The sequence below is a fragment of the Eleutherodactylus coqui genome, chromosome 11 (assembly GCF_035609145.1).
Source record: "Eleutherodactylus coqui strain aEleCoq1 chromosome 11, aEleCoq1.hap1, whole genome shotgun sequence".
Classification (NCBI taxonomy): Eukaryota; Metazoa; Chordata; class Amphibia; order Anura; family Eleutherodactylidae; genus Eleutherodactylus; species Eleutherodactylus coqui.
In genome coordinates, this window is record NC_089847.1 from 128286556 (window position 1) to 128400381 (window position 113826).

Sequence of the window (113826 nt, forward strand, 5' to 3'; positions counted from 1 at the left end):
GAGCGCTTACTCAAAGTACTTTCCATAACGTCTATTCAAGTAAACGATGCTCATGGGCAAGAGTTGGCTTTCTTGAAAACCTGCAATCGGGACCTACCGCTTCTTACATTTATAGGGTCCCAATTGATGGACTCCAATTGACTTCTGAAAGTAACTTATTAGAAAACATTTTGGACTTGTAAACCTATTGACCACAAAAAACCAGCCTGTCCACAGATTGTGAATGATATTGTAGCTCAGCCACATTGACTTCAACATAGCTGATTTGCAATATCAGATACAACACATAGTGAGTAGCACTGTTTTTGGAAAAAAAAGCAGCTAGGTTTTTATAAGACTAGACAACATCTTTAAATAAAGATTCCATTAAAGAGGTTGTCTTCTACTGGTTTTGCTGCCAGAATCAGACAGCTCCATACACTGTGCAGTGGCCTGGGTTGGTACTGCAGGATGAGTCCTATTGAAGTGAATGGGACTCAGACTGCAGTACCAACCTGGGCCACTGTGCAATGTACCGAGCTGTCTGCTTCCTGCAGAAAAAAAATCTGTTAGAATTGGGACAACCCCTTTAAGGAGCAAGCAGGCTATCTATACATTTACTTTTGCAATCCATAGCATAAAATCCGCCTTCATAAAATATTGCAAAGCTTCAAATCAATTCTTGACTCCCTGCAGTGTCTATTCCAGTGGTCTGTAACCTGCTGCAACTCCCAGCATGGCCTCACAGTATGGATAGGGTGGGATTGTAGATCTGAAGCAGCCAAGGGTGGCAGACCTTATCTAATAGGCAACTATAATGAATTGTAAGACAGTTATCATTTCCTAAAGTGAATGCACGCCACCTCTTATCATCTACACCAGAAGAGCCTTAAATATACTTCAGTCTAAACAAAGTAACATGTAAAAATATCACTTTATTATCAATGCTTTCACCTGAAATTGCAGAAACTAAGCTACCCAGTGACATGACAGAAAACCAGCCATGGAAGGCCAATTTACATATGGCACACACATATACCCGTCATTTTCCCGGCCCTATAGAGATGTGCAAATCTGAGGGAGTTTTGCTGATAATACCATAATGGTTTTTGTTCTAAGGGTTAAATCACAAAATTTAAATTAACATTCAAAATTAAAGGAGTTGTCCAAATAGTTTTTTTTTCTAAAACCCCGTTCCCCATGCTGTAAAAAAACTAACCAGCATATACTCACCTCACCCCGTTCCCACAGCACTGCTCGGTCCTCCACTCTAGTGGCTTGTTTACAGGCTGCAGTCTCACCTCTTTACAGGCTGATGCAGCCAATGACAGAGCTCAGCATGTGATCACCGAGCCCTGTCATTGGCTGCATCAGCCTGTGACTACCCATAAACAGACTGGGGCACTCTGTAAACACAAGGGGAGACCCAGGATACCGCAGGATGCAGGGGGAGGTAAGTATATGCCAGTTACTTATTTTACTGCATGGGGTTTTAACAAAAAAAATGCTCGGACAACCCCTTTAAACGCATGCAGCAGAAAATGCAGCTCCTATACTCAATAGAAGGAAACACAGGTTGAGCATGCAGTTATAGTGAAACTCCAACTCCCAGCAACCCTATGGTCAGAACTCAGTGCCATTATGTGTAGTCTTATCAAGAGCTGTAGATCCAATGATTTCTGTATGTTACCTTCTATTGTTGTAAGTATTGTCTATAGAAATACGTCATGTGTTAGTGTTTAGTGTATTTGTATTATGTACATGTTAATAAATAACATTTAACCCCTTGAGTGGCACGCCCGAAAATTTTCCGGGGACGAGCTCCACTGCTCATAGCGATACTGCCCGGAAGATTTCCGGGCTATGTATCACTATGGGAGCTGCAGAGCACAATGCCACAAGCTGTGACAGTGTGCTCTGCCTGCACAGACCCACAGAGAACAAAGCAAGGGCTTTGAAAATCCAGCAGAAGATATTGCCGATATGCCGGCAATCTCCTGCTTTGTTTACAGGTTGCCATAGAGACCATCGGCTTGTCAGAAGCAAGCCGATGGTCTCTGTGGCAGGGAGAGCTGGTTGTTAGCTGTCAGAGGACAGCTAGGTTCTAGCTCTTACAGCAGAGATCAGAGAAAACCTCCGATCTCTGCTGTGTTAACCCTTTACATGCTGCAGTCTATGTGACTGCAGCATGTAAAGGGCTGTCACTGCAGCATGTAAAGGGCTGTCACTGTAGCATGTAAAGGGCTGTCACCATCGGACCCCCGGAATGTGATCAGTGGTCCTGATGGGTCCCTGTGGAAGTCCCCTAAAGGGACAAAAAAAAAATAAAAATAAAAAAAAAGTAAAAAAATTATAAAAAAATTATAAAAACACTTGTCTCCCTTTACTTTGTGAAAAATCAAAAATACAATCACACATGTGGTATCCATGCGTCGTAATGACCCAGAGAAGGAAGTTAATACATTATTTAACCCCTTAATGACATGGCCCCTTTTTTTCTTTTTTCCCCATTTCTTTTTTTCCTCCCCCCTGTTTAAAAAATCACAATTTGTCCCGCAAAAAACAAGCCCTTATATGGCCATGTCAATGGAAAAATGAAAAAGTTATGGCCCTTGAGACGCAACTGCAAAATTAGTTGAAATTCAATGATTAGACCATTTTAAAAAACCTGCCCTGGTGGGCACGACAGGGTGGTAGGAAACCCGCCACTCAAGGGGTTAAAGGGATTGTCCACTTTTGTAAAAGTGAATGTTATTCTGTTCCCATCATGTAGGCGGAGTGTCAAAATTGGTAACACCCTGTTTTTATGATACCAAAATTCGAACCACAGTACTTTGGGACCATGAACAGAGACCATTACCTAGTACATAAAGGATAGTATGCTGTAGGTGGGTGACAACCTCCACTAGAATGTAGAAAATGCCTCAAGGTGCTTAATTACATACTGGCAAAGTTCTTAAATCAAGTCATGCTCATAGGGTAAGATTCAAATTGATCATCGACTGTGCTGTGAAGTAGGACCTAGGATGAAGGACATGATGATTTACTTGATTGATTTACTTCCATTTCTGACCATCGTTCAAAGCGTTCTCTTGGGCCCCAAGTTATTTTGGCAAGATCAAGTCTAACCATCAAAATGACAAACCTCCGTAAACAATCCACCATGTAAGTGAGGAACATCCCTAATTCACAGTCCTCTAGGCCAGACTTGTTTCCCTAAACCTATTATCTCCTTCTTCATACACACAGTTTGGTATTTGCAGTCAAGAACAAAGAATTAAAGGTTGATTAATGACATTCAACAAGTTTTTTGTTTAGAATTGTATTTTTGGAAGCTCTTCATAGGCCAATGTCAGAATTGTTTTTTCCATAAAATTTAGAGCATATATATACACAATATAAACCATCATTGGAAACCCAAGACAACGCTATCTTTGATGTAGGACAGGATCATTCGTGTGACCCTCAGACCACTCCAGAGGATGAACCATGGCATGATTCTTAGATCATTCCAGAGGGAGGACTATGGCATGTCCCTCTGACCTCTCCAGAGAATAGACCATGGTAGGACCCTCAGACCACTCCAGAAGATTGGCCATAGCGTGATCCTTAGATCGTTTCAAAGGGAGGACTATGGCGTGTCCTTCAGACCACTACAGAGGATCGACCATTTGTGTAACACTCAGATTACTTCAGAGGATGGACCAAGGAGTGATCCTAATATCATTCCAGAAGAAGGACCATAGCGTGACCCTCAGACCACTCAGGACGATGGACCCATTGGTGTGATCCTCAGATAACTCCAGACAATAGACCTTTTGTGTGACCCTCAGACCACTAAAGGATAGATCATGAAAGTGATCCTTAGATTACAGCAGAAGAAGGACCATCGAATGATTCTCAGACTACTCTAGAAGATGAACCATTGGTGTGGTCCTCAGATCACTCCACTGGATGGTCCATTTGTGTGAACCTTAGTCCTTTACATTCAAACTAACATTTTACTGGGGGAAGATCTAATGCATATACAAATCTTTCTTCTATAAATATGGGATACTCTGTCCTATTTACATTGTACCTTAGATCTAAATATGCTGTGGAGCTAATCATGAATCTTGGAAGCTTATAGACTATCTAATCTAAATCCAGTGAGCAATATGAATCCATTTCACTGTGTTTGCTATCTATGAACCAAAGCAATTGCATATTTTTGTGTCTCAAATTCTTGCACATCTCAGGCCTTAATTTACCCGCCCTTCACTCCTACATCATCACTGCATTTTGAGAATCCCATCAATACGAGCCACGAGCAGTGAAAGGGGTCTATCTTCATATAAACACTGGGGAGCCAACTATTTTTGGCTTGATTTGCAAATTGGCAAAGTAGCAACACAGGGTCAGTGGCTCTTTATATTTTATAAGTTCAGTCCCAGTTCTTCATTTCCCTCCACACAATTTATTCTGAGGGCTTAAAAGTTGACTAGACTCCAATTTTCATGTCCACGTCCCTTGTGTTCCTTATGTCGTCTTGCGTCAAAGCATCACCATCTCCAAGGTCGTTGGTCTGGTCTCGAGACACCAGCTGCACCATCTCCTGAGACTTGACTGTGTCTCCATTCTGTTCCATGATAACACCATCTTCTGGAGAACCTTTGTTACCGTTAATCACCAACTTCTTCTTTTGTCCACAACTGTGAAGAAGATAGACACAGTCAGTTGTTATAAACGTGACGGGTGATGGGACTAGGTAATATTCCTGAGCTATAGTATCAGGCCTATCTCTTCATAATTAATGAACTAGGACATTACGATGTCATGAAGCATGAAATCCCTTGGGTCCTTAAGGATGCTCCTGGTGCTCTGGCCATTGAGGCAGTTGCCAGAAGCAAGTTGTGAATATGAGTCTCTACATTCATAGTTATGTTAACTCTTAGTGGAAATGAGTTTTAGATTGTGATACCTTCAAAATCTGCATTAGGGCAGTGATGCTAGCCTTGGTTTAGTGGGGTGAATCCCAAAATCTTGAGATGCCTAGTAAAGGAGGGCAGTAGTATGGGGTACAGGTATATTATAAGCTTAATTTATCCAACATGGCCTACAAGGTGGCCATAAAAAATGAAATAACTATTTGGCTATTTCTTTCAACTCCACCATGACGATTTACTTGGCCATATGTTTATGCTTACTTTGATGGAAGGAAGGAAATAAGCTGCTGTCAGACACCTCTTGTCTCCAGCAGGAACAAGGGATGGGGCATGGCATAATTCAACATACCCAACCCCTTTTATTCCTTGATAACAACCCAGATTGGCTTTGTTTAGTCTAATGTGTATGGTCACCTAATCGCTACTTCTGGTGGACATAGTACTTTGACCTGATGCTTAGCCAAGCTCAACTAGCTATCTAAATCACCATGGTGGGATTTGCCTAGGGCTCATACACTTGGCAATGGACCCTACCTAACAAGACATAAAGTGCCTTTTGGTCCAGATTATAGACCTGTAGGCAGCGTCAGAGTAGGATTTCTTGAGTTAACTAGAAAAAAATGATTCTGAGAGCCCAACTATGGAGAACACCTGCAGATCCCATTAGTCTTTGCACACATAGAACATACAGTATCATCCATAAGGTGTAATAGGTTACTCATAAATAATCCCATTAGAAATAGAGCCTAGGGGTAAGTGATTGCTCCAATGTCCACCACCAAATGCAGTTGTCTTCTGGTGGACCTTGAAACCCGTTATTGTGTAAGAACCTGGACTAAGCGGGGAACGAGATGTTCCTCTAAAACCATGACGGGTCAGTCCAATCCTGCCAGTTGGGTCTCCATGAGAAAAGCTATTCGCTCAGAGAAGAAAGGCTTCCATGAGATTCCGTATGCCACAATTATTTTTGCATTGGACTCATTAGATAAAGAAATGGAGCTATATGACAGATTAAGTACGAGTTGTCAAAGGAAACCATATTCAATATCCATGTGATATGGCTCATAAATACGACTCATGCTGACATAAGTGTTGCTCTTAAAGTGACCCTTGGGTCCTGGACAAACAAAGAAGGCTAGTTTCGATCTGCGAGTGCTATGCACATAAACAGTACTGGTAAGTCAGAGCAGCATGAAGTGTCTTAAGGTACATTTACACGGGATGACTGTTTAGCGCATAAGTGATCGGCAACCTCCAACGGGCGATCACCTGACTATCACTCCTGTGCTTTACATAGTAGTTATAGTCCTACAATGAATGGAGACAGAGCGGGCCAAAGATCATTCCGACCTACCTGCTTCCACTCACAGTAAACAGGCAGTCATACTGAACGACTGCCTGTTCACGCGGCCCGACAGTTGTTTGGTTTTTAGTTTTGCTAAAAACCAAGCAACTTTGAAAAGTGAGCGATTTCTTGCTCAATGCCCCATCGGCAGCCGCGTGTACACGGGACCATTATCACCTGAATTTGCTGTTTCCAGCAATAATTAGGGCGATACTCGCTCAGTATAACGGTACCTTTAGGCTACCAATACATACAATGTGCATCAGGTAGTCAGGGAAGCGCTGCAGCCATATTTCTTTGTCCAGGACCGGAGGGCTGCATTAATATTTGCCCTAACCATGGTCTGTATATTTGTTGCTTCCTCAAAAATCAATTCTGAGGACTATTCTAGGACACTCTATGGATAGGACATTTGAGGACTAAGTACATTGCAAATTCCCTGCAGGCCACTGTTCTCACCACATGAGTAGAATAATATTGAATCCCAAATCCTGGGAGTGGGACTGCACAGCCATAATATGAAGTGTCGCTTCTTCGAAATGAGGAAGAATACCAATTAAAACATTCCTCGGACTGTAATGTGGCAGCGGGAGAAGCAGTGCGGTTTGCAATGTAATTTCTGCAAAGGTTTTCTCAGGGATTCGTCTCATGTAAAGTGAAATGAAAGACATGTGTACGGCCTAATAGAAAACACTGGCCCAGCATACCGGAGATACCAGCAGTTCTTGCTTTTTACAATATAGACTTGCTTGCCTAATCTTAGGAGAAAGCCAAGGAGCGAGCGCTCTGCACTTGGAAGGTCGTTGCCTACATGTAGATCTCGATGCATTAAAAGGAGTTTCCAGTTTTTATAAATAAAGTTAATCGCTGTATAATGAAAAGTTCTGCAACTTTCTAATAGATTTGGTAGTTCGATTCCTTACCATTTGCATGATCTCTGCTTGCTGTTAGTGAATAGGAACAGTTTTCAATTACATCCAGAGGAGAAAACGTAAGATTTACTACAATGTTCTCCAGTTTGAGCAATCCTCTGTGAACTAAATAGCCTGGACTCCGGACTGATACATTTACCTACTTGATACATTTTAGCAAAGGGAAGAGCGGTTGGTGGGGTTAAGAGAAGTTGGGGGGCCCCAAGATAAACTTTTGCACCCAGGCCCATGAGCGTTTAGCTATGCCCCTGGTTGGTGGCTATGTTCAGCTCACAGAGCATTGTTTAGATTGGCTACCATTGGACACAATGCTCAGCTGTGAAAAACTAGTATAGCATACCCGCACCTTCAGGTGACTTTCAGAATTGGCTGTACATGAAATATAACACTGTATCCGGCTATTATATGAATTGTATCCTGCCTTTATCACCAGATTTCCTCTTTGAATCTCTAATTTTCAGTCCTCTCTGAGCTGGTCGGAGGAGCCTGCTGTTATGATGTCCCTGGAGAAAACAGTAGATGCTGCTACTTCTGGCACTCCACTGTATTTGGGGCCATGTTAATGCTGTTTATGCATGGATAGCACATGGCCCCATTATAGCCAAGGATGTTATTCACATGGACGTTTTTCGCTTGGACTGATGGTCCAGATGAAAAAGCTCATGGCAAGTTAAATTCCTGTCTGTTTCATGGATGAGAAATAGGACATGCCAATGCATGCCAATGGGCTGTGTCCTTGTATATGGAACAGCTCATAGACTGGTGTCCCTATGCTGTTTGATGCGAGTTGTGCCCAAGCCTCTCAGGGTACAACTGGCCCTCATGACTCGTGTGCACCAAGCCTAGCTCTATAGCTTACAGAGGAATAACATAATCATAGAGGACAGTGTACAGCAGTCCTGAAAAGTGTAGATGTGATTTCAGTAGCTATAAACCACCTATCAGTTAGCTACAGCAACAAATCTGTATGAGTCTCTTCCTCCTCCTCACCTCCCTCTCCATAGACATCTATGGGCAGCTTGAGTCATCACCCTTCTCCATTTCCTGTCTTGCATCTTGTTATCTCTGCTAGGGCCCATTGACATCTGCATCGGAGGTTGCATTCAGAGCCTGATTTGTAGAGTTCGTTAAATTAGCAGAGCCAATACCGTAGCACGTAACACAATATTTTTTGGTAAAATAACGGACCCCCATCTAGTCTAGAAGTCGATTTGGTGCTACTAGAATAGTCTGGATCCAGCACCACATCATTTCCCTTGTTACAGAAAGTAAAAACAAAAGTAAGCCCTTACTAGAGATGGACATCACATAACAACAAGCAGTGGACAGCAAATTAGTAGGAAGCCTGGTGGGCACTTTAGGGGGACGTTTCAGCACAAAAATGTCATTTTAGGTAAATAAAGTGATTTGTAATTTTACTATTTATCACATTAGCAAACTTAATTACACAAGTTGTCTCGAAATGCAATGACCATTTAAGTCCATATGGGTTTTGAACCATTGGATGTAAATAAGAATGTTCTCATTCACCAACAGCAAGCAGAGATCCTGAAAGTAGTGTTTATGCAAAACACAAAATCTATCAGAAAACTGAAACTGCTGAGCTTTTCATTATCCATATAACGAGTCACTGGAAAATTGGAAAAGCCCTTTACATTCCTAAGAACGTTCAGAACTCCAGCCTTCCGCCAAGAAGCCGTCCGCAGTGGCTGCTATGCAGGCGCCCCATAGGGTGTGTATATTGTTGTATATACTAGTGATATAATGTAATGGCTTCCCCAGGCGTTTCCGAATCTCCGACAATACAGGAGCTGAACTGGCAGCCGCCGCATACAAACCCTTATAGGAAAAAGCTTCCTCATTCTCACCAGACTCTGAAACTTCCTGCAATTCTACTTGGAGGGAATGTTTCTCATCAGCAGCGTGAAACGCGTGTTGTACCCGGTCCAGATACCGATGGATCGGGGATGTATCGTCAATTGACTTGTGTTCACAGAAGCCGTAAATACAAGAATCCTTGGAAAAGCTGATGTATGCATCAAGTGGAAAGTGAAGTTTTCCATGGAGCAAAGCAAATCGTGGACTCATGGCAGAGGCGTAATTTGAGGACTGCTGCCTCTGCACCCCTATAGCTACACCACTGAGTCATCGTACAGGCCATGAAGTGTTAATTACAATCCCAGATGGCGTTGTTGTTCATAGGTCTCATTAAAAAAAAGTTCTGTTTGCATAGTCCAGTCCCCCTGCCCTTGAGCGGCGTGGATGACGTCAACTACATCATCCACAGTCTATTGTAGGCGCCAAGACGTCAGAGCCAGATCGGCGCATGCGTAGAGGAGCCTTGTGAGTTGGCCCATGACAGGTCAGACTCTTCTGCGCATGTGCCGAGGGTCCTGCTCTGACTTTCGTGACGTCAGTGTCTACATTGGCTTGTGGATGACGTCATCCATGTGACTCAGAGGCATTAGAGCTTGCTTAAATCAAAGGCAACTGGAACAGTCCGGGTACGCCACTAGACCATTCGGACTTCATTTGAATATGGCGCACGATTTCCAAAGGTATGATTAGCTAAGGCGGCATATTCAAATTCTGCTCAGCTCTGTTACAGTGAATGGAGCAAAGTTGTAATACCATACACAACCTGTGAACAAGAGTGGCGCTGTTGCTGTAAGAATACAGCCATGGTATTCTAATCTCAGCCTTTAAACCATAAAGTTAATTCACTAAAACAGAGTTTAAGGCATTCAGTTATGGGAAAATATTACTTACATTCTGCGGGCGTTGAGGGCGATGCAGACCGAGAAGATCAGACCCAGACACACCAGGGAGACGCAGACGATCAACCACTCTGTGGATGGTAAAAATATTAAGTTTAGAGTTTTTGATCTGATCTAGATGGGATACATTTTTACATCCGTTATATTGTATGAATATCCGCAGAGCCATCACCACAGTCAAGTAGAGGACAAGCACTCATGGTATTATACCCCTATGGTTGTGTAAGGGGGGATGGTTGTTGCTGACTGTTTTATTGTTCATTTGATGTCCTGCTGTGTCAGTGATTTTAAGGAGGGTATAGAAGGAGTAGCAGCTCGCTGAGCAAGAAGGAAAGACAGGATGTAATTAGCATGTGCAGCTATGCTGCAGTGTGAGGAGTTGGGAATACTCCCCTGAGTCTGTGCAGCCATGCTGCAGTGTGTAAACTGGGGATACTCCCCTGAGACTGTGCAGCCATGCTGCAGTGTGTATACTGGGAATACTCCCCTGAGTCTGTGCAGCCATGCTGCAGTGTGTATACTGGGGATACTCCCCTGAGTCTGTGCAGCTATGCTGCAGTATATATACTGCGGATACTCCCCTGAGTCTGTGCAGCTATGCTGCAGTGTGTATACTGGGGATACTCCTCTGAGTCTGTGCAGCCATGCTGTGGAGTGGAGGACAAGGGGTACTCTTTGATATTAGAGAAACTGTGGTGCACAGGATTAGCGCTACGAGCCTGAGCTCCTCAATGGGGCAGACCTTTCTGTTGGATAAAGGCTGAGCTGAATACAAGCACAGGAGAGACTTCTGCCTCCTCGTTCCCCTCTTCCTGACTGCAATTGTTGGTTTGAGAAAACAAGGACTGGTAACTAGGTACGGATTTTGAGAAGCCCTATATACACATACTGGACTTTTAACGCAGCACCGCTAATGTGAATCCTCAGCAATAGCTGACTGGTATACGATTGTGAGCGACCCCGGAACAGAACTTAAATTGTTTATATGTTTTCTTTTTACATTTCACTAAAGTTGTTACTCAAAGCATATATTGGGTTCTGAAGCCTATGTGAGCTATCCCCAAAATCTCTGTGCTACCGACACCATCCCAGATCACCAGAGAAACCCCAAGCCAGATGCCATGGCCCCTCCATGGCAGCAGCTGGTGACGGCCATGTAGACCGTCTACCATCTGTATTCAGCTACTGTAACCCCACACTTTCGAAAATAAGCCAAAAGAGTCAATAGCAATCTAAGGGACCACAGGCCTTATCTGAGACATAGATAGACCATTTAAATGCATGGGGTTCTTAAATTTCTAAAGTGGGCCCTACACATTGGACCTCTTTAAAGGGGTTTTCCAAAATAGACTATCTCCATCAGTCCCATTGTAGATGAATGGAGTGGAGCCGCGCATTCACGACAGCCACCGCAATCTCCTCCTCACTGTGGGGGTGCACTGAGCCTGTAGTGAGGAGGAGAGTGGACACAGAACCCCCATTCTCAGGATTGGTAGGGGTCTTAGTGGTAAAACCCCTACCGATCAGACTTTAATAGGTGATAAAAGTCTTTTTTGGTACCACCTCCTTTAGACGACCACCCCTCTAGAAGAGCATTTTTCACTTTAATTTTGGTTGTCCTAAGTCACTTTTGCTTTATTATAAGTAAAATGACAACTTCTGCTTTGCTGCATCTATAAAATTGACATCTCCATATCAACAAACACCTCAGTTCCCTCCATCAATATTCCCACTAGTTAAGCTGCTGAATAGATGAGGAACATCTCAGGTGGTGGGTCAATTATAACATCTCTGAGCCAACGGTGCAAGAACCTGGTGAGAGCCCTCAGAGGAGTAATGGAGCTCCTGGGCCCCAATGCAGAATCAGTACCAGGGCCCCCACCTATAAGTGCCAATTCTAAAACCGATGCCTTTGAGCCCCTCAGGCACCAGGGCCCAGCCGTGACTGCTACCTCTGCATCCCCTTCCAACTTTCCCCATATAGTGTCAGAGAACTTTTTGTCTCTAGGGTTTACTTCTCTACAGTCTCTAATCTCTGTTTGACTCTCACCCTGGAAAATATTTCCCTTTAGCGGCAGACATTTCCTGTTGGTCATAATATCTATGCAAATCTACCCTTTAACTCGGGGAACTACAAGAAGGGAATATATTAGTATGTATGAGACTTTACACTGTATATCCTAATTGACCCACGGGCCATTCTAAATGTCATGGAAATAACTTAGCGAAACCGCACGGCCCTATGTTGATTCGGAAATTTCTGTGCAAGGTATTTACCGCTCATTAGGATCTGACTATATGCAGTGATAGTATACTATATGCCAACCTTCTCTTTATTCCTCCCCCTACTTTTTGTATGACCCGCTGAGCTACAGGGCCATAAAGCCACCCTCCGGTCTTAGGACAATTCTGTCCCAGGATCGGAGGAAGAGAGGAGCATATTACCTGCAGTTGTTCTTCTCTTCCCTCCCTCCAATCCGCCAGTCCTACTACTATACTTGCTCTCTGATTGGCTAAAACTGCTCATATGATCAGCACTAGCCAATCAGAGAGCACTGCACAGTGAGCATTAGGTAGTTAGAAAACTTTCAAAGCCATTTTGGATGTCCGAAATTGGGGCCCAGTACTGGCGAATCAGAAGGACGGCAGAGAAGAACTGCAAGTAATATACCCTGCTCCCCCTCCTGCCCCTGGACAGAATTTTGTAACTAGAGGGTCACTTTAATATCCATCTAAGGTTATAGGCTCGCTGGTATAAGCTGGGCAATGGAGTCACGTAAAGTTCCTTGTCCCTATTGCAAAATCTGCAGTGGTGTCCTCCACTTATATTTGTCATCTATAATACTGGTGTATTCTCATGTGGCAGAACGGCGTTGGGTCCTCTTTTGGCTTAGGTACAACTGTGATCTCTGCAGCACTTATAGCTACACCCATTGTCTTTTGGGACTCAGTCTCCCATTCATTAGAATGGACACCATGTAATACCAGATTTTGGAGAAATGTGTGCCTGCCCACTGATACCCTTGGCTTTAATAGCTGTTTGCCAATGGGTCCTGATTAGGGGAAGCTGTTGTCCAGATAGCAGGCATTTTAGCTTCCATATGAAGTAATTACTAAGCTTTTCCATCTGCCTTATTATGACCATAGATTTTGTCCTTGTAGGGACTTCTAATGGTGGCCATATTGGATGTCACACAGATATAACTATGGCTGCTCTTCTCTTACCTGGAACTGCTGGCTTCCTTCGAGGCCTATTCTTAATGGAACCTGAGAATTCGTCAGTTGACTCTGCAGGTTCTTCGGTTGATTCTGAAGGAGACCCAATGACATCATCAGTAGGGTCAGGATTCCTTTCTATGAACTCTTCATCACGGTCCTGATCAGGAGGCACTTCTGCAGAATAAACACACCGAACATGATTACGGATAAGCAGAGACTGTGATCAATACCCATCGTTGTGCCCGCTATGATAAAAAATAACACGTGCCAGTCTGCAAAGCATCAATGTCAGTAAGTCAGTTATAAAGGGCGTGTATGAGGGTTGCTCTAATTTCATCACCTTTGTTCTTGAGCTGAGGTCTGTATGAGAATATGTGTGAGATGTGACGATATTACATAGACAGGAGACCAACAAATAAGAATAGAGGTGGGAAATTGTGGGAGGTGCCACTGCACAGTGTCCAATATGGCTGCCAGATGGGAATACAATGTATTCACTATGGCCTTCAATCAAGAACTAGGTGGAGGGATTTAGTAGATATAGTCAGCGCCTTTTAACTTCATACTAAAGGAGCATCTGAACAGTGATAGTTATCACTTTAATACAGTTAGGACTATTGATTTGTCCTCTATTCTACTTTAAAGGATTGTCCAGTCATAAACTAAGAGCTGATCTGGGGGATTCGAGGCGGCAGAACCTCTGCAGATGAACTATTGATGGTCTATTCTATGGATAGACCATCAGTAGTTTGCAACTGGACAACCTCTTTAAACTAAGTCTGTAAAGTATCATAGGTGTAAATAGGTCATACTCGTGGCCCCGAGTACCGGGGGACCCTTCCGTGAGTCCAAATGCATAACATGAAATTCCAATTTAAAAAGCCTTAGGGTCCCTCAGGTACCGGGCCCCAGGTGTAATTACTACCTCTAGTTTCCCTATAGCTAAGCCTCTAAGTTGGTCAAGACTCCAATAAATGGGCCTTAAAGCTCCAGCAGAAGACAACTCAATTGGGAGTTGACTTTGCAGCAATCACTATGAGTCATAAATAACCTATTGGATCTTATTGATAAAATATTTTGGAACGGGAAACTTTCTTGCCACATAATCGTATGATACATCTCTAAATTTGTTTTTTGAATTCATGAAGGAAGCAACATTTGTACATTCTGGGGTCTACATGACCAATGTCCATCAAGTCTTTAGATTGTCACTTACTTTACAAACAGGAGAAAATTATAATAGCACATACACAGTGCAAGAAAACAAGCTAAATCCAGTGCTAGTACACAAAGCAGAGCCCAATCTGATGGCTAGGGTACAAAGCTGAGGCCAATTAGAAAGTCACACGTTGTGTGTCGGTATGGAAAGCTAGCCACAAGTGATGAACAAGCTCATTTAGCAAATTTCTATGGTGGCAAGTGTGCAAGGCAGATTGGATACAGGTGCAAGTACTTACTCCATGGATGAGTTATCCATCAGATGATACTACACTAAGACTCTATGAATGAGTTATCCATCAAATGATACTCAACTAAGACTCTATGGATGAGTTACCCAACAGATGGCCAAATGAAGACTCCAAGGAGGAGTTACCTATCAGATGATGCTCAACTAAGACTCTATGGAGACATTATCTATCAGATGATTCCAAACTAAGACTCTAAGGATGGGTTATCCATCAAATGATATTCAACTAAGACTCAACAAATGAATTACCCAACAGATGATGCCAAATGAAGACTAAATGGAGGAGCTATCTATCAGATGACTCTCAACTAAGACTCTATAGAGGAGTTACCTATCAGATGATGCTCAACTAAGACTCTGTGAATGAGTTATCGATCAGATGATACTCAACTTAAGACTCTATGAATGTGTGATCCATCAGATGATACTCATCTAAGACTTTATGGATGAGTTACCCAACAGATGATGCCAAATGAAGACTCCAAGGAGGAGTTACCTATCAGATGATGCTCAACTAAGACTCTATAGAGGAGTTGCCTATCAGATGATGCTCACTAAGACCCTATGGAGGCATTATCTATCAGATGATTCCAAACTAAGACTCTATGGATGAATTATCCATCAAATGATATTCAACCAAGACTCAATGAATGAGTTACCCAACAGATGATGCCAAATGAAGACTCAATGGAGGAGCTATTTATCAGATGACTCTCAACTAAGACTCTATAGAGGAGTTACCTATCAAATGATGCTCAATTAAGACTCTATGGAGGCATTATCTATCAGATGATTCCAAACTAAGACTCTATGGATGAGTTATCCATCGGGTAATGCTAAGCTAACACAGAATCCAATTCTGCACTAGTAGGACTAGCATTCTGAACTAATATTTTAATGAAGTGTACCCTAAGGAATCCATCGCTGTTGATGTACCTTTGGTCCACTTTTTGACTGATGATCAGGCTCCACAATGTAGATCAGACATTATACACTCTAATGTATGGGGTTTTTGCAAAAAATGGCCAATATCAAATGAATGAATACTCACCTTAAATAATGTTAACTCATCCTGTGTAAAGAACAAAGAGAGACACTGAGATTTGCCCACCACCAATGTGACAGAGGGTCACCACCACATGATCACCACCACCAGATCTACAAACTACTGGGACTACAAATCACGTTAATAATGCAAAGTGTTGGACCTTTGCATTGTCTTTGATTCACACACTATGTTAAACTATGGCCCATGGAAGGGCATCCTCCTACCATTGATAGATCCAGTCGCCTGCTGAATAGGTGTAGCTGGTTCAGAGTCTTCAGAAGTGTCAAAAACGTCATAGGTGGGCTGTACTCTGAGGAAACCTTCTCCATCACTAGTGTTATGGAACTCGTTGTCTCCGGGTACTAAATAAGGACGCTTAATGTCTCCCGTCTCTTCTTGCATTTCAACGTGATCGCCTGAATGCTCAGGTTGCTCAGTAGACGTCAGTGGGTCGGAAGTATTGTCCTCAAAAAGACCTCCTTGCTCAGATATTGATGAACTTATGTCATGCCCAGGGTCAGTAGGACTCATGTTACTAAACGAAGAATCAATGATGTCTCCTAACGTGCAGGAAGAGAGCAAGGAGATACTTATAAAGGAACAGTATTCCCTATAGGCAATTAGGGTTTACTTTTCCTTAATGGGCAATTTCATCTACTCACAATGCCATTGTATAGGCAGAATCACTTATTCCAGCTCACCAGTAACTAACCATTACCAATACTTAACACATAGCAGAGAAATTATGTGTAGGCTAACTACAATCCACCAATTCACTTTAAGTCAAAGTTGGTGACCAATGGCTACTTGCTCTGAGTACAAGCCGTAGACACTCTTTGTTAGCCACACATAAATAATGCATGGATATAGCATATCCCCATATAAGAATGAGTTATATTCTGTTCTTCATTACAATATTTTGACTTCCTCAGGCAATCAAAAAATTGCAAATATGGTAGTTTGGCTATACCAGCCATGTGACTATGCAATATGTTTAATATTCTATAATTATATACTACTTGCTTTTAGGTTATCATGTAATTACAAAAAAAAATAGTTCTTGCCATACATCGTTATAGCAACTGTAGCTCCATTTTTTTTTCTGATACGGAGCTTCAAATCACCTGCATTGGCATAAAAGATACAATTATAGCTACCTGAGGTCACCACTAGAGGGAGCTTAGTTGGATGTGTAACATGTATGCATTAAGCTCCTAAGCATCCCCTAGTGGTGACTGCAGGCAGCCAAAATTTTATTAGTTAACTCTTCTTTGCCGGCAGGTTATTTGAAGCTCCGTATCAGAAAAAGGAGAGCTCTAGATATAAATATACAAAAGACATTCAACAGCACTGAATTTTGGGAATCAACTTATGGCTTTATAGTCTCTCCCATCAGATATATTAATTAGATAAAGACTGACCTTCTTCAGTTGGGTCGTAGGAGGGCACACTCTTATTCTGATAGTCATACTGTTCACAATTCTTCTCACTTGAGTCTACAGAAAGGTGAAAAAATACATGATCTTTGTCAGAACATTGCAAAACAGCTTCTTCCTGCATCCTAAAAGTCCAAAATAAGCTAAATTAGCTGGATTGCATCAACCCTGCTTGTGTAACCTAGGGAAATTACATTTAAAGGACATCTGGTTTCTATAAAACACAGAAACCCCAAAGAAACCCCTTTTAAGCACATATACACTGAAAGATCACGGCATTAGGAAATCCAACTCCATAACAGGTTGGTCCACCTTTTGGGGCAATATGGATTTCAGATCTTGAGGAACAGATTGCATAAAGTGGCAAACATCCTCCATACTCAACTCAACCCATGTTGGCTACAGCCGCTCCCTCAGTTGGTGCACATTTTGCGAGTAAGTGGGAGCAGGCCTCACAGCCCTTTCCACTTCTCCACCCTACCTACTACGGATCCAGAGTTGGATTCCCAGCACCAACAAGCAACACCTAAGACTAAACTCTTCTCTTCAGTTAAACTGATGGAGGAGTCCTTTACCTCGAAACACGTTTCCATAACCACTGTCACCACCAGTCTGTTGAACCCTAGTGGTGCACCCATGGGATACAGCCTCATTCTATTTACACCAGATGAAGATCCGGCCATCTATATGGTTCAGCAGGATACAGGACTGCAGATGACCTTCTGCCATGTGTCCAAGGGCCATTGACGTCTTCCTGGGTCAATGTGAGGCATTGTTGGCAACGGCATAGGGTCATCAAGGGCAACCTTGTCGATCTACAGCTATTGAGTACCAGTCAACGCAAGGTAGGTCGTATGGTCATTGTGGAAATCTGTCTAACTTTCTTGATGTTGTCAGTTGGTCCAAAGTGGCACATCGTTGCTGAGATACCAAACGTGCCACCTGATGCTCACTACTAGGATCAACCACATCTGGCCTGCCATTGTGTGATCTTCTGTCAGATGTCCATGGGTCAACCAGTCTTGGTTCATTCTTGATACCGTGGTTCGGGAACAACCAACAAGTGCAACTGCTTTAGAAGTATTGGCACCACTCCTCCGAGTACCAGCATTGTCAAACTCACCCAAGTCACCACATTCACCCGTGACTGCCAAGTGTTGCCTTCTGCTGCACAGAGGAGAGGTCAGCACATTGTCTGAGAGCAGATTGTGATATGGCCATCACCATGTTACTGATCACAAGATGTCCCGCGCCAGCTGTTCCTAATGCAGTGATCATTCAGTGTAAATATATTCCGATTCATAGAACCCTCTTCCACTATAAATGCAAAGAAATGCATCTACTCTGCCCACCCACGTAGGATGCAACTGGGAACTTCCGATAATAATTGGTTGCACGTTGCTACTCAATGTAGATTACAGGACTTGTCCGAACTGGGATATTGATGCCTTCTCCTTAGAATAGTTCAGCTATTTAAAGGGACCATGGCACTTTTTTGAACCAAGAGTTGTTCCCTCCACCCATCTGATATTGACGACCTACTGCAATGATCCCCACATTCAGCACTAGGAGTCAGTTGCGAGCCACATTCAAAAAGGGTCCTGGCTTGGCTTAACAGAGACTTTGACTTGCCTTTGTTCAAATCAAGGCTGCTGTGCCTCAGTCTTCTTGCAGATTCCATTAACTCCTGTCTATAGGAGTTAATGGAATCTGAAGGAACTTGGAAGGCTGACTGCCTATAACTAGGGAGGCTGCGAGCCCGAGTCGTGGTCCACGTGGAGTGCAGTCACAGCTGTCTAATTACTCCAGCAGCCGGCAGGGAAAATTGCTTCTAGGCCTTGGGCCTGCACTGCAAATGCTACAGACATCTACTGTATGGCGCGACCATGGAGATGTTGATGCCTGCTAAGTCGAAAGTAGGATTTTAGAGCAGGGTAATCCTAAATACCCAAGTACCAACCCTTTTAAACAGTATGCCTGGAACTCTTAAGCTCCTCCTACCGGCAGCCATAACTTTATCATAAAGTCTATTGCTATGCAGAGGATTTGGAGCTCTGTATCAGAAAAATACAGCTCTGACCGCCATAAAATGTATTAGGAAAGTAATTCGCACAACATTTTTTACCTAAATGGTAATAAGAGTGAGATTCACTTTAAGGTCAATGTTCTGCACAGAACTTCATGAAATTTAGCACAAAGTGACCTCTTCTTAGTTACTAAAGGGGTGGCATACATGTTGGTATGTGCATATATTTCATGGATGTACATACAAGGGGTGGACAAAAATATGGAAACACCTTAGAAATGCATGAGATAAGATTTTAATCATTAACACTGACCCCTGCTTGACTGAGAGCTTTCCCACCAAATTTGTTTTTACTTCACCTCTTGCCCTGCTCTGGGTGGTTTTGGGAGCCAGGTGGTAACAGCAGCTGAGTAGCTCAAACCCCTGACCAATGAAACCTTGTTGCCCGGGCAGATATTCACTTCTGCCCGGCAGCATCTGTGTTATATTACTGCCACTTAAAATCGGTCTCTGTATGTCTTATTGAAATGTGATTATAATTCAATGTAATTTAAGGCATGCATTTCATATGGTGTTTCCATATTTTTGTCGATCCCCTGCATATGACACATTTGATGCTTTCACCTACCATGTTCCCCCGAAAAAGGTCTAACCCCGATAATGAGCCCTACCCCTATTTTCAGAAGGGGGGGGGGGGAAGGAAGGGCTTGAAATATAAGCCCTATCAAATTGAAAAAAGAAAAAAAAAATATCAATACTCACCTAGCTGGCAGCATCTGAGTCTCTTGCGCTGGTCCCTGGGGCTGCGGCTGGCTGCCTTGTCCCCTGCACTGACAGAGAACTCTCCTCCTGGTGACGGGGCTTTGAATACCCCGCCTCCAGCATGTGAGTGCTGTGATTAGATCAAGCGCCAGCCAATCAGAGCCAGCGCTTGATCAATCTAAGCTACTCAGTTAATGACATCACTGAATGGCTGTGACTAGCTCATCGAGCTGAGTCACGGTGCTCGTGGGCCAATCACAGCACTCGCTTGCTGGAGGCGGGGTATTCAACGCCCCGTCACCAGAAGGAGAGTTCTGTGTGAATGCCGTGGACACTGCAGCCTGCCGCATCGCCACCGGAGATCAGCAGCGCCATGGACTCAGACGCAGCGGACCAGTTGAGTATAATCTCCTCCACCACCCCCTGAAAATAAGACACTTTGCCTCTTTTGGGGCAAAAATTAATATAAGACAGTGTTTTATTTTTGAGGAAACTCTGGTATTATCTGGTATAAGGCTCGCAAACTCAGTGCAATCGTCGAAGTCTTGAAAGTGCCATCATCATGAATCAGAGGAGTAAAGACCGATCCTGTCTAGAAATGTGATATAATGGACATCAGGACTGACCTGAGGCGTTGTAGCAGTAGACATCAAACGGTGTTGTCAGATTAGTGTTCGGTACAAAGACACCAACGTAGCCAGCAGCACATATGTGATTACTAGTGAGACGAGGGATAACAACTGTACCGTTTTCTACCCAGCCATACCTGCATATAAAGAAAAGAGCAAAACACTTGGATTTAATAATCATAACAATTAGAAGAAAGCATTTAATTGTCACTATGCATGTCCACCATGAGCACCATTTCACCGTTTACCATAAGTATAGAATTAATCTACATACAAAGTGGAGTCACTTATCCTGTACTGATCCTGAGTTACATGCTGTATTATACTCCAGAGCTGTACTCACTATTCTGCTGGTGGAGTCACTGTGTACATACATTACTTATCCTGTACTGCTCCTGAGTTACATCCTGTATTATACTCCAGAGCTGCACTCACTATTCTGCTGGTGGAGTCACTGTGTACATACATTACTTATCCTGTACTGATCCTGAGTTACATCCTGTATTATACTCCAGAGCTGCACTCACTATTCTGCTGGTGGAGTCACTGTGTACATACATTACTTATCCTGTACTGATCCTGAGTTACATCCTGTTTTATACTCCAGAGCTGCACTCACTATTCTGCTGGTGGAGTCACTGTGTATATACATTACTTATCATGTGCTGATCCTGAGTTACATCCTGTATTATACCCCAGAGCTGCACTCACTATTCTGCTGGTGGAGTCACTGTGTACATACATTACTTATCCTGTACTGATCCTGAGTTACATCCTGTATTATCCTCCAGAGCTGCACTCACTATTCTGCTGGTGGAGTCACTATGTACATACATTACTTATCCTGTACTGCTCCTGAGTTACATCTTGTATTATACTCCAGAGCTGCACTCACTATTCTGCTGGTGGAGTCACTGTGTACCTGTGTATATACATTACTTATCCTGTACTGATCCTGAGTTACATCCTGTGCTATACTCCAGAGCTGCACTCACTATTCTGCTGGTGGAGTCACTGTGTACATACATTACTTATCCTGTACTGATCCTAAGTTACATCCTGTATTATACTCCAGAGCTGCACTCACTATTCTGCTGGTGGAGTCACTGTGTACATACATTACTTATCCTGTACTGATCCTGAGTTACATCCTGTATTATACTCCAAAGCTGCACTCACTATTCTGCTGGTGGAGTCACCGTATACATACATTACTTATCCTGTACTGACCCTGAGTTACATGTTGTATTATACTCCAGAGCTGTACTCACTATTCTGCTGGTGGAGTCACTGTGTACATACATTACTTATCCTGTACTGCTCCTCAGTTACAGCCTGTATTATACTCCAGAGCTGCACTCACTATTCTGCTGGTGGAGTCACTGTGTACATACATTACTTATCCTGTACACAGTCAGTTTAAAGAGGCCCTCATGTACTAACAATAGACAAAATATAAATGTTCTTCTGCTTTCTGCCCTTCGAGAGCCCCTGCGGTAATGCCCATGAGTCTGACCGTACCTGCAGGTCTCAAAGCCAACTTGGTGCGCTCTCTCCACTTGCTCCTTTGTTGCAATGATGGCATCAACTTCAGAGCACGATTTCTTGGCATCCTCATAGACTTGCTTGTACCTGGAACCCACCTCCATATGGAAAACCCCCATAAACCGACAGCTGATAGTGATAACTAAAGTCAGAGACAAAGGACAAGGATTAGGAAAATGAGTCACCCGAGCGTAGCAGTACAATGCAAGCAGAAGCCATTCGGTAAGTAACAAGTTATCCTTCGTGTTGGGGCTATATGGTGACCAACGTGAACCGCAGTAAAATCACAGTCACTGGAGACCTGCAACAATGTTGCAAATATTTAAAATTTTAGGAGCCCGCCTTCATCCTCCACGTTGCACCCGCTGCCCCTCTGCCAGCTGAACCTTGTAGTGTTGCATCAGCTGAAGATCCACAGGTTGAACCACCTGACTACCCTCCTACAGAAGATGTTTCTACTTTTCAGCCTGTGCAGTGTACAGAATTACAACCAAGGCTAAAAGGGTTTTTTTGACACTTTTTTATACTGTTAACCCTTCCACTGCCCCAATTATTAATTTTCTAGCATACCCACAATGGTGCCCGAGTGCCGTTGCCATGGCTTTTGACCTGTGGCATTCTGACCCAGGTCATAGAGGCTTCTAATGTAGAGGCCCTGACCTGTTTACAGGATGTCACTGATGATATCCAACTTTGGGACTTCGTATTGGCTGCAGTGGTCACATGGGTAAACAACCACATGGCTACAGCTAAAGATGTCAACTGACCGGTGGACGACGGGAACAGTAGTGGGGGAGCAGTGGGTCAGCGGACAGGTGAGTATTAAGGCCCAATGTCCACGGACGGATCTGACTTGCAGAATCTGCACGGGAAATCCCAAGTCAAGCCGCCCATAGGCAAGGACAATCTGCAATAAGAGGATCTCAGCTCCTCCTCCCTCCTCCCTCTCTCTGCACAGTAACTACTATATGTCACAGAGCATGCCCACTACACTTTCCGATAGGAGTCAAACAGAATCATGCCATAGACAATTTGCAATAAGGGGATATCAGCTCCTCCTTCTCCCTGGACAGAACATGCCAACTACACTCTCTGATAGAAGTCAGACTGTTATCTTAGAATCATGCCATGGACAGTATGCAATGAAGACATCTTAGCTCCTCCCTGCAGAATAGCCACTACATGTTACAGAGCATGCTCACTACACTCTCCGATAGAAGTCAAACAGATATAACAGAATCATGCCATGGTCAATCTGCAATGAGGACATCTCAGCATCTCTCCCTGCACAGAATCATGCCATGGTCAACCTGCAATGAATCATGCCATGGTCAACCTGCAATGAGGACATCTCAGCATCTCTCCCTGCACAGTAACTACTACATGTCACAGAGCATGCTCACTACATTCTCCCATAGAAGTCAAACAGATAGCACTGAATCATGCCATGGGCAGTTTGTTATAAGGGCAGCTCATCTCCTGCACACTTGTCCCTTCCCTGGTATGGTAACTACTACATGTCACAGAGCATGCCCACTATGCTTTCCTATAGAAGTCAAACAGATATACCATAATTAACCCATGGACAATATGCAATAAGGACAGTTCAGCTCTCCCTGTGCAGTTACTACTACGTGTCACAGAGCATGCTCACTTCACTCTCCCATAGAAGTCAGACAGATGTCACAGAATCAAGCCATGGACAATATGCAATAAGGATAGCTCATCCACCCCTCCCTCTCCCTGCACAGTTACTATTACATGTCACAGAGCATGCCCACTACACTCTCCGATGGAAGTCAGACAGATATAACATAATCAACCCATGGACAATATGCAATAAGGACAGTTCAGCTCTCCCTGCACAGTTACTACTATGTGTCACAGAGCATGCTCACTTCACTCTCCCATAAAAGTCAACAGGTTGTTTTCTGACTGTGGCAAATTTCTGGAACTGCTATTGCAATAGTTTTGGAAAGATGGCCGGCCCCTTACTAACAAACAGGAAATACACTTCTAGATTTACTTAGCAAAAAACATGTAAAGAGCAATTGTTTAATATTTTGGGAAAAGTGAATAGAAGGAACAACCTGTGAGTGGATGAGATAGATCTATATGAATGAACATATATATTGGATTCACTGTTCATGATTCTCTTTTGTATGCAGACGGCAGCATAAAGCCCGACTGTACAAGTCATAGGAACAGCTGCTTACTGCTAAGATTGTGTCCCAGATGAGTCACTGCCCAGGGAGGTAAGGAGGGGTAAACTACTGCAAACAATGCCTTCGGTTCCAATGACTTATTAGATCAGTCTACAGGGCCTGCAATTATCACTATACTGACTACTTCCTCGTGGCTGCAAGAACTAGTATGAAATCTGAACTACTCATGCACACCGAGTGCAACTTTCGGAAATCATATCCTTCATTTAGAGTTTGGTGGTCCAAGGTCTGTGGTTCTATATCTGACTTCACTGGAGTATTCGGGGAGGGGCATTACATGGTCAACTCAATCTGTTGAGGACATTTTGCACCACTGATTCAGACACTATGTTAGATGGATATGATTAATGCTATATTACTGTCCTTAAACCCCTATCAGTGGCTCTGCCCCCCACCGAACCCAACAATGTCAACGACGAAGGCTATAGACCATGGGGTTGGGTTACTGTAGTTCCGAAAAAGTGGTAACTTCTTTCTAACTTAACCATAGTGCGCATTAAACTAAGTAAAGATGGACATGTTGCCACTGTGAAAGAAGGGAAGGGGTACAATGATTTTCTGTTAATAGAGTGATTATAGAAGAGAGTGGAATGGTAATGGCCACCAGCTATGACAATCGGTACCTCCTCTCACCACCCTTTGCCACTTGCTGCTTTCACCAGCACCCTCTGACTTGAGATTGGCTGTGTGCCTGGCACCAAATCACTCCTTTTGGCACTGTACAGACTCATAGGGCACGCATGCATTCTTGAGCTGCCTCTTAAAGGACCAGCATGTGCACCCATCTTTCCTGTCCCCACCCTATCCCAGCTCTTCCCGGGTTACTTAAAGCATCTCCCTTCGCTGGAAGGCGCCAAAGCAATAAAGTTTCTAGTGTTCCCAGGAAAGGTGTTCTGCATCTGTCTGTCAACTTTCCCGTGCTCTGCCTCTCCTGACCTCGGTTTACTAAATACTGCCTGTGCTGACCTACTGCCTGTTCACCATATTGCATGAACTCTGGTTGAGCATCGAAGCTAATGCAGAAACCTTTGCTGATGACCAGGAGTAACTGTGAGAGCCCTAAGCTAAGAGGAACTTCTTCACTGACCAAATTTGACTTCTTGTAGATAGATAGCCAAGTCTGATGTCTGCCCATAGCTGGCCCTGGTGGGGTCTATTCGAAGATGCCAATCAATGGTGGCAACGGTCATTGTATACAGAGGGCATAAAACCCAGAAAACAATTTGCTATCACTATCTTTAGTCAGATGTCATTAATGTTTTATAGGTGTCTTATGAAAACTCTGAATTGTGCGTTCAGATTGTATCAGCCGGGGTTCGGATTACGCATTAAATCTTAATGACGCAGCTCAGAAATAACACGAGATGCTAATCGCAATTCATAAAATTACTGATGCCAAATAGAGCAATGGGAATGGACTGAAAACCTGTTCCACAGGACGGCTGATCGGTCCGTAAATCCAGTCATATGTTGACTGAGTTGACTACTAATATGCACTTGCTATATACCTATGATAGCACATCCTGCAAGCATGCGGTATGGCAGGAAGTATGGTATCTCCTAAAGCAAATAGCTCCAGTCAGAACTGATATAGATATCAATGGTTGCACTTTTTTACTTTGCAGGGAATTTCATAGGAATGATAGCCTATCAGTAAAACCAAAGGGCTGCGGTTTTCCATGGAGCCTGGTGCTTCCTTCTGAAGTTCTCCATGCACAGCCCTCTTATTATGACCGTTAACATCTACAATGGCCTATATAAGGTCCTCAATATGTGGCTCATCACTACAAGCTGTCGGGGCATGCTGGGAATTGTAGGTTTGCAACAACTGGATAGTCACCGGCATAGAATTATAGAATGGTAGAGTTGGAAGGGACCTCCAGGGTCAGGGGAACTAAAGAGGGTGCAGGGGATGCAGTTGCACCTGGGCCCAGGAGCCTTAGGGGGCCCATAAGGCCTGTCTTCTCCATGCATGGAGCCCTGTACTTTGAATAAAGCATTATAGTTGGGGGCCCTGTTACAGGTTTTGCCTTGGGGCCCAGGAGCTTCAAGTTACGCCTCTGTCCAGGGTCATCTGGTCCAACCCCCTACTCAGTGCAGGATCCACATAGTCATCCCAGGCTCAGACTGACCCACAAGGAAACCGGTGAAGTCCCCAGTGGGTCCTGAGCCAGGAGTGGGAGCCCAGTTCCCTACACCTGCATGAGTGGCACATACTTCAGCGGAGACAGGACTGCACACAAACACCAACTTTCACTCTTTCACTTAAAGTGTATGGAAAATGTGGTAGCCAAGGTAATATTTGCATGTAGTGGTGCTGTGGGCTTTAGGCACCCATGGAGATCAGTGGGCTATATGGACCTTTATCTGTACATTCATCTATTTCTACATACTTCTTATGGAAGCGACAACTGTTCTTAGTGTATTTCGGGTTTATATAAAGCCAGTTTTCGAGTGCAATTAGCTTTACGCCTACCTACTGACACCAGCCAACATCCATATAGACCTAAACTGATAGGAGACAATTCATATCTCAGTTTTAGAAGTACATGGCAAGAAATGTATCTCGATCCTCCTACACATCTTATAATATACTTTAAGCAGACTCTGTCTGGGTATATGTATGAGTGTATTAATGTATAGTAGATCTATTAATGACACTGAAAAGAGGAACATGTTGGGGAAAACACCATATCAGGTTGTCCTATATCATCGTAAGAGAGTGAGGTTCTATCTCTCTATTTTCGCCATGTGCCAGTGCACATTGGGGTCTTCTAGGTTCAGCCTTTGGTGAGTGGTGGAGCCTTTTCAAGAGGGCACCTCCATTATTGGGTAGGGGACAGTACATTGGGACATCCAAGATGAGATGACCAATGGCCCAATCCATTGGTAAGCCTGAACTCCTATATGACCTACTGTCTACATTTTGTCCTGTTTGACACTACGTGGAGAAACATTGTGTAATGTGTCATCTGTAACCGAAGTTATGCAGGTTTTTGGGTTTTACTGTTGGAGGTCGATGAGTATATTTTAATCGACTTCTATATTATTTGATTCTTGTGGGACAGTAGCAAATTACACAAAACATGCAGGCCATAGTGATATTGCATTGCAGACATACCAGATCCAACGTCATGCAGCAAATCAAGGTGGTCTATAACCCTCAACTTGAGAACACACCACACTTTTGGGCTACATGAATCTGATCTGTTGGCCATATAAACTCTTGTAAGGTACTGATTCTCCTTGAAGAGACCCAGCTGGTAGGGGCAATGCATCCTGGGAAAGAATATGCAAAATAAATCTCCTCCAGGAGGACGAAAACTCTCTCTCGTACCGCCTATAATAAACCTCCCTTTAAATCAATATGGAGCCTTCAAACATGGCTCCGGTTGTGAGTCAGAGCTTCAGGCTTTGTTAAAACATAGCCCAATGGAAAAAAGTCAAGGACACATCTTTGTCTCTGCTAACCCCATAAAACGTTGTCTCACAAAGAGCCCCTGTTCTGTTTATTTAAATAGACTCCGCGTCCTTAAACAATGGATAAAGCCGGGTCATATAAAACACCAGAAACTATAAAACAAAAAAGTTTAACACGTGTCACCCTGACATTGTGTAAGTCACAGGGAATAGTACTTGGATACCTGCCTCTTGTAAAATATGGATGGCATTAATAGAAAACTCAAGCAGATTCTGAGAGCCGGGGTGTTATAGCCTCTCATGACGGGTATTTTCAAAAATTTACATTCAAAAATTACAACTATGTGAAACAAAATACAAAAACATTCCCCCAAAAATGTCTAAAATGTCCACTTGTGATTTATAAAGTCATACACAGTAAGGTGGGGGACTCACATTGACATTTGGTCCCTTGTGATGCAACCTCAGTGCCCCCTGTTTGAAACAGGGTCACCATCACAAAAAGACCGGCAGTCCGGTTTTTATGTCTGTACAAGTGTTGGCATGTTTGATTCTCACAGGAAAACATTGCGGTTGCGCTGTGGTATTGCAGATATTATACTGTGAATCAGGGGTGTAACTATAGAGGGTGCAGGGGATGCGGTTGCACCCGGGCCCAGGAGCCTTAGGGGGCCCATAAGGCCTCTCTTTTCCATATAGGGAGCTCAGTACTATGAATAAAGCATTATAGTTGGGGGCCCTGTTACAGGTTTTGCATTGGGGACCAGGAGCCTCAAGTTATGTCTCTGTGCAGCATGGTTTAGGTATGGGTACGGGTACAGATAGAGGAGGGGCCCAGCTCACGTTTTGCATCAGGGCCCCTGAGCCTTTACTTACGCCCCTGCTGTGAATCACCCGTGACCAAATGTCAGTCTGACTTGTCCAAACATTGAATTAAAATGGACAAATTATTAAACTGAATACAAATAGTCAGACTTTGTTTTACAAAATGTAGCAAGAAAAGCTAAAGGGAAACTCCGGGTGAAACTTCACCAAGACTTTGCGCTGCATCTGTCCATGATGGCGTCCTTCAGACTCTGTAATAAATGGGTTGTGCCAAGATTATAACTTATCTCCTATCCACAGTATAAGAAGTGTCTAATCATTGGGGATCCAACCGCTAGAACCCCAGCAATCATAAGAATGGGGGTCATGTGTCCCCTTGTATGCATGGAGCAGGGGCCCAGCATGTGTGCTGCCAATCCATTCATCTCTTTGGGACTGCCAGAAATGGCCAAGTGCTGTACTTGGCTTGAAAGATGGACAGCTTGAACGTCCTATTTTAGCCATACATATAATCCAGAACATGTTCAGTGTGTGACGCAATAGATTAAAAAATGTTTTTAGGAATTGTCTACATAAAGTTTAATGAAGTTAGTGATCAATCCCTTTGTTATAAGGGCCACCAGACATTGAGCATAGGGTATACTTCTGCTAGAACCTTCTGTGATCAGCTGTAATCTGAGAGGGAGAATTTAGCAGCAAGCATTCTTTTTCGCTGTAGCACCTCCGCAGGGGAAAAAAAGCATTACACAAGTCAAACTGAAATTAATGAGCTGTGTAATGTATGTCGAGTCCTCCAGAGCTTAAATGGCCGCTATTCATTATGTAGCTATTCCCTGGTATATATCAGTCAGCTAGTGTTATTTTGGTTAGTTATTTCCTACTATCTAAAACTCACGGCCTCTTTTTCCTCAGATGATCATGTGATCTCAGTTCTGACCAGCTCAGATCTACTTGGGGTTATGTATTCATTTTCTAGTCAGTTTCTCAGTTTGTGTGATACTATTACATAGATCTACCAACAGAAACTGCCTCCAAGTGGATACAGACACTCCTAACACAGTTACTGATGATGATCACACAGCTCCTGTCACAGAGGCATAATAGAGGAGATCACAGCTCATCCTCCTGTATACTTATGGTCTGTAGTTTATTTAGGTGAATATAGAAGGTAATGATAATTAAACTGCCCCCCCCCCCCAGCTCATTATCACATTGTATCATGTAACTTCTAAACTTGTATGCCCATTAAAGGACATATTACCTTGGAGTAGTTGGAATGGGATTAGGAAGGTTCACCAGCCATTACAAGAATAATTTCTGAGATCTGTTGAACGTTCTGTTAGTGGATCAAACACCAGTAATATGAATAAGGAAGGAGAATAAATAATGTGTTTGGTTTTTTTTTTCAGAAGCAGCGCCACCTTGGTCCATGGGCAGTGTATGGTAGTGCAGCCCAGCCCTATTAAAGTTATTGCATTGGCAGTACTGCAGTTTGTGAATTTTGCTTCTTGGGAGCCATTTCTAAGTGGTGGACTTGTTGTTAAGATTCATATAGTTTACCATATTACCCACTGAAACATGGATTATTTGGGGGGCTTTTTAATGGATGTACTTGTCTCATCTCCTTTGCAATTGGATGTTGAAAACCTGTGCAGGAATCCCCCCTTCCCTAGAGGATTTTTTGCCAAGCTCTGAGCTCTCATAGATATTCTGTATATCCAAGCACAACGTTTCCTATATTTTGAATTGTTCTCGAATGAAAAGTTTGCATCCGCCAAATTCTTATGCTCCTACCAACTACAAGGAGCATATCAGTCCAGGTCAGATGTTTTGACCTTCCTTGAAGCCTGCCCTGGTTACACTAGTCATCAGAAGCCATCACTTGAGCCAACCTGTTTAGGACTTCTTAGGTTCTTACATCTATATTCTTGGAGAACATGGGAACTACTGGCTAAAAGCATCTTGTTCTTTGATCCTTTGTAGCTCGGTTAAACTTTCTTAGTTTCGAATGTCTACAGATTTCCGTCCTTCCTTCCCCTCCGATTATTTCTAAATGACAGCCTCAGCCGGTGCACCGTCAGCATGCAGATGTTAGAGGAACCTCCAAAAACATACACTATCCCATTAAAGTATTGCTAGGCCAGAATTAGTTTTGATGATCAGTTTGGAATGTAAATGGCGCACATATACACAGTAAACTAGATTCAAAAACTGACTAAGGTGAACCTCAAAAGTCTACATTACACCATCCAACGGTCTCTGTTAACTCTTCTATGTAAAGGACTACTAAAGGGGAGTTTTGATGACCAGAAGAGGTCATTACTCAAAAGAGATGTACAACATATTATAAACCTGAATGATATTAATTGCCTCCCCCTATGGGTAAAAACAGGACCCCAGCAGCGCCCACCAACCAATAGATGCTTTGCGAAAACCACCAGGTCTTCTATGGACATGTTTCCCAGTTTGGACAACCCCTTTAAGTTGGTCAAAGAAGGCTTTGAGGGTATCTTCCATGTATAGAGCTGATCCCATTGCTGGAACCCCTGAAATCTGCTCTTATTATTTGGGGGACTTCTTGGTAACTGGTGATTTAACCCACATTAACATTACCAGGAAAAAGAACCCCTGCAATCATTGGACTCAATGAACTCTGGTGCCAGGTCCTCCAGAGCAGCTTTCCTTTCCTGGTTGTCATAAAGTGACCTTAATTGGGTTTATCACCCACATTTACTCTTGTTGGCCCTAATCTGGCCAATACATGAGGGTTGTCCAAAGAAGTCATCTTCTTTAGTTTGATTGGTTGATTAGAAGCAATGGTGCCGACATCTTCTTGTTCCTGTACACAGCTGAAATAAACAATACATGAGCGCGGTGATGGGATACCTTGTTTTGGCACCTTAAACAAAGTTATGGAACCGCTCCCATCGCCCTAGACCTCTGCGCATAAATACAGATTAATCACACAACACGACTTGCGTTGAAGCCTCTTTGTGCTTTGAAGGCTGTAAATCCTTTTAGTAAACTGTGAAAGTAAAAGAATACTTTTTGTTGAAGGTTAGCCGATGACTAAATCGCATTAGTGATGAATTTACACTATGGTTGCATTTAGTGCCAGGCGCACACTCTTATGCCAAGTTGCACCCTAGGCCACCGCCTCTTCTGCCAAATCCCCTGCTTGGCTTTGTACGAAGAACCCTATGGGTGAGTGGAAGGATCACTGTAAAGTAGGCACAGCCTTTCTCTAAACTATTCGGGTTTGGTGATGCGGATAATAACAAAATACAAAAATAGCTGAAGTTAAAATATCATAGATACACCGAGTTAAATTTGTGCCCGCCTTGCCAAATACTTTTCACTGGGAGACACTCCTGTATCTAAGGGCATTGTTGTGGCGTGACGGCTGCAACACAAAAGTGGGTCCAGACTGAAGTCATGATGTTAGTCTGGCTCAAGTGACTCCAGAGTCAATACATGTTAATGTCTATCTGCCCATGTGGGGTTTGATTGGTCGGAGGGGAGGTGGTTTCCACAGCCAGCCAATCAGCCACTATTATGGTATATATATTCCAACCCCTCCTTTCAGAGGCCGCCGGTTATTCCTCTGCTCGGTGGAGTTCTAGTCCGGTCCACGTCCTCCTGGTTAACCATCTATCTGATAAGTCTCTATACTGTTTGTTTGGTATTACAACTGTTTTGTAGTGCTGCTGTGGCTACTGGTATTAACATCTGTCAACAGTCATCTCCATTTTACCATCTAGGAACAGTCTAGGTAGCCCCCAGGTTCCTGACGTGGGGTTGCCCTCTTCAGGGCGATCTCCTTGCCAGGATTTTGCCATATTGGTGTGATAGAGTTGCCAGGCCCACCCCATAGGAGATAAGCGTTGGAGGTTGGTTGTTTGCGAACTTTCTACAATGTTGGAAGTCTACTGGTGTGACTGTAAGGTGGTAATTGCCGAGGTATCTCTGACTGATGTGACTTGAAAGGACTGCAAAGAAAATGGGTACTCTCCTACCTCCCAGCTGTGTGCCATAGAGGACCACGCAGGCCTAAGTCTAGTGTTGTGACATTTTATCACTGATCCTTATGAGCCATAAGGATGTATTGACCGCTATGTTTTTACCAGGCATCCAGGAGATCGAGTAAACTGAGTCCCGTAACACTTGTCCTGTCTTTTATTTAAAGGGGTTGTCTGACTTATTTTTTTACATATTTAAGCCCCCTTGCCTAACTATTTTTCAGGGTCTCAATGCTCTGACGCTATGGTATCTAGCCTGTGATGTCCCTAAGTCATCTAGCCCAGTAGCATCTCATAGACAGATCACATGGGCTTCTAATGTAGCAGCCCGGCCTGTTTATGGGGCATTACTGATGACATCCCATGTTGGGGTCTCCTATTGACTGCTAGTGGCAGCATTGAGTGAGAGATATGTGAATATTATTACTTATTCCCCCACTGCCAACTATGTATTTTTTTTATCGGAAAGCCCCTCTAAACACAAGCGCTACTTCTCTTGGCATAATCTAAATTAGACCCATCCCAGACACAATTTCCACGATGCCCCTTTCCAACAACAACTTTCAACTTTTCAAAAATTTGCGTTTTGTACTTTTATTGCTGTTTTTGTGAATTGTGATGCCCTGGACACTCGCCCGCTCTTGCTTTTCAGTCTTTATAGGCTAGGACTCGCTGGACTGATTGAGTTGGATCTTCTGTCACCAGGACACTGGAGCCTTTCAGAGGCTGGGAATATAAAAAGTTTATGGGAAATCTTCCCTCTCGGGGATTTAGGCCAATTGACTGATTATGGAGAATCTGCTAGACTATAACTTGGCCTTATTATCTCTCGCCTTTTGCTTTCCTACAAGCGATCTTCCTCGCGAACACATCTGCTAGGAGACTGTTGCTACGCTGTGTATCCCGAGACAGAACGCACTGTCAGGTCATTAATTGTGGGTTACTTCAGCTTTTGTAAATCAAAAAGTTATTTTTATCCTTGCGAGTCTCAGAAGAAAACAAGAGAAGATCAAAATCTTTCTGGTCAGCATACAGATGTCTTGTTCATAATGGTGAAGGCGAAGAGTCCGCCCAGAAGACTTAACTCTGTCTTGGCCACATAGTGCCGACTAAGTTGGGATATTTTTTGGTATCTTTACAAAATCCGGTCAGGTATAAGTGATCATGGAAGGTCCGGTCTTCAGACCAGTAGGACAAAGACACTGGTGGATCTCAAGTATGTGAGAAGAAGCTTTATCTGCCTGGGTTATAAAGGAGGGGAAAAAATGTTAGATCATCTACAGTGTGCCTAAGTATCATATACTATGGACATACAATATGAGTTGACATGACGCTGACAGCACCATGCTTCCTAATTATGAGCACCGGTCACAGTGTTAGGACCGGACCACTAGCGTCATTAGTTAGTGGCATTTGGTGCTATACACCAAGGGGTTAACATCCCCAATTGCTGATAGGCTGGCTGGCTGGTGTTCAATGATCAAAGTCACTTGTTCCTTTCTGACTTAGGACTTGGCTTCTTTCCTACAGCAGGGTTGCCCTTTTCAGGGCGGGTGCTCCATTTGAGTTGCCAGTCCAGTTTGGGCGGTTCAGGCAGTATCTTGTCACCATTATCACAGTCCTTGATCTTAGCTTGTTTTAGTCCCATACGTTTGATTTTAGCTTTTCCATTATCTCGTCGCCCTGTACTTTGCTCCATAATTAGTTGTCTTCAGTTGTACCTACAAGTCTAAGCATACATCACATTGACATCTCGCCAACCACTGGTGGTGTGGACATGCTCTCGTGGGCATGAATGAAACTTGAATTCCTCCTCTATGTGCTGCAGCAAACGTTGGTCCCTTTTGGAAAATGTCTACCTTATGCCCTGAATCTTAGGCAACATAGAGGGTATCTCTTTTTCAAGAAGTTGGGTGCACAGTGGCTTCATACTAATCTGGGGTTCCCCCGTTAAGACAACCCCTTTACTTAAAGTAAACCTCTCATTAAGAAAGGACGCTTTCAATTTGGCCATCTTAGAAACGAACTAGAGGACACATTTGCAACTCATAAAACAAAAACCTCCCAAAGTGCCCAAGCGGGGGCCAAGATTCCCGTAGCTTAATATATGCGACCCTCCTATCTATGAACAATCTTTCACGTGTGCAAAAGATCCTAAAAGAGTTTTATGAGGCTCTTCTTTGTAGCTAGAGATGAGTTCTAAGTCAGCAATTATGCCGGACTCACTTCTTCCAACCTCTATTCCCATTGGTGGTGGTGCAGTAAGCATTTGACCTTTCGTAGGGTATGTACAGAGCTATAATAGAAAGGGAACCTTTTTCTGTTGGGCATTGGTACGTATGTCTATGTATGGACAGATATGTGTGTACGCCTTTAAATAGTTTCTATACATAAAAGTCGAAACAATGAGCAATTTGTAGAATGTCGAAATATAACACTATGAAAGCTCTATTCTCCCTGCCAACTGTAATATGGAGGGGGGGGGGGGCAGATCTATTACTGTGAGGCCAATAATAATACCCTTAAAATGAGAGGATTGTACTGCAGGACATCCTGAATAACACTGCGGAGTCACGAGACTGAAACATACAGATACATTAGTGCTTCATTTAACCCTTTCCATCTATCAAGATGCCCATCGTTTGCTCGGAATGCTCTGTAAAATTCCACTGCCTGGTTAACGTCAATGAGATTCCACCGGATGCCCCAGAGGACAATTACATCCATGAAAAACAGGTGTGTAGCATTCGTCTGGCAGCGACACAAGGTTTCGCCATACCTGCCTATAACTTGCAAAATATCGCAGCGTGACACCCATGTGTGAGAATAAAGTTACTCTTGGCAGAACTAATGTGGATTTCTTGCCTACAGCCCATAAATGCATCAAGTGACTAACAGCTTGGGGCGTCCATTATCTATAGTGTTAGTGGTGAGACAGAACTTTGTTAAGTTATGGCCCCCATTAAACAGCAGTCTGGATTACCGCCTACTCAAATATGCTGAGAAAGAAAACAGAAATGTACATTTGGATGTGTTGGTTTTCAACTTTGGTGTGATATATTTGTAGCCACTAGATGTCAGGGTAGCTGAAATACAATCCTAAGACTGCTATGCTTTACAGCCTGCTGTAAAAATACATTTTTATCCTATGATAATAGGATATCACTCTAGAAAGGATGAAGGTTTGTATCTTACATCATTCTTAAGTAGCCTATAGTTTTTTTTGTATATGGAAAGTCATTATATAGAAAGAAGTGAAGGTACAGCTCCTGTGACAATTTATATATCTCCATGGTTACAGACTACAAACAAACCCAGTGTAGATCATCCTGTAGTCATGTGTTAAAGCAGCCCTCCGGTTCTGGGACAAAATTTTGCCCTGGGACCGGTGGGGCAGTTATATTACTCGCTGTTGGCCCTATGATCATCTGGTTCCGGGTCCTGTTTTCAGCTGTTCAAGATGGTTGAAGCATTCTTTAGACTACCTAATGTCCATAGTATCTTAGTAGTGCTAGACTATCAATGCACTATATCTGCTGCCTTATTGGTCAAAACTGCTTACATGATCAGTACTGGCCAATCAGAGAACAGTACACAGTGTGCATTAGGTAGCTAGAAAATTACAATGGTCATCTTGGACAACTAAACACAGGATCCCAAACCGGTGGATTGGAAGGACATCAGTACAGAAGAACAACAGTAGATGATATACCCCTCTCCTGGATTCCAGGGATAGAACGTTGTGCCGAAACTGGAGGGTCACTTTAAGGCCCTTTTACATGGGCCAATATTGGCCCATGTAAAAGGGCCTTAAAGTGACCCTCCAGTAACTTTACACGGGACGCTCATATGAAGGTTCATGCCCGGTTATAATCAGGCATGAACATTCAGATGAGCAACCCATGTAAAGTTACCCCGATGAATGAGCAAATGTTGGTTTGTTGGCTGATATCATCGTTGTCAGCAGCACGTCTCTCTGTGCTAATGGGGGATGTGCTGCCAACATTGTTGATTCTCTATGTGGGATGAATGATCCTATGTACGATTGTTCATCCCTCACAGAATCTGAATCGCCTTGTGTAAAGAATAGGTGGATGAGCAGGTCTCGTTGATCGGCGCTCGTCACAAGAATGAATCACTGCATGTAAAGGACCCTTACTCCCTTCCTTATTCTTCCTGTCCTACCAGTCAGCAAGGAGGGAAATGCAAGGGAGCAGCACATGACTGCAGGACCAGAGCTGTGTCGTCACGGCTCGTCAGCCACAACCTTTGTGACCGGCTCCTCGGTGCATGCTCACTGTCATTTTGCCTCTGGCCACCAACAGGAACACTTCTCTGCATGTATATGGGCAGATTGGTTAGCTGAGGGGTGGGACAGCCCAGCCAGCCAATCACCTTCAGCCTGTGTATATTTATTCTGGCTCCTCCTCACAGAGGACGCTGGTTATTCATTCAGTCTGGTCTGATCCCACTGTTTGAAGATCTCTAGTCTGATTCCTGCCTGCCTTCAGTCTGACTCCTCAATAATAAATAGTCCAAGGAGGTGGCGGCATAAGTGTTGCAAAAGTGTAATATCCTTTATTCCTCCATTAAACAATGGGATGTTTCAACCTGTGTGGTCTTTGTCAAGCTTGACAAAGACCACACAGGTCGAAACATTGCATTGTTTAAAGGAGATGTCCCGCGCCGAAACGGGTTTTTTTTTTTTTAAACCCCCCCCCCCCGTTCGGCGCGAGACAACCCCGATGCAGGGGTTAAAAAAACAAACAGCACAGCGCTTACCTGAATCCCGGCGGTCCGGCGTCTTCATACTCACCTGCTGAAGATGGCCGCCGGGATCCTCCGTCTTCATGGACCGCAGGGCTTCTGTGCGGTCCATTGCCGATTCCAGCCTCCTGATTGGCTGGAATCGGCACGTGACGGGGCGGAGCTACACGGAGCTACGCGGAGCCCCATAGAGAAGAGGAGAAGACCCGGACTGCGCAAGCGCGGCTAATTTGGCCATCGGAGGGCGAAAATTAGTCGGCACCATGGAGACGAGGGCGCCAGCAACGGAGCAGGTAAGTATAAAACTTTTTATAACTTCTGTATGGCTCATAATTAATGCACAATGTACATTACAAAGTGCATTATTATGGCCATACAGAAGTGTATAGACCCACTTGCTGCCTCGGGACATCTCCTTTAATGGAGAAATGACAAAGACCACACAGGTCGAAACATCACATTGTTTAATGGAGGAATAAAGGATATTACACTTTTGCACCACGTATGCTGCCACCTCCTTGGACTATTTATTATTGAATTGCTATTGGAGGCATTGGCTCTGGCTTCCTAGCGGCTTGGCATGCATGTTCTCAGCCTCAGCCATTTAGGCTAATGCAACTTGTGTTCTGCACACTGCATTGAAATTCAGCCTGACTCCTGTCTGAAGGGGTTTCTAGTCCAGTTGGTTGGTGGTTCCCGATCCTGATGTTTGCCTTATCTGGGGTGTTATCATATCTTATCAACTTTACTTCTGTGGTTTTTATATTTGTGTTACATCTAACCTCATTCTGTCACCATCTAGGGAAAGTCAGGGTCAACCCAGGTACCGCATGTGAGGCTGCCCTCATCAGGGCGATTGTCCTGCTTATAGGTAGGGTTTCCTCTTATCCTTAGATTTGGGTCAGTCTCCCTGTTTTCCAATTATGTTTCCTTTACTATTTTGTGTTGTCCATTTTTGTGCTTATAGTCTATATTTTCACCCTCTTTGGAGATTATCATTAGGTCCAGGTAGGTCACCATGACAGAACCTGTGCAGAACTTGTTGCTAGGCATTAAATATAGCCGTTATTGACACTGCACTTTTTTTAGGGGGGAGAGATAGAAATGACCCCCTAAATAAAAAAAAAGTCAACTCATGCTTTGTAAAGTAAACATTTCATTTGGGAATGGATTCGCCCACAGTGAGAAACACTTGCAATTAAGGGATTAAGAAGAATAACACCAGGCTTGCCAGCAGTGCCATAGCTAAAAGCTAATGACCCACTAATCCGGAGTATACAGTACGTTAGCATAGGGGCTGATAACCGTTTTGCTACCGGAGGTGAAAAAATGTCACGGTGACCCCACTACTCCCCAATTTGGGATGGGAAAGGGTATAAAACAATGTGGGGCACATGTATGCCAGTTTTCTGGATAAAAGGTGTGCACTTTGGCACTTGTGTACCAAAATGTGCGACTTTTTATTACTATACTCAGGCTCTGTCATTCTTAAGTAGGCGGGGCTTAGGGTGAGGGGTGTGGCCACATGCTGCCCATCATACTAACTAGAATTTGCAACACACTGGTGTAAATCATGGCTGCATTGATTTCATATTCGGCACAATGACGTCCTGCAGATCCTTGCACCTCTTAATACATTTCACGCAGACCTGCGGAAAAAACACCAGACTAAGTAAACCTGCCTCTGTGTCTCTTCCTAACTGCTCTCCCCTGCTCATGGAAAGGAGTTGCCTGAGTATGCCCAGCCTTGTGGACGGCACATCCGGATATGTCAGTATGAAATACTTGTCTGTATTCATATATCCTCAACATGATATAAAAGCATGCTTGCACCCGTGTCCCCATGATTACACTTCCTGTCACATGTCCTGGTAGTTCACCATCCCGAATAGTGTTCACCTCTTATGTACCCACTATTTAAGAGTTAGAGCGGGTTTATATGGGATGACTATCATCCGAATAATTGTCGGAAATAGTCGCTACAGCGAGTGATTAGCGTCCGAGCGATTGTTGTTTGTACGCTTTTTGTGTATATGCACACGAAAATCGGACAGAACTTTTAACTAGTCCGTGGGCACGCACACCTCCCCGCAAAGTTGTTGGCTAGTCATTGAAAGACAAACCATTTTTCGATTTGCGCCAGTTGATACTTAAAAGGGTTTTCCGAGTTATTTATTTTATGTAGTTTTGGCCCCCCGTGCTGAAAACGATATAAAATACAGTATATATATATAAAGAGAAAGTGTATATAGCGAGAGCTCAGTAAAAGGAAGTGTTAATTGTGGCTTTTGCTCGTTTAGCCATAAACCTATACGTAAAAATCGGCTCTCTGTAACAGGATGCTTCTTTCCTGTAACCAAACCATCAGTTATAACCGCAGCGCCAGCTTGGAAATTAACCCCATCAGGTTTCTCGTGAGCAACTATAACTTCTGCAGCAGTTCAGACAAAGGCATAGAGGGGGGCAACCCAGGTATGTGATGTGGGTGTTTAGTGCCAGGAGAGGCGCCAACAAGCTACTTTGCCTTGGCCAACGTATTCATTAACCCTGAATCTCAGCTTCGAGTCCAGATTGGCTGCTGTGTACAAGCAAAAGCCCATCAACAGCCCCCCAGGATGTGAGAGTGCGGAGAACGAAGCTGCGTGCAACTAAGGATGCCAATGGGGGACAGAGGGGTAGAGAGATAGGCCTTAAATTATGGTACTGGCGTCACGATTTCAATACTATTGCCAAAAAGAGAAAATAGCCTCATTCTGTAAGCTACAACAATACCCTAAAGGGGAACGTGTTGTGCCTTAATGCCCCACTATACCAGCTAGAGGTGGGTTCCAAAACTCGAAAAGTAGAATGCAGGTGTTGCATGATTCAGAACAACATTCACCTGCTCCCATAGACATGAATGGAGAAAGTCACTCAACAGCCTCAGTCTCTATCCACGTCTACTGGACTATTGCATTCCAAAAAGTTGCATTATTAAAGTGCAACTTCTACGCACATCGATTGAGTTCCTATGGAGGTGCCAGTTGTGTGGCTAAAGACATCATCTAATGGCTCGAGAAGGGCATGCCCTAGTATAGGGGTGGGCAGTGCTGAAGGCATCCAACACTCTGGATAGAAGTGGCCTGGAAGGGAAGAGAGTCAAGTGGTTGGAACGCAGTTAATCTTCAGAAGATTGGCAGAACGTTCCCCAATAGACCGAAAAAGGAAAAACTTCCGGATCTTGAAAGAAGTGATGTGAATCATTACTTGCTGTCTGATGCCATGGCTTGCCAGCCCTGCCAAGGCTTATTCGGAGCCAGCAGTTGGTAGGGGGGGGGGGGGGGCACTACTCTGAGTTCTGAAACCCTCCAAGGGGCGTTGAATATACCCCGGCAGGTTGAAGGGACCATCCCTATATACACAATGCCCCAACCAGAGGCTAATAATTACCGTCCCCATATAAAGTGCCCTTGCGCAGACACACTGTGCCAAATAAAGTTCCCAAACACATGCCACGGCCAGAGAGCTCGCCAATATTCACACAGTGGGACGTCTTTACTTAGAATGGCATTTCATCCGCCGGTCTAAGTAAATTTTGTTTCGTCTTAAGTGTAATAAATGTATTAAGACGTGCGAGCCTCTTTATACGTTTGTTGCGTCTGTGTGTACCACTATGTGCCAAGGCTGAGTTCTATGCCAGCTACAAGCTGGTGCAGGTTTCAGGTATAATTTATGCCAATCTGTGACGTAAATTATGGTAAACTGGATGGTTCAGCAAGGCCATGCCTTCTTTTTCCTTAGCCACGCCCACTTCTAGGGGCGTGGCCATTAAAAAGCCTCATTTTGCAAATTATGACAAGCCCCATACTGCCAAAATCTGGAGTACAAAACTTAATAAATATGCCCACTGTCCCAAATAGTACCCAAATACAGCACTTAAGGCGGCTTCACACGGACATATTTGCGCAACCAATCCGCAGAGAAGAGAACCCATTAATGTCGATGGGTTCATTTACATTTCCGTATTTTATGGCACGCATTTCGGTCGTGCAGAAGACGTTTTACTTTTTTGTGCGCCAAATTCCCCATAGAAGTCAATGGGGGAGGCGCAGATGTGTATGCAATACGCTAAACGATGCGGGTAACACTGTGTAATTCCACTGCAGAATCTAAAAACCGTTAGACTAATTAGTCACCTCAATCAGTGCCCTTCGGGCAGAAAAAAGGCAGTACATTACTCCGACATGCGTGCAAAAAAGCCCTGTTCATAGCGCAAAAAATTTGCACTATGGCGTGCACGATTGCGCTTACGCCTGTGTGAAGCCGGCATTACTAGATAATACCCCCATATACATAAAATATGTCAAATAGTGGCGCCATATACAATGCCGCTGCCTGAGAGTCTGCCATACAAGGGCCAATAAATAGTGCTCCCACATGGTGCACTATCTGCCCGCCATAGAGTGCCATCATACACAATGCCCCAGCTAAAATGTATCCCCATATGCACAGTCTGGCAAGCAGTATCCCATATACAGTGCTGCAGTCACAAATTAGTGCCGCCATACACTGTCCGAGTCATAAAGGGCCCCCTTATAAACCGCCCTAGAAGTAGTGCTCAGAAACATACACCCATCATCTCTGTTCCCTGCATCAAACCTGTATATATGGCACTCCAAATATTTGGCGGATCCCGCCTGGCCACAAGAATTGGAGGTCAACTGTAAATCCTCCACCGACTCATCATTCAGCAAGGTCATTAATGCCTTTTTTTTGAACTCTCTATCATTCCAGCTCATTTGTGTCTGTCGCCTCCCCTGGGAGGACGGGGGCAGAGGTTTCCCATAGCAGGCATGCCGCTGCCTCCGTGATGAGGGAGGTAATCCTGTTTTTATATCGCTGAATGTTCACGTCGTTGGAAAAGCCAATTAAGAAAATAAGAGACACAGGAAGCCTCCACCTACTTTGGCCGTGGGGCGCGCCATATCGTGTTATGCCTGTCACTATCAGGCGTTGGGTGTGGGCAACTGACGAGAGCCGGTCAACAATAATAGACATGGCACGCGAAAATCTGTCAGGAGCTGAGGTGGAGGCGGCAGTCTACCAGCAGCGGCGGTGGCGCGCCTCTAGACTACTGCTGGAACAAGTGGAAGATGATACTATGTTTCATGTCTAAAAAGTTTTTGTAAATTACCAAAGTTTCAAAAGTTATTTTTGAATTTTTGTTTTGGACCCTTTTTTTGGCGGTAGCTTTAGAGTAAATTTGTATGCAAAAAGCAGGCTAACCCAACACAGGGCGATGTGACCCTGAGCGAAGGAGTGCCACCACAATCTAATATCAGGGCAAAGGGGCATACACCAAAAAATTCCCAGGAAAGGTGGTAGCATATAGCTGTCAGAGGTGCAAAGGCAGTAGTCAGCTCCAGGTCCGGGCGGCTCATAATGCCCCTATATCAAGCAAGAAGACATCAGTCTAAGTGGCATGTGGTAGGTGGAGGGGGAACAGTGCCAGTCTTAGGTTAGATGGCACCCTGTGCAGGATTCTTATGGTGCTGCCATCCCAACATTTGGTGCTGCCAACATTATATGTATTGCACTGATAGGCAGTCTGCTTGTATTCTGTTTGTACAAAAATCAGAAAGATAGCGGCATACCCACAGCAGAATGGCTGAGAGAATGAATACAGTACCAGAACCAAGCTCAGTTTATAAATACAGCACTAGAACCAAACTCATAAAATAAAACCAGCAGGAACAAACCTGAGTACATAGATACAATACCAGAACCAAGCTTATAAAATAAACCCAGCAGGAACAAACCTGAGTACATAAATACAATACCAGAACCAAGCTTATAAAATAAACCCAGCAGGAACAAACCTGAGTACATAGATACAATACCAGAACCAAGCTTATAAAATAAACCCAGCAGGAACAAACCTGAGTACATAAATACAATAACAGAACCAAGCTCATAATATAAATACAGCATCAGAACCAGAGGCGTAACTTGAAGCTCCTGGACCCCGATGCAAAACTTGTAACAGGGCCCCCAACTATAATGCTTTACTCATAGTACTGGGTTCCCTATATGGAGAAGAGAGGCCTTATGGGTCCCCTAAAGCTTCTGGGCCTGGGTGCGACCGCATCCCCTGTATCCTCTATAGTTACGCCCCTGATCAGAACCAAGCTCAATAGATAGATACGATAACAGAACCAAGCTCACAACATAAACACAGGACGGAGCAACCTCAGTACATAGATACAATAACAGAACCAAGCTTATAACATAAATACAGTAGCAGAACTAAGCAACTGTATTGAGGGGGGCATTGATGGGCTGCCAGTGGTGCCTCAGTACATTAGAGGGAAGGACACAGAGGATAATTCATGTAGCTCCACAAGATGCTGTCGTATGAAGGAAAAAGATCATCTGATCGGATATACCTAAGGGGGGCGATCGGAATACCCCTTTAAAACTGAACACATCCCCTGATAATAAGCTGGTAATTCCAGGCAAAGCAGCTGTTCACCTTTCATAAATCCAACAGCACACCCGCAGGAGAAATGAAGTATTGCAGTATTACTACTGAAATCCCTATAGTGCACAGGTGAGTTGAGTCCTCCGGAAGGGAATATGCTCTTTGTAGAGGCTCTTTTCTATGATTTATAGAGTGGTCTAGAGTAGGAGACCCCCTCTACTACATCCGTAAAGCAGACAATCCCTTTAACCATCATCATTACATGTACGGCCAAAGGAAGGCTTGGCTTTAGTATGGACATTTGTATGTCACAGATGGTGTCCCAGATCTACCACAAACTAGAACATACTGGTACAGTAATATTATGTAAGAGCTTATATTTAATGTACGTTATCCTGTAATCTAGTCTTGCATGTAAATATCCATAGCTGCATGCACTACTCATCCGTGCATAACACATTAATATTAATGAAGATTACCCAGTATGCAATTTAAATGACTTCTGTTCTCTTGTGACCAATAGATTGAATACCGGATAGCACAGTTCACCCTAATCTAAATAAAATGGCAGGCTGCAGTGCGGACTGACACACTTACGGTCCTTTTATATGAGCTGATTCTCCTTTGAACAAGTGGGTAATGTCCCTGCTAGTTCGCTCGCTCTCGTGCCGCCTGTTTAGACAGACATATGCCTCGTTGGCTCGTTCAAGCGAGAATCATTCAGAATTGTTTGGTCCCTGTATAAGCGAATGAGAGGGACTGAATGAGCGCTGCTCAAACCGAATGATTAGTGAATGAGCCACCGATGGTTTTTATGCCTGTATAAAAAAAATTAAATCTTGTTATTTGTATAGCGCCAACTTATTCCGCAGAGCTTTCCAATGATTTATTTATTACCCCCCAGCAAGCTGGGTACTCATTTTACCGACCCCAAAAGGATAGAAGGCTGAGTCGACCTTGAGGCGGCTACCTGAACCAAGCGGGGTTTGAACTCGCAACCTTCAGGTCATGAGTGAGAGCTTAGGACCGCATACTGCTGCCTTAACTCTCTGTGCCAATGATTATTGTTCACTTTCGCTCGTCCCATCTAAACGCAAGTGTAATTGCGCCAGGAAAAGTAAAATGTGCGAATTGGCATCAATGAATAACTGAGCACTGTCTCTGATTGGCTGAGCACTCAGCCAATCAGCACAGTTCTTTCAGAGCTTCATAGCAGTGCCGGGGAGCTAGCCGGAGGACGCGCCTGAGCGGCGGATTGGGCGTGTACATCATTTTTTTTTTCACCAGTTAGGGATGATTTTCAGGGAAGGGCTTATATTTCAAGCCCTTCCCTGAAAATCATCGCCCTGGGGGTTGCCTGCAACCCACTGCTTTCAATGGGGTCGCAGCAACACCGACCCCATTGAAAGCAATGGGATAGCATCCTGGACTTCTGCCATAGCTGTCACAGTCGGTGATATACTCCGTATGTTTTCAATGGGGCTAGTGCTGCTGCCGCTGGCCTCATTAAAAACACTGAGCGATATCGCAGATTTTTGCTCTGCGCTGCGAGGCTGCAGTGAAAAAATGCAAATGAGTATGAAACCATTGAAAATCATTGGTTTCATAATCATCGCTCTCGCATCGCAGGAAAGAATATCGCTGGTGGGCAGGCGCCCGTCAGCTGTGTTACAGCCCGGCATCTAGTGTCCATCCAGGATATAGACATGCACTCTAATAGTTCCCCCTACATCTATAAACCCTAACAGGGTATTTGGGATTACTATAAACGGATGGCCCTTTAAAATATCCGCATCAGTCATCATCTGCATACTTCCCACATAATTGACAGCAGCAATGATTATTATTACGTAGGTCACATATTACATAACATCATTTACCGTCTCCGCTCCTTTATCGCCAGCTTGCCGGCTGCATAATTACTTTGTGAACATGCAGTAACTCCCTCGATGAGTTTCGAGAGCCTATTTTGGACGGTATGAATAATGTACAGATGACTGCTCTATTTACTTCTGTTAGTTATGAAAGACTCATTAGTCATCGCAGATATGGCGGTACTACTCAACCTCCATCTGCACTTGACTTGAACCACCGCTGTCGTCTCTGACTGCGGTGAACCCCAGGAACACGCCACATTTACCAAAATGGTAATTAAAAGGCGTAAATTATGGGCGAGCAATCGGTTTGAATCGTAAAAACGACTGCAGAGAGAACGGATGTTGTTGTAAAAAGTGAAATGACTGCAAATGGGGTAATAAATAATATTTATGTGTATAGTGCCGTACCAATCATACCGATACACAGTGCACAAATGTTATCACTATGGAATATATAATACCACCACCAGATTCCAAATGACATAACCATACACATAATACTGCCATACCGTGCACAAACATTACCACTATATATGCAGATACAGCTCCATTGTACACATTCCAAATAATACTGCTAAACTGTTTCCAAATAGTGCAGACAAACAGTGTCCAAATAACAGAAAAAGTACCATACTGTACCTAAATAATACCACCATACAGTGTCCAAATATCTGTACCGTATAGTGGCCAAATAATGCTTTCATACAGACCTAAGAGTTAAGTGGAGAACAGAGCGCTGGGAGAGCTCAGGGGGTCAGAGGTGAATATACTGTTTTCATTCAGGTAGAATTTGCCATTATGTCATAAGTACAGAGCAGAGTGGCAAGGGGGTGGGGCATAAATACTGAGCAGTAGCAAAGGGGGTATAAATATAGAACATGGGCATAAATGGGCTGCAAATACTGAGTAGGGGCTTATTACTGACCATGGGGACAAGGAGCCACTTTTACAGAGTATAGGTCACTAAAAGCAGCACCTACTGTGTGAGGGCCTAGAGAGGGTTATAAAACAGGGATATTATTATTGCTACTACCCGAGTTACTATGGATGAGAGAATGTGTAGAGGCGTGGAAAAGCAAGGAGAGAAAGATGTCTAAACGTCAAATTCTGTAGAGATAAGTTGGGGTCGTGAGAAGCCATCATGGTGGTCTGGGCTAGATGCAGAAGACAGAAAAGTGAAAGACTGCAGGCAGAGAAAATGTCACCTGTGATCACTGGATATAACGGTACTATAGTCATATGGTCTGCAGAGATCCAAGCTGATATCTACCACTATAGGGTCAATTTCCTGCTCAAGGTGGGGCCTATTCAAAATTTTGCAATGGGGCCCAGCTTATTCTAGCTATGCCCCTGAATAACACCCAAATAATATCATCCTTCACAGCTACAAAACAGCTGTACAGTACAGCTGTATCAAGTGATCACATGTGGCATTCTCTCTCATTAGCGTAATTGACTTTTCCTGTCTTCTCCATCTAATCCAGACCACCATGACAACTTCTCCCAGCCAAAATCATGTTATTATGCTCCCTTGTAAGCGAGAAGGGGTGGTAACAACCTCTGCTGTCTATTCTCCATTGCTCTGTTTTGGGAAATGGGGCACACTGAGCATTTCACACAGCAGGTAGCAGAGGAGGGTGAGATGGGCCGCTCTTCTCAGTTGCATGGGCTATGCCTACAACAGTAATCTCCAACTGATGTGGAACTACAACTTTCAGCATGACCTGACAGCTGCAGGTAGCTAAATTGAGTGAACCTAAGGAATAGTGGTTTTCACACACACTGAAATATTCTGCAATACGCTGTGGAATATTGCACCATGTGGAAAAATCCACCCAAAAGCTCCAACTATTGCGCAAATGTTGACGTGGATTTGAAAATGGCTTAAAGATCCGGGCAATTCCACGTCAAAATTGTTGAAGAGGATTTTCACAGCCGAATATCCTGCAGTGTGAAAGCGCCCTTAAATAACAAATTCAGCTCTGCTACATCAGTTCCATTCTTCATTCTTCCGATACATCACTATTGCCTCACAGCCCATCCATTACGGTCTGTCCCCTCTCCTTCCAGCCTCCTTTTATGTCTTTACAGACCTCACTAACCACGCTGCCAAGTTCTGCGCTGTCTCGGCCATGTGCTTCATCTCCGAAGGAGCTGCCTAGGGGGTGAGGGCCGAGTAATTGATTCCTGAAATTTACCTCTAGGCATCACAATAGAAGTCTGTTCCAACCAGGCAGCTCCAAACCCCGGCCCCCCAGCAGCCCAACCGCTACATCATAGCCTATAGGGCCAGAGTACAGCCATACAGACTGTATATATCCATTGCAGAGTTATGAAGGTATACGCAGATGTATATCATCTAGTCTGGCTACTTCTTTCCAGATGCGGCGCCACTCCTGTCCATGTCTACATGTGGTATTACAGCTCAGCTCTATTAATTGGTATCTAGCTGAGCTGCAGTACCAGATACCGCTACTAGAGTGGCGCTGCTTCTGGGAGCAAAAACAACCATATATGTCTAAGGGCGCATTCACATCTGTGTCGGAACCTCCGGCAGAGATCCGGCAACCCCCTCATCCCCCCAAAATAGCGCAGCTTGTAGAACTACTTTGTCAGGTAAACCGCCTGTTGGAATGCTGGTAGCTGGACAGACCCCATTATAGTCAATGGGTGCCGTTCAGGTTGTAATTGACTATTACAACTGGGCCTGTCCAGTTGTAAACTATTGATGGCCTATTCTAAGTAGATCAGGTAAGGCCTGCTTCCTGGAACTACCACTGATTAGCTTTTCGTGAGGTCAGCGTACTCATCCACTAAGGAAAGAGCTCCGTTCATACTGCATTGGCCAGGCTTGGTATTACAGACAAAGTTCCCATTGAAGAGAATGGCCTGCAATACCAAGCTTGGCCACTGCAGTGGGAACAGAGCTGTCTGCTTATTGCAAAATCAGCTCAGTGCACAAGTACACCGGCTTGGCAAAGATCATATTGGCGGAGATCCCAGGTGGCAGACCCCTGCCAATCTATTATTGATTACTTATCCTGTAGATAGACTATCAATAGTTTGCAACTGGACAACCTTTTAAGCTCCCCTCTTGCTGTCAGTGAATATAAATATTTTTCTAGAGGCTAAAGGGATTTTCCAACCTTTGAAAAAAAACTTGCCCCAGGATACATAATGGCGTAAAAAACTAAAATAACTATTATTTACCCAACGACTGTGCCTCCTGTCCGGTGCCGCCAACCTAGTTCTCTTCGCTTCGATACCCGCTGATATAGGAAGCAATGACGTCATGATCAATGCTCACATGACCACTGCAGCCAATCACTGGCATCAGCGGTCATTCAATGAGTGACTATGTGATAATCATTGGCACGACTGTTAGGCACTTAAGTGACCGCCAGTCGTCTCGTGTAAAAGGACCCTAAAGGTCAGCAAACCCCTTTAATGCCCCTTCTGACCACATTCATCTCACAGCTGAGAGTTCGCTGCAATGCATCTAGACTAAACAATCCTCTGTGAACTAACAGCACAGCGCCAGACTGATACATTGTAACAAACCATCATTGTATCAAACCATCATTGTAACAAACTAAACTGCTGCTGATGCAGTCCATGGGCTGGATACAATTGTTGCAAACTCTCCACTGTGAGAGGCCCCCTTGGCACGAGCGTATGCATCTCTGCGCAGGCCTGAGCGCTGTGTATTCGCAGAATGAATGATGCTCTTTTGGACACTCATCTGCGCATTTTGCGTCCCCAAGGCATGTTCATTTGTACGGCAAACAAAGACGCATCCATTGAAATGGCTAATTAGTTTAATTAGTTCCAGATGTGTTCTTTTTCCTGAAAATTACGCAGTGTTTTACGCATCTCCTAGCATATTTTGCGCGCATTTTTTGCATCCCCATTGACGGCTATGTGGACTTTGGGTATGCAAGTGCGCAGAAAAATAGAGCAAGCTGCGGGGGGGGGGGGGGGGAGGGGGGGTTTATGTGACCAAAATGCGCAGGAAAAATAGGCGCATATGAACGAACCTATTGAAATCATTGACATCTTATCTTTGCATGTTGTGCGCGCAAATTTTGAGTTCGCATATACGCTGTGTGAAAGGGTCGTTCTGCTGCTTCCACCCCTGCATTAGGGTCAGTTTAGGGTTTCCATCTCTCTGCTCCATTTTTAGAGGAGAGAAACTGAAATAAAACATGCAGACTGCGCTATTTTCCCGTACAAAACACAGAAACCTGACGGAATAGAATCACTCTGAAGCCTGTCCGTTTTTTTCAACCCCATTACAATCAAGGGGGGGGGGGGAACGGATCCATTTTTTTCTGTTTTGTTTCTCTCCTCCAAAAACAGAGCAGAGCTGGAAACCCCGAACTGACCCTAACACCGGTGTGAAAGCAGCCTTACCTCAGTATATGTGAATTTAAACAGGAATGTTCCCATTTTCTGACAGCAAGCAGAGATCTTAAAAATATTAAGAAACTGAAAATAAAAATCTAGAAGGAAGTTGCAGAATGTTTTACTACAAGACTGGACTTGGGCTCTACGTGATTCCTCGGCTGAGGCGGCACCCCTCCTTAATTCTACAGCAGTGAATCATAGACCGGGCGATATTTCATTAATGTCACCAGGAAGCAGAGATGTGGAAGAGATGACAGATAGGACCCAAATGGGTGACCCTGATGTCCTCCTCCCTGCCCCCGATCCCCTCTGTTACTTGATCTTGGTGTCATTACAAGCCCGTGAATAAGACGTTCATTCTTTACATTCCTCCAAGGTCGGTTTTACAGTAGAATTGCCAAGAATGGGCATGTTCTCGGGTCTCCAGCTCCACGGGACGATCTAGGGCAGCGCTGGCCGGGCAGCCACAACTTTACGCCAAATTTTTATTCCCCCCCCCAGTAAATGTTCATATAATATCTACTTGGCAGTCGGCATCAGTAAAGATCTGGATGCAGGAATGTGGTACAATGGAGCATTACAGCAATCAGCGGGCTACAATAGGATTGTGGTCACCCATGTAGATGCGCTGCCAGGGGTGCCCCAAGCCTTTATGCTGTCTGAGGCGAAGCATGAAATGGCGCTCCGCCTCACACTAAAAAACTCTAATATTAAAGGCACCAATGCACAACAGATCCAACACATATTTCAACTATTGGGAAGTGTCTGAAGTGACGGAGTAATAGTAATCCCCTTAATGCCCCAAGTAGAAACAGTGACCCTCTTAATCGCCCAAGTAGTAATAGTGACCCCCTTAATGGCCCTAGTAGTCATAGTGACCCCCTTAATGACCCTAGTAGTCATAGTGACCCCCTTAATGGCCCTAGTAGTCATAGTGACCCCCTTAATGGCCCCAGTAGTCATAGCGACCCCCTTAATGGCCCAAGTAGTAATAGTGGCCCCCTTAATGGCCCTAGTAGTCATAGTGACCCCCTTAATGACCCTAGTAGTCATAGTGACCCCCTTAATGGCCCTAGTAGTCATAGCGACCCCCTTAATGGCCCCAGTAGTCACAGTGACCCTCTTAGTGTTCCCAGTAGTAATAGTGACCCCCCTTATGGCCCTAGTAGTCATAGTGACCCCCTTAATGGCCCAAGTAGTAATAGTGACCCCCTTAGTGGCCCTAGTAGTCATAGTGACGCCCTTAATGACCCTAGTAGTCATAGTGACCCTCTTAGTGTTCCCAGTAGTAATAGTGACCCCCTTAATGGCCCCAGTAGTCACAGTGACCCTCTTAGTGTTCCCAGTAGTAATAGTGACCCCCTTAATGGCCCCAGTAGTCATAGCGACCCCCTTAATGGCCCAAGTAGTAATAGTGACCCCCTTAATGGCCCTAGTAGTCATAGTAACCCCCTTAATGGCCCTAGTAGTCATAGTGACCCCCTTAATGACCCTAGTAGTCATAGTGACCCCCTTAATGGCCCCAGTAGTCACAGTGACCCTCTTAGTGTTCCCAGTAGTAATAGTGACCCCCCTTAATGGCCCCAGTAGTCATAGCGACCCCCTTAATGGCCCAAGTAGTAATAGTGACCCCCTTAATGGCCCTAGTAGTCATAGTGACGTCCTTAATGACCCAAGTAGTCATAGTGACCCCCTTAATGGCCCCAGTAGTCACAGCGACCCCCTTAATGGCCCCAGTAATCACAGTGACCCTCTTAGTGTTCCCAGTAGTAATAGTGACCCCCTTAATGGCCCCAGTAGTAATAATAATCCTCATAAAGACCCTAATAGTAATAGTGACCCCCATAGTGGACTTCCAGCCAGTCAGCAACTCAACAAGCATTTCACTTGATCCGTAGCTCCGGTTGTGTGACCGCTGCTGCTATAGTCAGTCTGTAACCCCTAAACTCTCCCCAACATCTGCATTTCGTATAGGATAGCATACAGGAACACAGATGCCAGGGAAAGAGGTCAGGGTCACAGACTGAGTACAGCAGCGGCGGTGGCCACCCTACCGGAGCTACAGACAGAGGGAGATGCTTGTTAGGTTATCTCACAACTGGCAATATTGTTTATGACCATATCAATGGCCAGTAACATATAAAGGCTGGCTTGGTGGCAGCCCTAGCGCTGCCCATCTGAGGTCCTACAGACTGCCGCCTAAGGCAGCAGGCTCAGGTCACCTTATGGTAGGGTCACCCTTGCTCCAGCTATATGGGGGTAGCCTGGACCAGTGCTGGTTCAAGTACCCACAACTCTACTCCAAAGCTTTACCACCTGTCAGTAAATGCACATTAGATATCTGCTTGGCAGTCAGTCAAACGAGGCGCCAGTAAGAATCTGGATGTGGGAACGTGGTGAATAGGAGGATTACAAGAATCAGCAGGGCTGCTATAGGATCGTGGGCACCAATGAAGATCTGTAACATTGCTGCCACCTGCCATGTGTCATTTGTAATACGGGTGTCTTCTTATAAGGCAGAGGGGTCCCCGGTATTACTGCAGCGCCCCCTATAGCTACGGTCCTGCTGGTTCCTGTGAAGGGCTATAGGAAACATGTTGCATATGCAGCACATTATTTCTAAAATGCCCTCCTGCCCCACCTGTAGGACATTGGCAAGTGCCAACACATTTACCATCAGGTGCACGAATGTAGCAGAGATGAATTGGTCATTGCGCTCTTCTGGGCTGTAGTGTTTGCACTTTGTTAAAGGGGTTTTTCCATAAGATTATATTATGGGACAATCCCTGGAAAGAAGGGGCGGTGGTGCTGGTAAAGGGCTCAGCACCTCCAGGTTTTGCAGTGTGCCACTCCCAACCTGGCACGGCGCAGGTGCTTCATGTGAATGGCGCTGTATTACACTTCTCCAACCAGGTGAGAGAACAAGGAGCAGATTAGTACGTTATGGGATCTTCGAGACGTACAGCACGCCATAATGTGCTCTTGCAGAGGATCCCCCTTTACGACAATGTAGCAGGCTTACCTGCAGTCCTATGTAAAAATATCAAACAGCACATTGTGATATTGTCCAATATTGTGCAACATTATATGAGAGGATATATATATATACATAGTACGTCATTGCATTCCCCTGGGGACCCCTTATATAGGATGCGGAATTGGGGACGTATGAGTACACCAAATATATAGCATGTGGGATCGAGGCTCTAGAGGCACCTCACATATAGTATGTGGCATTGGTAACTTATGGGCAGTCTATATATATTGTGGTGTCGAGACCAATGGCAGCCCACATATAATGTGTGGCATCAGAGACCTACGGGCACTCTGATAGTTTGTAGTATTAGGGCCCTATGAGCATCCAATATATATTATGTGGCATCAGGGACTTATGGGTACCCTATATGTATAATATGTGGCACATCATATATAGTATGTGACATTGGGGAACCATGCGCACTCCACATATACATAGTATGTGGCATCAGAGACCTATGAGCATAGCATATATATAATATGTGCCAGCAGGGACCTTTATATAATATATGACATTAAGCACCCCATATGTTGTATGTGGCATCGGGACCTATGGGCACTCCATTTGTAGTATATGGTATCGAGACCTATGGGCACCCCATATAGTTTGTGGCATTAGGGCTCTATGAGTACCCAGCATAATATGTGGCATCGAGGACCTATGGACATTTTATATAGTATGTGGCATCAGAGACCTATGAGCACCTTAAATACAAAGATGTAGCAGAGCTGAGTTTGTCAGATGTAGGAGAGCCGCTGCCACTCATCCTGATGTCTGCAGTTGTACATTGTAGCATTCAGCTCTGCTACATCTGTACTATGCAGATATAATGGCTGTACTCAGCTCCTCCGTCCTGGTGCAGATGTTGGAGCACGTGGCTGCGATGCTCTGCAGGCTGCGGATACACCCACTTCTGAGAATAGTTTTCCATCGCAGACAATGGCCACAAGTTACCGGATGTTACAGATCCTCTAGATTGTCAGCTCTTAGGGCAGGATCTCTCGCTCTAAGCTCTTTGCATGGATCTGCATTCTGTACAATCAGACAGCGGATGATGTTGAACTACAACTCCCACAATGCCTAATAGTCTGTGGGTGTATATCCTATACTGTCCTAGCACTCTGTTGGATGCTGCCTAACTACAACTCCCAGCATGCCCTGATACTATGTGACTATATATTCCATTCAATGGCATATATACTGTAGGGCATAAAGTGGAACTACTAGACCCAGCATATCTTACAGCAGTGTTGCCCAACCCATGGCTCTCTGGATGTTGGGAAACTACAACTTCCAGCATGCCACAGAAGTTTTTTACCCTCCATCTATTGTCCGACTACAACTCCCAGCATGCCATGATGCCCACTTGCTCTCCAGCTATGGCAGAACTACAACTCCCAGCATGTTGTGATGGGCTGCTGCTGTCCAGCTATTGTACAACTACTATACCCAGCATGCTATGTTGGCCTACTGCTCTACAACTACAACTCCCAGCATGGCCTGCAGTTCTACAACTTCTGCACAACTACAACTCCCAGCATGCTGCGACTGTCAGGGTGATGCTAGGAGTTGCAGTTGCAGCAGACGGATAACCACAGCTTGCAGCTCATTATCTTAGAGGGTATGTTGGCCTGCTGGAACTTGTAGTTCTATCCCAAGTTTCCTTGAAATATGTCTGCAGCAAATCAAGATTCCACAAGAGGTTCCGCAGCATCCAGCCAAGAAAATCCCAAAAAGGCAATGGTATTAAACGGCGCTTTGTGCTCATCTCCGATCTGGACGTCGGACAAAATTAACTCTGCCTGACATGTACGTTCGGCGTCCATCACTGCGGCCCCCGATAAGAACATAAAGACACTTTTGTCCCGGCGATGACATATTTATTCTGCCAGGGAAATCCTAAACCAAGATGCATTTTACATACAAGCCGCTCACAAAAGAGCCATTCTCCTTGGGTCATGCTAAACACTACTTGTAAAAGCATCTTACCTACAGATGCAGCAGAGCTGAGTTTGTCATACAACTCTTGCATCATTAATGGCCATATAATAATGACCGGGTTGGTTTACCTGCAGTCCTATGTAAAAACTTGTTGGGATGAATTGAACCAAATGACAAGCACAGCTCTGCTACTTCTAACAAGCACCGACTAACCCAGCTCCACTGCACCTAACAAATCCAACTACAGTATACTAAATCGAACCAACCCAGCTTTCTCAGATATAACAAACTGGGCTCTGCTACATCTAAGCCTACGCCCGCACAGGGCAAATTTTGCTAAGGATTTCCCCCAGCAGCACAAATTATGACATCGCTTTTCGTGCGGATTTCACCCCCTCATTCGAAAAGTAGAATCCGCACGGCTATGGATCTAAGATCCTCCACAACCGCTTGTCCATGATCTCATCCACACGGCTGTTACTGTAAATGGCGCAGAAATCCGCCCCGTGTGAACGCAGCCTTCGGCTCGGTTCGCATCATTGTATTCATTTCCGCTGTTCTGTTCCGCCATGGGAACACAAGAATGGAAAGCCGGATCCGTTCTACAATGGAGCCCAACGGCACCGGATGGAACCTGGTGATTATAAGGAAGGACCTCACTGATTATAATGGGGTCCGTCCGGCTTCCATCATGGCCTGGCCGAAATAGTGCAGCATGTTGGCTATTTTGTACGGCATTGGCGACCCCATATGGATTCTCCAATGCAGATATGAACAGAAGCGATTTAGATGTTGCTTACAAATTCAGCTCTGCTACATTTAGAAACCAGGTCTAAAATATCTAAGAAACTCAGCTCTGCTACTTATGAACACCCTAACCATTGAGTTTGCTGAGTTGCAATAAACTCACCTCTGCTACATCTAACAAGGTCTGATCTCATTGTGTCTAACAAACTTAACTCTGCTACACCTAACAAAGCCAGGTCGGCTCTACTACATCTACCTGCAGCTCTGCAGATCTAACATACTCAGCTCGAACAGATCAAATCCACTAAGCTATACTACATCTAATAAAGCCGGGTCTAACAGACCGACTCTTCTATATCTTACAGGGTATTTTTTAACAAACTTAGCTCTGCTACATCCTAAAAAAAAAAACAAGATTTAAGTCATTTACCTCTACGAAACAAACTCAGCTCAACTGCACCGAACAAATGCAGCGCTGCTACATCTGTGTAACTTTTACTGCAGTGCAACGTGTTGCAAAGTAATGAGTCGCCTCTTACCGATCTCCGCTTGGGATATGGTGATCCAGCAGAATAATCCGAGACAGACAATCCATAGCAGCTTGCACATTTTTTTTTTTTTTTTGGACTCCGAAAAAACTAATCCGAGATCCCACAAGAAGCACTAAATTCAGCCACCGTGCAGTGAAGGAGCTCGTAACTTGGAAGGGCTTATTATTCTGATTCAAATGAACTCAAGTTGTGTCATAACTGGGAGGAGATCAAAGTCACACCCATACAGGAGAAGAAGGCAAAAAAAGTAGACCCAGATGTCTAAGCAGCCGGCGAAACCAAAGATTTACCGTCCCAGGCGCTCAGCACAAGGCTTCTGGGGAAGGGGTGCCCCTCAGTGGGGTCTTATAGGAGTTCCTAGAAGTAATCTGAGACAGGAAGCAAGTGTCTGTGGGGCCCCAAGCCTTTAAAGGGTTAATAGCAGGCATTCTTCAATAAGTGCCCAGAAGAAAGCAGAACCATCTGCGGTCGGGTCCTCAGCATTACCAGGCGGTTTTTGTAAAGTTTCTTTGGACAGTTTTGCTTCCGCAGCCTCCTGGTAGGGGGAAGTGATGGGTACGGGCCGTGGGTGCCCAAGTGTGCAACTGTAGCAGGGTTGTTGGCAGTGGTGGCCCAGCTCGGATCAGGAGTAGGCCCGGGTGGGATTTGACGCAGTTCACTTACCCCAGAGGCGGAAGCGGTGCCAGCTTCACTGGTACCAATATACAAGATACCCAACACATATTCGAAGCATTGAGACGTGTCTGAAATGACAGACTAATAGTGACCTCATTAGTATCCTATTTAGTGGCCCCAATAGTAATAGTGGCCCCAGTAGTCATAGTGATTCCATCAGTGGTCCCAGTATTCATTTTGATCCTCACAGTGGTGCCAGCATTAATAATATCCCTCAAGGTAGCCCAGTATAATAGTGTCCCCCATAGTCGCCCAGTATTAATAGCGTCCCCCAAAACGTGCCCCAGTATAATAGTGTCCCCAAACATGGTCCAAGTATTGGCCCACAGAAAGGGGTTCTTTACTGTAAGAGCAGTTAGACTGTGGAACTCTCTACCGGAGGAAGTGGTGATGGCAAAATCCATAGAGGAGTTTAAAAGGGGACTTGATGTCTTTCTGGAGAAGAAGGATATTACAGGATATAAATATTAGGTTAAGTGTCAATCCTGGTATATAGGCAGGTAGGAACTATTAGGGGTTGATCCAGGGAACAGTCTGATTGCCATTAGGGAGTCGGGAAGGAATTTTTTTCCCCAAAAGGGCTAATTGACTTCTGGCCTTGGGGTTTTTTGCCTTCCTCTGGATCAACACAGTAGGATAGACAGGCTGGACTAGATGGACAATGTCTTCATTCGGCCTTACATACTATGTTACTATGTTACTATGTTAATAGTGTCCCCCAAAGTTGCCCATTATTATTAGTGTCCCCCATAGTGGCCCCAGTATTGATAAGGTCCCCCATCGTGGCCCCAGTATTAATAGGGGCAACAACCCCACAAGCACTGCACTCACTCTGTCTGCAGCTCAGTTTGGGCAATCTCTGTGCTGTATTCAGTAGGTGACAGTTGACCTTTGCCCCCCTCCCAGCATCTGCACTGTGTACAGGCCGGTGTCTGCATGCAGGAATGCAGACGCTGGGGGAAGAGTTCAGGGGTTACAGACTGATGACAGCGCAGTGGCCGGCTGACCTGAGCTGCAGACAGACAGAGTGCAGTGCATGTGGGGTGGCTGCCTATCCGGCTCACAGCTGATAATTATTATTAATATGACCCTAGCGCCACCCCCTGAGGTCCCACAGACTGCTGCCGTGACTCCACTTGATGCCAAATAACCTTTATTAACACACCATAGCCGACATGAAAGGCAGGTATCAGGAGAGTCGGCAGGTAGCGAGCAGTCCTAAGGAGCCGGCGAGGCTTAGGCCGGATGATTCTCCAAACTCCTAAATAAAAGAGCCTTTCTGTTCTCGTCCTTCTGTAGGGCTCACTAGCAGGCCACTTGTCAGCCACCTTCTGCACGGGTAAATGGGGGCACTTTCCCTTCCATCTGGCCGTGTCTCTATCAACATCGCCACTGTGCCACACATAATGGTGCCAGCCAACTTCCCATCCTGGTTCCTAAGACCACCCACTACGGCCCGGAGAGAAAACATCAACTGGAAAAAAAATACATGCAAGTAACATAAAAGTAAGATCTACTACACAACATCCATGAGGTGGGAACATCGCCTCATGCAGCACCTTTTCCTGCCTGCGGAGGGCAGCATTATGGAAAACTAATCCATCCCTAAACTTTTCCATCTCCAAATTGAGAAGGGTGGGTGCCATTTTGAAACTCGATGGAAGAAAGCCCCCACGGGGCAAAAATTATAATAGACCCCACATTATGCCACCAAACTAAGAAGGAAATAGTGTTTGTTTGCCCCAACTCCCTATTTTTGTGACCCTTAGGCCAATTCTCAAAAAATTCTTAAGAGGAGAGTCCTAGGCAGGTTTTCATCACCCAGTGTCCCAGGGATAGGGCTAACCATGGCTGAGTCCCTTATCTCCAAGGGCCCTACGGTATTGGATGGTTTTCCTCTTTGGTACATGCATCCTTGTCTCAGGAACTGCGTGCCCCAGTATTTGGCACAAATTTAAAGGGGTTGTGTCAAGATGCTACTGTGTTGTACTTTGTTTTATGGCCCTTCCAGGACCTTTAGAGAGAAAGGTAATATGACTTTGTTCACTCACATTTTTCTTGATATGGACTGACAGGACCAGAGCTAAATGCTGATTGGCTGAAGGGCTGGGTATAAAAGAGAGGTCCTATTCCTTGGCTCTCATGTGACTGACAGGACCAGAGCTGAATGCTGATTGGCTGAAGGGCTGGGTATAAAAGAAAGGTCCTATTCCTTGGCTCTCATGTGACTGACAGGACCAGAGCTGAATGCTGATTGGCTGAAGGGCTGGGTATAAAAGAAAGGTCCTATTCCTTGGCTCTCATGTGACTCAGCAGTGTCAAAGAGTGCAGAAAAGGGAGAGACTCAGCCAGTGAGAGCTGCAGCAGAGCTGACCTGCAGCTGAGAGCCGACGGAAAATGACTTAGCATCAGTAGTCTGAGCGTGATCGGTGGTGCACTGTGAGCGGACTGAGATGGCTTGTCCAGGTAGCACGCACTATTGTCGGAGATGCGGAAAGTAGCATTTAGGACCCATCCAAGTGTGACAATGGATGAAAGACTGAGGAACTCATCCAACGAGGTTTCCAGAAACGAACCTCCGTTATGTGTGTAGCAGCAGTGCGCTTAACACCCCCAATGTACTATCCAGAGGATGACCCTTGAAATACAGTTTTCAGGCAAAGGTTTTGTGCTTGCGTGTTGGCTTGTGGACAGAGACTATTTTTCAGTGAGACAGACTATATCCACCCACAAGTGCAGACTTGTAGTATTTACAAAGATCACCAGATATTGGTTAAAGGGGTTTTCCGGGCACAAAATGGAAATTTTGAAAATGCTGAAACCCAGGAGTTACAGCTAAGTAGTGACAACCCGCACATTCTATCTGCCGTTCCAGAGAGTCAGATCACATCGATCAGCTGATCGGCCTGAGTTCTGCATCTTGGCCCTTTAAGGTCATTCATAGTCATGTAACAACATTTATGTCTTCCTCTGCCTCCACAAGGGGGCACATGCCCATCACTACCACCCGCACAGCAGTATACAAACAATGATGTGGGCAGCAATATGAACTGAACAATGCCTTATTAAAGGCTAGCCACATAGGGAAGAAGAAAGAAAAGTGGCCTTACCCGGTGCCCAGTGGAGGTGCCACGTGGAGAACACTCAACTAGCTCATCAATAGGTGGTGGAACTCTGATGCCCGTATTTATTCTGTGGGACCAGGAAAGCCGCTTGGGAAAAATATGCCACGATATGGGCACAATAACAAACAAATACTAAAAAAGCAAAAAAGGAAAAAGGGGCACAGGGAAACATTTTTTTTGTTTTTTTAGTATTTGGCTTACCAGCACAGCAGTGCCAGTCACATGGGCATCACATGGCATATGCAGTTTACTACAGCTGGGTGTATGGGGGTATATGTATCAGTGGTGGTTGGGGGTTCAGGGGTTGTAGTTGCCTTCTGGTGTCTGATGGGACTTTAATGCACCCATTGCTGCAGGGAAGTAGTATTAGCAATGGCGGGTAATAATTGGGAGGTGCTGATAGCATATCAGTCACGGGACATTTGTAAGCCCCACCCTGTGAGCGCCAATTTTGGACATATTTACACAAGTTTGCCTGCTTTAGGGTCTGGAAAGTAAAAAAAAAACGGTGCTTCATTGTGCGGTACAGAATAGCAGATCAACAGGTCATCAGAGTATTGGTACCCGGTGGTGTTCTGCTATGAGCCTTAGTGGGTGTCCACAGCAGCCTTCCTGAGGGAGCGAGCAGAGGATCATCCATAGCACAGGGGAAATCCTCAGATGAAGAAGGGGACTAGGTGCGCTGGTCCCAATGCAGGTGTAGACTGGAGTAAAGTATTAATGTTTAATTGAAGCAACGCGTTTCATTGCTTTGGTTTAAGACAAGCCAGATGAAGGCGCCAAAATGCGTTGCTTCAATTAAACATTGCTACTTTACTTCCGTCTCCACCTCATCTGGTCTAGCACACCTAGTCCCCTTCTTCAGCTCAGGATTTCTACTTTCAGGTCTGGTTGGGAGATACGTTGTCAGTATATCCTGCTGATCTGTGATGGGAAAAAAGTTGTAAGACGCATTGTGTGTAAGAGCCTGTGTTCCTGATACAACACCCAGCTCGCTGTTGTTTCTGCTGAACTGAACTTCCAGCAGCATAGGAATCCTTGGATATAGCAGGAAGAGATAAGGATGCATTCAATACCAAAGAACAGCCAAATATGTAGCTGAGGGCCTAATCTGTATCATTTATAACCAATCTACAAAAATTATGAAGAGCTGCGCCAACGTAGGGGGGAGGAGTTATAATGGTTTTTATATATTGGTTCATGTACCATGATATATTGTATGATCAGGAAGTACCAGACCACATAAAGCAGTTCATAGCCTCCATCCTGCGCCTGTCATCTGTTATCAGCTAAAAAGCATCAGCAGTCGTCTTCCGCCTGGTGCGAGTTACCAGCTGCATGCTGCTGTATCTGTGATCAAAGCCGATAATACAAGTAATACAGACACAGAATCTCGACTTATTCCACAGTAAGTCACTGAATACTGAGAGAAGTTTCAATTTTTCACTATTTTCAAGACCTCTGCTTGCTGTCAGTAAATCAAAACATCCTTGTTTACACCCAGAAGCTGAAAACGTAATTAGATTACAGGTGCAGGGTTCGTTACAGTGTATCAGAGCCGTGCATCAGAGTCATTTGAATGTGATCAGAAAAGGTGATCTGCCCTCTGGGTGTAACCATGAATGTGTCCATTTACTGATAGCAAGCAGAGATGTTGCATATGGCAAGAAATAGAGACAGTCAATTTTCAGTCTAATATTCTATTCAGTTTCATTTCTTAATATATTATTATGGTGGTTGAAGCTCCATTTTTTGATACAGAGCTCCAAATCCCCTGCATAGATGTAACGTTAAATGATAAAATTCTATGGCCTAGGGCCACCACCAGGGGGAGCTCTGAAGCTTACTGTATACTGCATTAGTAATGAGTTTCCTATATAAACTGTATGCAGTGAGCTCCCCCTAGTGGTGGCTGCAGGCATATAGAACTTTACTATTTTTCTCTATGTCTATGCAGAGATCTGGTGCTCCGTATGAAAAAATAAAGCTCTCGCTGGTATGAAGATATACAGATGCAAATGTAAGTTCATCCTAAAAAGGGATATTGAGTTTTATGTAATTAACTGCGTTGCTGACGTATTGCAAGCACCTTGGTGGGGAAGAGCAAGAAGCACATATTCAGTTTTTTTCACAGGCAGCCACTGCAGTCTAAACTAAATTGCCACTTTATTAGAGATCCCCATCTAGTAGCGTCACAGGGATCATTTCCATACAGGGAAGCGACAATCATGAGAGGGCTGAGGGCTCTATTAAAGGGGCCATTACGTATATATCTGCCCCCATCTAAACACTTTTTGATCCTGCAGTCACCATGTGGTCCATTGGTCTCTTCATGGAGATTTTGGCCCCTTTGGATTGCATGAAAATACGTTGTGATTAGAGATGAGCGAGCATTGCCCTTAGCGAGTACCTGCCCGCTCGAGAGAAAAGGTTCAGGTGCCGGCGGGGGAGCGGTGAGTTGCGGCAGTCAGCAGGGGGGAGCAGGGGGAAAGAGAGATCTCCCCTCCGTTCCTCCCCGCTCTCCCCCGCAGCTTCCTTCTCGCCGCTGGCACCCGAACCTTTTCTCTCAAGCGGGCAGGTACTCGCTAAGGGCAATGCTCGCTCATCACTAGTTGTGATCACTATCGCTAAACCTGCTGACCGGACGCTGACACATGACCTACTTTGACCAATTACATAATGCTCTGTGCTATTATTACCAGTCACTCTGATTCACGCTGAACCCATTTTTGTACGAACATATTTAGGATCTTTTTATACAGTAGTTATTACAAAACAATTTCTTCATAGTACCTCCTCCCTGAATATATCAGACTGATGGAACCTCCTGTATATAGGGCCTGACGCATCTGGTGCCATGAGGTCAACTGCAGTCTGATGGGTTGGGTCTTAACCCCTTAGGGATGGCCAATACACTTTCAAACCTGCACGTACATCTTTTTAAGGCAGTGGTTTGGCCAACTACTGACAGCCAGGCTCCTGCTCTAACAGCCAGGAACTGAGAAACCTCAGATTAACCTACACTTGCTATTGAGGGCAGGGGCGTAACTATAGGGGATGCAGGGGATGCGGTTGCACCCGGGCCCAGGAGCCTTAGGGGGCCCATAAGGCCTCTCTTCTCCATATAGGGAGCCCAGTACTATGAATAAAGCATTATAGTTCGGGCCGCTGTTACAGGTTTTGCATTGGGGCCCAGGAGCTTCATGTTATGACTCTGTGCATTATGGTTTAGGTATGGGTACGGGTACAGATACAGATAGAGGGGGGGCCCCAGCTCATGTTATGCCTCTGATTGAGGGCTTAATACAGATTAGTCCGAAACTCATAAAAGCTGTGTGTACTTGATACTGGCGTCTTGAGCATTTCCTGGAGACCATATTTAACATATTTAGTCATTGTATCAACATTCTTTACTCTTGTTAATGTATGCAGACATCACATTATGTATTCATTCGTTAGTACCAAACTTTCCTAATGATTTGCTACTTTTGTACTGCATTAAGGTGTAACTTAGGGTGTTGTCTCCTGTGATTGGACCAATGCACATTTCTTTGTCCTACTTTGCACTATTAATAAAGTTAACCCTGAGCTAGCTCCTCAGAAAGAAGACTATGATGACTTCCCACAGTTGGTGTCTGTTGTCCTTTCTCTGATGATCATTGCTAACTAATTTGGACACATCCTGGGAGCCTTATTGCCGATTCTAAATTTAAAGCGGTACTCCACCAAATAATACCAGCATACAACAACAGCTTCATCTATAATATAATAACAGTGCTGTACATTGTCAAAATAATACCGCTACATATGGTCACAACAAACCTTGGGTTCCAGCCCCCCTCCTCTATAAAGATGTTTTGCCTCCTCCCAGTATTTATTGGACAACCAATTTAGGGTGACGACTTGTTTATTCTGTGTGACTTGACGAAACTAACACTGTGAAGAAATTCAAAGCTTCCAATGTCTGTGAGCCCCTGATGGTCCAAGGTCTTCACAATAATGGCAGTGTTGTGAGGGTTTGTTGGAGGACACCGACACATAGACCGCTCTTTGTACTCGGCACCCACTATATCTTCAAGTGTGAAGTGATTCAACAGACAAATCAATTCATTATTGCAGCGTTCACAGTTAATAGACAAACTCTGTTTACCAGACATGAGAAAATGGGACTTTACAGGGTTTGTACCAGAATTAACTTTTTTCACATACCCATATGATAGCTGATTGGTGGGGGGTCTCACCGTTGTGATCACCACCGATCCTGAGAATGGGGGTCCAGCTTCCTCAGTCCTCCTCACTGCCTTCCACAGTGAAGATGAGATTGAATGGAGCGATGGCTGCTCATGTGTGGAGGGTGGGTGGTGTCTTAATGGAGATTCAGGATACAATGAAGGAGAAGGAGTTACAAAAAGACACAATGTTATTTATAAAGAAAGGAATGAAAGTGGATACTGTGATAATAACAAGTAAGCAAGGAAATGGTTACTGTAGGATCACCTCTCTCTAGCGATGGCCAACGAAATCCAAGGATGAATGCTCTGCGCACAATATGATACAATGCAGGCACTACAATAGTAACAATACAGTTCAAGGAAACATGTAGAACAGAAAGCCAACTAATGCAACATAAAGCACCATTCTATTTAAGGACATAACACTTCACTTTCCACATTTTGGTAACTTTGGAAAACAACCTAAACAAACTCCAATAACCATGTCTCTGAGATTTCAGGCTTGGCTCCGTTTAACGTCACTTTCTCAGTCCAATCTTGAATATTCGAGCCTGGAAATACTAACAGTCATTCAAATAACAAGAGTCCGATCGCTACTAAGGTTCTCCTGCCATTGATTGCCGCAGGCCTGCTGACTATTTAGTTCCTAGCGGTGTGTACGCTTTACTGAGACCGGCCTCACTTACAACTCAGGCTGGCCTCACTTACAACTCATTGACAACAAACTTCTCAGTGCCGTCTTTGGTCATGGTTTGTTGTGTAGATGGCTCTTCTCCCTGGATCACCGTGTTCTCTCAGACCATACAGCAGCAGCAAATGGAATAGCCCTTCTTACATCCAGGGGCTCAGGCTCCGTGTTTTGCTCTCTGATAGCAGGAGCTTCTCTGCAGGCTGCTGCGCCTCTCCAGAAACAGTTCCTAGCAGCACCTGCACTCACTAACACAGTCTCTACACTCTGTCATTGGTGTATAAGAATTTTCATTTATAGTATGGATATCAGATTGCCAGAAAGTTCCAAGCGATCATGCTCAGTTCTGTTCGGAGCAGACATCTCGGTACTCCATTGTGACGCCCAGTACACCCTAGGCCTTGCCACACTTTCAGTCCTTGCAGAGGCAGCAATAACTCCTTAGAGATAAATCCCAAAAGTCCCATTTACACACCAAGACAATCTTTCAAACAATTAAAAGATTGAAAGTTTAAGCGATCATTTTGCTAAAGTGTTAATGGACACTAATGTCCATTAACACTTTACGATCTTTATTTGCATATAAAAGGGCCTTCGGGAGCTGTTTGCAGAGCACAGCATGTGGGCTGGGCTCTGCACACAGCTACATTGTTCTCCCACAGGCTGTCAGCAGAATACAATGTAATCTCCCAACACCCGCTGAGAACACAGCATGCGGTCCATGTTATCTCTCTGTGGCTGAAGGATGGATTTTAAGCTAACCTTAAAATCATCGTTCAGCCAAAAAGTGCCGTGATGGCCGTGTTTACATGCAATGATTATTTCGGTAGTTTGATTAAAATTTGAGCGATAATCGTTGTATGTAAAAGAGCCTTACATATGCACGGGGCTGCTTTATTCATTTTCAGAGAGGCTGCCGGGCATAGCCAAGTACAAGCATTTGGCTATTTTTGTCAGTCCCACTGAAATGAATGGAGCGGTGGCCTTACATAGGTGGCCATTGCTCCATTCAATGTGATGTCACTGTGGGTAGTAGAAGCGACCTGGTAGTAATGGGAAGAGGAGACACAGGTCTCCCATTCTCAGGATTGGAGACGTTCTCAGTGATCAGACTGGATAATGGCCCTCACAGTGACCCCATTAGTAAGTGCACCCCTCATAATAACCCCTGTACTAATAGTGATGCCCATAGTAACGCCATTAGTAATAGGGTCCCCCATAGTGCCCTCAATAGTAATAGTGACTCCCATAATAGCCCCAGTACTAATAGTGCCCTCCTATGTTGAGTCCAACAGTGTCCCCTATATGGGCTCCAGTAGTAAGTGTCCCCTATATTAGCCCCAGTAGTAATAAGTGACCCCCATAGTAGTCCAAGTAGTAACAGCGATCCCCCTCTATTGTTGGCTAGATGTCAGGGGTCACAGACTCTACACCGCTGCCACCGGAGCAGAGCTGCAGGCTGGGTGAGCGGAATGGCTGTTAGGTTGCTGCAGGGCTGATGAGCCACATTAAATGAGGTGGCGGGCCAGATTTGGCCCTCGGGCCTTATGTTTGACATGTATGCCATAGGGTGTAATACACAACTGCAGAATCAGACCACACAAGCTTTATTGGTATCCTGTAACAGTAGCAACACATGGGAGCTGTATACACAAAACGGGAAGAGGTTTCTAATGAAGGCTATTTATAAAATTGCTCCCTCTATGATTTTAGATGCATAAAAGCAATAAAAACGGAGTTACAAAAGTTTACATCCCTTATAAAGAGCCGCAGAAACATGTCGGCGCCACTTACTGCGGGCGTTTATTGGCACGGCTGTAACGCCCGTCTTCCCTATATGAACTCATTCACTATATGGCGGCACAAAAGATTATTATTTCATTGTTTGTGTTTGCTACTAGAGATTTCCAGATGCCGGAATGTACTATAAAGTCCGCAGCCGTAAAGCGGGCGGATGGTGCAGGAATATAAGCAGCCTTTTGTTTCAGCAGTTGATTACATTTCTTTCACTCTTCCTCCTCGGAGATGAAATCTGCTTATGGCGTCCATGTCAGCCGGCGGGTTATTTAATGAGAACTTTAGCTATAACAATAATCCATGTTTAGAGTTCTCTTTCAGTGCGGAGAAAGGAAAGCGGGGGAGGGGCGCGGGGAAAGGGGGATAATTCCCAGCTGCTGTGGAAGGTGATGTGAGGGCATATGTCTGCCCCTCGTTCTGCCTGGAAACCGGGGCGGTAAGGAGCGAAGACGCACAAGGAGGTTTATTAGTTTTTGTTTTTGGAGGGTTTGTTATAAGAATCCACCTGGAGACAATTGGGAATATAATGACTAGCAGACATCACAAAGCATCAGGAACGTGACGGACCCCACATGAAAGGGGCCGACTATGTAATAACTGCTCCAAGATTCCAAACCTAGAAGAGAAGAACAGATGGATCTCAGATTCTATCTATCTATCCATCTAACTATCTATCTATCTATCTATCTATCTATCTATCTATCTCATATCTATCTATCTATCTATCTATCTCATATCTATCTATCTATCTATCTATCCATCTATCTATCCATCTATCTATCCATCTATCTATCTCATATCTATCTATCCATCTATCTATCCATCTATCTATCTCCTATCTATCTATCTATCTCATATCTATCTATCTATCTATCTCATATCTATCTATCTATCTCATATCTATCTATCCATCTCATATCTATCTATCTATCCATCTATCTATCCATCTATCTATCTCATATCTATCTATCTATCCATCTATCTATCCATCTATCTATCTCCTATCTATCTATCTATCTCATATCTATCTATCTATCTATCTCACATCTATCTATCTCATATTTATCCATCTATCCATCTATCTATCTATCTCATATCTATCTATCTATCTATCTATCTCTCTATCTATCTCCTTTCTATCTATCTCCTATCTATCTCATATCTATCTATCTATCTATCTATCTATCTATCTATCTATCTATCTATCTATCTATCTCCTATCTATCTAACCCATATCTATCTATCTCCTATCTATCTATCTATCTATCTATCTATCTATCTATCTATCCATCCATCCATCCGCTAACATGGCAATAGTGATGGGATAGCGGTATGTAGATTGCCAATGAGGTTGCGTTACCTCAGGTGACACTTGGGGACGTCCCCACCTGTATGAGTTGTGAGGGGTTATCTTGCGAGGTTGAACACCGGTCAGCGGCTCATGCTCAGAGATGGAACGAGGGGTGATAGTGGGCGCCAGACGGATGGGACGTTCCATTTCTGAAGTTGTGTGAGCATTTATCATTTCTCAATCTGCAGTGTCATGTGTATCAGGCAAATAAGGGAGAGGGAATAAATCCTCCACAGTGCCACCTATTGAAAGGCAGCATTCCTTCGAGTCAAAGTGGGACTTTTTATACAAGTCTTGTTACAATGACTGGGAATCAAAAGCAAAGCCAGACCCCATGTACAGACAGCTGTTTCCGGGTTATTGCCCATCATCAGTGTACAGTAGGAGTCTGGCTTTTGCTAGTGAGAGGCCTGGGACAGGGGTCAGAAACGCTCTTTTCTCCTTAGGGAGAGCAACTATATACTATAAACTAAATGAGGAGACTCAAATGGCCACGCACGCTCCTCTGGGTAATATGCAAATAAGGGAGATGGAATAAATCCTCCACAGTATCAGGAATACGTCATAAAAAGCATTACCACCCACAGTGGACAGCGCAATGGTCGCCCACGGGGCTTAATGATCATGACTGACAGCATCTGGCTAGAATTGTCTGGGCATATAGAGAAGCAACTCCAGCTGATATCACACTCAGTACAGGAGACCCCACACGTATATCCCGCAGGTCAGCACAGTGTTCTATAGCTTCCATGGAATATGGAAGCAGAAGACTCACTGGAGGCATGTTATCACCACAACACCGGGCACAGCGCCCCACCTGGGCTCGTTTGGTTGTATCTGGATGCTAGAGGACTGGTAACATGCGGCGTGGTCAGTTGAGTCCCAGTACCAGTATTTGCAGACTGATGGGTGCGTGTGTGGTGCAGACCCCATGAAGCCGTGGACTCCAGTGCTCAACAATGCATTGTGCAGGTTAGTGCTGGCTCCATACTGGTGTGGGGGCCCCCTTCTTTTCTCCATCTACACAGCCCCAATTGGACAGACCATCACGAGATTTGGCCTCCAATACCACCTGTACGCTGACGACACCCAGCTATACACCTCTTCCCGTGACATCTCTGCACCTTTCCTCCAAAACATCGCCGACTGTCTGTCCGCTGTCTCTAACACCATGTCCTCTCTCTACCTAAAACTAAACCTCTCTAAAACTGTCCTACTGGTATTTCCACCCTCCACTAACCGACCTCATCCTGACATCTCCATCTCAGTGTGTGGCGCCACCATAACTCCTAGACAACATGCCCGCTGCCTTGGGGTCATATTCGACTCTGATCTATCATTTACCCCCTACATCCAATCTCTCGCCCGAACATGTCAGCTGCACCCCAAGAACATGGCAAGAATCCGCTCTTTTCTCACTGTGGACACGCTAAAAACGCTTACTGTTGCCCTCATCCACTCCCGGCTCGATTATTACAACTCGCTGCTGATCGGCCTCCCCGGCACCAGACTCTACCCTCTCCAGTCCATCCTGAATGCGGCAGCCAGGCTCATCTTCCTGTCCAGCCGCTACTCAGACGCCTCTGCCCTGTGCCGGTCACTACACTGGCTGCCCGTTAAATACAGAATTCAATTTAAGCTTGCTACCTTCATCCACAAAGCTCTCCACAGCGCAGCGCCCCCCTATATCGCCTCCCTCATCTCAATCCATCGCCCAGACCGGGCTCTCTGCTCTGCTAACGAAACCAGACTGAGTGCCCCTTTAATTCGAACTTCTCATTCCCGCCTCCAAGACTTCTCCAGAGCAGCACCGGTCCTCTGGAAGGCACTACCAAAGGCTACCCGAGCAATCCAGGACTCGCGGAACTTCAGGCGTGCTCTAAAAACGCACCTCTACAGGGAGGCATACCGCATTCCCTAAACAAACCCCTCTGTACTCCGCCTGATAACATGCTCCCTGACCTACTGACTGCAATCCCTGCTAGCCATCATAAACCGCTCCTGCAGTCATACTGTTTCTGCCGTCACACGGCTAAATGTCTGACCATTGTCTATGTGTATATCACCCCTCACTCTCCACCTCGCCATACTGTGCACATCTCCAGCCCTTTACCTTCTGTATCTCCCCACTATTCCTAGTATGTAAGCTCGTTGCAGCAGGACCCTCACCCCTATTGTTTCCATCAGCTGATTACCATGTAACCGTGGTTCTGTAATGTTTGTATTTTGTCTTTCTGTATTCCCCCTGTCTGTAAGCGCTGCGGAATATGTTGGCGCTATACAAGTAAAGTTTATTATTATTATTCTCATGCCATGGGTTAGGTGCAGTAATCCACCTGAACGTCATTGACCTGTGCACATTATTTCATTTCACTGCTTGGTGACCATTTGCAGCCCTTCATGGTCTTCATGTCCCTCCACAATGATAGGATATTCCAGATAATCCAGAGTGTCATCAAGTTAACGTTGTATAGAATTGGCTTGAGGAGCATCATGAAGAGTTCCTACAAATGGTGCATCCTGCACATTCACGCTTAACGAGCCCAGCTGAGTAATTATGGGATGTGGTGGAGAGTCCATTCACACCTGAGATTCTGCACTTCGCCAGGCTAGAGGGAGTCCTACATGATATCAGTTCCCGTCCCATTACTTTTGGCATGGCAGTGTATAATGAAACTTCATTTTTCCGGCAACAATAGGATCTGATAATTGATTTAGATTATTATCATATTTTAATGGGAAGCTTCATGAAACTCATTTTAAAAGTACAAACCTCTAAGAACGAACCCCATCTGCTATCGCTTCATTTTTCAGTGAGGAGTGTCCTAATTAAAGGGAACCTGCCATCACATTTTTACAATGCAGTCCCCGATAAACCTTTAACGGCGTTGCTAATGAGTTTTCCTAATTACTTTTGCAATCTGTGTCCCGGTACCTTTACAATCTGCTGTTGAAGTTTTCCCATGCTGTATTCTAATGAGTTGAAGAGTCAGATCTTCCTTCAGCGCCGTGCCAGGCTGCCCCTGTTCTTGATTGGAACGCATACTGATTTCTCTTCTTCGCTGTAATCCTGCGCATGCGCCGTAGCAAACCCCGCGCATACGCAGCTCAGCTCCTTACTAGCTGTAACTTTAGCGATGTACTGCGCATGTGCCTTGAGGATCGTTACTCCCAGAGTCATCTGACCTCGGACGCAGTGGGAGTAACAATCCATAAGGCGCATGCGCAGTACGTCGCTGAAGTTGCAGCTAATGAAGTAGAGCTGAGGCGCGCAGGCAGGGTTTGCTACTGCGCCTGTGCGGGGTTACAGCGAAGAAGAGAAGTCATTATGCATGCCAATCAAGAACAAGGCGGCCCGGCGCGGCGCTGAGGGAAGATCTGACTCTTTTCTGCAAACTCGGACTCTTTTCAGCTCATTAGAATGTAGAGCGGGAAAACTTGAAAAGCAGATTGTAGCGGTACCGGAGCGCGGAGTACAGAACCACGGACTTCGCATTAGCGGCGTGTTAAAGGTTTATTAGGGACTGCATTATAAAAAGTGGATGCCGCTTCCCTTTAAGTGTCCCTGCATGGTATTCTGCTTCTATTCTTGTGAAATCCCACATTATATTACATATTAGGCTCTCTGAGATTCCTCTCTATATTTCTATTTATGCTAATTGCTCTCTTATATACTAAAGTGCTTTAAGAACTTTCCCTTCATATAGCAGAGGGAGCTTCGGATCACCTCAGCCATCATTACCCGCATGTAGCTATAACCTCTGCCCCCATTATAGCTGTGCTTCAAAATGTGACCTCTGTGAAGGTCGTCCTCTTTCCATCACCTATATATCATTATTTTTTCGCCATCCTCTAATGGCCCAATCTACTACTGACTGACTATGGTTAGTCATATGATTGTGTCCAGTTTCCTATACATTACATATATGGTGACTATATACATAAAGTGAACCTACTGATTGATGGCCACGGTTCGGATATTTGTCAGGCATACATGTCGCACCAACACTTTTTGATCTAAGATTTGTGAAACTAAGTTCAAGTGATTTGCAATCAAAGGTTGAACCTAGAAGAAATGTATCACACTCAGTGATTGGATTTTGTAGTCAGGTGATCTACCCAGCATTCATAGCGATAGTAAAAACATGGCCGCTATCAGTGTAGTGGCCCAGAATGTATATTCCTGGCCCCTCCATAAATGTCATACATGTCATGTCTTTTGTGTGGATGCACTGTGCAAACTGTCTAGTCTCTTGCTATGTGAATTGCATGGCTGCAGCAAATGAGAGGTTAAAGGGGTTGTCCCGCGCCGAAACGGGTTTTTTTTCTTTTTTTCAATAGCCCCCCCGTTCGGCGCGAGACAAACCCGATGCAGGGGTTTAAAAAAAAACAACGCATAGTACTTACCCGAATCCCCGCGCTCCGGTGACTTCTTACTTACCTTGCGAAGATGGCCGCCGGGATCTTCACCCACGGTGGACCGCAGGTCTTCTCCCATGGTACACCGTGGGCTCTGTGCGTTCCATTGCCGATTCCAGCCTCCTGATTGGCTGAAATCGGCACACGTGATGGGGCGGAGCTACGAGGAGCAACTCTCCAGCACGAGCGGCCCCATTCAGAAGGGAGAAGACCGGACTGCGCAAGCGCGTCTAATCGGGCGATTAGACGCTGAAATTAGATGGCACCATGGAGACGAGGGCGCTAGCAACGGAACAGGTAAGTGAATAACTTCTGTATGGCTCATAATTAATGCACAATGTACATTACAAAGTGCATTAATATGGCCATACAGAAGTGTATAACCCCACTTGCTTTCGCGGGACAACCTCTTTAATGTCTGCATGAGACTGGGAGATGTCTGCAAATGTATCAATATTTGTCTGGTCACATGATCTATGTTGTCTATAAGTATGAGTGTTTTGGGTGTGGTAGAAAGTCTGTCATCTTCTATGGTTGAGAGTGGAGTGGCAGCCACATGGGGTACCTTCAAATCTCATGTGGTGGAGAGATGGAAGAAGAGGAGCGGTTCTTGAGAGTCCATATACCGGGAACCGTGGAAGAAAGAAAGTGAGAGAAGAGAGTTTGAGAATGAGCGTGAAGTGAGAAGGTTGAGATCACCATGCAGAGGTATTATCACCAAGAGTGTCTGTGGAGTGACCCTACCCTATCCTCCTCTGGAGCTGTGCCTGTCAGATAACTTGGCCTGCAGGATCGGTGTCATCCTGTGTTTTCTCCCTTACCTCCAAACCCGTGACATCGTTATCTCCTGTTCCTATGTTTATTGGCCATCCCTCTTCTAGGGGTGTCCGGAAGAGGCCCAGTGCTGCTGGCCGAGGCTATGTGTGTCCCTCCGGGAGGGAGCCTGGCGAGTGCCACCGTGACAAGTGACCACTCTACCCTCCCAGCTCCTCAACGTATGCCCCGTGTCCAGAGTCACCCTATGGGGCGCTGCACCAGCAGCAGCCATGGGTGTAATTTCACCGCCCAGGAAAAGCCTATCAGGCTATCAGACTAGTCCACCATCTTGGATTTCGGGTGTTAAACTAAGTTCAACTAATTTGATCCGCCAAAATCAGGAGATCAAATTGAACTTAAATTTGAACCAAGATCACGGGCTAAACCAAGTTGGTGCAGCATTGATCGTACATCAACTAGAAATGTTGTTGATGTCAGATCATAACGTTGGTGTAACCGGCTCTTAGAAGTCAACCCTTGGGTTGGCTCCAAAGTCACCTCCACATAAGCCCATTAGAAGATGATCCTGGGCCCATGGAAGATCCTGCAGTAATTTGGTGAGCCAATCTGAACTAATCTCTACTAGCAGGCTAATTAAACGCATGTCAATCTGCACACATTTTTTTCCTGACAAGTCAATAATCACTGCTGTGGGGACAAGTGATCGTTAGTATGATCATTGTTCCCCATATAGCAGACGTTGATGGAGGTCGATGAACATTCAGAGGAACATTCATACCCGATAATTGGACCACGTAAAAGGGACTTTCTTCTTCATTGCAGCCCTAATTATTGCGCTTGTGCACTGAGTTGATTGCTGCAGGAAGCAGGCAGCTCCGTTCCCACTACAGTGGCCAGGCTTGGTACTACAGGCATCGAGGTGAATGGTAATATTGCCTGTAATACCAAGTCTGGCCACTGCAGTGGGAACAGAGCTGTCTGCTTCTGCAGAAATTAGCTCAGTGCATGAGTACACCAGCCCAGATAACAGCTGACTTTTGGGTGGCAGATTTCTGTCCTAAGGATAAATAAGTAAACATTGTGATGATTGTTGTGTAGGGGCCTCATGTGGTGCAGAGTGTTAAGGCAACAGTAGGCAGTCCTAAGCTCTTGCTCATGACCTGAAGGTTGTGATTTCCATCCCCGCACGGTTCAGGTAGCCGGCTCAAGGTTGACTCAGCCTTCTATCCTTCCGAGGTCGGTAAACTGAGTTCCCAGATTGGTGGGGGGTAATAAATAAATTACCTGAAAGCGCTGTGGAATAAGGAAGGGGGGAAGGGATTCCCTATCCTCTTATATGTAGGTGTGCAATTTCACTCTCCCTACTTATTTAATTTGTAACACTACCGCCATTGCTGACTGAGCACCTGGTTCCCCTGCTGTTTGTTTCTATGTGTGTCCTCAGCAGGGGCCTTGAATAGTTTACAATTGGACAATCCCTTTAAGGAGAAGTTTGCAAATATTTAATATATTTTTTTTTAATATCGTATATTGCCGTATCCCAAAGTTTAATAGAGTTCAGTGTAACTAAACATCCAACCCCTGGATGGAGGCGAGGTTTAAAAGGAAAAACAAGAAGTTGCCAAGGACGGGAAACTAAGAATTTTGCAAAGTGGTATATAACTGGGTAGGATAAAAAGAGACGTACTAATGAGAAGAGGGAACATTCTGTCTGCTGGGTCCGGGAAGGAATTTTTGTTTTTGGCTGCCACAGAAATCCCTTGTTGTTTCTGGTTCTGTTTAGCATGGTAAACGGTTATTGTATCTGGAGTACAACATAACTATAGGATGTCCATGTTCTTCGGCCACCCAAAGCCCAGAGCAGACCATATAAAACATACAGCTATATGGCCCCTTTATTACCCCCCTCCCCATCTAGTTGTGTTGGACTCCTTTGGCCTTCAGAATCGCAGCAAATCATCATGTATTAGATTCCGCTAAATATTAAAATAGTTCTTCAGGAATTTTGGATCATCCAGGGTGTGCCAAGAAACATTCTCCACTCCATTACTCCACCATCACCATCCTGAAGTGTTGACACCTGACAGGAAGGGGGCAGCGATTCATGCTGCTTGCGCTAAATTCTACCCCTCCAATCAGTATGAGACAACAGAAATCTGGATCCATCTGACCAGGAGATGTTTTTCCGCTGTCTCCACACCGTTACACGAGAAAACCCCACTTGGTTGACAGTGACATCCAGGCCCCGGCTAGTCCAGCACTGATGACCAGCCTCGTTGGATGTCCCTCAGATCGCTGGATTTTCCATCCAATGTGGATTCACACTGAAACTGATCCACAGAAAACATCATGTGATTTTATGCTGCACTCCGGGGTCACGGGGGGAATTTCCATACAGGGAAGCGCCAATCGTGACAGGGCTGGAGCTCTAATAAAGGGGCAGTACTGTGTTTGCATAGCATTGGTCATGACTAGTCAATGGAAACCAGTTCTGATAAAGGTTTGCACTCTCGCAGGCGCCGCAAAGAGTAGGACCCTCAAGAATGATGAGATCCCAGTTGCCATTATCACTCGAGAGTTTGTCCTAGAAGTCACTGCCACATGTAAAATAGACTTCCACCCATTACCATGAAATCTGGGCAAAGCTTAAAAGTACCACATAGGCCAGAATGTGAAATTACCTAAAGGTGTTATTGGGGGCCATAGAGTTGCAACTTAATACCTTCTTCTTGTCCCCTATGTGAATGATGCCTTGAAGTTCACATTTAAATCCAGGGTTCCTACTAAGCTAATCGCTCTAGAAACTAAAGGGTTAAACAGGATTCTAATAAGCCCAATAACTTTGCTATATCTGTCTGAGAAGTTTGGGACTTTTAACTCATATCATTTCCAGAGTCCAGATAAGGTAGAACATTATGTAGGAGTAAGGTTCTAGGTCCTACTACAAGTCAACAGGAGAGAGAAGGGTCACCCGGAACCTTGAGCATTGGGTGACACCTCACAAGTCACGACACTGCAGCTCAGAGTTATATTTGGGTTGCCCAGTCATTGGAAATTGGTGTGTAATACAGAATAAGAGGTTGATCAAGACTATGTAGAAGCTTTACGGGTCTCCGGGGGACAAGATGGAGCGATGGTTACACTGATTTATGCTCTAGTTTATGGTTTCACTGCCCCGTAATCCTCCCCATGAGATCCTCGAGCCTAGATGTGTCTGCTATGTGTAATATGTTGGATCACACAGCTGTCTGAGGAACGCATCAGCTGCACACACACCCAGGAACCCAGTGAGCACAGCGAATTCTGTCTCAGCTGCCATTCTTGGTGACGTAATGCTTCCATGTGGGAAATACAGTATCTTCACCATTCCCATCGCCTTCCTCATCACTGATGATCAATGGGCTTTCGGTTTTGAGATTTTCCTTGTGAAAGCATAGAGACAGATCATGTGGCTGCTATGGGGCCCTTGGAGAGAGGAGGCCCAGCCCTGGTTGGTCCCGTTCCCCTTACTACTAGATAGTAGTTTTCAAAACTCTTCTTTAAAGAGGACCTACATTTTTAGCAAGTATGTGGTGGGGAAGTGTCCAAAAAGTCATAGAATGGGAATAGAGGGGTAGACAAATATTAATATCGTCTGTCCTGGATAACAAAACCCATGTCATAAGGTGGTGTGATGGGGTGGGAGGGGGGCAGTTTTATCCTTACTACAGGGACCCCCCTCTTCTCTGAACTCCATTAACTGAATGTATTAGTCAACAGTTGACAACTCTGGATGGTCATTGACCATTAATCAACCTTTTCCTAGCTCTCATTCTCCAACTGCCCTGTCTTGGTTCTAGCAGTTATGTAGCCCTCGCATTATATTCATGAACCAGAAAGCTCAGGATGAAGAATGTTCTGGATTCCTTCCACCGGTTATTGTAGGGGAACACAAAAAGGGCAATAGATTTTAGCACAGACATGGGAGGGGGGATTTCCATATTTCTGTAGAACTTTTTTGGTAGATGTTTTTTTTTTTTTCGTGTGCTGTACACCGAACTTCCCCTTTATTCGAGCCCCGGACCTTTCACAATTGGCCCTTCCCTGTATGGATCATCTCCCCGTGACCCCGGAGTGCAACTTAAAGTCACGTGACACGCTTTCCGTGGATCAGTTTCAGTGTAAATCCTCATTAGATGGAAAATCCAGCGATCGGAGTGGCTCAGTGCTGCACTCCGTCTTGTCTTATGGGCTTCTTCCATCTCACTTTACTTTTTTCTGCCTTTTTATAGCTTTTTTTGTATTTCCAACACTGGCTGTTTTTAGTGACATGCCTCAATATTTGTTGGTTGGGCAACTTCAGTTTGTTCTCCGCCCTGCCCTGATTGCATCACTTTACTTCCCAAAATATATCCCCGGCCGTTCCCTCTGAACTTATTACATTGGTGACTCCACCAGCTCCTCACACTGATTCAGGTTAATGAATTGCTCTTTCCTTGTCATGTATTTCATGTCTCTACCAGCGGTGCACCAAAAACCACACACCACTGACCACCAGGGCATTTATCAATGCAGGCTAACAACTGATGAAAGCCGGCCTGGTGTTTGGACAAGTGGAAGATGCAACTAATCGCTGTATGAATAATACAGTCACAATCCATCTGATTAACCAGTCTGAGGAAAATACACATCCTGGGAGGAAAACCCGTAGAGACAGTCAAGTCAAATGAGATTACATGAATATTTGTAGAAAGCGTATTACTGTCTTTGTGAGTAATGAAATCACCCCGGAGAAGGGCTACAGTTATGGAAGGATGTGTAGTGGCCCAGAGTTAACGGGGCCCCTCCATAAGGATGAATGCAGTTGTATCATGCCTTTGTATTGTCAGTATCTTCTATGTAAGTGAATTTGATGTGCATTGCACCTCTGCAGTGCTGAATGGGTTACGGCTGGAAAATGTATCTTATTGTGTGTCACATGATTGTGTAATATATGTGTGATTGCAAGGTATATGCAAGGTAGTCTAAGAGAGTCTGCTTCTGAGAGTGAAGACTTTTGGTGATTAGGAGAAATTGTTCCTTGCCCTACAAGGGACCCCAGGATGGAAGAGGCTGAGCGATTGCCTTGTGTGTGCTCTGGGCCCAATTCACCCAGGCCTTCCAGCTATTAACATGGAGGACTGAGAGAGTGAGAGGAGCCGCCATGCAGCGCTTAGTGCTTTTTTCCTAAAAGTGAGTATTGACCGGTAGAGAGCTGGAGAGAGAGAGGAGAGCGGCCGGGAACAGAACCCCACGGATAACTAGGACTGTGGACTCGTCTGTCATCCTGTGATTCCTCCCTGTCACACCCCTAATGTTGCCTGCACCCATGTCCTGATGGTTGATGTAAACTGTTTGGACTGTTAACTGTTATTTCAAGTAAATGAGCATAACTGACCGGTGAAAACATTAACCCTGTGTGTGGACTCTTTATTGACACATCAAGATTCACCACAGAAGATGGAACAGTGGCGTCACGAGTGACAAAAAGACATTAAGTAAACCATCACTTGGATTACCCTTTGAAACTACCCCAGCGGTAACTTGGTTGGGTCCCGTGCTACCCCCAGGGGAGGAGATGGTAGAGCCCTGTGACAAGGCTTCAATCTACCCCGCTATCTCCTCCGCTGTGGGCCGGCTCCTCGGACACTGCAGATAGATGGATAGATAGATATGAGATAGATAGATAGATAGATATGAGATAGATACATAGATATAAGATAGATAGATAGATAGATAGATAGATAGATAGATAGATAGGAGATAGATAGATATGAGATAGATAGATATGGAATAGATAGATAGACGATAGATATGAGATAGATAGATATGAGATAGATAGATAGATAGATAGATAGATAGATATGAGATAGATAGATAGATAGATATGAGATAGATAGATGGATAGATAGATAGATAGGAGATAGATATGAGATGGATAGATAGATATGAGATAGATAGATAGATAGATAGATATGGGATAGATAGATAGATAGATAGATAGATAGATAGATAGATAGATAGATAGATAGGAGATAGATATTAAATAGATAGATAGATATGGGATAGATAGATATGAGATAGATATAGATAGATAGATAGATAGATAGATAGATAGATATGAGATAGATAGATAGATAGATAGATAGATAGATAGATAGATAGATAGGAGATAGATAGATAGATAGATATGAGATAGATAGATAGATATGAGATAGATAGATAGATAGATAGATAGATAGATAGATAGGAGATAGATAGATAGATAGATAGATAGATAGATAGATAGATAGATAGATAGATAGATAGATAGATAGATAGATAGATAGATATGGGATAGATAGATATGAGATAGATAGAATATAGATAGATAGATAGATAGATATGAGATAGATAGATATGAGATAGATAGATATGAGATAGATAGATAGATAGATAGATAGATAGATAGATAGATATGAGATAGATAGATAGATAGATAGATATGGGATAGATAGATAGATAGATAGATATGAGATAGATAGATAGGAGATAGATAGATAGGAGATAGATAGATAGATAGATAAATAGGAGATAGATAGATAGATAGATTGATAGATAGATATGGGATAGATAGATATGAGATAAATAGAATATAGATAGATAGATATGAGATAGATAGAATATAGATAGATATGAGATAGATAGATAGCTAGATAGCTAGATAGATAGATATGAGATAGATATGAGATAGATAGAATATAGATAGATAGATAGATAGATAGATAGATATGAGATAGATAGAATATAGATAGATAGATAGATATGAGACAGATAGAATATAGATAGATAGATAGATATGAGATAGATAGAATATAGATAGATAGATAGATAGATAGATAGATAGATAGAATATAGATAGATAGATAGATAGATATGAGACAGATAGATATGAGATAGATAGATATGAGATAGATATGAGATAGATAGATAGATAGATAGATAGATAGATAGATAGATAGATAGATAGATAGATAGATAGATAGATAGATAGATAGGAGATAGATAGATAGATAGGAGATGATACACCTGTATATACTGTATATCTGTGACTCTGTGGAGGATCTCAGTCCAGCACACAAGCTGAGTGACATTAGAGTTTATCCAGATCTGTATTTTGGATGAACTTTCCGCAGAAATGAGCGCATAAACACGTAAATAAATAAATCTGCACGTGTCGCCTAGAAGACCTCTTACAGATTATCCACAGAAATACATTTTGCTCATTAGGAGTTTCAGCGGTGAACGTGGGATTGTTCTGGCAGATCCGCAGTTCTTCTAGATGATGGATCTCAGTTACACGGAAACATTAACACAAGAGTTATACTAGACAGGAGGAGAAAAACAGAAAGTAACATGAAAACAACGTGCCAAGAACGCCCCCCATGGGCAGTAATGTTCTCAGCCAAGTCCAACTGGCGGAATGTGACGGCCTCCGTCACTGATGTTACCTAATATCCATGTCGCCTCTGTACAGTCGGAGGAACTTGGATGTTTAGGTGCCCCCCCCCCCATCAGCCGCCCTAAATGTACCGTCTGTTACAGTCATAATGATGCGGCTACGAGGCAACTTGTTTAGAAAATTCCAATGTCCCATGATGAAGGAAGGAGGGGAGGCTTTACAAAATTTAGGATTGTTAACCCCTTAAGGACGCAGCCTTTTTTATTTATTTATTTTTATTTCTTCCTCCTCACTTTCCAAAAATCACAACTCTTTCATTTATACTTCAACATAGATGTCTGGGGGGGGGAGGGGGGGGTTATGGGACGAGTTGTATTTTTCACTGTTACTATTTACTGTACCATATAATGTGCTGAAAAACTTTTAAAAAATTCTTTACTCATTTTTTTTAAGTCCCCATTGGGGACTTGAATTTGTGATCGCTTGATCGCTCATACAGTATAACGCAATACCATAGTATTGCATTAAACCACATTCTGCTAAGCAATCAGTCATGGTAGCCCCGGGGGGGCCTTTAAAAGGCTCCAGGCTGCCATGGCAACCAGCATTTGCATTTTTCAGTGCTCCATTCGTCTGTGTCTGGAATTGCAGCCTATATTCATTGAAAAGAAAGTCCAAATGATCAGACCGCTCAATATCAGAAGGAAGCGAAAGTCTACCCAAAGGGGAACTAAGAGACTGTACAGGATTCTCTTTAGATTTCCTAATGACGCACTAAACCTAATGAACCAACAGGGTGATTCAAAAGCCAGGTCCTCCCAGAAGTAGGAAACTTTTTAGAACACTTAAAAAGGCGAGTAAAACTTTTTTGTCATTATGGTGGCACCTGTCGGCCATCTTGGATTTAGCCTAAGAAACGTCAGTGGAAAGGGGGTCATGGGATACATGATTTAAGGGTAGAATGTCATCAGTATTTGATAGGTCCAGTCATATATTCAATATCTGCAACCATTTTTGACTTATGGATGATGTCATGTTAAGTATTAATGAAGTTATGTTGAATTATGTGGTATGGAGAACACTAATCACAAGTCTTTTGAGGTAGTGGAAGATTAACAATTTAGGAAAGAATCATACTGATGGTTGGTAACAGTAGTTTGTGGGAGGTAGCCCAGGGCTTTCAATCAGGAACACCCAGGAAGAGGCCAGTAAGTGCAGAAACTGTCAGGAAACTGATCCAGAAGTTCAGGGAAACTGATAGTGTCCAAGAAAAACAGAGAAGTGCTGGTCCAAGCAGTGTTTCCAATCTCCAGCTGTTGACATTATAGTAAACATGTGCTATATGTAACCACTCCCCCCTAATGCTAGGCCCCACCCACATTTTAAAAAGTGGTGTGACTCCTAAAATTTTTTAAAAAGTAGCAATTTCGGCAATTGAGGACTGGCCTATAAAATGTATTCAATATCCCCCATTGTTATTTTTGGGTCCAAAATTCAGTTTTGATCAATGTTATAATATTTCCTTCTATTGCTCAGGGGTCAGATTTTCTGATACGGAGCTCCAGTTCCCCTGCATGGCCATAAAATTAAATAATAACATTCCGTCTGTCTTCAGCCACCATTGGGGGGAGCCAATGACCTTCCTGTATACAGCTTAAACTGATAAGCTCCCCCTAGTGGTGACTGCAGAATGTCTGAATTTTATCATTTAACTTTATGAAAGTGCAGGGAATGTGGAGCTCTATAATAGACACCGTTAATTGCTGATTGGTCATTATGGTACAATGTAGATTTGGCTTCCAAGTGCCGTGTTAGTAAATAAAGCTCATAGTCGTTAAGTCACATCCACGGCAGTTTCCTTCAAAGATAGAATACAATTTCTAAACACATAATTAGTCACAGACTGCAGAGAGAAGCAGCAACACCTACATCACTAATTAGCGGCTGCCGCCTCCGTCACATGTTGGGGTCAGATGAGAATAATCCTCTAGAAACAGAAAAGCTGAGAAGCAGCATCCATATTGACAAATAGAAGTAATTAGCGGCATTGGGTAATTGGAAGGAACACCAGTGATTAGTACACAGAGCTGCTGCGCTCCCATGAATGGAGCCTACAGACGGCTCATTTATCTGAATGTACCACAGCCAGAGCCGCAGCAGCACATTTTAGGGTAAATCAGATATTTTGCTGAATGCTCCTGATATTGCGGCGGCTGCGACTAGAGATGTGAGGCGTCGCGTCATCAAGATCATTACTAATTTCTGTACATACCAACCGCTTTATCCAGGCAAAATTTGCTACCCCATTTCACTGAAAATAAGACATAGCATGATTTTCCAGAATTTTTCAAGATGCAAAATGATTTTTCAGGCTTTTTGAGGATGCTTGAAATATAAGCCCTACTCCAAAATTAAGCCCTGCTAACAGTTAATGAAAGAAGTCAATTTAAATAGTGTCCAGGCAGCTATACATGTAAAAAAGTTAAACCTTTATTAACCAAAATCAATATAAGACACTGTCTTATTTTCGGGGAAACACGGTATCATTGGATAGAAAAGAAGGGCATCAGCATATCACAGTGGGCACTCTTCCTCTATCCAGTGCCAGTAGCCCTAAATGATCAAGGAATTTGATTTCCCTCTCCCTGCCTTGGCCTATATGCCCACATGTTCCATTCACATGATACTGCCCTGCATATCAATCTTGTGCAGCAAAATATGGAGTCCCAAGGGTTTGTTTCTGGGTCGGTGTTAGCACCCGGCAAACCTCGGCAGGTGCTGGGCCTACTGAGTCTGAGGAAAGCCACTCAGCGGTGGGATAGATCCATTCTTGTTTTATTTAAATCACTTTTATCGGCGTCTTTCTGTTCTTTAACCCGGTGCTTTTGCTGCCACGCAGGCAACACGATGATGTCATCACACCTCCTGCATTGCTCTGCATGATGCTCGCCAGAAGAGGCCAAGGCAGAGATTGGCAGATGCCATGGAACTGTGACGCAGGAGTGAGTTTATTATTTTTTTGCTGAGTCACAGTGGGGCCTTATTAGTGGCTCAAGGGGCACTGGGGGGCCTATAAACGACTCAAGGCAAAGCAAGGCCTGTAAATGACTATGGGGGAACAGCAGGGCCTATGAAATACTAATGGAGCACAGTAGGTCCTATAATTTACTAAGGGAACACAGCAAGGCCTATAAAAAACTAAGGTGGCACAGCGAGGGCCTATAATTTACTAAGAGGGCAAGGCGGGACATAGAACATACTAAGGGGGCATGGCGGGGCTTATAAATTACTAAGGAGGGTCAACAGGGCCTATAAATTACTAAGGAGGCACAGCGGGGCCTATAAATTACTAAGGAGGCACAGCGGGGCCTATAAATTACTAAGGGGGCACAGCTGGATTTATGAAATACTAATGGGGCACAGCGGTGGCTATAAATTACTAAGGGGGCACAGTGGGGCGTATAATTTACTAAGGAGGCACGATGGGGCCTATTAAATACTAAGGGGGCATAGTGGGGCCTATAAATTACTAATGGGACACAATGAGGCCTACAATATGCTAAGGGGGAAAAGTGGGAACCTATAAATTACTAAGGGGGCACAGTGGGGCCCATAAATTACTAAAGGAGCACAGTGGGGCCTATAAAATACTAAAGGGACACAGCAGGACCTATAAATTCCTAAGGCAGCACAGTGAAGCATATAATTTACTAAGAGGTCATGGTGGGACATAGAAAATACTAAGGGGCACAGCGGGGCCTATAAAATGCTAAGGGGGAACAACGGTAGCCTATAGATTATTAAGGGGTCACAGCGGGGCCTGTAAAATACTAAGATGACACAATGGGGACTATAAATTACTAAGAGGGCACAGCGGAGCCTATAAAATGCTAAGGAGGAATAACGGGAGCCTATAAATTACTAAGAGGGCACAGCGGAGCCTATAAAATATTGAGATGACACAGTGGGGCCTATAAATTACTAAGAGGGCACAGTGGGGCCTATAAATTACTAAAGGAGCACGGTGAGGCCTATAAAATGCAAAAAGGGTTCAGCGAAGCCTATAAATTTACTAAGGGGGCCCGCTGTGACTCTGTTACCCAAGGACCCATTTAAACCTATAGCCGACCCTGATCGGTTTAATGGACCCAACCCAATGCCTCTGTCCTGCCCATACCATGTAGATCTCCTGTTTTCTTGCCATAAACTGTGTACTCAACTCCCATTTTTCCGTATTCAGGACGCGCTAGCTGTCGCAGTGCTCCTATGCATTCTATATACGTCTCCCTCATATCAGTCTCATTTGGTTTTGGCATGTAATTCATGGGAGAACCAACCACAGGAAATAGCTGTGGCGAAAGTTTTGTATCTGTATGGAGTACTGCAGTCGTGTAGATGATGACGTTCTGTGGTCGCGGCGCAGTGCTACACAGTAAATTATCCCGTTTTACACAGTTCTGGCATCGTAACAAGCGGAAAGTCTATAAAATATCCCAAACTACCTAGTTACTCCTGGAACACGGCCCCGGGGTCCAGTACAAGATCGTTACATGTTCCAAAATCTGCTGCTTCAGATCACAAGATTTCAACTCTGTACTGAAGTCTGAAGACTGAGGTTATGATGACTGCGCCCTCCACCCTGCGGCAAGACTGGAGCGCCAGCCTTGAGCCATTCCCAGGTGTTGTAGATAAGTGGCATGACATTGGCATTGGTGACCTGGTTTATTAATACCACCATTCTATAGACTCTATGGTACAGAGCAATGGGCTCCAACCACCAGATCTCCGGCTGTTGAGGAGCTATAACTCCAAGCATGCCTGCAAGCTGTCAGAGCATGCTGGGAGTTGTAGTTTCCCAACAGGTGGTGAGTTACAGGTTGGGGAATACTGCTATAGAGATGCCAATAAGAAAGAAGGCAACTTCATCTGAGATCCCAAGTTCATCATCAATGCCATAACAGCCTGGTAACCTCTCCAATTTGACTTCCCATAAACCATACGTTTGCAGCATCCGAGGAGCGAGCCCCGACCTAGGAGACAGCGGGGGTAGAGTAGTTCATTTGTCACAATGGCTCTACCATTTCCCACCCGGAGGGTAACCAGGGACACGTCCAAGGGGCGCGGGCAGTCTATACAATATAGGGAAATCCACGAGTGGATTACCTGAGTCCTTCTTGTCACTCGTGACGCCACCGTTCCTTCCTCCATGGTGATCTCTCCATGAAGCAAATAACACCACACACACACAGAGTAGAATTCAAAGGCCAAACCTGAAACGCTCTCTCCAAATAAACAGCCAAAAAGCCCCTCTCACACACCTTGCACCCACATACTGTATATATAACAAGGTCACATGACATACAAATAGATATATTTCCAGACATAACCCAGACAGTAACCCATTCACTGCTGCAAAGGTGAAATACACATCATATTCATACACATAGAAGACAGTGGAAATACACAAAAACACAAGACAACATAGACCATCCAGAAACTTCCAGAACACATGTGCACATCAGCTTCTGTACACTACACGTTCACCATACTAGGTGGAGGTTAGGGTAATGTGGCTGCATTTGTGGCTGCCCTTTAGATACACTAGCAATTTCTTGTGGTGTAGATTCCACTGGGTGATGAAATGGTTCTGCAGGAACATCGGCCCCTGCGGACAGGAAGCTTCTTGTACTTCCCGCAGATTAGATGGCGGTGCTGACATGTTCTGACCAGCTGACAGGAAGGGGTCAGCGATTCATACTGCTTGTGCCAAATTCTGACCTTTCATCAGCACGGGGCAACAGAAATCTGGACCCATCTGACCGGGAGATGTTTTTCTGCTGCTCAGTGATACAAGTTTTGCGCTCTTTTGCCCCCTGGAGTCTTGGCTTTCGGTTTAGATAAAATGGCGGTGGAACTGGTCGCCAGCTGTTATAGCCATCCGTGATAAGTAATGGCGAGCTGTACTTGCAGAGATGTTAGTTGGAGCACTAGCGTTGTATTCAGCTGCTCTTGACTGCACAGCGCCTGTTCATCAGAATGATTCCTGACATCCTCCTCTGACCCCTTTCACTGATTAGTAGTTTCTACCTACAGGATCCTCTTTCACTGGATGTCTTTCCTTGATCACGTCATTCTCTGCATACTCTCCACATTGCTGTACGAGTTAAAGCCGTGTGGTTGGCAGTGACATCCCGCCCCGGCTAGTCTAGTACCGATGACCGGGCCTCGTTGGAAGTCGCTCAGATTATTGGCTTTTCTCATCTAATGTGGATTCACAGTGAAACTGATCCACAGAAAACTTGTCACGTGATTTTATGCTACACTCCGGGGTCACGGGTATCATTTCCATAAAGGGAAGTTCCAACCTTAAAAGGGGTGGGCTTTAATAAAAGGCTGGGGTATATAATAAAGGGCTAAGAGCTCTAATAAAGGACTGGCGGATCTAATAAAGGGTCAGGGATCTAATAAAAGGCTGGGAACTCTAAAAAAGGGCAGGGGATCTAATAAAGGGATAGGGGGATCTAAAAAAGCCTGGGGGATCTAATAAAGGGCTGGGAGATCTAATAAAGGTCTAGGGAATCTAATAAAGGACTGGGGAATCTAATAAAGGGCTGGGAGACCTAATAAAGGTCCAGGGAATCTAATAAAGGGCTGGGGAATCTAATAAAGGGCTGGGAGATCTAATAAAGGGCTGGGAGATCTAATAAAGGGCCGGGAGCTCTAATAAAGGGCCAGGGAATCTAATAAAGGGACGGGGAATCTAATAAAGGGCTGGGGAATCTAATAAAGGGTGGGGAGATCTAATAAAGGGCCAGGAGCTCTAATAAAGGGCCAGGGAATCTAATAAAGGGCTGGGGAATCTAATAAAGGGCTGGGAGATCTAATAAAGGGCCAGGGAATCTAATAAAGGTCCAGGGAATCTAATAAAGGGCCTGGAGATCTAATAAAGGGCCAGGAGCTCTAATAAAGGGCCAGGGAATCTAATAAAGGGGCCGGTCAGTGTATATGGAAATATTATTTGTTTAAAGACATTGTTTCATGACCGCTCATATCTGATATGCCGCCCGGACAGGTCCCGAAGTGCTCACAGTTTACGGCAGAGGAGAATGTGCATGCAAACTTCTGCACCCTTCCATACGACCAACTGAGGTAGCCGCCTTGGCTTTCTTCGGTAGCCTCATTAAAGTGACTGGGAGCAGAGGAGCGCATGTGTGTACTCCACCGTCCCACACTTTGGGAGCTGATTGGGTTGCATTTCAGGTATGGGCTGTCGTGAGACAACCCCTATAAAGTACATCACTGAGCACCATCCTGCATAGTCCTTATTGTAGGGACCATATTACTTGCACACAGTATGGCCACATAGAGCGCCATCCAACGCCGGCTGCTCCTGTATACCACTAATGACATGGATCATTAACGACATGCAAGGAGTAAATATATGATTGCAGATTAACTGCAATAACCCGTCCGCCCCTCCCGCCAGCAAAAAATGGCGCGCTACGCTAATAGGAGCCATAAAACATTGACATGAAATGAATGAACACATAATTATTTGGAGGGTTCTACAAAGTGAGAACGAGGGGGGGGGGGCCGCAGCTGCCGCGCTTCGAGTGGCCTCTTACAAGAGCCTGCAGATCAATGCAAGTGATTTCGCCTTTTTCTTCCCCAGATTTCAGCCGTCTCCGGAATCCCGGCACATATTCAAGATCTATTATTATATCTCACATTTTTTTCGGGCCTGGCCTTTCTGCGGAAGAATCTGGCAAGAAACGAGTGCGAATGTTCCAGACCCCCAGAGAGCTGCCTTCATAGCGGCTTCAGACGCACGAAGGCCTGCGATGTATTAGCTATCTTCACTGATGCAGAACATGAGGGCGCAAGAGAAAAACAAACATCCACCCGCAGCGACTACAGAGCCGGCCCTTTAATTCCCCGGTTATATAGTGAAAGTCCTTTCATCCGGCGCCTGATAGTCCAGAAACAGAAGGCTGAGCATACATTGTTCCGCTTTGGATGCACCTCTACTGCAATATAGCATCACCCGCGGGTCAGCGCTGAACTGGCGCCACTCTCATCACAGCTTTGGGCCAAGTTCACATGGATTTGGGTGCAGAATCCAGGTGAAATCTGCATCCCGTTGTTTTCAATCAGAATCCACGCCGCCGAGAAAAGTATAAAATTCTGCATCAAATCGGAAATCTGCGGCAAATCCGCTTATTGAAGTAAGACATCCACCCTGAACATCTGTATGTAAGCACGCAGATCTCGTTTAACCCTTTCCAATCCAATTTGTATTCTAGTTTTCCTAGGGGGCTTACTCTTTTTCTGCCGTTATGCAACGGCGCTATCTGCTGGCTAAAGCCAGTACTGCATTAGGTGACACGTTGGACAGGCTCCGAAAGCAGAGAGGCTGGCAATATATAGTAAGAGAACCCCGATGGACATCTTCAAACATCAGAGCTGTACAGCCTTAAATTAAAATGTCTTTAGACGTCAGACAGTGGATTGGAAAGGGTTAAAATGTGCATCGGATTTTTTTGACATTGGTTTTGGCCATGTGACTTTACCTTAAAGGGGTTTTCCAGGCAGCGCCGGCTGTCAGTGCCGGGATACACCGGGGTCAGAGCAAAAGCAGCTTCTGGGTAGTGGCCGAGGCTCGTAATTGCAGGCTGCGGTCCCATTGATTTTAATGAGAGCTGCGCCCGCAATTACAAGCGCCAGCCACTACACAAGGTCGGAGCAGCAGCTTCCTCTCTGACCCTGGTGTATCCCGGCACTGACAGCCAGCTCTGCCTGGACAACCTCTTTAGCCTTTCATGACCAAGGATCATTGATGCTCCCGTGTCCAGGTCACATTCTGCAGCTTCGGTATTCCCACTTTCAAAAAAATCACAACCTTTTCATTCTTCGGGTGACATTTCTACACGACGGCGTGTTTTTTTTTGTGGGATGAGTTGTATTTATTATCGGTACCGTTCAACATACCATCTGATGTATTGAAAGGCTTTAAAAATTTCCAAGTAGTGCAAAGTGGGGAAAAAACACAATTGCGCCATTTTTTTGGGGGGGAGGGGTATTTTTACGGCATTCATGGTGCAGTAAATATGCCACGTTGTCTTTATTCTGTACCTCCGTACGATTACAGGTTTTTTTTTATAGTAATACTTAAAAAAATAAAATACCTTTTTTTTTAACAAAAATTGCTTCCTGTTATCATCTGTTGACCCCCCCCCCCATACCTTCTTTATTTTTTTGTTGACAGGGTTGTGCGAGGGCTCGTTGTTGTGGGGCAATCTGTAGTTTGTATTAGTACCATTTTGGTGAATATATGACTTTTTGATCACTTTTTATTCATGTTTTTTCTTAGAAACAGAGTGACAAAAAACGCAACTTCACTTCCCCTTGCCCTTCTTCTGAAGAAATCAGGAAGATATCAGTATAGCAGCACACAGCATAACAGCTCAGTGAAGAATAGTGTACCCAAACAAAGCTCAGAGCATAAATACAGCACCAAGAGCAAGCTCAGTGAATAAACACAATACCAGAACCAAGCTCATAACATAAATACTGCACCATAACTAAACTTAGTACATAGACACAACACCAGAACCAGAGGTGTAACTTGAAGCTTCCGGGCCCCAATGCAAAAGCTGTAACCGGGCCCCCAACTACAATGCTTTATACATAGTACTGGGCTCCCTATATGGAGAAGAAAGGCCTTATAGGCCCTCGATGTAACCACATCCTCTGCATCCCCTATAGTTATGGTAGTGACCAGAACCAAACTCGTAATATAAATACAGCAGCAGAGGGGGGCGCTGATGAGACATTGGCACCTCGGAACATCACAGGAAACGAGACAGAGATGGGAAGACAATAATTCATTCAGCTTGACAAGACACTGCCGCCCGAAGAAAGAAGATCATCCGGCCAGCGAGCCTAAGGAGGGCAACATCTGTCTGGTGCCCACCCCCCTACAAGCTGGTGGCCAAGCCCTGTGCAGTTACATGAGTTCCATGAAGCTAAGACCGGCCATGAAGTTAAGCCTATCCGGTATTTTATTATATAAATTACCCAGAATAATAGTGCACACAATTACGGGGTCCCCTGATGGTCCCTCTAATAAGTCTCTTAGCAATCAAATACAATCCATGGAGAACCCTGCAGCAAGTATTCAATTTCCCTGCAGCACCTCCGCAGGGTAAGTGAAGCATTACACAGTCTCCCTTAAAATCAATAGGCTGTCTTTGCAGTGCATGGATGTGCTGGGTCCTCCAGAGCTAAAGATGCTCTTCCCTCTGGCTAGTATACAGCATGAGGGCTCAGTCAGACGGGCGGCAATCCACGTGTATTTCCACACAGAAAAACGCCCACATTGTGTGTGGACGAAAATCCGCATGACCAGGTCCATTGCCAGCCATATGTTTTTTTTCTCTGGCAGGTGTGAATTTTTGTCTGCACCTGCGGTGTGGGTGTTTTTCCGTGCAGAAATACGTGCAGATTGCCGCTCGTCTGACTGAGCCCTGAGGATCCTGAACAGGGGACTCTGACCTTTTGTAATCCAGACAACCCTCTTAAGAGTATAAAAAGCAGATTATGAGCCTCTAGGCAAGTTCAGATGTACCCACCAAAGTACCATCAGTAGGTCCAGAATCTGACGCAATAATAGACTCCTAATACAACAGGGTACCCAGGGTCCGACAGAAGACAACCTATGTGGAACTAACTCTGGAGTCGATCACTTGCCACCTATTAGATTTTATTGATAATAGATCCAGTGTGTAAGTGATAACAACAAAGATTTCAGCATCTCCTTTGCTGGCTCTACCTCCCCTCGTCTTTCCCTTGCTGTTGGGGTCCCCCAGGGCTTGGTCCTCTGCCCCCTCCTTTTCTCCATCTACGCTGCCCCCATTGGACAGACCATCAGGAGATTTGGCCTCCAATACCACCTGTATGCTGACGACACCCAGCTATACACCTCTTCCCGTGACATCCCTGCACCTTTCCTCCAGAACATCACCGACTGTCTGTCCGCTGTCTCTAACACCATGTCCTCTCTCTACCTAAAGCTAAACCTCTCTAAAACTGACCTGCTGGTATTTCCTCCTTCCACTAACCGACCTCATCCTGACATCTCCATCTCAGTATGTGGCGCCACCATAACTCCTAGACAACATGCCCGCTGCCTTGGAGTCATATTTGATTCTGATCTATCATTTAGCCCCTACATCCAGTCTCTGGCCCGAACATGTCGGCTGCACCTCAAGAACATTACAAGAATCCGACTTTTCACACACTAAAAACGCTCACTGTTGCCCTCATCCACTCCCGGCTCGATTATTGCAACTCGTTGCTGATCGGCCTCCCCTGCACCAGACTCTACCCTCTCCAATCCATCCTGAATGCGGCAGCCAGGCTCATCTTCCTGTCCAGCCGCTACTCGGACGCCTCTGTCCTGTGCCGGTCACTGCACTGGCTGCCCGTTAAATACAGAATTCAATTTAAACTCGCGACCTTCGTCCACAAAGCCCTCCACAGCGCAGCGCCCCCCTATATCGCCTCCCTCATCTCAATCCATCACCCAGCCCGGGCTCTCCGCTCTGCTAACGAAACTAGACTGCGCGCCAGTCTAATTTGAACTTCTCATTCCCGCCTCCAAGACTTCTCCAGAGCAGCATCGGTCCTCTGGAACGCACTACCAAAGGCTACCCGAGCAATCCAGGACTCACAGAACTTCAGGCGTGCTCTAAAAACGCACCTCTTCAGGGAGGCATACCGCATTCCCTAAACAAACCCCTCTGTACTCCCCCTGGTAACATGCTCCCTGACCTACTGACTGCAATCCCTGCTAGCCATCATAAACCGCTCCTGCAGTCACATCGATTCTGCCATTACACGGCTAAATGTCTGACCATTGCCTTTGTGTATAGCATCCCTCACACTCCACCTCGCCATACAGTGCACATCTCCAGCCCTTTACCTTCTGTATCACCCCATTACTTGTAGCAGGTAAGCTCGTTGGAGCAGGACCCTCACCCCTATTGTTTCCATCAACTGATTACTATGTAACTGTGGTTCTGTAATGTTTGTACTTTTGTCTTTCTGTATTCCCCCTGTCTATGTAAGCGCTGCGGAATATGTTGGCGCTATACAAATAAAGATTATTATTATTATTATTATGATGGAATTCAAAGTTATTGTTCTATATAATGAATGGTGGGCCCAAAGACTCCCAGTCCAGTGCTGCCCCTAGAGACAGGCCCTGATATCAGACAATATACAGCTGCAATAAAAATGATTCAAGCTCCCCCTCTTCCCCCCATTCCCACCTCCCCATTGCAAATCAGGTTTATCTGCCAAACTTACAAATTTTCAGCTCTTTGCAAAAAACAATAAAAAAAAAAAAAACAATTTAAAGAGCTCAACACAATTAATATAACAATTTGTTTCTCCAAATTCATCACAAAATGCCACTTTAAATGACTACTGTAGCGTAAAAATTATTCAACCCTCTGAATAGAATCCTCCTAAGAGCACACGTTTGCAAATCAGGTGTTGACTCAAGTACACCTGATGTAACTAACCAAGGGATCCATTAGTTGCACCAGGTGTGCTTGAGATAAAACACATCGATTACCTCGACTGGTTGGGGCTTTGTTGAATGTAATGTTTGATTGCATGGTAGAAATATGACAAGAGAGTGGTCCAAAAGAGACCTTTGCTGTGTACAAACAAGAAAAAGGTTACGGAAAGGTATTGAATCTTCCTAGAGATACAGCTGGAAGCAGTTCACAAGTTCAAAGTTGCAGAAACACTGGCTGCACTACGGTACCCCGCCGGCTGCCACCAGATTCCTCAGGAGGCAGGTGGTCAAAACCCCTCAAGTGCCTTTCCCTGGGACAGTCGTCCGGCTCCCCTTTCCCACGCTGGTGGAAGTTGGCGCTGAGTCAGTTTGACTCTTTCATGCCGTACGCTCGTATTCCCACTGTTCTCTATGGCCATGTGCGCACGGCCTGAAGATATGAGTCTAACCAAGCGCCGACTTCCACCAGCGCAGGAATAGGGAGCCGGGCGAGTATACAAAGCACATCCCAGACTCCTCTCCCTGTTCTACGGGCCCCATAACTTCGTATAGGATGTGACAGGTTCCCTTTAAATTGTATTTGATTGTTTTTTGCAAACAGATGAAAGTTTGTAAATTTGGCAAATAAACCTAATTTGCAAAGGGGGGTGAATAATTTCGATCTGCACCGTATGTGATGCAGCGGCTCTAGAGGTGATTGGTGTCACTTCTCGCAGACTTCTAGACGTTCAGATCTGTGAATTCTCTGACATTTAGGATATTTTTACCCCGCTGACGAATGTTTCAGAATAAGAGACTCAGAAGTCTCTGAAACCGCAAATCAGAGGAAGTTGGGAACGTCTGACACAAAACTTCCTCTGACTCAAGCATACAACTCGCGTTGTGATGACAGACAGACGGAGCGAGTGACCATAGTCATGTATGTTGTGAAGGCACTTCCCTAGTTACCTCGAACTTCATGCTTCTGTATGAAATCACAGTGAAACATACAAAAATGTGCAACCGGATCTGGAGCCGGAGGGAGGCTGGACAAGCATATTGAACAGCTGATCTTGGGGTCTCCTGGTGAACCTCCTGCGATCAGCTCCTTGTTTTAACCTCTATTGGGTTACCTTGAAGAACCCCTTTAAAGAGGACCTATCGCCTCTCCTGACATGTCTACCTTGTTTAATACTTGTATTCCTCATGAAATAACAATTCTGGAGCATCTTTACTTAGAACTCATGTAATTCCTCTGTTACTCCTCTTGGGATTGTACAAGAAACTTCACAACTGGGTGTTACCTATCCACTTATCAATTGGGGGTTCCCCTACACAGTATGACCAATCAGTGCTGACTGTATCAGACACCTCCTATTGGCAAGGGAAATGGTAATGCCCAATTGTCATTTTATTCATACATTTCCAGGAAGAACAGCAAAGGCTTCTTTAAAAAGATGCTCCAGAATTGTCATTTCATGTGGCATACGAGTACTTAGCAAAACAAACATGTCAGGCTGAGATTCCTTTCACAGAACTGACATCTTTGGCTCTGCTATATCTTGTATATGGACACATGTGGCAGGAGCAGCGCTCTGAATGCTTCCTTCTTTAAATTATTGAGCTGGAAATGTAGAGAAGCATTGCAGAACACAAGCGGTGATTTGTACATTACACTGTAGACTTGGCTGCCGAGGCCTGGATATAATTGTACAGCCATGTGACCCGACCATTACTCACCCCAATAAAGTCAAGTGCCGGGCAATTTTATGAGCGCCAAATGCAGGAAAGCTCCATAAATCCTATTATAAATACGCAGATCTATCCAGACTCTGAAATCGCAGATAATGAGTTCTTCCAGATCTTCTATTTTTTTCACTGCAGATGTGCGAAAGCGCCGGCCGCTGTGTCACTGCACGTGCGCAGGGGAGGGATTTTAAATTCCTGCCTTCCCGCAGAATCCGCGGGCCATCCGCAATTCAATTGCAGACAGGCCATGGATCGGACGGCTTCCATTGTCTCCAATGGAAGCCATCCTTGCGGGAAGCACACTGAAATGGAGCATGATGTGATTTGTTTTCCGGGCCAAAAGGTCCACAAAACAAATCTGCATGCTTTAATTCATGTGCGGACATCCATGCTTCCCTTTGGCCGGCTTGATTTGCGGATCTTCGGCTGTCCATCATATAGGTACAATGTTGCAGACTGGCTCTCTTATAGGTACAGTGTTGCAGGCTGGCTCTCTTATAGGTACAGTGTTGCAGGCTGGCTCTCTTATAGGTACAGTGTTGCAGGCTGGCTCTCTTATAGGTACAGTGTTGCAGGCTGGCTCTCTTATAGGCACAGTGTTGCAGGCTGGCTCTCTTATAGGTACAGTGTTGCAGGCTGGCTCTCTTGTAGGTACAATGTTGCAGGCTGGCTCTCTTGTAGGTACAATGTTGCAGGCTGGCTCTCTTGTAGGTACAGTGTTGCAGGCTGGCTCTCTTATAGGCACAGTGTTGCAGGCTGGCTCTCTTATAGGTACAGTGTTGCAGGCTGGCTCTCTTATAGGTACAGTGTTGCAGGCTGGCTCTCTTGTAGGTACAATGTTTCAGGCTGGCTCTCTTGTAGGTACAATGTTGCAGGCTGGCTCTCTTGTAGGTACAGTGTTGCAGGCTGGCTCTCTTATACAAGCAACATTACAGGCTTGCTGTTATAGGTGAATTGTTGCAGATTGGTTCTCATAGTGTGTTGTCTCTGGTTGGCTCTTCTATAAGTTCAATGCTGAAGACTGGCTCTATAAAAGGTGCAATGTTGCAGGTTGGCTCTGTTATAGATGGGGTGTTGCAGGCCAGCTGTGTTATAGATACAATGTTGCAGGTTGGTTCTGTTATAGATGAGGTGTTGCAGGCCAGCTATATTGTGGATACAATGTTGCAGGTTGGCTCTGTTATAGATGAAGTACTTCCGACTGGGTCTTTCAAGCCCCCTGTCCACGGGCGTTGCGGTCTCCCACGGCAGATCTGCGCCGCGGGAGCCGCCGCCCAGGAGCAGGAGCCGCCACCGAATCTCCACCGGTCAGCCCTATCTGATAGATAAGGTGAGCGTGGAGAATCGGGGCAATTCGCAGCATGCTGCAAATTGCCCACTGCGAGTGGAGAATCGCAATGCTATGCAAAGCTTCAGGGGGCGCCAGCGAAATCACGCCCGTGGACAGGCACCCTTAGGCTGCTTTCACACCTGCGCTGGGGAGTTCGCTTATCTGCTCTGTTCGGGAACAGGAAAGTGGAATTTCTGCGGCCGGATGGAACTGAACAGCGTCAGGCGGACCCCCTTGACTATGATGGCGTCCGCCCGCTTTCCACTGGTGGGTGGGAAGCAGGCAGACCCCATTAAAGCCAATGGGTCCGCCTGGGGGTGTTTGGTTCCATCTGTTGACTGCACCATTCAGCTGAGGGAATTCCCCTTTCCTGCTTTTCGAACGGAGCAGGAGAGCGGAATCCCCCGTCCTAGGTGGTTTCATACTTGTGTTAGGGCTCAGTTCAGGGTTTCCATCTCTCTGCTCAGTTTCTGGAGGATGGAAAACTGAAATGAACTGATTAGTTTTTTCCCCATTGATTTCAGTGGGTTTTCAGACAACTGAAAGCTCTCAGTCGGCCTCAGTTCTCTTTTGCTTCAGGTCTTTTGACTGGAAGAAGGACGCAGATCCGGCTGCAAATACCGGAAGAAGAGGTGCTGCATGCAGTGCAGAACTGGGCAGCTGTGCAGAAAGTGGGCAGACGCCATTATAGTAAATGGGGTCAGCCCGGCGTTGCTTGCTTGCGGGCAGCCCCCCTTTCCTGCTGCCCGAATAAAGCAGGAAAGCGGAATCCCCAGCACAAGTGTGAAACCACCCTGGCACAGGTACGGCTTTCTTATAGATGCAGAGAGCTTCCTTCATAGATGTAGTGTTGAAAGGGGGCTCTATTAGGGTCCTCTCACACATGAAAGCGGCAAAGCACAGCGGTTTTAAACGTGGGACTTTGCCACAATTTTGCGGGCTGGCTCTGTTATTGGTGCCATGTTGCAGGCTGGCTCTGTTATTGGTGCCATGTTGCAGGCTGGCTCTGTTATTGGTGCCATGTTGCAGGCTGGCTTTATATGTTGAGAACAGATGGGTACCTATGGGGGATTGCATAGGATGCTTTCAGATTTGGACTTTCAAGCCTGGAGGTTCCAAAAAGGTCTCTCTTCCCAGTGTGTTTGGGACCCAGATTCACAACCTGCAGACCATATGACTGATGGTGGCTACATAGTCTTTATTAGTTCCCTCCTTGGACCTTTTGACTGTCTTGAAAACCAAACTCTGCTTGTGCAGTAATAAAGTCTACAACATTTGATTAACGGCCTTTCCCCTACAGTTGCAGTGGTGTGCCTATAGCAATTCTGGAGTTCCTGGCTGCACAAGGGCCCTCGGCCCCTCCATCTGACTCTATATGAAGAAGTATGATATATATCTACTGCATGTGTTGGCTGGAGATGAAAGGCCCTTATATTAGTATTCAGGCTGGTGCCCAGAACCCTCCGGCCCCTCCTGTAAGCGTTCGCCCAGGGTTTTACGGATTTATTATTACCTGCACATATTTACGGATTCGCTTGTATCCGTCCTCCAAAAATATTGCAAAATATTAACCAGACTTGCTGGAATTACAGTGGAGACATCGTGTTCTTGTCTGCACATTATTTGTTGGAGAGCGAGCCGGGTTTTACTTCATATCTGAATGTGACGTCTCCAGCAAACGTGTAATTATGGAGAATGTAATAATATCGGTGGAGAGGTGACGGCTGTACGGACATCGCCGGCCGATGGGAGTGCCGGCTCTGTAATTACATGTGGGAGAGAAAGGCTGCATTGTAATTGCTGGGTAAAAGCAAAGTACTCCCAAATTGGGTGCAAGTGCGGAAGTGAGAGGCTGAAGGAACTCATTGAGCGGTAAAGGGGCTGCAGGTAGCATAAACTAGGGGGTCTCTATAAGGGGCCTCCGATAAAGTCTGTATAATAAATCAGGCCTTCTAATCCTCCTTTCCCCCTTCAATAGGATGTGGTTGACTCCGGTATGGCACAGCCTTTTGGAGCCCCCAAACATGATGTTCAGTGATAGATTGGATAAGTAACTGAGCATGCAGCGACTAATCATATGGTATGGTGCCCAAACAATAGCGCCATTATATCTCCTACCGCTATACACTGCAGAAGCAATATACTGTACAGTGCTCCTAAGAAGTAGTGCTTACCTCCCAACTGCTGAACAGTTAAACGTTTTATGTTGAGCCATGCCCTTTATGCCCCTCACAGTAATAGTGCCCCTTAGTGTCCCTCTCACAGCAAGGGCTCCTGCACACTGGCGAGAGTGATATCACGTGATTCATAGCCCAATATTGCCCTTGCAATCCATCCGAAAACCCCTGGATGTGAGGCATTTTCACATGGAAACAGTCTTGCATCCCGGCGGGGGTTCCCTTCATCCCCGCCGTGGCAGGAAATTACGATCTTCTTCCATTGTTTTCACTGGGTCTGGCGCTGCTGCCACCGACCCTATTGAAAAACATGTGGAGGCCCCTGGATGCGACAGCTTCTCATACCTGCGGGGATGAAGGAGTCCCCTGGCAGGGGAGCGTGATGTCCTCCCAATGTTTTCAATGGACGATATGGCAAAAAGAAAGAAGCTACTATTTTTTTTTAACGTAGCATCGCAGGAGTGAAAACATTGCAAATGAGAATGAAACCATTGAAAATCATTGGTTTCATAATCATGCGTCTTCAGTCACTCTCGAATCGCAATAAAATCGCACGATTTTCTCCCCAGTGTAAAGGAGCCCTAATAGTGCCCATAGTGCCCCTCAGTGACCTCATCACAGTAATAGTGCCCCTTAGTTTCCCTCACACAGTAATAGTGCCCCTCAGTGACCTCCTTACAGTAATAATGCCCCTCAGTAACCTCCTTACAGTAATAGTGCCCCTCAGTGACCTCCTTACAGTAATAGTGTCCCTCAGTAACCTCCTCACAGTAATAGTGCCCCTCAGTGACCTCCTCACAGTAATAGTGCCCCTCAGTGACCTCCTCACAGTAATAGTGCCCCTCAGTGACCTCCTTACAGTAATAATGCCCCTCAGTAACCTCCTTACAGTAATAGTGCCCCTCAGTGACCTCCTCACAGTAATAGTGCCCCTCAGTGACCTCCTTACAGTAATAGTGTCCCTCAGTAACCTCCTCACAGTAATAGTGCCCCTCAGTGACCTCCTCACAGTAATAGTGCCCCTCAGTGACCTCCTTACAGTAATAATGCCCCTCAGTAACCTCCTTACAGTAATAGTGCCCCTCAGTGACCTCCTTACAGTAATAATGCCCCTCAGTAACCTCCTCACAGTAATAGTGCCCCTCAGTGACCTCCTCACAGTAATAGTGCCCCTCAGTGACCTCCTTACAGTAATAATGCCCCTCAGTAACCTCCTTACAGTAATAGTGTCCCTCAGTAACCTCCTCACAGTAATAGTGCCCCTCAGTGACCTCCTCACAGTAAGGCCACCAGTAGACGGCCGGGTCGGATCCGGCAGCGAGAATTCTCGCCACGGGACCCGGCCCAAGCACCTGCAGAGAGCAGCGCGTACTCACACGCTCCCCGCAGCTCCGGATCTTTCATGTGTTAACGCAATCCTATGCAGGCTTCCAGCGGTGGAAATCCCGCCGCGGAATTTCTGCCTGTCTGCCGGCGGTCTAATAGTGCCCCTCAGTGACCTCCTCACAGTAATACTGCCCCTCAGTGACCTCCTTAGGAGCAAAAGGGGTGATTATAGGCCATTTTGTATTTTACTCCATCCCCGACCGCCTCTGCTGATCACGTCTGCCGTCTCATGGAACAATGGGTCAGCATCTAAAATCCGGGACTGTCCAGTATGGTTGGGAGACATGGCGGTGCCGCACAATGTTAATACCACCGCACAGTGCTGATATATAGCCAGCATACAGGCCTAGTGCTGTTTATATGACCGCTGCCGGTCTGGTACAAAGCTCAGTCCCATTCTAGCGAACTTCCATCGTTCATCGGGGCTCCCAGGACTCGGATCCTCACCAATTAAATATTGGCCATCCTACACACATTATATGTTGCATTTGTCTCAAGTTCAAGGTGAGGTGGAGGACGGTGTTATAACCATAATACAGCGCTGTTTCCATCGCGTACGTGCGGGCGGTTTCCATGGTTTGCTGACATGTTTGTATTTTGATGACTGAGGATGTCCCCGGCCACAAACCTCAAAAGTGAAGTTGCAACATGTACTTGAAAGTTCTGTGAAGTTTAGGGAGCTTTCACAGGGGGCAGTTCGGTGACGTTACAAGCTGCAGCAAAAATCGGGGGAGCAAATAGGGGTAGGGTTTTGCCATATTTTACCGCAAAAGCACGTCGGCAAAAATGCACGCGGTTTTGCTGATGCGGTTTTTGGTGCGGCTGATACCTCAAAAAGGTATCAATAAAAACTACAACTCTTCCCACAAAAAACAAGACTTCGGCGGAAAAATAAAAATGTTCTGAGTCTTAGAATGCGACGACGCAGATTCCATTGTCTGTCTTTAATAACATGTTTTTATCGTGCAAAAGTAGTAAAAAATAAAAAAAATCCCTATAAACTTGGTGTCGCAGTAATCGTGCCGATCAGATAAGAACGTTATCGTGTTATTTTTACCTAATGGTTAACGCCGTAAAAATAAAAACCCCCAAACAATCTGGAATTTTCAGATATTCCCCCCCCCCCCCCCCCCCCCAAAAAAATGTAATAAAAGTTCCACAGTGCATTATATGAGTGGGGCCATTAAAATATACAACTTGTCCCAGAAAAAAAATAAGCCATCATATGACTATGTCAAGGTGTTACGGTTGTTGCAATGTGACAATGAAAATTGCTTGGTCTTTAGAGAGGTTCTCCCACTTCAGACAGCTCCATGCATTGCACAGTGGCCCAAATTGGTACTGCAGGCTGAATCCTATTGAAGTGAATAGGACTCAGCCTGCAGTACCAGCCCGAGCCACTGCGCAATGTATGGAGCTGTCTGCAAACAGCTTGAAGTGTTCCTTTAAGGCACTGTTCAGGAAGGGGCGCAAGTGAGCACATGAGCATGCTCCTCTTGGGCCAAAGAAATAACAAACAATGGTGGGCATGGGTGTATCTATAGGAGGTGGAGAGGTAGAGGTTCTACCCTGGTTGTTTGGATGGCCTCTCTGCTACATAAGAAGATGACAGTATCATACATGGTGCTGTTACAGATTTTGCTTTGGGGCCCAGGAGCTTCGGGTAATGCTCTGGTGGGGGGCATCGCTATGACCCACTCAACACTGCAAATCATTAGTGGCTCAGTAGTGTCTATCAGGGAACCGCAACCCAGCAGTGGTGCTCCGTCCAATCACATCAGTGTTTGTTTACTGTTCCCCGCCAGAGGTCTCCGCAGAAATGTGGTTTCACACATCCTCTTCTGTACAATCAGCTTTCAAAAACATTATCTATCATGACGGGAAACAACAGACTGAAACCAACACCGTGTAAACATCTGTTCTGTATGTTATTCTATGTTCTTGGTTCCTCTGTTACTCCTGCTGAAAACGTGTAAATAAATTAACAATTGGGTGTTACCGTTCCCCTTTTGGAATAGCACAAGGCAGAGCTCCAAGTAAAGATGTTGTCATAGTATGGGAAATACAAGTATTCACTAAAACAGGTATGTCAGGAGAGGTGGGAGGTCACTTCAAAAAAGGGGTTATGTAGGGTTAGGTAAATGAACCTGACACTTCCTCAGAAACCATGCCACTCTTGTCCGTTGGCTTTGTCTGGTATTGCAACTCATCCCAATTACAATCAAGAGAACGGCACTGCAATACCATGTACATCCCATGGTCAAGTACATTTGTAGTGGCCCAGAGTTAATGGGGGCCCTCTATAAGTATGAATGTGTTTGGCTTGTGCATTAGTATTGTCAGTGTCTTCTGTGTGAGTGAATTTGATGTGTGTTGCACCTCTGCAGCACTAAATGGGTTAATGTCTGGGTAATGTCTGGAAAATGTATCTTGTTGTGTGCCATGTGATCATGTTTCATATATGTGTTTGCAAGGTGAGTGCAAGTTAGTTAGTCTTCCTGCAGAAGTTACAGAGTGAGGAGTCTGCAAGTGAATGAATCCCTGGTCTGTGTGTGGACAGAATGGAAGTGATTTCCTTCTGAGTGATTTCCTTCTGCTTGGCCTGGGATCAGCCTACCTGGGATATGCCAGTGCTACCCCTAAGCACTGAGTGAGAGGAGCCGCCATGCAGCGCTGAGTGGCTTTTTCCAGATGTGAGTGTTAACCAGTAGAGAGCTGGAGAGAGAAGGAGCGTGGCCGGGAACAGAGCCTCACAGATAACTGGGACTGTGGACTCAAATGTCATCCTATGAATCTTCCCTGTCACACCACCATTGTGTTTGCACCGTCATCCTTCTGGCGTATGTAAAGTTGGACTGTACATACTTTTTCTGCAAGTAATCAAGTTCTACCGACTGTTCCTGGTTTTGCTCATAACGTTATCCCTGTGTGTGGACTCTTTATTACCAACTTCTGGATTCACAGCAGAGGATGGAACAGTGGCGTCACGAGTGACAAAGGACTAAAGGTAAACAGCGTATTGGGTTACCCTGTGAAACTCCCCCAGCAGTAACTTGGTTGGGTCCTGTGCTACCCCCAGGGGAGGAGATGGTAGAGCCCTGTGGCAAGGCCTCAATCTACCCTGCTATCTCCTTGGCTGTGGGCCCGCTCCTCGGACGCTGCACATTCCTATGTCTCTCATTATATGGTTTCCATAACAATATGGTCGGTATATAGATGACGTATCCTGAAAGTGAGGCGGGGGTTGTTTCTATAATATGCCCATATGGATAAATCTTTAATGTGTGACCTGAATCTGGTGTGCATGGCTGGTAATAGATGAAATCATTGCAGGATACCATAAAAACTTCCAAATTGTGTAAAATACATAGTACTGAGCTGGTGTCAGGTCTGCAGTGAATCTGAAGATGGCCACCAGAATCGAGGTTCCATCCCTGAGACACAGAGGACAGGAGAGGTGACCTCTGAATTGAAGTTACAAAAACAGAGACTGTGACAGAGTTTGACTTCACAAGCGCAGAAAACTCAAGCATCATCACATCTCTATTCCTAGTTCTAGTTTCAAAAACATAGACATGGGATCCATTGTCATTAATGTTCAGGATACCAAAGTTTGGATTCCCTTTCTCATTAGTTAGGATCCTAGTGGTTGAATTCCCATTCGGTAAGGGTCTCAGAAATTGCATCCGCATTGTTATGATCACTGGAATCCCAGTGGATTGATCCGCATTGTCAGGATTGGCGAGAAACCCAATAGTTGTACCTCCATTCTTATAGTCACTGAGGATCCCAGTGTGGAACCCCATTCTCATAACCATGAGTATCCCAGTTGTTATACCCCTTTTCTCATGAATGATGAGGATCCCTATGCTTGGAGCCTCATTCTAGTAATCGGTGAGTATTCCAGTATTTGGAGCCCCATTTTTTTTAACCTGTGGTTGGAACCCTATTTTTGTAATCTGTAATGATCTCAGTGGTTGTGCCCCATTCACATGATTGTGGGGTCTCAGTGGTTGGATTTGCATTGTTATAATTGGTGACCCAATAGTTGGAACCTCATTCTTATGGTCTATGTGGAACTCAGTGGTTGGATTCACCTTGTTATGATCAGTAAGTGTCCCAGTGTAGATCCCCATTCTCATGATTGATGAGGATCCCAGTGACTGAATCCCCATTCTTATAATTGGTGAGGATCCCAGTAGTTGAAGCACCATTTGGATAATTGCTGAGAATTCCAATGGCTGAAGCCCCATTTTTATTATTGTTGAGAATCCCAGTGGTTGGAACTCTGTTTTTGTAATCAGGAAGGGCATCAGGGGTTGTACCACATGCATATGATTTGTGGGGGTCCCAATGGTTGGATCTACATTGTGATGATTGGTAAGGGGCCCAGTGGTTGGACCCCCATTCTTATTGTCAGTGAGGATCCCGGTGATTGGAACCCTATCCTTGTAATCAGTAAGGGTTTCAGCAGTTAGACCCCCCTTATCATAAACAGTGAGGATTCCTAGGGTTGGACCACTTTTTTTTTTATTAGTGAAGATCCCAGTGGTTGAATTCCCATTCTTGTACCCGGTAAGAATCCCAGTACTTAGACCTACATTATCATGAACAATAAGGGCCCAGTGGTTGAATCCGCATTGTCACAGTTAGTAAGAAACCCAATGATGGGACCTCCATCCTTTTAGTCCGTGAGGATTCCAGTGTGCAATCCCATTCTTATGATCTGTGAGGATCCCATTTGTTGGACCTCTGTTCTCAGGATCCCAGTGGTTAGAGCCCTATTCTGATAATCAGTGAGAATCCAAGTAGCCTTATTTTTATTAGCCATGATGATCTGAGTGATTATAGCCCTATTTTTGAAATCTGTAAGGGAAGTGGTTGTACCGAATTCGCATGATCACTGGGGTTCCAAGTGGTTGAATTTGCATTGTCATGGTTGGTGTGAAACCCAAAGGTTGAACCCCCATTCTTATGATCAGTGAGGATCCCAGTAGTTGGATCTATCCTGTTATGATCGGTAAGTATCCCAGTGTGGATTCACATTTTCATGATTGGTCAAGATCCCAGTGATTGAACCCCCATTCTCATGACTAGTGAGGATCCCAGTGATTTGAGCTCCATTGGTTGGAACCTTATTGTTACGGTACTCTGATCCCCCCCCCCGAGCGCCAGGTGGGGTGCCCTGAACTTACCACACCCCACTGTCCCTGCCTACTTGCCTTGACCCTGGCTAACCCCAGGCTGACAACTGGACGGCGGTCCCTGCCCTGGCTAGGGACCTGGCGACTGCACAAGATGGAACTAACTAACGGGGGACAGAGTGCCGACAAGGAAAGGCAGATGGAGTGACCAAACAGAAAATACTAAGCTCCAGGCAAGCTGGAAAAGGAGGCTGACGAGCAACTAGGGTGCTGACAGAGGAAACTGCAGACAGGACTGATTAGTAGCTGACAGAACCAATAACTGGCAGTGAGCTCAGGTCACTGCCAGCCTTATGACTACAAAACTCCGCCCAGGGGCGGGGAGTGGGAGGAACCAACTCCCCCACTCACGGTACAAGAGAGAGAGAGAGAGGAGTGCGGCCGGCACCCTACGGGCGGACACGCCCACGCTGCTGCACGCTGCTTCCCACGTCGCCGGGGAAGCCCTGACGTCAGAGCTTCAGGACGCCGGAGCCGAAGCCGGGGCGGCGCGCGCTGACCGCGGGACCCCGCGCCGCACTGCACGGTAACAGCTCCAGGATGCCGGAGCCGAGGCTGGGACGGCACGCGCTGACCACGGGACCCCGCGCCGCCCTGCACGGTAACACTTATTTTTAATCTATAAGGATATCAGTGGTTGCTCTTCATTCACACGATCAGTGGGGTCCCAGTGGTTGGATCTGCAATGTCAAGATTGTAGAGGAACCCACTGGTTGGTCCGCCATTCTTATTGTCAGTGAGGATCCCAGTGGTTGTAGCCTTCATTCTGTCATCTACATGGCTTTCAGTTGTTGGACTCCTATTACTGTGCTAGCTAGAAGTCCAGAGTCTGGGCCCTCAGAAATCAGACATTAAATTGGTGGCACACTTGTCATGCCCATATGTCCTATTAAGCGATATCAAGACCTTAGTGAGGGGTACGTTGCTCAAGACCCCACCTGTTTTGGCTAGAATGGATATCTACTGCAAAAGATCCACCTCATCCATGTATTATATGGACAGTCCATTGACTTCAGTAGACACTGTGTAATGCAGCAATGATGATGGGTCAGCGGCCTCCCCTTTTGTCAGAGGGTCTATGAAGAAGAGAGTTTGTTCCGTTTTGATAACTCTATTAATATAATATGTTGTACATTACCATAGAGTCCTATGGCGATCTAAGCCTGCTTCAGAGGAATTTTGGGAAATCTGAGTATTGTGAACCTAAAATGCGTCAGTATGATGACCCGAGTTCTCCTTTACATTTCCCTATAACATATCATTTGTATGGTTCATGCCCGTTTCTTTTCATAATATCTACGACACAGAAACAAGCTGAGCGGTTGTCAATAGTCTCCAGCGGAGACGGTATGAAATGAGACTAATTAATCAAGCAGCGCGGTCGACACATCTACTTATAACGGATTGTTTTCATATCTGTCCTGATTAGTTTTTGCCTGGGTGACCTTACTGCGGTGATCAATGAAGCCGTTCAATACTAAGAAATGTCAGACAGATAATTATAGCAAACATCTATGCTCTGTAACTCGGAATGGGGATCTTGCAAGGCACATAATGAGCAGCCTGATATTTCTTATTACAGGGGCATAAAGTCTTCAGACACTTAAAGGGGTTGTCCACTTTGTTAGAAAGGTTCCTCGAAAAAATAAGTAATTTGAAGGTTGTCCCACTGTAGGGTCCCTCATCAGTCATCGATGGGAGGAACCTGGCAGCAAGTCTTCAATTGCTGCTAGGATGATAATGGAGTATTTAACAAGAGCCAGCATGGGTTTGTAACAAACAAGTCATGCCAGACTAATCTAATTTCCTTCTATGATAGTATCACCGACTGGGTTGATCAGGTATATGCAGTGGGTATAGTATATCTTGATTTTAGTAAAGCATCTGACAAAGTATCTCATACCATACTTATTGAAAAAATGACCAAATATGGGATTGACAAGGCAACTGTTAGGTGGATTCACAACTGGCTGAGTGATCGTACTCAAAGAGTGGTCATAAATGGCTGCACATCCAAGTGGAAGAATGTATCAAGTGGGGAACCACAAGGCTCTGTCCTAGGCCCAGTGTTGGTCAACGTTTATATAAATGATCTGGAGGAGGGAATTGATGGGAAACTGATCGAATTTGCTGCTGACACAAAGCTAGGAGGGATAGCTAACACTAGGGAGGAAAGAGAGAGGATTCAAAAAGATCTAGAGAAGCTTGCACAGTGGGCAGCGACTAACAGAATGGTATTAACAAGGAGAAATGCAAAGTCCTACATCTGGGCAAGAAAAATGAAGAAAGCACATACAGAATGGGAGGAATTGGACTAAGCAGCAGCACATGTGAAAAAGACCTGGGTATACTAATAGATCATAGACTGAACATGAGTCAACAATGTGATGCAGCAGCAAAAAGGCAAACACAATTCTGGGATGTATTGAGAGAAGCATGGAGTCTAGATCCCGTGAGGTCATTATCCCCCTCTACTCTTCCTTAGTCAGACCTCATCTGGAATACTGGGTCCAGTTCTGAGCACCCCACTTTAAAAAAAGACATAGACAAACTGGAGCAAATTCAGAGAAGAGTTCCCAAGATGGTGAGCGGTCTGCAAATCATGTCCTATGAGGAGCGGTTAAAGGATCTGGGAATGTTTCGCTTGCAGAAAAGAAGGCTGAGAGGAGACTTAATAGCTGTCTACAAATATCTGTAGGGCTGTCACAGTGCAGAGGGATCAGCCCTATTCTCATCTGCACAAGGCAAGACTAGAAGCAATGGGATGAAACTGAAAGGGAGGAGACCCAGATTAGATATTAGACAGTGAGGGTGATCAATGAGTGGAACAGGTTACCACAGGAGGTGGGGAGTTCTCCTTCAATGGAAGTCTTCAAACAAAGGCTGTACAGACATCTGTCTGGGATGATTTAGTGATCCTGTACTGAGCAGGGAGTTGGACCCGATGACCCTGGAGGTCTCTTCCAACTTTGCGATTCTATGATTCCCCAGCAGTGCCCCCACAGGTGAAATGAAGTATTACATGGTGGTCATTGAAATCAATTCACAAATGTAATTCACAGATGTCTTCGGTCCTCCAAGTTCTTTGCTTCAACTAAGTCATGTAGATCCCAAGTAAAGGATTTTGGTCTATTAACTCAGAATACCTTAATACAATATACAACACCTTGCATTACTTATACTATACTCATCCAGTCTATACTCCAGAGCAGCATTTACAATCTTGCTGACTTCAGAGCTGAATTCTCCTTCGATCGTTCCTTGCAAGTTCAATGTGTGCAAGGAAATTGCTCTGGTAATTTGCAGTCAGGAAGCGTCTGTCGACATGCTTGTTAATTTTTTTCGAGTAGCAATCAGCAGAATAGTGAATGCAGCTCTGGAGTATAATACAACATACCCAGCTCTGCCCTATCAGACACAAGTCCTTTGCTTGTAATCTGATTACTGGACTCTCTAACATCTGTCTATGAGGCTTTGGGAGGAAGATGTCAGTATGGGTGGAATCAGAGAGATGCGCACACTTATTACTGTTATGAAATATGAATGATGTGTGTTTATTAATTACAGTATACAACTAATTGAGCCCATTAGGAAGTATGAGTATCCCTGGGTGTGGTCTGCCAGGAATAGAGCGTAGTGTATAGGTTTGGGTTAGATATGTATCTCAAAGCTATCAGCTGCTTCTTCAGCTTCAGCTGGCCTTTCTTTGCGATCCCAAGTCTTGACATCCTATAGGTTCCTCTTTAAGAAAGCAGACCATTACAAGAGCTATATAAGAAGGTTGAAGCCTTAGAGGGGTCGCCCCAAAAAAACAAGTCTACTTTATCCCACATGTGCACTGTGCTCCAATGGGACCGATGAATGGAGTGGTGGTGCACATGTACGACTGCTGCGGCCCCCACTTCAGGATGCCCCAGAGCCCCTTTCTCATGATCAGTATTGGTCCCAGTGGTTAGGTCCCAATGATCAGCAAGTTATCCCCTTCCTGTGGAACAACCATTTTATACAACTGCATTTTAACCCCTTCCTGCCCCAGGAAGGAAATGTACATTCTAGCTATGAAGAGGGCTCTTGCGAATGGATGTAATCCATACATCATATGGATGTTATGGGTTCAGAAGATGAGCCCGTGCCATACATATCGGGAGCTGGCGCCTATCAACAGCTGGCCTCCCACTGCAACAGGGGGGATTGGTGAGCCCCCGATCCCCGCTGCCAACCCTTACATGCTCCAATTGATGTCGATCATGCCATGTAAAGTGCTTACTGAGGGATGGTGCTCCCTCTGTGATGTCATTGGCCCTGCACCATGTAATCGCAAAGGGACGTTGGGTTACCATGGCAGCCAGATGCCAGAAAATGGCGTCCAGGTCTGCCATGGCCTATGATCTTTATGATTAGTGGTAATACATTGCAGTATAGAAGTACTGTAATGTAGTATCTGTGCAATCATAGCATTGCAGGTTCATGTCCCCTACAGAGACATACAAAAAAGTTGGGAAAAAAAAATAGTAAAGAAAAAAAAAAAAAAAACACATAAGAAATTGTAAAAAAAACAAACATTTTTGCGCACTTTCTTCTCTTTGTTTAATTTACAATACAATACATGGAGCACACTTTTTATCCTATACGGCAACCTTATTTAAAAAAAAATGTACGAAACAGCTTTTTTTTGTTCATTTTGCCTCCCCAAAAAACACAATAAAGGTGCTCATTACACAAAAACAAGCCCTCATACGGCCATATCCACAGGAAAAAAAGTTATGGCTTTTAAAAAGTAGAGATAAAACTTCCGCAAAATCGTTGCGTCCTTATGTGCAAAATAGGCCGCATCACTAAGGGGTTAATGTCTATTACAACTGGCCGCATCACTAAGGGGTTAATGTCTATTACAACTGCAATATCCGGACCCCCACTATTCAAGTGAAGCACATAGATCACCATTGAACTCTAGGGTAATCTAAGTGGAAAGGGGCAAAAGGCCATTTTGAGTGAGCACTAGAGATGAGCGAGCATTGCCCTTAGCGAGTACCTGCCCGCTCGAGAGAAAAGGTTCGGGTGTCGGCGCAGGGGAGCGGTGAGTAGCGGCAGTCAGCAGGGGGTAGCGGGGGGAGAGAAGGAGGGAGAGATCTCACCTCCGTTCCTCCCCGCTCTACCCCACATTTCCCCGCCTGCCGCCGGCACCCGAACCTTTTCTCTCGAGCGGGCAGGTACTCGCTAAAGGCAATGCTCGATCATCACTGGTTAGCACTCAAGATATAAGACCCTGTCCCCACAGAGTCAAGCTCTAGACTAGCAATGTGGCCCAAAAAAGGTTACGCACCCCTTCTCTAGACTGTGTAACCCTCTTCTATTTGGCCCCAGACAAGTTTTATGAGGCTTTGTGTAGTGGACTAAAGACCCACATAAAGCTTGTCCCGAAAGCTAGCAATCCAGCCGTCTATCTGATTCAGGCCCGATAACATCCCGTAGAGCGGCAGGAAGCCAAATGCACAATATTGGAGTCCAGCCGATCCCTCGATCACACAGTTACTGTATAGCAGCAGTATAAGAGGGATGGGATGTGCTTTACAGCTGTGGACGCCTGTAGACTATCGCCACCGGGACGGCTGCCATATCCTAATGCTGATGGAATGCCGAGATTACTCAGTAAGAGCCCTGCAGAAGGATGACGGATCCGTATTGTCCCTCGGAGAGTCTTACTGTATACAGTGGATCCTATGATGTAAAACCGCATAACAAAGAATTGTTTCAAAACTGGAAACCGTATCCAAGGAAGCGAAACTCGGCAGCCGTGAGATGAGGAGTTCTGAGCTGGAACATGTGCAGGCTGAGGCTCTCAGGGGTTTCCTCCTCTGACCACAGCTGTCTGCATCCCAGATACAGAATGGGTTTAATATAGAATAGGGAGGAGGGCGAGGAAGACTGCTGGTTATGGCGCATGCCAAGAAGGCAGAAGTAGAAAGCAGCGCGAGCTGGAAAGCAGAATGTAGGAAACGTAAAATCTTCACGTTGTTGAGAGGAAAACCTGCACCGTGCCGGGAGGAATACAATACCGAAGAATGGTGTCTGCAGCGCACACTGAATGACCCCTTTATTAGAGGCCCGGCCCTCTCATGATTGGTTTTTCGTGGATCAGCTTCAGTGTGAATCCACATTAGATGGAAAATCCAGCGATCTGAGCGACTTCCAACGAGACCGGTCATCGGTGCTAGACTAGCCGGGCTGGGATGTCACTGCCAACCGCATGGGGTTTCCTTGTGCAACGGTGTGGAGAGTATACTGATAATGGCATAATCAAGGAAAACATCCAGTGAAAGGGAAGATGAAACCCTGAAAGGGGTCGGAGGAGGATGTCAGAAATCGTTTTGATGAACAGGCGCTGCACAGTCAGGGAAACTGTAGCAGAATACAAGGCTGGAGCTCCAACTAAAGTATCTAAACGCACAACCCACTGTTCCTCTGCACAGAATGCAGTCCTTGCTTATGACCTAAAGGTTGCGAGTTCAATTCCTGAATGGTTCAGGTAGCTGTCTCACGTTTGACTCAGCCTTCCATCCTTTTGAGGTTGGTAAAATGAGTTCCCACCTTACTGGGGGGTAATAAATAGTAAAAATTACCTGAAAGCGCTGCAGAATAAGTTAGCGCTATATAAATAAGTCCCCTTGTCTCTGAGTCTCACTACCCTCTCATTGTTTGTCAGGGTTTCAGACAGAGTTTTCTATTAGAGATACTCAGGGACAGTGGTGTCTGGTGTTAGGGTCAGCATCAGAAATAGATTAAGGGAAGAGTTATGGAAAGCTAGTGTCCTTAGCATATAATAATCTTTATTTGTATAGCGCCAAATTTTTCTGCAGCGCTTGGATATCTGAATACTAGGATACATTAGTATCCAGGAAAGATGACAGCTTTAGGTAAAGTCCAGTTCTGTCATCGTGTGTCTGAACCATTATATAAATAGTTTATGTGCAACTAATTGGTCAACAGGCTTTAAGTTCATTCTTTTGCCATATAGTCATGTAGTGGCTTCACTAACACTGGTGTATTAGGCCAAAGCATGTGGTTATGTGGCTATCGTCCAGCCTATGGCGCTCTGTTGCCCACCAACTCTTGGGTAGATCCTGGCACTCATGGTTGGATTAAACTATATGGTTTGGCTCTGCTCTGATGAGACTTGATGAGGTTGGCGCCGTCTATCCCTCAGAAGCCTCTCCCTGAGCCGAGGGTTACTCTGGTTCATCTTACTTAAATCCATTTTTAATAAAGTCCTAACCACTGATATCTTATCATGTAACATGACTCGGCCTGTGACAAGCGGGTGGATAGGAGTTGGGTCGTAGAACCGGTTCATTCACTTTTCACAGTATGAGGATTATCCAACGATTGTTTCAGAAGATTCATAATCGTCTATCAATTACAGCATAAACACCATTAAAGGACTGAGATGATGGAACCAACCGGGCACTAAAAGTAGCTTCTTAAGGGATCCGGGCCAGGAAGGCAAAGCTGGGGTCTTCTAGTGGAGGCTGCCATATTGTGAACCTATGCAAATCCTGAGTCACCATTCAGCAAGGACTCCTCACATGCTAACGAAACCCCCTGCTGATTCAGTGTCTGTACAGATTATGCTCTGTCCTAATGCTGAGCATCTGTCAGTGTTGGCCGATTATAAGTAGTGGCCCTCACAATTCTATATGCAGCCTTTGGTCGGACCGGGGGCCAAGTCATTACATAATGCAAGTTTTGAGCAAATTCACATCTCACTGCAGGTCTCTGTGGGTTAAAGGGATCCTTCAGAACTTCAATAGGGATGACCTGCACTTTGATCATTGGTGGTTTGATCTCCGTGATCCTCGCCAACGAAGGGGCCGGTAATGGGACATGTTACATTACCAGGCCACTGCCTGCCCGGACCAACTGCTTCACCTATATAATAGCGATTAGGAAATTATAGTACCAGTGTTTCTGGTGGCGCAATTCGCCACACAGCTCTGCTACATGCACATCACACACAGCTCTGCTACATATGTTGTTCATCCCATACAACAGGGTTCAGAAGCAGCACAGGACTGAAGATAAAGGCCCTGTGATGACGTCGGCATCATGCTCCGCCCCTGATCACATGATGGCGACGCTCATCCCGAGTGAATGACTTACATGTTCCGCCCCTGATTACATGATGGTGACATCATCAAAGGTCCTCCATAGCTAGAGAGGGAGTTACATGCTCCGCCCCTTATCACGATGGTGACATCATCAACAGTCCTGCATCCTTGTGCAGATTACGGGCGAACTATAGAGCCCCAAGCGGACGTGTTGGTAGTCAATGGGACCCATACGGCGCCATTCAGACAGGGGCTGCTGCGTTCCTGAACAGCGATGATATAGACTGCGTATCTAAAGTGATGGTGAAAATTAAGACTGCATTTGAGTAATGGCACTTTTAATTGGGACCCTCGCTGATCGCTAGGATGAGGGGGCTGCGGCGCTCACCCAAGCTCTGGGTCCCTTCAGCCGCCTTTGCT

The 113826-nt window shown here is 45.0% G+C and overlaps 1 protein-coding gene across 2 annotated transcripts; it reads right to left on the reverse strand.

Annotated features, from left to right (window-relative positions):
• Window positions 1-894: 894 nt before the first annotated feature.
• Window positions 895-56545, reverse strand: CD44 (CD44 molecule (IN blood group)). 2 transcript variants are annotated; one of them, XM_066583498.1, is made up of 8 exons: window positions 56356-56545; window positions 22068-22233; window positions 20544-20683; window positions 17115-17189; window positions 15918-16253; window positions 13184-13351; window positions 9951-10029; window positions 895-4670 (listed from the first exon to the last, which is right to left on the reverse strand). In XM_066583498.1, exons 1-8 carry the CDS (start codon window positions 56423-56425, stop codon window positions 4460-4462), a joined length of 1245 nt encoding a protein of 414 aa, XP_066439595.1. In that variant the 5' UTR covers window positions 56426-56545; the 3' UTR covers window positions 895-4459. The 2 variants fall into 2 exon arrangements, with proteins under 2 accessions (XP_066439595.1, XP_066439596.1); XM_066583499.1 differs by lacking the exon at window positions 15918-16253.
• Between the last annotated feature and the right edge of the window lie 57281 nt (window positions 56546-113826).

Coding starts and splice junctions, on each gene's coding strand:
- CD44 (XM_066583498.1), bottom strand. CDS start 56,425: ATGTGCAAGCTGCTATGGATTGTCTGTCTCGGATTATTCTGCTGGATC. Junction 22,234..56,355: donor CATATCCCAAGCGGAGATCG/GTAAGAGGCGAC, acceptor CTCTGACTTTAG/TTATCACTATCAGCTGTCGG. Junction 4,671..9,950: donor GCCCTCAACGCCCGCAGAAT/GTAAGTAATATT, acceptor TCTTCTTCACAG/TTGTGGACAAAAGAAGAAGT.